Source organism: Cydia amplana, chromosome 11 (genome assembly GCF_948474715.1).
Source record: "Cydia amplana chromosome 11, ilCydAmpl1.1, whole genome shotgun sequence".
Classification (NCBI taxonomy): domain Eukaryota; kingdom Metazoa; phylum Arthropoda; class Insecta; order Lepidoptera; family Tortricidae; genus Cydia; species Cydia amplana.
The window spans coordinates 9,762,865-9,895,718 of record NC_086079.1 but is presented as its reverse complement, the minus strand read 5'-3'; the positions used below and the strand labels follow the sequence as shown (position 1 = coordinate 9,895,718).

Here is a 132,854-nt window from a genome sequence, read left to right as displayed (position 1 = left end):
TATATATATATATTTCGGGGATCTCGGAAACGGCTCTAACGATTTCGATGAAATTTGGTATATAGGGGTTTTCGGGGGCGAAAAATCGATCTAGCTAGGTCTTATCTCTGGGAAAACGCAAATTTTTGAGTTTTTGTATGTTTTCCGAGCAAAGCTCGGTCTCCCAGATATTATTATTAATGTATTAACGTATTATATAGAAGGATGCAATATTTCTACACCTGCATGCAGGTTGAATTAGGCATGTACTAATAACTAGATTAAGATCCCATGTTAACCGTATTATGACAAATAAAATATTGATTGCTTTATTCCGTATTTATGTCGCAGTCGGATCGTATAATCCGCCGTATTACATTACGGCTAGCCGTTTTCAAAAACAGGGGCGTTTTGAAATGCAGCGGTTTATCGATATTTCGCGGTTTTTATTACGTCTGGTCCCGCGTACGCGTAGTCAGCAATGAAGGAAGAGAGGACAGTAAATTTAACAGATTTTATTTTGTATTATTATAATAATAAATCAGTTTAACCTCTTTAAGGTTTAAAAACTTTAAAGGATTAAAACTTTGGTTACAAATCAAATTATTTTATCAAATGTCATAATTTGACATATAAACTGACATATGTGTCATATACAATAGAAAAAGTGACCAAGTCCTCCAGCCTCCAGTCAAGGCCTCTAGTGACGGTTTAGAATTTAGATGTAATATTCAAAAAGCTTAAATAAGCTTAAATATGTGACATTTAAAACGGAAAGTAATTTTAGTGTTATAAAAAATATAATGAATTCAAAATTAGCAATTTCCACTGATTTATGCGTTCTTAGGCACCATTTCTATGAATGCATAATAGCATCCCTTTAGCTCTTCGTCCTTGTAGTACACCAAACCATAGAGAAAAAAATACATAGAGTGTTCACTCCATACATCAGTTCAGACTATTAATTTCAGTGTCTACATCTAGCATCGAGTAGCGGAACTATCAGTACTGCTACTTGACAATAGATGTACCGACCGGAAAGTCTTATCTCAACAGCATAAGACTTTCCGGTCGGTGCTACATCTATTGTCAAGTAGCAGTACTGTAGTTCCGCTACTCGATGCTAGATGCTAATAGTCTTTTTGGTACTAAAACTGATGTATGGAGTGAGCACTCTATGTATTTTTTTCTCTATGACCAAACGAACACTGCCAATCGGGGGAAATAATAGATGTGTAAGCGAATTTTGGCATAGTTGTAGGTAAAGGTGTCTTACACAACATACTGAAAGTACTGATGGATGGGGGTGGCGCTAACTTGGGGTGGGTTTAAATGTCGCTTTATTTAGTTTTTTGTAAATAACTCGTAAACGGTGGTTCATAGCAAAAAATGTTCTTATACATAAGTAATCTACATAAAATTGCCTACAAGAAAGATTCCATACACTTTTTCGCTAGGATCAATAGTAAAAAAGATATTAAAGCGGGAAAGTTAGTTATAATAGATTTCGACGGAGGCGGAAAGCAGGAATTTCGTGCTCCAGTGTCTGTGGTGTATGCTCTGGCTTATGCACTAACGGAGCCCCCGTCGAAATCACCGTCAGCAATGATGATGATGATGAGTTACTTAGAAAAGATAATTAGAAATATTTATAGAACTATACGCCCCAATCTTAAAAATAAAGTTTGCAAAGGAAGGAAATATACATTTTTAGGAAGTAGGAGAACATTATCTTAGGTGCATGAATGTGGTTCTCACCAGCATGTTGACGTTTAGACATGGTATGAAAGAATATGTAATTATGAAAATATGAAGTACTAACAAGGACATAATATCAACATAGTCTACACATTACTAGTAAAAGGCTGGCCTTTATAACTTCCCATATGCGTGTCAGCCATTTGATACCATCGGATCGCAGACACTTGTTTTAGACAACAAAGCTTCGCTTGTTTCTACATACCTACATATAATTATTATAGCATGTATGAACTCTTATTTTATGAGTGATAATAAATAGTTTTATACTTTACCTACATTATTATAATATAATTTATACTATTAGCTGTACAAAAAACTCCAGCTAATTTCGTAAGAGGATTTCATAATGGTACCGTAAAAACTCGTAAGTTTACCCTAGGAAAGACTAGTCTTCGGTTAAATAAAATCGGTTCTGGAACTCGCCGACCGCTGCCGCAGCACGCTCGTTTCGCTCGTTCGGTTTCGCGCGCTGTTTGGTCACGGTCAACCTAACACGCTCCTCCTCGCTTCGCTCGTCATCACACCTATCTTTGGACTCTGGCAGAATACGGTGAAAACTAATTTAAACAAGTAAAAACGCGTTTTCCCTAGTCAGAACTATTTAGTTTTAACTAAAATTTATTTTTTAACTACCTATTGAAAACTAGATTTCATCAAAGCACTTTGCGAATACTGAAAAGTCACAGTTAAAATTAAGTCTTCACCAAGGCGTTTCGGAAAACTATTTTCGACTAGTGAAAACGCATTTGCAGACCTTGCGGAAAATTAGTGTTTACTAGGAAAAACGTGTTTTCACTTAAAACGGGTTTTTACGGTACTACCTAATAAACAAAATAAGTAAAAATTAAGAATTTAAAATATTCTATAATATACTACGTTAATGGTAAAAAAACATTGAGATTTTTACTCGATTATTAACAGCAAATAGTACTTCGTAAGTAGGGCTGCCATCTTTGAATTCGCCGAACACGGACATAAACTTAAAAAACCCGGACATTTGGCGTAAATCGCATTTTTTCCCCGGACGAATCCGAAGATAATATTATAAAAAAATAATCGCTTTTTTTCATTCTAAAAAATGTCCGCGTTTTCCCCGTACACTTTTTGAAAACCTCCCCGGACGGCCCCCGAACGGCCTCCAAACTAGGACAAATCCGGGGAAACCCGGACGGATGGCAGCCCTATTCGTAAGTTCCTGTTTTGGCATTAAGTACAGACCTACTCATATCATAAGGCAACGGTGAACTGTATCTAGAAATGTCGCTTGCGAAATAAGGATCATATCTTTTAATAGGTTGCTCTTGAATGCGACATTACAGTTTGTGTGGTCATACTGGTCATTACATTAGCGAAAGCTGCTTATGAAGGTACAAATATGGAAATGATATGAATATTAAGAGAGGGTTAAGAGCCCATCAACGTGCACACTAGCGCCACTGCTAAATAATCGTAATTATTTAAATTTAACGAAATATATTTAAAAAAGGGGGCCGCTACGTACTGTATCTTGTATTAAAGTACCTTTTGAATACATCAAACTAGTTTCTATGTTGCTGGATCCGTCAATGTATGCGTCCAAAGTTAAAACGGCCGTTTTTGTTTTGAGTTTATAGATTGACGAATCCAGCAATATAGAAACTAGTTTGATGTATTCAAAAGGTACTAAAGTACAAGATACAGTATGTAGCGGCCCCCTTTTTTTTAAATATATTTCGTTAAATTGAAATAATCACGATTATTTAGCAGTGGCGCTAGTGTGCACGTTGATGGGCTCTTAAGTACCTATTCGTGATAACCAAGAATTATATAGATAAGTATAATTTATTTATGACACAATGACTTTTTGCACTTGTTTAAACACATTTAATTAATCGTTGCCTTGAATATGGCTCATTCTACAGGAAACCCTGCGAATAGCCAGGTAAAAGTTGACAAGTTCCTGATGCAAGTCGCGGACGCATTTCGTCATCCCGGCGTTACGCAACCAACTTAAACCGCCCCCTAGGCTTTCAAACGCTTATCTCGTTCATAAATCACTGTTATTGTTTCCCATTATTGCATTGTTTTGTAAAAGTTTAAAAACAAAGCAAACCATTTACCTTTATAATACCTTGATTTGGTGATATGCATAATTAAGTTACGATTTCACAAAGCAGTGTAGGTAGGTAAGTATGTTATGCCTTACCCTTACCACCATGTGTCACGACTGCTTAAAATTAAAAGTATGTGCTTCAGTAAAAATATCCTCCCAAAAATTCCAAGATTCAATTCGTTTAACCAAGTTATAAGACTGAGGATCCTTGTTCAAACATTAATTCTTGAGTATAGGTAAACACAAGCTTACTTATAGGGTGTTAGCTATCAAGTTTTAACTATTGCAAACCCTATCTTACCTACATTAGGAACCGCGGTCACAGTCCTATTTGCTGTTAAATAGACTGCGGTTAGTGGGCGTTGCAACAAAGAGGGACGTGTGCCATTGTGAACCAGCGCTGGCTGATACCGCCGATACCGGCTCCGGCGCCCGTCGGAAGCTGTTTGAATGGATAGGCCGTGGCGCGATTGAGAGCGTTTTTAGTAGCAGGCTGTGAGCGGAAGGCGGGATATGCGAAGCGACAAAATGTTCTACAATCTACATTGCACAATATGGTACATAGTATATATAGAGATGGGCATGTTGAGCAAGCGGGTACGTTGGGTATTCAAAATATCTCCAAAACGAAACATATATGTGACGCGGTAACCCAATATGGCAAAGAGTGAGGTTCGCGGGAGGAGAACATAATCCGCCATTACAAGTTGTCACGCGTCGCAGAAGTTAGTAGCATGCTTCAGTTTGCTTTACGGACTCAAAAGTACTAGGTATATGAGGAGTTGCCTCAAATCCTTAGAATCCATCATCTTAGAATTCATCATCAGAACTTGAGCTTGTTAAAAATGTTGGTTTACTAAAACGAACTTGCTTAACAAACACAACGAAGAGGACAAATCGCCAAACGCGAATTATGCGTCGTTGAAGAGTTTAGTTCTGTTCACCATCAAACGTCACTTTTTTAATGTAACTGCTTGATTTGTTGATGAAAATACGAAAATCGCTATCGGTATGCCTTTAAGATTTGAGGAGTTCCCTTTATTTCTTAAAATGGATCCCATCATCAGAACTCTGCTTTGGCATACTTTCAATAAAAAAGAATTTTCAAAATCGGTCCGGATGAATAAAATTAAGAACATTGTCATTTTGAAATTTTGATAGACGAATCGTCTGATAGTTAGCGTTTACCTAGCGTCGCCTATGTCTACACCCGCAGCACCAGAGGAGTAAAAAATACGTTGCTGGCATCTAATATAGGAGTACGCTCTTTTATTTACTATTAGTACGTAACTTAAAGACTCCAGTTCGTATATCTGTTCTACTAAGTTTAGGTAAATAATTATACTCTGCAGTCTGCTTATTACTCATTGTTGAGGCCTAGGCTCCTTTCTACTGGTGCAGGGATGCCTAAGTGGATCTTCAATGAAGACTTATTATTTTAACTTGTGTGCAGAGATTTATTAGTGAAATTAAATTAATTTAATACAGTACAACTACAAGTACAGTTTGTCGTGTCAAGTTTTCAACGTATTTTGGAAGATTACCGTTGGCTGCTGGCGGCGGACGTTATATACGCATCCGATCGTTGCCGATCTTCGAATTTCGGACGCAATCGGCCGTCCGTGACGTCACATAGGATCAAGGACCGGAAAACCCCTCTTTACGCTTAATCCTATCCATTCGGTAACCCAATCAATTCGGTTACCGTATCATTCGGTAACCCTATCATACTGTTACCTGATTGTAACGGTAAGCTTATTGAAACGGTAACCTTAACCTTTAACCGAGTTAATCTCAAAACCCCATCGCGTTAGGGTTTTTGTTAGGGGTTTTTAACCGGTTTTTATTCAGTTATGGTAACCTTTATTATCGGTTGCTTATTGGTTTGCTACATTCGTATTTAGTGATGTGCCGTCAGTCAAATACCTACTAAAAGAAAAAGTTAATTTATTAATAGAACATTATTAGTTTATTTTGTTATTTTTGTATTTTTTTTTTAATTTTGCTTATTTTAATGTTTTTGTTTATTTTAATGTTTTTGTTTATTTTACTTACTTTGTCTATTTTTTTATTTTGTTTATTTTACTTATTTCATTTATTTTATTTGTCATTAATTTTGTTAATTTTATTTATATAATTTATTTTGATTATTTTATTTATTTTGTTTATTTTTTATTTTATGTATTTTATGTATTTGATTTACTTTATTAACTTTATTTACTTTATTAACTTTATTTACTTTATTTACTTTATTTACTTTATTTACTTTATTTACTTTATTTACTTTATTTACTTTATTTACTTTATTTACTTTATTTACTTTATTTACTTTATTTACTTTATTTACTTTATTTACTTTATTTACTTTATTTACTTTATTTACTTTATTTACTTTATTTACTTTATTTACTTTATTTACTTTATTTACTTTATTTACTTTATGTATTTTATTTATTTTATTTATTTTATTTATTTTATTTATTTTATTTATTTTATTTATTTTATTTATTTTATTTATTTTATTTATTTTATTTATTTTATTTATTTTATTTATTTTATTTATTTTACTTATTTTATTTATTTTATTTATTTTATTTATTTTATTTATTTTATTTATTTTATTTATTTTATTTATTTTATTTATTTTATTTATTTTATTTATTTTATTTATTTTATTTATTTTATTTATTTTATTTATTTTATTTATTTTATTTATTTTATTTATTTTATTTATTTTATTTATTTTATTTATTTTATTTATTTTATTTATTTTATTTATTTTATTTATTTTATTTATTTTATTTATTTTATTTATTTTATTTATTTTATTTATTTTATTTATTTTATTTATTTTATTTATTTTATTTATTTTATTTTATTTATTTTATTTATCTTATTTATTTTATTTATTTTATTTATTTTGTTTATTTTATTTATCTTATTTATTTTATTAGGATAAAGTTCATTTATTTAACTTAAAAGGTAATAATAAAAAAAGTTACAACTAACTATGAAATTATGAATTAAAAATTTAAAACCTAAACTAAAATTAAAATAAACCTACTTAAAAACTAAACTAATACTTATAATATTATATAAAAACTAAAATGCAATACTAATAAAATAGATGTAAATAATATAATTTATTTGTTTTTTTTTTATTTATTTCATTTATTTTATATGTTTTATCTATTTTATTTGTTTTATTTATTTTAGAAACTTACAAAATTAAAAGTAGTAGTATGTAACTACAAAAGTTAAATTAATTCAGAATAACATTCTAATTGAATAAAACGTTATTTAGTATAATCCTACATCTGGAATAAATATTCCGTTTTGTCTTTTTCATTTAAAATAAAAGTGTCATGATTTATTCACTTTCTATTTATTCTAAAATAACGAGTGCAAGAATTATTCTTATTCAAATCGATTGGAATAAGAATGAAATTTCTGTTTTTATTCTTATTCTTATTCAAGTTATTTTTTGCCCAACTCTGCTCTAGATTACTCTCGTGTTGTTGAAGGTGACTATTGAACAAAATCTGCAAAATATCTTTCATGTATGAAGTCAATTATTTGCACTTCCTAGTACCTAATAACATGAAGATAATAAATATACCTAAAGTGTCATTCAATAGAACTTGCTAACTATGTAAACAAACCGCCATACTAAAATTGACACTGAATGTCAAATTACTAGTAACTTTTGTTTACATAGTTCGCAAGTTCTATTGAATGACACTTTACACAGGCGAAGCAACATGCGTATTTAAATCGAAACGCTGCGCTCCGCTGGCACGCGCTACATACAACGCAAGTGCACCGAATGTTTAAAGGTCGTGGTATTTTCTATTGTATTAGGATATTTAGGATTAAGCAGAATGCGGTGAGAGTCATAGTGACAACAATAAAGCCTTATTATTGTACTACACTACAGTATTGTTATCAGTACTCTGCCGTGTCATGACTAATTGATGTAATTGTAGATACATGAGTTAGTGGTAACAAGGTTAAATGGCATTTATTTGGTCATATTATACGTCATATTATATGTAGTACAATGTATATAGATAGTAAAATGAATTTCACCCCTCTTTTCAATGGTTGGATTGATTTGAATTTTTTGAAGCCTTCGAAACGGTGATGATAATTTTATAATGAAGCTACATAGAAAGTAAACTGCGAAATTATAATTATGATGGTTCAATGTATATTTCTTTGCGTATTAAGTATGTATTTTGTTTATTATTCCTACCAGCCTTGAGGTCTTACGTATGCTATCTCTTTCACACCTACGGAAAGTGAATGAGATAGTAAATTACTGCAGGTAAGAAAAGAGTCCTACGCTTATCACTATAATTAAATAGATTTGCAGAAAGTTGCAGGCGTGTTTGCACTTGAGACCGTCATTTATTACTCATTGGCAATAACAATAGGATTAAGTCGTGGCGTGGTGAATTCTTTGTCAGCATTTGCTAAACACGTGCGGCAAGCGTTGTGTCAAACGATATACCTGTTAATTTCCGTCTAAATAATAAATGCAAATTTTAAATATCAGAAGAGCTTTTAAAAACACCATAAGTCTTGGTAGTAACTCGGATACTGAAACCACATATTATAGTTCGTTTTTTTTTAGCATTAGAAATAAGGTAAACAATCTTGATGTCTCTTTTAATTGAAAAGCACATTTTAAAAATAAGTTACGGTAAATATGTAACAATTATGAATCTAATACGATCTTTTATAGTCTTCTGCTTTCATAAGTAATAGTTATGGTTTTTAAAAAGTGTTTTTCAATTAAAAGACATGTCAAAATCGCTTACCTTCTTTCAAGTTCTTTCTAATGCTAAAAAAAACGAATTATAAACATAATTCGAAAACAGAAAAAAATCATGAGTATTTTCCCCATTTGTTCCTGCCCAACGTGATCGCCGCGATACATGAGGCGGGGACATATGGGAATGATTTAAATGAAGCGCCTATTCCCATCTGTGCCCGGCGGGGAGAAATAGGAATACACCATATCAAGCCATTCCTTATCCTACCTTTAAAAACATCTTTTTCAGGGTTCCGTACCCAAAGGGTATAAACGGGACCCTATTACTAAGACTCCTCTATCCGTCTGTCTGTCACCAGGCTGTATCTCATGAACCGTGATAGCTAGGCAGTTGAAATTTTCACAAATAATTAATTTCTGTTGCTGCTATTACAACAAATACTAAAAACAGCATATAATAAATATCTAAGTGGGGCTCCCATACAACAAACGTGATTTATTTGCTAATTTTTGCATAATGGTGCGGAACCCTTCCTGCGCGAGTCAGACTCGCACTTGGCCGGTTTTTTATTTTTTACATTAATTTAGGCACAGCCATTGAAGAGTTTCGCTATCCACCATCCGTTCAGAGCAGCTGAATTGTACCTGATGATTTAGTTATCACATTAAAATAAATACGGGTATCGTCCAATGCACTATGCGGCAGTAAATTAAATTTGTAAGATTTTATTGCATAAAATCAGGTATAAATTAGTCAAGAAACATAATAGTTTCTTGTCTAATTTACTTCTATCTATACGTAACGCCTATACGGCACCCATACTACATGTTTAATCCAGGAATATTATTTAGAATATAAAATCATGATTATATTTATTTGATTAAGAATGAGATTATTCTTATTCAATTTTTTCACATACGAATTATTTCCGATCAAAATTATTTGAATAATTTTGACGGGAATAAAATCAACATGATTTTATTCTTAGGAATTCTTATTTAAATAATGATTTTATTCTTGAATGCCCAACACTGCTTACTAAGTATGTATGTAATTATGTATCTATTTAATTTAATCAAAACTATTTCACCTACCAATGTTATAGATACCCAATGAATATTTATAATGAATTCTGCCCTAGTAGCACGGTCGCATTTTTATCGTTTATCACCATGCCTGTCACGTTCTAACAAGTATGTAAGTGCGAAAGTGACGGGCATAGTGATAGTCGATAAAAATGGAACCGTGCTGAGCCCCCTGGTATTAATGAAAGATTTGTAGTATTAAAATAAGTTTATAACTGCTATAGATATATATTTTCTGATCGCTGCATTAAGCGGTACAAGGTAAATTACGACTTAGCTCATACAACTCACCGCATCTGAAAACATTTTAAACTAAAGTCTATTTTTTATTCGGTAGACTAAAATGACATTTCGTAGTATGAACATCATGTGTCATTTCATTTCATACTATGAAATGTCATTTTAGTCTACCGAATAAAAAAATAGACTTTAATTGCTAATTATAAAATAAGCTCATAATAACTAGTACATATGTCATTTGTTAACAATGGTAAAATATCTACCACAATCCGCTAGCGCATGTATCTTTATCACAAAGTGTTTTTTTTTAAATCCCTTTAGATAAATTATACCTAACTAGGTACCAGTAAAATTACTAGTTAGGTGAAAATTTTTCTTTAAATCAGTCTTTAATCTGTAGGTACAGGTCAAGTGTGAACCCGAAAATAAAAATAATAATCTAAGTAGCATAAAATATATCTAAATAATAGCAGATATTACTAGGATAGGATGTTGTTTACTTGCAACCCCTTTTCTAAAAATTTCTAAACTAGAATTGACAAAAACAATAGGAACACACAGGTATAAAGATAAACAAAGGAATGGCCGCGCTGCGCCGCGGCTGTCGCTCTAAAAATAATACTGTAATCGCTCACTTGTTTTCAATTTTAGCTTAAGGACTCAAAGTGAAATATTGTTTGAATTGACAATAAGCGAAGTTACCGGCAAAAAAACTTGTTTGTGCTGGAGGCTTCATAGACCGCCCATGCCAACCACGGTTATTCAATAATAAGTTGAATTTAAGTCTGCGTAAAGTTTACAATCGTTTGAACTGGTTCAAAACCTTATTATGAGGTAACAGCATAGACGGGGTTTTTATTTCGGTTACCGGTAACAGGGGTTAACTCGATCTGATACGGTTACCGAATCAAAGTGTTACCTTATCAGACGGTTACCGTTATGGTAGGGGTTTTTATAACCACTTCTAAAATAACCCTATGAAAAACCCCGGTTAAGGTAACCGGTTCCGGTCCCTGCATAGGATGCGTTCTGAACACTCATGTTACTTATAATAAAGTATTAAGATTCCGCGGGCACTGAGGCTCAACCTTTAGAATGTGCCAGGTGTCGTCCAAGTGTCTTTTACATCAAAGCAGAAGTCTAAGTGAATGAATGGAAATGAATTCTGATACTGGAGCTGATTTGTACAGACTGGATAGGAAATGCGACAACTATGGTTTCTGGGGCACATATTTTTTTCTGTAACTCTAGGTATAAACATTAGGTATAGGTAGTTCCACGAGAGTTGAGGCTCCGCACACAACAACACTGTCTTGTAATGACAGCGAGGTTTTGAAATTACTGTATTTCCTGTTCTAATATTGTACCGATAGCAAGTTCAACAGTGAATTGCAAGAAACTTACTATTTTTTTAAGTATTATAAGTATAGAACAATTCATTAACTTCAAAAAAAAACAGAAAATAAAATATCTTGAGCGATTTTATTTAAATAAATGGGTTAATATGAATAAATAAAGGTCAGATATGCGTAAGTATGTGAATATAATATAAACATATTTATAAATATTATTGTTTTTGATACCTATTAAAAATATAATTAAGCGTTTTTATTTACATTCATTCACTCATTTCATTCATTCACTTTTTATGCAATCAGTACTTCATGTGTGTAATTAACCTCTACTCTCATACGTTACAATCTACATTTTCCTTTATGTTTATGTAATGACTGTAAAGAGAAAGTAACAATGAAACAAACTCGATTTCTACAAAAAAATCATTATTATTTACTAGTTATTCTCAGCATTGTGAAAACAAGTTGGGGAATAACAAGGATCGAAATCAAATGTCACGAGATCACATGTTTTGATAACGCAATATTAAAATAGAGATCGTATTCTGGCATTGACACTGACTTCTCATCACTTCTCATACATAAATTGTCCAGGGAGGGTTCTGAACCTATTTTTGTTATGTGGAACCAAAAAACATAAGACTTAAATCGTTTATCGAATAATAAGATGAAAATAATGTTTGAAAGCCTTTCGACGCCCTTGTAAGAAAATTTTTCAAAAACCCTAAAATCCGCTCTACCCTTCGCCGCCCGTTAGGCGGGTCGTCTGCTCATTTGCCGACTATCACATAAAAAAAAAACAATTTAGTTTTCAAGTCCTTCACTAAAAAAAATATTCATACCCGACACAAACTTTCTTTTTTAACCATATATGGGATGCATTTTTAGAAACGCTGAAATTGTGTTTTCTTTTCTAATATTGTAATGGTCTACGATGTTTTAGGTCTCTTACTCAAATCGTTTCCGTTACACATTTTTAACCCCTTTGAACCCTCTTGAAATCGCTTTTCTTGTTTTCTTATGTAGTATCTTTAATAAATCGTTTCCAATACAAATTTCATCCCCATTCCATCAACTTATATAACGAAGTTTCAATAACGCTGAAATAACTTTTCTCTCGTACATAAAAAAAAAATTACGTTTCAAGGACCTAGTTAGCTTAAAATAAAACTTGGATGTAAGTACTTACCACATACAAACTTTCCATCCCCATTTTAACCCGTTTGGGGGTTGAATAGCTACTTAAATAAGTTAATACTAAGTAGGTAGAGTTTGTCTAACCCACAGAACGTGAAATGCAGAGTTACCTTTGTCCGGCTGTGTAGTTTCATGAGTAGGTATATCTATTTATACATAATAAGTATCTAAATAAATGTCAGATTGAGAAATCTGTTTCGCATGCAAACAAACTGAAAATTTTCAGAAACCCTTGACTTGCAAGTACTGAGAGAGTATTTAATATGAGCTCGGGTACTTTGTGCGGATTTCAATAAAAATGTTTTGTGAGAAAATAGCCCCATGAATGCCGAAAACTGTTATTGGGTACCAATAGCACAGAATCCTAATATTCACACAATGTTACATCGTATAAAGAATAATAGGTCAGCTTCCGTGATAGGTCACGTTTTTTTGAATATTGGAGAATGTTTATGTACATATTTTAGACTTACAAGAACCTGTCTTGTCCAGGCCGTCTTTTTAAACAGACATCGTTTATTTACCCATTTGGCTAACACAACTCATAACATTTCATATAAAAACGGTTACAAACAAATCTTATTTCAAAAATTACATGCTACTTACAGCTTCTTCAGTTCAAAGTAAAACACCGTTTAGTAAATCGTTACTATTAATTAGTAAATCGTTAATGAAGCCAAATGAAGCATCTAAAGTAACAAAGTCATTTAGTTTTTAATTAATCAAATTTTCATGAAACTATCAGATGAAATCCATGGCCATAATCAGTCATCGGCAGACAGCGATCGTCGTCCACCCAATCATAGACCCAATATAGTGTTTTTGTTTGTTGTAACTATAGCGGCTGCCTAAGTGGCAGTGACATCTGATCAGCGCAGAAATAAGCCAGACTCAGAGGGCCTACCGCGAACCACGATCGACGTGTTGCCTCCCTGTCACACTTACGTACGAATTTACAAGTGCGACAGGGAGGCAACACATCGAACGTGGTTCGCGGTAGGCCTTCAGATTACTAGCGCGTTTACTGGATCAAGGCAAGCACGGTGCGGTACGAGTATGACAACGATCGATATAAATTAACTGACCGGCCTGATATTTAATGCGGGTTGGACGTATACAATTATACAAATCGCAGTTAATGTACGTACCGCAACAAAACAATTACTTGTTGACACTAAGATATAATTTTTACGATCACTTTTTTTACAGGGAATATTCATAAAATTTATACTTTTTATAATGATCGAGAAATCGGCATAATGGTTTAAGTATCATTTTTCGTTTGTTACTTGGGATCACGCGTATAACTAAATTTAAACAATAAAAACAATTATTTAGAATCCAGAGAATACAAATATCTTATTCTATTTGTTTATAATACCACAATAATTATAAAATAACAAAGCAAGCGACTGCGAACTATAACACTTCCGGAATACATTTCCGTTCTAGCTGATACACGAACGTCGTTAAGCAACTCATAAACCAGAAATGCTATATTTTGCCTTTTATCCTCGGAAAAATAAAATTAATTACCTACTGCTAAATATGCTTATGGTTTTAAACCTGTATACTTGTCTTATTAACATACCTCGCAACCGAGCTAGCAAATCTGTAGCAGTTGTACGTCAGGGTTATCACTACTACGCATAATCTGAAGTACAAAAAATATTTTTTCTTTGTTTTCAAACACACCAATATTTTCAAGCAATGAATATTCCATGTTAATATTTGAAAGAAATGCGAAAAAAAACGTGATTTTATAAACAAAATAACAGATACATTGAAATTTGAAACGCATCTAATATTGACATTGGCCTGTTAATCTGGGGGCACGGCAGTGCCCCCGCCAAGTCGAGCAAAACAAAGAGGCACGGCCGTACCATCCTTTTCTCGAAGCGATTCAGGCCATTTTCCACGTCCTGTAATTTTGTGCAGGCTGAAGCTAGAACCCTGAATTTTCAGTGACATATAGGGCTTAACATGTTTTAGATATATTCTCAAAAACATTAAATCTGAACTTGTAGTTTAAGAATTATTGTACGTCAAAATTCCCTAGTTTCGACACTGACACACTCATTCACTCATTTACTCACCTACGATCATCATAATTCTAAGGCACTTCTAGCATGCCCACAAGCTTCAAATTTTAAACATATCTAGTTTTCAGCTTATCAAGCCATAGAAAACCTAAAAATATTGCAATATCAGTCACGTTTTAAAGATCTAAGAACTGCATAAGTAAGTTTGTAATCCCATATAAATATGTGCTATTACAAAGTTACTGTTGCAGTTCCTACAAATAGTAGGTAAAGTAAAGGTACACTACAATGTACGATGTGAGTATGAATAAAGATGTGTTTAGTTATGATATGTGTATACATAATATGGGTACCCGAAAAGAAGGACTGTCTACAAAAAGAGATGAGATCCCATCAAAAACATTACATGTAAAAAAGTCTCGCAACGCTACTACTACAAAAAAGTTTTGAGATGTAATGTGAAACCAAGTCGGTTATTTTAATCAGTGCCAGGGGGTGTTAAAACCGTATCAATAAGATATCTTTAATTTGTAATACATATAATGACTTGGCAATCGCACATAATGCTTTACGCTAGCTACACAATGAGCGCTATACTAGCGTTATGTTCAATTAGAATTATTTTTAATAGGTGACGATGATCCTTATGTCACTATGCAACCGTGCGATGCGATGGCCAAGTCATTATACCTACGTATTACAAATTAAAGATATCTTATTGATACGTTTTTAACACCCCCTGGCACTGATTAAAATTACCGACTTGGTTTCACATTACATCTCAAAACTTTTTTGTAGTAGAAGCGTTGCGAGACTTGCACATTTTTACATGTAATGTTTTTGATGGGATTTTTATTACTTGACAGTAAATTAAACCGGGTTATATCGGAAGAGGGTCAACAAGGTTCTCGATCAATTTTATTAATCTTACATACAATAAAGTTAAAGCAAAATGGTTCATCATAATCGCCAACCCTGACGCAAAACTGTCATATGCTACGGTTTTGCTAGCTCTGTGGCTTAGTATTATGTATAATTATCTTTCACGAGATTCCTGAGTATTTTTATGGATATAAATTATAATATTTATGCACTTCCTTAGTCCATAGATACGACCTAATCGAGTGGCAAGTGTCTATAAGATACGTACCTAATAGTACACAACACTGATAAAAATCCAAATATTATTTATATAGTCACTTTGATCATATTCGAGTATCGGCACAGGTAATAGAAATCCTAAATCTTGCCTTGAGCAAAAAAATAGGTAAGTATACCCTCCTAAGGCCCAACGAAAAATTGAGTATGTAGTCAGTACGGCCCCTAGTCCTACCAGTAGTACTACTGTTTTATACTCATTCAGACCCAAGTACTTAGAAGACTTTTTTTTAAATGTTATTGTACTTATACAGCACTCTTTTTTTACGAACTTGTTAAAGGGCTCATAGACAAAACAAATCAGTCCTTTAGAAGTTCGTACACGCCAATTTCGATAAGCGCAAAATTTGAAGACAAAATGATAGGTTTTCTATTAAGTCCTACTGGTAGGACCGTGGTACGCTATGACTACACAATTGTTGAAGGAGCTGGGTCTGAATAACAAAGTTAATATAAGTACTATGGGTAGGACCTTGGGCCTTAGGAGGATACAGAAAATATTAATAAGCAGACATAATTTTTGGCAATCTTATTTACAAGTACAGTCCCTGACGAAAGTTTGTAATTGTTATGAAGATCTTAAGTTGCAGAGTAGGACAAAGACCTGACTGACCTGACCCATTTATGCTTGAAGTAAATCCACTGAATCGCAGATACTGTTGCGGCTTAAACAGAATTATGTTAGCTTTTAATTAATTACGCCGAAGTTTCGAAAACGATAAATTTTTGTTTCATTAACTTAAGGCTGTTCAACTCTGAAAATTTAGAAACAATGAGTTATTTGAGGTTAAGTCCCTCTTATTTCATTCATTACTTAATATTACTTACTTTGGCTGGTCCGCAGTCATTGGAAAATATCTTTGTTGTGATTACATATTTAGGCTTAAATTTGGTTTCTCCTTCACTCGGAGATTCCATAATAGTTGAGGTTACCCCGAGTTTACCGACCACGAGGTTACCCCGAGTTTACCGACCACGACCTAAGTGTAACCTACCGCTTTTAATTCCTTTACGTTGTGTAATTTCCACCTGGGAAATTTGAAATCAATCAATCATTTATTTCCGACCAAAATTACAGTCCATATTTTTTAGTTATGTACAGTAAAATCTACTTATCTTATTATCTACTTATTTTCGAAAGCTTCTCAAATATGTTAATGTTCATTAAGTTTTCACGTTTTTTTATTGATATGAACGACTGACAGCAGAAACGCATAAGCGTTCGTGGTAACCGGGTTGAACGCATGTCGTCTTGTAAGTGATCTGTGGCTGGTACCTACCGCAAAATGTGTGTTGTAGAACAGGTCGGTATCCGCGATAATTATGCGCGTGCGACCGGTTACATGTGGATGTGGATCGAGTCAAGTTCATGGCGTAACTTTGACACAATAACATCCATGTAAACTATGAATATATTTTTTTACAGGCCTCGCACGGGTTAACAAATGATACATAAACCTTCCTCTTAAATCACTCTATCTATTTAAAAAAACCGCATCAAAATCCGTTGCGTAGTTTTAAAGATCTAAGCATACATACAGACAGACAGACAGCGGGAAGCGACTTTGTTTTATACTATGTAGTGATACGATTCGAGTATCACTATGCTTGCTACACCTCTCGGATGATGGTCCCTATGACAGTGCCTCTCTTGGTTAGGTCAAGTCTCTTTGGTTTGGCTTGAGAGGAAAGGGGACGGCCGCTTCTCCATATAAACGTGGTCCCCATTTCCCTCTCTGGATTATTGACATTATTGAAACCATTTTTACATAATTTGATGTATATTAACCATAGCTATGCCGCTACGTACCTATAGCTTTTATTCGATTTTTTAATTATTGTAAAAATTAGGAGCGAAAAACAGATTTCATACAAATTTTTAAATGCTCGTAACTCTTATAATAATTAATAATTCGAAAAAAATCAAACATAGGAACATAGCTGTGGTTGATATGTGGTTATACCGTAGCCTATGGACGCTTACAACTCCAAAAGTGATAAGCGCTAAGTTACTATGAGAGTAACTTCTTGTTCTAGCTACTACCGATTTGACCCCACAGGCCCCACAGCCTATTATATTCGGAACTCCGAAACTCTACACTGCATGGCCCGAGATGATCATGGCAATTTTTTAGGTCTTAGGTACCTATATGTAGTTAGAAGGTACCGTAGCAGTAATTGTTGGCATTCGTGGTATAATTATTCAGGTAGCTATGTGGCCGTTTCCATGGCAATTTCTGAAATAGACTCGCCTTTTATCCGTAATAATGCTTTCCATTACATTAATTACGCACAATCACCCTTGTTGCGAGGCGCACAAAAGTCAATAACTTTAGGTAAAATTGAACTTTATTTGGTAGAATGTAAAGGTGGCCTAAAGCGCTGGTGGCCTAGCGGTAAGAGCGTGCGACTTTCAATCCAGAGGTCGCGGGTTCGAACCCCGGCTCGTACCAATGAGTTTTTCGGAACTTATGTACGAAATATCATTTGATATTCACCAATCGCTTTTCGGTGAAGGAAAACATCGTGAGGAAACCGGACTAATCCCAACAAGGCCTAGTTTACCCTCTGGGTTGGAAGGTCAGATGGCAGTCGCTTTCGTAAAAACTAGTGCCTATACGCCAATTCCTGGGATTAGTTGCCAAGCGGACCCCAGGCTCCCATGAGCCGTGGCAGAATGCCGGGACAACGCGAGGAAGATGATGAGATGATGAGATAGAATGTAAAGGTACGTAAGGTCGTTATTTTGTGTTAAGAAAAAATGTTTTTTGCGGAAGCGGAAGGTTTCCAAAATTAATAGTTTTTTTTACACACCAATAAACGTGCTATTTGACGCCAATTAATAATGGCATGGCACGAGTATCTTCTTCAGAACCAGTTTTCTGCGCGTATTAGCTGATGGTTTCCGCATGTGGTACGCATTTATTTTTGGCACACAGGATTCTCATATTCGCATGTATAAAAGCTCGTAATCTGCAAACATCATCAGTCAAACTCTAACGCCCTGTAGTGACAGGTTTCTCGTCAGACAGAAGCGTCCTAATCTCTCCATTATGTTCAAATTGGTACGTTTAGCAAAAATAGGATTAAACATATTCTACTTACTTATGTTCACCCCAACGGTCTATGAGATCTTTAACCTATTTCGCGAATGCTTCCATGAATTTTTATTGTACGGGTCTTTTTACCGGGCGATATTAACTTCAGGTAAAATCCGTAAGGCAGTTTAACTCATTAATTACGACATGGGTTCAACGGCCGACCCTTTTGCTGTGGCCATATCTGCAGATTTTCATCTCGATGTTGGAAACTTGGAATGTTGCTCAAAATGTAAAGCTCTGTTAAGCGCCCGCAGATGCCCCCTAAATGGGTAATGGCGCGTTATTTGGTTATGATGTTGAATTTCGATTTAATCTGGGAATTGCAAGGGCATTGACTTCGGATGTTCCAATTTTCTTACATAGCTCTTAAAATGTTTTGTTATCACTTGAACTTGTATCGCTTGAAGTTAAATCAGTTTTGTGGCCATAAAAGAGGTGGATATACGTAAGTATCTAGAGTAAGACCAAAGAAAGTCTGCAGCGCTAGATTAAAAGTAGTTTTTAAAAATCAGTATACGACAACACCACAGAAAATGGATTAAATAGTCTTGATACTTGTGAAATTTCTACCATATTTACCGTCTATGAAAAAATTTAGCTGTATGCACAGCTTAATTTTTATGGTAAAATAAATTTCATTCCAACAATAAAGTGTCATTCAATAGAACTTGCTATGTAAACAAAAGTTACTAGTAAATTGACATTCACTGTAAATTTTAGTATGGCGGTTTGTTTACATAGTTAGCAAGTTCTATAGAATGACACTTTAGATGTAACTATTAATATGTAGACATATACTAATATTGAGAAATAATATTGGGAGAATGTGACATTTGGCTTCATCAAAATTAATAAGCTTTTGTAATATCCGCGACGGCGGTAAATAGGTACAGAGGGCCTACCGCGAACACCGAAGTTCTCAATATGCGAGCATCTTTCTCTTTTACTCCCATTAAGGCGTAATTAGATTGACAGAGAAATTGCCCGCAATTTGCGAACTAAAGTTTTCGGAAAAACGAAATAAACCATTAAAACAATACCTAAACATATATTAATAATAAATTTTAGCTTTAACTAGTAGGTACCCATGCCGTGAGCATAAGCATGGAGGTTGTGGGTTCGAGCTCAAAACCCGGCTAGTACCAACGCGTTTCTCGAAATGTTAGAGGAAGTACATAAGTATGCCTATACCTATTAGGTGTGTTCAATTTGCTGTGAAACCTTAGTCTAAACCAATATTATATTATCTAAGTAGGTACATATGGTGAAGTATTAAGATGTTTTATTCCACTTACCCGTCATCAACTCCAAATTTTGTAAACATTGTCGTTTTTCAGCTTGAATCGCCTCGTGCTGACTTTTTACAAGTGTAAAATTATTCGTCATGCGGCAAAGTAACTCCCGCACGCTGGTTTTGTAAGGTTTCACCATGTTTATTCCGTTCATCACAAAACACAACGAATATTTAAACGATTTTGACAAACACATACCATAGTGCATGACGTTTACTGACTGCTAAAAAACATTGCCATATGTAGTTTTTTAATTCGATGTCAAATTATTGCGCTGCAGACTTTCTTTGGTTTGACTCTATAACAATTCGCCGATAACACGTTGTTTATGTATTTCATTAAACCATTTAAACTAACTAGAAATGTTAATGTATATATCGTCAATACTTTGAAAAAAATCTCGTATCTACACTGCTACCTACTCAAAGTTGAAAGGTACGAGTAGTAGTAACTCTGAATGCATCCCATACATATACATACAGATGTATACATTAAATAAAAATGTGGTATGTATCTGTATACATACCACATTTTATACGCCGTACCCGTGCAACCTGTAGTCCATTCCGTGCCAGTGTATTCTGCTTACGTTTAAAATAGGTTTACGAGAAAGTTGATACTATTGTTTTGTTTTAATTTGATGATTGAATAGCTTTAATATAATTTAAAATGCGATGGTATAGTAGACAGCTTCATTTTTTTGTTGAGTATCAACCTATACTTGTCAGGCACGCTTGACTTTTAATTTGTACCTACGCATGTTTTTGTGTATATTGATTTTAATTAATTTTTGTTTGCGTTAAAATACATTTACATTTAGTTTAAAGTGAGTGGAACATGATGTAACTTCACAGATATTTTAGTCATTTTAATTGGTTTTGCTTACGTGACTTATGTTATTAAAAATGTATATATTTTTATAAAGCTTACTATCATTTCCCTTATAACACTTTTAGGTGGAGGTACCTACCCAAGTACCCATAATAGGTACATAATTACATATTATGTACACGAGTACATACGAGTACGAACTCGTATCCTCAAGATTTCGCTTGTTACATTCTATATCGTGGATCTCGGAAACGGCTCTAACGATTTCGATGAAATTTGCTATTTGCTATATTGGTTTTGGGGGCGAAAAATCGATCTAGCTAGGTCTTATTTCTGGGAAAACGCGCATTTTTGAGTTTTTATATGTTTTCCGAGCTTTGCTCGGTCTCCCAGCTATTTTAATTTATCTTCGGAGAACTGCAATAGTTATGACAAAAATCATAAGGTAATAAAATTGTAAATAAAATATTAAACATAACGAGGGTTTATTTTATATTCCTTGTAATTTTACTTAAGTTTTTGCGTTAAAAAGTTGTGCGTGTCATTAAGAATTAGCAGAATAGCAGTAGGTATCACATTCGCATGCCATCGCCGATACCCGAAGTATCTTTCTACAACCCGAGCTCACGGACTGTATAGTAATAGTAAATAAATATATTTATTTTGTTAATAAATGTGGAAAGTTCATTATCAAAGGATGAGACTGACAATAACTAACACAGAAAAAAGATTAAGTATAATTTCAATAATAAACTTCTATTGACGATATATAATATCGTTTGGTTTATTATGACAGAATTGGCACCAGGTTGCCAGGTGCAAACCAGGATGAAAAATGACATGATTGACATTATTATCCGATTAACTTAGTACCGCTATAGGTATTGACGCACAGTTTTCCTTAATCATAGAGTTAAATTGTTCGAATTATATTTTTCTATGTTAGGATAGTGCAAGTCTTTTTAATTGTACATCTATTAAGGTAATCAGTGGAAGTGAACGGCCCTTTATCAATTCGTTCAAGGTAAACACGGAAACAACGTCTGTGTATGTTTAGAGTTCTCGAATTAAGCCCTATCGGTATAAGGTTGAAAGCGATTGTTGCCCGCTGCACCCGGTCCCGCCACAATCAAGGTGCTTTTCTTTCCTCCAATACAGCCAACGCCCGCTTGCATATTTCCCTACGTCACAAAGGTATCTGGAATACCTACGCCTACAACACAAATTTGTATAAAAGCCAAAGGCACCGGGGTAAATGCAACAGTCTCTCGCAGTACTGAAAACAACACAGACCACAATGTTCAAGCTGGTGGTGTTGTCTTGCGTGGTGGCGCTGGCGGCGGCCAACCCTAGTGTGCTCGGTCCTTGGGGCTTGGGGCTGGCGGGTCCCCTGGCGGCGCCGGCGGCGCTGGCTCCTCTCGGCCTGGGCCACGGTCTGGGTCTGGGCCCCGGTTTGGGTCTGGGCCATGGGGCTATCTGGGGCGCGCCTGCGCTCGCGGCCTACAACTACAGAGGCCCGCTGTCCCTCGCGCCCGGTCAGCCCGCCAACATCGTGGCTGCTGACGGAAGGCCCCTGGATACTCTGAGCGTGAACTTGGACCGTGCTGCGCACCTCACTGCGAGGGCTGTTGACCACGCCGGCCTGCACCTGCTGAAGAAGCGCTCCGCCGTCCTGCCGGTGGGCGCTCCCCTGGCCGTGTCCCACGCTGCCCGCATCGACCTGCCGGCCGCGCGCCTCGTGGGCGCCGGACACGGGCTCGGCTGGCCCGCTGTTGGCGCGCTCGGTGTGCACGGCGTTGCGGCTCCCTGGGGCGTAGCCGCTCCCTGGGGCGTAGGTCCTCTGGGACACGCTGGCGCTTTGGGACACCTCTGGTGAAAATTGTACAAATTAGAATATTGATTGATCTACTTAATATATAAAGAGAGTTACCTATATATATCTCATGATTTTTTATTAATTTACCTCATTTCAACTGAATATTACGCTGTTAACAAAATGTATTTCGCTCTCGGCTCAGATATTGTAATAAATCTGTATTCTGAGATATGCGAAATGCGAACCAAACGCACAATATACCTACTCTCAGTATTCTCAATTAGCATTTTTAAATAGTTAAATAAAATACAGGCAAAAAATATTCAGGTACAAGCTAATTTTAATACATATATGACCGAGCATCAAATTTGTCACCAAATGTTTGACATCTTTATTCCGCAATTGGTTTGCTGACAGAAAGTAACAGTAGGTAAGTAGGTATCACATTGATGTGTACTGACACTGACACGTTTTTGCATAACGCAGATATTCCAGTGCTAGAAACTTTTTTTGCCCATACTGAGACACGATAATTTCTTTGGTTTTCAATAGTTGCCACCATCATCATCATCTTCCTCGCGTTGTCCCGGCATTTTTGCCACGGCTCATGGGAGCCTGGGGTCCGCTTGGCAACTAATCCCAGGAATTGGCGTGGGCACTAGTTTTTACGAAAGCGACTGCCATCTGACCTTCCAACCCAGAGGGCAAACTAGGCCCTCATTGATTTTCAATAGTTGCCACCATCAATCTAAATTCCAAGCAATAGAAATGACAAACAGGCTGCCTACTATTGGAATTAGGCTGTTAAACACTAGGACGTTAATCTACAGATGTAGTGCATAATTGTTTTCCATCGTATTTTCTAGGGAACGTTCGTATTTTTCATGCTAGTTCAGTCAACCCCAGCTTTTTTTGTATCGAGACTGACTGAAATAGCAAGACACGTTCGTACGTTTCCGTGAAGACACGATGGAAAATAATTATGGGCTAGATCTGTATGGGCTACTCTTGCACTGAATGGCTCCTCTACACGATGGGCCAACGCCGGCCACTCCAAGCGATTTGTTAGGGGCGTTTCGCGAGTGAAGTACGACTGTCGGACTATCATTTCCAGGCCTCGGAGTTTTTTTAGCACGGTAAGACTAAGGAGAGCTATGGAGTCTTTGTTAACATTAAAATTAAGTTCATACTCATACTCATCCTCATTAATTAAGTACAAGTAAATTATGTACAGCTCTAGACCTAATAAATATCAGCGATCATCACAATAACGAAATACGTAACTATATATTCATGACATAATGTGACATCTGATTTACTCATACACATATTTAGGTAAAGAGGTTTAATCATAAGTGGCCTATCACTTAAAAAAGTACTTAAGACATGCAACCTATGATTATAAACATTGGTAATACGTATTCGACATATTAAAACGATATTCCATAGATATTAAAACTGTTTATTATTCATTAAGGTTGATATAGAGCTACAATATTTTAGAATAGTTATGCGTTACTCTTCCTTACGTCTACAAAACAGTTCGTTCACACATAATGGGCAGTATAAACGTCGTAAGTCGCATTCATGGGCATCATTTACAAGACACCAATAGTGACGGCAGCAATCTTCACAATATCCAGTTGATTTCATCCCTTCATCTTTAAGAGATATAGCCTCACGAGGTAGTCCTTTGAAGAACATGTCAACGTAGATTGTATGAGGAAGTTTCAAACAGTAAAACGTGGACCGCATATTTTCTATCTAAAATAAATTAAAACAATATAAACTGAGTGTAAATAATCACGCTGACACGGAAACGCTACAATAACATGATGTCATTAAGTGCATTATCTAAAGCGGCCAGTGACAACGTATAGTTCCTTATCTTAACAGTAATTATAGTATGTAGGTACGTTAAGTACTTAAATAAAATATTGGAGCGATGACACTGCAATATGGGTAATATAATAATATTAACATACACATATACATATTATTACTTTTTTATAATATAACATTTAATTAAATATATGTAAACAGAATTAATTACATATAAGTAGTCTAAGTATTTATAAAACGATTCGGACGAACTTAATTAATGAGGATGAGTATGAGTATGAATTTAATTTTAATGTTAACAAAGACTCCATAGCTCTCCTTAGTCTTACCGTGCTAAAAATACTCCGAGGCCTGATCATTTCTGACTTTTGTATTGCTTTAATGCAATGGGTCCCATATAGATATTTGATCCTAAAAACAAACCTGATTGATTGATACCATAAATGAGAATTTGTCATCTAGCCTATTGTAATATGTACCTGTACTTTGTTTGCCAAAATGGAAAAAAATGCAAGTAGCAGCTAGAGAAAAAGTGTTTTTTGACGTGACCGATTTTGAATTCCGAGCAAGCAAATAATTCTAATTTCAGATAATGATTTAATTAAAATCGTCTATGAAAAATACATGTTTTAAAAAAATAGGTAAGTGGGACTAATATTTCATTATCTTTATTCCGTGTCATTATCATTAGCTTGGCTAGGCTACTCGTCTTCGTCAAGCTGTACTTAGGTATCCATGTTGGTACCTACCTTTTCATAATTAAATTATAGAAATTTATCTAGTAGGCACTTAAAGGTAGACTAAAGTAGATTGATACTATTCGGTTCATGATATCTGCCCTCGCTATCGCTTCGCCATCGAATCGCTTTGTGTATCTCTATCACTCTTCCATATTAGTGTGACAGGAGTAGCGTTTCGTTCGCTGCGGAGCGTTAGCGATTGGCATGTTATCTACGGGGCCTGAATGGATACAAACGAGGATTTAATTAGCTATTAACTAGTAGTTAGTCCATGTGTTACAAGGGATGTATTTTTGCACGCTAAGTATGTGCATAATAACGTTGATGTGGACTTAAGGAGTAAATTTACCACTTTGTATAGGGGGACACGACCAGTGGTACCTAGCAGGGATGTTGCGAACATCCGCATCCGCATCCGCAACCGCGGAACATCCGCATTATTTTCAACATCCGCATCCGCATCCGCATCCGCATAAAATCGATGCGGAGCTTATGCGGATGCGGATGTTGAACAAGTCGGTACAGGAACGTCTTAGCGGCGGCGTAAGTGCTAGGTAATTTCGTCATTACCTATAACGAAATCGTCTAGATCCAGAAAAGCCGGCGAAGTTACTGTTTATTAAATATAACGCACCTATATTCTTGCTCAAATACTAAACGTTTGGTTTTTTTAATAAAAAAATACTAAAAATGTAATATTTGACGTTTTCTAAGTACCTAATCTTGACATCCGCATCCGCATCCGCATCCGCGGATGTGAGCCTTTAAAAATCCGCATCCGCATCCGCATCCGCGGATGTCAAAAAATCTGCATCCGCAACATCCCTGGTACCTAGGTATGTTTTGGTGCGTACCTAATTAAATCACATTAAAACGTTTTATCAACTGATAAATAGATCCTAATAAACAAGTATTTAAATTAACCGGAAAAAAAAAGAAAATTGGTGTCGAATTAAGATCGCTTCCATTGTAACGTAAATTAGACAAACTATTTTATAAAGTCATATGGACAGACGAACGGACGGCGGACATGACGAAACTATAAGGGTTCCGTTTTAGCCACTTTTAGCATTGTATTCTATCCGTGTTATGTACTGAGGGCCTACCGCGAATACCGAAGTTCGTAAATTGCGAGCATCTTTCCAATTAGGTAGTAACGTCGTAATTGGAGTAAAATATACAAATGCCCGTAATTTGCGAACTTCAGTGTTCGCGGTAGAGCCGCTGAGGTACTTGTTTTGTGATATAAATAACTAAGAGTACGAGTAGGAATATACTTAAACAAACTTTTTTTTTCTAATGTCAGCAGTGTAAGAACTGCCAAGTGCGAGTAGGATCTTGCGGTTCAGACATCACTCAACTGTCTAACCATTGCGAAAAATTATAATTGAGATACAGCCCGCGGACGGTGCTGACAAACAGAGAGACGTACGGATATCAGGGTGCCTTTCCAATGTACATACCATCAGCCACAAAAGTGAATGGCGACTTTATCAATGAATTTATTCATAATTCCTCCGTGTAATTTTGCAGCTCACTGTACCAATCGTTTCCGCTCCGTAGCGCAGCGTAGTTATCTCTCTCTATCACTCTTACATATTAGTGCAACAGAGACAGTTGCGTTTCGTTCGCTACGGAACGTAAACGATTGGCACGTTGGCTAGGCATCCAGAAGTTTAGTTACAGGTTTCTGCTTATTACTCTTGAGTACAAATCTCTGAAATGAAAAAGTAAAGTGCAAAATCATTTCTTTATTTTCATTGTGTCTATGTGTTTTTAAGTGAGTCTATCTTTGGACTATTTACAGATAGTGTCCGGCGGCGTGAATGAGAGGAGTGTGGTAAGGAGCAACAATGGGCGCGGAGTATGCGAGGGGCGCAGCGTGGGTGATGAGCGGGGCGCCGGCGTAGGCGATGCGGCCCAGAGGGGCGATCAGCGGGGCGGAGCGCTTCTTGAGCAGGTGCACACCGTCGAGGGCCTTGGCGGTGAGGTGCGCGGAGCGGTCCAGGTTGACGTCCAGGGTGTCGAGGGGCCTGCCGTCCGCGGCCAGGATGTTGGCGGGCTGGCCGGGCGCCAGGGACAGCGGGCCGCGGTAGTTGCTGCCGTACAAGGGCGCGACGATCGCGTCGCTGTACGCCAGCGGAGCGAACGGCGTCAGCAGCGCCGCGGACGCCGCCGCCATCAAGCAGGACAACACCACCAGCTTCAGCATTGTGTAGTGGTCTGTGTTGTTCGGTGCACGGAGAAACACTGATGCACTTGAAATATCGACTGCAACTTTTATACTTACTACGCATTGATAACGCGATGGGCGAAGCCGGAAGACAGGGCCGGCCCTGACTGGACTGCATTTGTCGCGGAATAAAGAGCAATGGCTTGTACTGAAACCATACATATCTTACCTTTAATTAATACTTCTTACTAGGTGGTTATACTTGCTTATTAATATTTATGTTAGATGTAATAAGTAGTCAACCCAATCACTGAATAATCATAAGGTACTACATATTTTCAAGAATTTTAAAGTTGCAAAGTAAGAAAAAAAGGAAAGAATATTAGTTCCTCGAGTCCATTTAAACGTAGTCTTGCCATATTGCCATATTATGTTAACGAGTAGGTATTATAAGATTAAATTACTAATTGTAATATAATTTCATCACCTTTTGTAATTTCTTCCTCTTTTTCAGTATTATTTATCATATAATATGTCAATAACTTTCTATCCACCCATTACCTACTTAATAAAATAACATGTTATCTCCATAAAACACCCATAACAAAAATTAAAGTTTTTTTAGGTATAATGTTGACTTGTTTCTTGGAGAAGGTGTTCTAACTTGTATATGTGTCACCGTAAAATTGTAAACACTCGTCATATTATAATCTCACTAGTTACATTATAAACTGACGGTAGGGAGATTATAATCCAACCTAACCTAACCTACGTTAGATTATAAACTAACGGGTTCACAATCTTACGGTGTCATATGCAATGCAATTACCTACCAAACCTTTAAGTTAGTGATTTTTCCTGATGCCTAATATCTTAGCTTAAGTTTGTGCGAGTGTGCGTAATTTAACTATATACCATTGCTACGCACTTAATCATTACTTAGGCTCATTATAAACTGGGCTAAACACAGATATAAACTAATTAATCGCAAACTAGTCTTATGGTATTATATCGTTGAATATAAATAAATACCTAGCGGAATACACATGCAAAGAAACAGGTACCTATTGGAACGACTACGACTAGTACGACTACATACTTAAATATGGAAACTTGAATTTGGTCCATTACGCGAAAAACAGTTGGATTGTAGGTAACGCTTAAACTAGGTGCGTAATATCAACTCAATTTTATAGAGGGGTCTAACGCAAAATTTATTCAATTACCTTTATTAAAGGTAATTGAATAAATTTCGCGTTAGACCTAAATAAATGTGAGTTAATATGTGTTCAAAACGCGAAAGTTTTAAATATTATAGGTGCGTAATACGTGATACCACAGGTGATACCTAGTAACTGTTTCAAAAGAAGCTGTTCTCCGCGCGTCAACTGTCTTCCGGCATCACCCATAGCGATGATATTTAAAGCAAACTGTATATAAAAGCTGCAGTCGATATTTCAAATGCATCAGTGTTCCTCCGTGCACCGACCAACACAGACCACTACACAATGCTGTAGCTGGTGGTGTTGTCCTGCTTGATGGCGGCGGCGTCCGCGGCGCTGCTGACGCCCTTCGCGCCGTTCGCTCCGCTTGCGTACAGCGGCGCGGTCGTCGCGCCCTGGTACGGCAGCAACTACCGCGGCCCGCTGTCCCTGGCGCCCGGCCAGCCCGCCAACATCCTGGCCGCGGACGGCAGGCCCCTCGACACCCTGGACGTCAACCTGGACCGCTCCGCGCACCTCACCGCCAAGGCCCTCGACGGCGTGCACCTGCTCAAGAAGCGCTCCGCCCCGCTGATCGCCCCTCTGGGCCGCATCGCCTACGCCGGCGCCCCGCTCATCACCCACACTGCGCCCCTTGCTTACTCCGCGCCCATCGTTGCTCCTTACCACACTCCTCTCATTCACGCCGCCGGACACTATGCCCAGTATCTGTAAATAGTCCAAATATAGACTCACTTCAAAAACACACATAGACATAATTTAAATACCGAATGAGAATGATTTTTTATTTTACTTTTTCATTACATATCAGAGGTTTTCTATCTGACGCGGCCTATAAAACCTATAACTAAACATCTGCTAACCGTTTCACTGTTTGTTAGGACCGGTCCGCGGGCTGCCTCTTAATATTCTCAATCAGGTACCTACCATAATGTTTAGACTGTTGCCGTGAAGGCTGAACCGTGAGTCCTACTCGCACTTGGCAGTCACCGGTCTACGAACTATGCACAAAAACATACCTACCGCTTTTCATGTCCCCCATACACTAAATATACTTTATATATAAGTCCACATCAATATGGACGTTCAATATATGTTTTATATGCACATATTTAGGATTGATTTTAGGATGAATGAATGGAAGAAGAGGTGGGAGGCCTTTGCCCAGCAGTGGGACACAAATAGGCTCACAATAAAATATTTAGGATTTACATAGGCACATACTTAATAGATCAATGCGTAAATTAAATTATTTGCTTATAAATTATTGTCTGAAAAGTGTAAGACAATTTTGTGCTTCTAATTTGTCGAATATGCCTGATTCTCGGGCCTGTGCTTATAAAACTCGACTTCGTCTCGTTTTGTAACTTTGGCCCTTTAATTTTAAGAATCCTTATTATGTATGTGCCTGTTGCACAAAATACTATTGTATGTCCATGTCGCGTACCACTCCAGCAGGGCGACCGCGGGGTGAGGTTCCAGCGGGGGGCAGCCAAGTGATCACGTGACTTACTTACTAGCCACCGCGGCAATGACTCGGCTCCATTACATTTTTGTATATTTTTTATAATTAAACTCATAGTAACTACATTGGAGTTCATATTCAGCATCCAAACACCAGGATAGCCCCTCAACATTGGTCCTTCGAGCCGGATCATTGCTCAACTGTTCCTGATGACAGGTTCCAAACACCAGGATAGCCCCTCAACAGTCCATCACCCCAATGGTGTTCCGGATTTTTGGGAGGCGTGCATGGAGCCGAAGCTGCAGAGGCCCTTTTGACACTTTAATGCATAGGTTCCCAAACTTTTTTGGGCCACCACCCACTTAGGTGTCAAAAGAAATTTCAACGCCCACCATCACAGAATAAAAGCGGAATTAACGTATTTTTAATTCACGGAATAACCGTGAATGTCTACCGATACTTATTACGGTTTGATGTCAGGGGCACGTTCGAGTTGGCCTGAAAGACTTAAAGAAGACCTAATTTAATAAATTTTTCAACTTGTAAAAATTATATTAAATTAGAATTTTAGACAATACGAATAGATGTATTTACAGTTTATTTGTGATTCCTACCAAAAAACATTTCGAGAAATTAATTCCCAGCAAGCTGGAACCCATTTTAAAATATTCATTTGGTCCTAATTGCGTGTATTCCGAGTTTGCTCAATCCCAGGAGGTGGTGTGCATACAATTCTAGCTCATTTTCAGTTTTTTGTTTGTAGCTACGTCTGACGGAAAATTTTGTCTAAACATGATAAAAATTGATATCTGAGGATCCGAAAAGTATCTTAAATATAAATTCGTAGTCAAAGTTTGTAAAATTGGCTGCCACTTTGAATTTCTGTTGTTTTTTTTTGTATAGTTGTGTTAAAATCCGAAATTCTTTTTCGCCAGTATCTGATCCGCAAAATCTTGCTGGTCGTAACATTGTAATTGATGATTCCTTCGGCATCGAGAGGTTTGGAAATCCAAGGAAAAATAGAACTTCCAAGGCTCACAAAATTTATGCACACCTGGAATTGAGCAAACTCTGATTACACGCATTTATTTTAGGACCAAATATTTAATGAAGGTATTAAAACGATTTCCAGCTTGCTGTGAATTCATTCCTCAAATGCTGTTTTAGGTAGGAAACACAAATAAACCGTATATTATACTCAGGTATAAATCTATTGGTATTATCTAATATTTTAGTTTTTTTTACACTTGCGGAAGCGCCCCCCTGGGTAGCATGAACGCCCCCCAATCGCTTCCGCGGCCCTCACCGCCCCCCTGAAACCCTTCAGCGCCCACTGGGCGGTATTGCCCACTTTGGGAAACTATGCTTTAATGTAATGTAAGGGGTAAACCGAGCGGGGATGCTGTCCTTGCCCGTGTCATATATGGGACGCACGCAGAGGCAGCGCGTATATTGTGTGAACCAATAGGATAGGTAGGTAGTAGTCTAGTGTTAGGTAATAAGATCTTAGAGATTACTTCTAAGATTTTGCTAATTGCCGGTACTAGCGATATAGGGCGATAAGATTTTAAGGTTGCCATGGGATCTTTCCCTTTGTACAGCGGAGTATTTTTAACTTTGCACACAGGTTTTCTGGTATTGTTCTTCGTTATATGCAGTAATTAAGTATACAACTCTGATAGAACAATGGACAGTGCCGGACCCACGTACCGAAGAATGTTGGCCGAAAGTATGTAGCTGTTAAATGTTATACATTTTTTTTTCATACCTTTATTTTTCTAGGTAGGCTAGGTAGGTAGGTACCTATCTAAAGTGAATATTCTGAGATTCATTTACGTATTACTTACGTAATGAAAAACACTATTTAAGATCCAGAATATTATTTAATTATTAAATTATTATTTAATACTATTTAAGACCAATCAAAGCAGTATTTTGGGAGAACATATATATGTTCTCCCAAAATACTGCTTTGATTGGTCTGACACATACCTATATAGGTATGTATCAAACATTTACCAATTTACAAAAAAATAACTTGTAATACAAAACTTTTCATCTGGGTAATGCATGTTGCTTTAAGGTAGGATATAGAATAACAAGGCATATGAATGCTTCAGTCCTTTATTTACATAGGAATATCACAGGGAACAGCCGTGGCGGAGACATTTACCAGTAGCGAGCAATGTGTCCAGTGGTGTAAGTTAGAGGAGCGTGGTAAGGCGCGACAATGGGAGCGGAGTAGGCGAGGGGTGCAGCGCGGGTGATGACCGGAGTGCCGGCGTAGGCGATGCCGCCGAGGGGAGCGATAACAGGGGCGGAGCGCTTCTTGAGCAGGTGCACACCATCGAGGGCCTTGGCGGTGAGGTGCGCGGAGCGGTCCAGGTTGACGTCCAGGGTGTCGAGGGGCCTGCCGTCCGCGGCCAGGATGTTGGCGGGCTGGCCGGGCGCCAGGGACAGCGGGCCGCGGTAGTTGCTGCCGTACAAGGGCGCGACGACCGCGCCGCTGTACGCCAGCGGAGCGAACGGCGCGAAGGGCGTCAGCAGCGCCGCGGACGCGGCCGCCATCAAGCAGGACAACACCACCAGCTTCAGCATTGTGTAGTGGTCTGTGTTGGTCGGTGCACGGAGAAACACTGATGCACTTGCAATGTTGACAACAGCTTTTATACTTGACTCATTATAAGACTAATACGATGGGCGAATCCGGAAGACGCTGTCGGCCCTGAAGCAACTACTTTTGCCGAGAAACAGTTCACTTCTTATTTTGTAGCGCAATAATTTTTTTTACTTATTTACGGCTGAGTTAACTTTTTAATACGTAAATGTCAGTGGCAGAATGCAACTCTCTCGTACTTCGAAATGTCACCTTTGATTCTATTATCGGAAACTATTTAGGTCATGATTAACTAGGTTGACACTAATACCTATGACCCGATTCGGATTTTGAAATAGACATCTGTTAGATATCTTTTAGACATTGCCAAGATACGATAACGATATGTTTAAGATCTAACCTGTCAAATGTGATGTCACATTGCGCGATTCTGGAGATACTCTTGAACGATTTCCACAAGATATGGCTTAGAGATCCAATTCACATCTAATACGTATCTATCTAACGTAAAATTGACATTGGTTGCTCGAATTGCGCTGCAAAAGAGAACTAGTTGAAATCTAAACTATAACGTATCTAGAATGGATCTAGTACGTGTCGTCTCTTGTGAATATCTTGAAGTTCGAATACGGCAGCTAGTCTCTACTCTTGATTCGGTTAAATTGTGTTTTTTGAAAAACAAATGATAGCCAGCCTTTTATGAATGTAGTATGATACCTTTAGGTATGGTGCTTTACGCACACTAGCGTCCCAACCCCTACCCCTGCCGCAACCCCCCTTTTAGTATGAAATATGTCCCGGTTGACGGTTATTTTTAATTTTTGAGAAAAGTGTTAGAGTTAAGAAAAAAGTGTGAAAGTAAGAAATAATCCTTAATAAATTTTAAACAAAAAAGGTTATGTGCCACTTTTTGGTAATACTCACCATATTCATGTATTAACTTGTTGAATTTCAATGTAACATAGTACGTGATAGTACTGCCAGAAATCGTATTGGGAGAACCAGTTTGTTCAACGGTTAAATTTTGTTGAAGTTCATCTAGCTAGCTATAACATGAATATGGTATATCATACATATAAAAAAAATATATAACCTTTTTTGTCAACAATTTAATAAGAATTATTTCTTTCATTGACACTTTTTGCCTATATTATATAGTTTCCCCAAAAATAAAAATAAACTGTCCACCGGGACATATTTGATACTAAAAGGGGGGGTTGCGGCAGGGGGAGGGGTTGGGACGCTAGTATGCGTAAAGCAGGTATGGACCTAAAGGTATCATACTACATTCATAAAAGGCCGGTTATAATTTGTTTGTCCCATACATTAGAATACAACTTAACCGAATCATCTGTATTTATTTTGATTAGTTACACGGGTTTTAATTAAGTCAACTGAATTTATCGGGAACGATTTTAAGTGTAGGTTACCCCTTGGAAGTATGGTACCCGACCCTTGCGTCTATTGTTATTATATACCTTAAAAAGGTACCTACCATTTATTTCGAGTACCTACAACCATTTTGCCATCTCAAAAATTTGAATCAATGCCTTATATTATCTACCTTTTTCCTTTTAAGACCCTGTGGTTCTTATAAGATCGTGTTTACCGTGTATGAAATAAGTAATAATTTACATATAAAAAAAATTATTTTATTATTATTTATTAGGCATTAGGTTTAACGAGTGGAATTACAATCCGAAATTTTATAAGCAACGAATATCCCATTGTTCATTTAGTATTTTCGTACCTTGAACTGTACGGCTATGATGGCCGGCTCTTTATCATTTGTCACCATGGCTGTCACGTTCTAACAAATATGTAAGTGCGAAAGTGACGCATAGCATGACAGGTGATAAAAATACGACCATGATAGCTGGTCTGAACTGAAAATTATTCAATTGTTAAACCAAAATTTGATGATTTTAATAAGTAATATTAATTGGAAAATTTGATTTATATCCACTCATTATGATAATAATTTCATGTGAGTTAGCACAAGATCGTTGACATTGTTGGATTTCGATAAGACTCTGGATCAGGATAATACTTGCTCCTACATTACTATAAATATACCTATTCGTAGTAACCACAATTGAAAAATCATTTCATTGTAACCCTTGTTCTTACAAAATAAGGTTTCATATTTGTTTACTACAAATAAATTTAGGGCTGTTAGCATAGCAACCCGCAGATTCATGGTTGATTAACTTTAACCTGTCGAGTGGTCATAAATATTCAATGGATACGCTAAACGATGACATGTTGAAGCGGAAACACGCACTTGGATCGTTTATGACGTTAGATGAGATTAAGCCTGTGGGTTCAACCAACAATGTAATATTTGCGTAAAATATCAATTAATTATGTTTCATACATTGAATTCAAGGTACCTATATATATTTAATAGGTGTTTTGATGTTTTCTGAACTAGGATATAGGTACCTAAGATTTTATATATCATTTCGTAGGTTTTTTCTCCTTCCTAGCGTTTACCCACTTAGGAACTAATCCGAAGAATTGGGATAGGCAATAGTTTTTTCGAAATCGACTGCCATCTGACCTTCCAACCCAAAGAGGAAACTAGGCGTTATTGGGATTATTAGTCCGGTTTCCATGCGATGTTTTCGTTCACCGAAAAGCGACTGGTAAATAAGGGTTATTCCCACTAGTTACCACCAAGTTGTTATCAGTGGTAACTACTGGGAATTTTTTTCCCACCTTTTACCACTGGTAACTACTGGGAAAAAATATTCCCAGTAGTTACCACCAACTCAGTTTAGTGGTAACTACTGGGAATTTTTATTCCCAGTAGTTACCACCAAAAATTTTTTAGAGTTAAATACTAATGAAAAAAGGGTATGAATAGTAGGTATAGTATAAATATAGAGTGATGTAATAAATGATTATAAGTCGATTAGTGTTTTAGTAAACTGCCTTAAAAGTGACCAAAAATATAGAAACAGTTTAACCGGTACTAGTACAAAAACTTGAATATATGTAAGGATAAATGTAATAATCCATTTAGATTATTTTTCAAGTGATTTTATTAGGTAATTTAACATTAGCCTATATTTATACTATATACTATTTATACTGTTTTTATTAGTATTTAACTCAAACAAAATTTTGGTGGTAACTACTGGGAATAAAAATTCCCACTAGTTACCACCAAACCGAGTTGGTGGTAACTACTGGGAATTATTTTTCCCAGTAGTTACCAGTGGTAAAAGGTGGGAAAAAAATTCCCAGTAGTTACCACTGGTAACAACTTGGTGGTAACTATTGGGAATAACCCGTAAATAATTATCAAATGAAATATAGGTAATTACGTAAGTCCCGAAAAACTCATTTGTACGAGCCGGGGTTTGAAGGTTGAACCTGTCTGTCTATCTATGATGGGTAAAATTACGTACGTACGTACGTACGGACGTTATTACTTATGAAACAATATTATTTGATGAAAAAAACATTTACTTAAGAAGACAAGGCACCCTAAAATATAAATTTCGGTCACTTTTATTCGACATCAAATTACAACTACCCCGTCCGTGCCTAATCTTGTTTTTATTGCAAATAACTGTTGTGAGTATCAACATAGAATAAAACAAAGTCGCTTCCCGCTGTCTGTCTGTCTGTCTGTATGCTTAGATCTTTAAAACTACGCAACGGATTTTGGTGCGGTTTTTTTTATTAGATAGAGTGATTCAAGAGGAAGGTTTATGTATAATTTGTTAACCCGTGCGAAACCGGGGCGGGTCGCTAGTTAAATATACCTATATTGATTTCTTGAAAATTTGTTTTCAAGAACTCTGTGTGCATTTATGTAATTAATTTTTGAGTGCCTACGTTTAAATGATTTGCAAGATGTTATCATTTGGTTTATTACTTTAGTAATTTTCCAATATATTATGCGAATTTTATGTATATTCTCGATAACAAGTTTAATACTCATACTTTTTGTTTTTGATATCAAATAACTTTAAAAATGTTAAAGTCAAAGCAAAGTTGTAAATACAAGACATATTATAATTTTTTTTTCTTGGACTCTTTACGAGCGAATTTTGAATTTTTCACTGTTGTTAAACAAGCTAAAACTAGAAGTAGAGATATTCAAAAAGCTTTTTTATGTAACTACTAATATTTTCATACCTACGATTGTTCTGTGTGTGTGTTTTGTCTAGTGTCCTTCATTTTACTATGTTGTAGCCTACTTGGATGCGTTATGGTTGCAACTTTGTTGATGAGCTAAGTTCCATTTTCTTCGGCGAGCGCATAGGGCAACAACCCTTAATGTCAAAAATAACACACGCAGACAACAAGAGTCACTTGGTGGTGATGACCGACAGAGCGGGCTACCTGACGACCTCGCCGTAAATACCAGCTTCCTGGACCGCCTTGCACCGGTTTAACAAAACGAGCTCGCCCTTAGCTCTGCTTTAGTGAATATCTTTCTATAAAAACACAACGAATCCTTGCAGTGGCATCAGTTACCCAACGACCGAACAACACAGACCACAATGTTCAAGCTGGTGGTGTTGTGCGCTTTCCTCGCTGCGGCGACCGCCGATCCTTCCGGAGCGTTCTACGCCCAGCCTTTGACCTACTCGTCAACCGTGATCTCGCCAGCGGTCACCACCATCTCCAAGTCGGCCAGCAGCGTCGTTCACCCATCACCTACCTATTACTACAGCACTCCCTCTATTTATTCACACTTCATCAAGAAACGTGGTGCGCCTTTCTACTTCCCGACCACCTATGCGGCGGGTTCACCTCTGCTGGCGACGTCATACTCCACCCCGATCTTGCACAGCACGCCGTTGGTGGCCAGCACACCTCTGATCTCGACCCCTATCGCCGCTGCGCCCTTCGGCTACCCTGCTGCGCATCTGATCAAGAAGAGGTCGGCTCCCTTCATCAGCACTACTGCATACAGCGCTTACTCTCCTTTAACTTATTCCACACCGTTGATCTCTCAATCTCCACTGATCTCCGCAGCTCCTTACTACTCTTCTCCCATTCTTTCCCATGCTCCTCTGGCTATTCCTCACCTGATCAAAAAACGCTCTGCCCCTATCTTGACCAGCGCTTAAGATAAGATAAGATAAGATGCCCTTATGCCTATACTCACGTGCTCTAGATCTGATATGGAAACTCAAGTGATTTTACCGAACTATATCCAGCCATAGATGTACCTGCTCAAAGTTTTAAATTTAACAATTGTAATTATCAGTAACAATCCCTCAAAGTGAACTCACAGTGTATCAAACTAAAAGGAAATAAATGTCTGTACAAATACTGGTATTGCAGTGTTCTTTAATATCCCCGTATTCAGTCGTATATAATATCAAGCAGCAGCAAGCAGCTGCTAGCAGCAATCGTTAGCATGTAGGTACTTACTAAGTTCGCGTCGTATAATTTTCCACGCGTTGTCGACGGAAACGTAGTGTTTTGATCTATTTCTGAAACGAGCACAGGCAAACGACGCCAATTATTTAATTTCCCGCAGAGTTGGGTAAGTATGTATAAATATTGCCCATTGGATTACTTTCCTAACTATCGAATTATATTTTTCTTGCACAAGTTGTAAGAAAACTCAGTAATGCGAGGTGCGAGCCGGGGTCGGAGCACATGGCCCCGGTTTACAAAAATCCAGTGCACCAACTAATCATTCTCAGACATAAAGAGGGAAACAAGGTAGCTCCTATGTGTAATACAAACAGTATTCAAGGGTAGGCTGCAAATTAAATTCACGCGAAGATCGTTTCAGTCAGCGAACCGCGTGACACTGTCCTTGATTCAAATCGACTTCCCAAAGCCTTATTTCCACTAACACTCGAGTACATACCTGATGAATCATTCATTTCTCCTAAATAAATTACGATATATGATGTAACATCATATCAACCTTATTCTGTCATAGCTAACTGAAATCGATGTGCCAGTTTTCCACGACATTTTTATTGCGTCCAATGTCGACAGACGGCTATTTGGGCTACGCGTGTAGGATTCTCTGCAAGGACACATTTTGAATATGATCTATATGTCTGCCATTTTAACTGAGGCGGTTGGTCAGAAGTTATTATGGTCGGATACGACCTAAGGCTTGGCTGCATGTACCAGATTTGTAACATTATGTATAAACTAAGTTTAGCCCCAAAACTGAACTCCTTTCTCCTAGTAAATTACAGCGCAACTTCTTAACCAATCTGAGGTGAAAATTGACAAAATGTATATATTTTTATTCGATTGTTTTTCCCGACACCAGCAACAACTTTCTCACTTATTGTTGGTGCAATCAGTTTGTTCTCATGCTAAGAAAATGACACAGGAGCGTTTTTAGCATTTTATCTGAACCTTAACCATTAGCATTTGTATTGAGCAAGCGAGGAGGCTCGATCTCACGACCTTGTACGTCTTTTGCCAATTGAAGGGTTAATTTAAGCAAAAGTAAAAAGGAACCTTCTGTATGTATACGGTATTTTATCAAGTTCAAAAACTTATGACAAGAATGACTTGGACACCATTATCCATCATATGATCAGATTTTATAATTGTACACTAAAATTAGTCATGATAGTAACGACATATCAAGAATGACATTATGTACTTGTGTCCTATAGACTTTTGTAATTGACATGCATTTTCGTTTTAACTCTTATTTTACTCACATGCATAATGCATAGGTATGCATATTTACACCTATCATACAACAAATAAATTAGCAGATAATACATTAATTACGTTATAATTAATTACATTTAGTTAATTTAGACCGTTTTATTAAAAACTTAGTCAGTAAATTAACACATTTGTATCACCCAAGTTAAGAAGACTTGCACATTGTTCTTCCACATAAAAGCTATTTTAATTTCACATATAGATTATCTCACGATATTCCGGCGGTGTCACCATGCATCATTTTCGCCGCCCTCATCTTCATTTTATAAAATCTTATTCTTCTTTCGGTACAATTGTGTCCTTTACCTGGACTCCGTCGCTTTCCAACACTACTCGTACGTTAGAAACTCCTGGCGTATATTGTTGAACGTTCGACAGCTCAGTTGTTATTTGTTCAGTACTTGCTGTTTCTTTTGTAGCTTCATTACTTTGTTCGCTCTGGATAACCGCCTCCTGTGCAGCCTCTATCGATATTGGATGCTCCAGTGCCCGCGCGAGAGGAAGGTTGTGGTAGAAACTCAACGCAATGGGAGTTAATATCGTATCGGTGTTAATCACTGGCGTAATAATCGCGTCACTTACTACTTCTAAGCGTTGAGGATGAGTAGCAAAAACTGTCGTAGCAGGGCTGTATATAAACGGTGTTGAGATGAATCCTGGAGAGTGTTTTATGTCTATACGAGACTGATGCGACACGGCACTCGGAGCGGCATATATTAGCGGTGCTATTTGACAACGAACTTGATATATTAAACCCAGTATTGTTAGAATTCGGAACATTTTTGCGCGCTCCCGTGGAAATTTCTAACGTTTGTATGGATGCACCGTTGGATGCCTTAGTTTTATAGTGAAGTAACGGTAGTTGGAGCGGAACGCAGGTTCAAGTTCTCGGCCGGTCGGACGGGTTGCGTCACGACGCAGCGGGCACTGGCCGGATTGAGATGCATTATAAAAACATCATCCATTATCTCAGATGTAAATAAAGTGACGCAACATGTGTAACGTTATGTAACTGTTTTAAACGGGCGAATCTTATACATCATATTGACATTGGGAGAATATGTTGATGCAATAGCAATTCGATAATTATTTGGGTACATCTTAACTTGGGTAGTGATAAAAATAATTGAGCCTGTATGATGTATATTATGCAGGTTTTTATAGGGTCAACAACGCAAACACAACAAACAACGCATCCTGGGAGTTGCAAGCATCCTTGCTAGGATATGGCTTACCATTAGAGTATAAAAATAAACTAATAGGTAACTACAGTATATACCTATTTACATAAAGCTCACTTCCTTTATCTGCTACCTAACTATTTTTATTTGGATCGTAAAAACTATAATTTTAATGCTTTTTCTATTAAAGTCACCGTGCTCAACACCGTAACGAATCTTTTGTTGAAAATAAACAGATTCCTGTCACTATGATTCAGCACCCATGGTATAAGAAGGTGGAAACCGGGGTATCAGGCATCAGTCTACCATTGACACCACGTCGAATTGTTGCTAACGAAATCAAGAAAAATGTGTGGTCGACTATTGTTGCTGTTAGCGTGCTTGGCTCTTTGCCGTGGCCATGCGGTAGTCCCAGTAGTGCCGGCAGCGCACTCTTACCACGGGCTAGTAGCGCCTTACCCACTGGTGCATCACGGTTACGCTGGCCATGGTGTATTGGGTCACGGAGTGGTCGCCGGGCCGCTGGGACATCACTTGTGGAAGCGCTCGCCGCATTACGTAGCTCCATGGGCTGCCGTGGCTCCGCTGGCCCACGTGGCTCCCGTGGCCGTCTCGCACCAGGCTCGGTTGGACGTGCACTCTTCCCCGGCGCTCGTGGCCCCCGTGCTGCCAGTGCCACTGCTCCATAAGACAGTGGTCGCCTCGCCGCTGCACTACGGAGCTGGAATCCATGGCGGTCTGTATCCTCACGACGTCGGATATTATTGAGAAATGTGTAATTAACTGGCTTCCGTTTTATTGTAAAAAGTTTATGGTTACTAATGTAGAACAATAAAGTGCAATATAAGTATATAGGTAGAATAATTGTCAACTTGTTTTTAATCGTGCCCTTCCTGTATCGACCTTTTATGTTATTGTTTAGAACTATTTTTGACCATTTCACACATTTTGCAGAACTGAAAAGTAACCGAGACCGAATTTCGTTTGATAATATTTTTTGTACGAAATATCCATATATTAAAATGGAAACACCACAGTTCCACTAAGTTCAAAATATTTGAAAATACATAGGTAGATAACACATTCATTTGCTGTTACTATCATAATCAATTCAAGTGGTTTAAACAAAGATGAAACAAAGTTACCCTGATGTTTATTTACTCAGTACCTACTAACATGATGATTTAGGCAGTTTATTGTACTCGTAGGAATAATAGTTAACGCTTAAGTATTATGAAGATGATTTTTTTCAAATAACACAGTGTTTTTCATTTGCACTCAGCCCATCTGCTCAACTGACAAAGAAGATGGATATTTCAAATATATTTTTAATATGGTACCTATATGAAATTTGTCCCGTAGATAATTAAATATATTGAACATGAAAATATTAAAATACTTGGCCTCGATTGAAATGTCGTGCAATATTGACGTAAATGCGTAGGTACATTTTATGAGGCGCATCTACCTACTTACAATTTGAAAATATTATTTGTCATTTATATTAATTGATTTTTTTAAATAGCCTATTTCGTGTCCCACTGCTGGGCAAAGGCTTCCCCTTTCTTCCGCCACTCATCACGGTTTGTTGCATGTCTTATATTTCTTTTTTGGTCTGCCTCTGCCCCGGCTAATCTGCGGTGTCCATTCGGTAGCTAACTTGGACCACCGGTCCGGGTGCATACGGCAGATGTGTTCTGCTCAATCCCACTTAAGCTTAGCGGCCTTAACACCCACATCTACTATACCAGTTCTGGAGCGCAGTTCGGTGTTCCTAACCTAATTTAATATTAATTTTATTATCTGTGGTTAACCAATTTGAAGGTTTAGTCGCACTAAACGAAAATCCAAATAGATCAAACGGTCCATTTAATTTTTATCAATTTTAGTTTATTGTACATATCACACTGGTATACATAAATAGTTTACAGTGGGTATTTACCAAGGATGGACGCTGTAAGCCTTAGGGACTAGAGCGGAGTAAGAGACAGGGGAAACTACCGCCGAGTAAGGGGAAACCACAGAGGAGTAAGGAGAAACGACGGGAGAGGAGTAAGCAACGGCGGAGACAGGAGACACGTACGAGCTGTATGCCACGGGAGCAACAGCAGCGACGGATCGCTTGCGCAGGTGATGGCCAGATAGAGCCTTCGCTTGGTAGTGGGCCGCGCGGGCGGCGACCACCTCAGGCGTGTCGAGGGGGACTCCGTTCACGGCATCCAGGACGACCGCGGGCGAGTGGGGGGCCTGGGACAGACCATAGCCGTAAGCCGGAACCACAGCGGGGGCGACAGCAGGAACCACGGCAGCGCTGTACGCAGCGGGAAGAATGGCTGACGAGTACACGGCGGGTACCACGGGGGAACCATGCACCACGCTGCTGCTGTACTGGGACACTGAGCTCACGGCTGGCACCGCCGCGCTGTAGGCCACGGGGGCCAGCACGCCGGGCTTGGCCGCCGCCAAAGCCACAGAAGCGAACAACACCACCAGCTTGAACATTGTGGTCTGTGTTGATTTGATTCGTCTGACCGACTAGGATCGACTGATGCCTAATTCGCAACCAAGGATGTTTATATACCTACCCGTCTAACAACGAACTATTTATTAACAATAAAATGCCACACAATCACCTTCAATTTAAATATATGTATCTACTCCTAAAGTATCAGTAGGCGCTCGATTAAAAGACAATTTTTTATTCGTTCCGGAAGCTTAACAATGTTTGCGGACAATATTCTTGAAATTCAAGGTACGTCTATATGAATATTTATATTTTTTTAAATCCTAATACGATAAAAGTAAATAGGCAAGTACTGACCAAACCAGCTTTGTTAAATAAGTAGGTACCTAGGTACCTACTAAGACTCTTTTTACTTTAAAAAGCTCGTATTCCGTAACTTGTGTGGAGTGTGGTGTATTGCATTGCGGGCGGATTTTTTTTTTAATTTATTGAATAATAACAAGTTACATGCATGTTAATATGTGGGCAAAACCTTGAGGAGGTTTGTGTGCCGATGGGGAGTTCAAGAAAAATACACATATATATATATATATCTTCTAATAACTAAAATTCTTAATGTATGTAACTAAAGTCGTTAGATTGTAACAAGTGCATTTTAATAACTTTATATAATAATATATATTTCCCGTTTAAATATTTTGCTCTAGCATCTTCTGGTAAATCATTTAATATTTTAGGCAATATATGTATACAGCCTAGTGCCATATATGTTATTATATTTGGGTAAACAATATTTGTTTTGGTTCTGTAGACTTCTTAGTTTTGTACATCTTTTATATTCTTTTAGTTTAGTAACATGGTGATATTCTTCAGTTAGTATGGCTAGTTTAGATTACATTACATTTATTTTGAACTGGGAGTACAATACAGCATTTGAAAAGTTGTGCGTAGTCTGTTTCGTGCTTCTTTTTTATATGCTTAGCTTAATTATTTTGCATAGTTAAAATTTTCATTGTATTTCTAAACAAAATCTATGTCAATATGCTTCTTAGGTCCTATGCTAACCATAGTTTAAATATTCGCCCGTATTGGATTTAATTTACATACTGTAATCTTCTTTCGTTTCTGTCAGCTGCATTCCTAAATTAGCTGATGCAAGTAACGAAATAGTTTGCGAGATTGTAAAACTTTAATCGAAATTATTAACTGGCAACCAAACTGGTTGAACTTGACTTTTCTACCAATGATGCCCTACAGTGTGCGTAAAGTATAAATACATATGCATAGTGAAAGAAAGTATCAGTTAATCTGAGTCGTTTGTCGTTCGCACCTGAACTAACACAGACCACGATGAACTCGCTGGTGGTGTTGTTTTCCGTGATGGCGCTGGCTGCCGCCAGCCCCTCGGGCCTGCTGGCCACCGCGCCGCTGGCGTACTCCGCGCCACTGACGTACTCCGCGTCGGTGGTGGCCGCCGCGCCCGCCGCCGTCTCCAGCCAGTCTCGCCTCGACATCAAGTCCTCGCCAGCCGTCGTCAGCACTTCATACGCCGCTGCTCCTTTAGCGTACGCCGCAGCGGCTCCCATTGCTCCCGTGGCTTACACCGCACCTTTAACTGCCCAAGCCATAGCGCCCGCTGCCATCTCGCACCAGTCCCGCATTGACATCAAGTCATCCCCGGCCGTCGTCAGCACTTCTTACGCTGCGGCTCCCATTGCCGCTGCGGCTCCCATTGCCGCTGCGGCTCCCATCGCGTACAGTGCTCCTGTAGCTTACTCTGCGCCAGTGGCAGCTGCGGCCATCGCTCCCGCCGCTGTCTCCCACCAGTCCCGTGTCGACATTAAGTCATCCCCGGCTCTCGTTAGCACTTCTTACGCCGCCGCTCCCGTCGCCTACGCCGCTGGCTACGCGGCGCCTATCGCTACTGCCGCCATCGCGCCTGCCTTGCCCCTGGACACCCCTGAGGTGATCGCCGCCCGCGCCGCGCACTTCGAGGCCCATGCACTCGCCGGCGCGCACCTGATCAAGAAGCGCTCGGCGCCGCTGTTCGCCGCCCCGGTCGTGTCCACATACTCCACGCCAATCGCCTACTCCGCGCCCTACGCTCCCGTGACGTCGTACGCCTCATACACGCCCCTCACCTACTCCTCGCCCCTCATCACCAAGGCCTACAGCGTGCACCCCTGGTGAGCGCCATCACGCTAATGAGGATGTACTTGCCTCGGTTCAGCGACATCGAACGACAAGCATTAGCTAATAATTAAAATGGAACAATAAAATTGAAGGTTTATTATTTTGGTGCTTTTTATAAGTTTGCCAATCCTAACATAAAACACGAAAACAAAACGTACTAAATTTCAGTAAACTAGGTAATATATATGGAAAATATCTGGGAAACCGAGCTTTGCTCGGATAACATATGAAAACTCGAAAATGCGCGTTTTCCCAGAGATAAAACTAGCTAGATCGATTTTTCACCCCCAAAAACCCCCATATAGCAAATTTCATCGAAATCGTTAGAGCCGTTCCCGAGATCCCCGAAATATATATACATATAAATAAATAAATATATAAATAAATAAATATGCAAGAATTGCTCGTTTAGAGGTATTAGATTAGATAGATAGATAACGACCATCAATTGATTGACACTTCAATCGCCAACTTAAAAAAAAACATTATAAGATACATTGCGGATACTTACTATTCTAGCTATTTGTAAACTATAGTTGAGATTCTTAAAACTATAATTATTTATTTTATGTGATATTCTGTGTATTTTTTGAGTTCATTGTTTAATTTTTTTTACGATTAATGTTCATTTTGATAATTAAGTGTTTGTCAAGTCTGCTTTTAAAATTGTTCACAGAAGGAGCATTTATCACTGCTTCTGGTAAAGTGTCATTCAATAGAACTTGCGAACTATGTAAACAAAAGTTACTAGTAATTTGACATTCAGTGTCAATTTTAGTATGGCGGTTTGTTTACATAGTTAGCAAGTTCTATTGAATGACACTTTAATACGTAATAGTTTTTTTTTACAAGGGGACAAAGCAAAGTTGTTGTTTAACTGCTCGTGTTAATAAATACCTGAGCAAGCGAAAGATACCAAAAGCGTGGTCTTGAGCATTGCCAGGGTTTCAAGTTTAACCCTCGTGGGGTTAAACTTTTCTACACGAGGAAAATACTAACTGTAAAACATTACAAATTAAATCCAAATTAACGCTTTTTAATATTTTTATATTTCAAAATCATCACAAATAATTTCCAGGGTCCAACATGAGGAAACTACTGAATAATACATTAATTTACTTTGCCACTCTTATGGATAAAATGTAACTTTCTCATCAGTTTTTGAAAAATAAACAGAGAGAGAAAAATATTTATTCCTTAAAAAAATCTCGTCCCCATCAAGTGGAGTGGATACTAAATCTAAAGTGTTCCCTTTCTCAATCTTTTTTGTTTGGGTTTAGGTATAATAAGCCTTAGACTCTTAAAAAGTAATAATTTACTTACCTACGCCTCTAAATGACTTGAGATTACTCATTGTTGCGCGTCATCTAGTCCGTTCAGCTGTTGCCAGGTGCCATCTAATAAATCCATGGAATATTGTAAAGCCTAGTTATTTATATTCGACTATAGTTTGTCTTAGAAGCAGGATAGTAGGCATGCATCATGACGCGGGATATGTGATCCTGTCTGGTCTGTAGGAATCGATCGTTCATAAATGCGTATTTATTCGATTTTATTTCAGTATCAGTGCGCTTCGCGTGCCTTACATTGCAACTATAATTAACCTATGTATATGCTAGTGCGACCTACTGAATTTTATAATCAATTGTTATGAAATTCAAGTACGTCTCTTAGATACTTATAAAAAAATCGTCCAAGACCATGTCGGGCGGGCCATGCTCAGTTTAGGGTTCGGTAGAATTATCATTCTGTCATAATAGGCTAAACGGGAGCTACATATCAGCAAAGACATATATTATGTAACTCCGTCCGTATAAGATGAATAAAGTTTAAGGAAAAAGCGGCCAAGTGCGAGTCGGACTCGCCCATGAAGGGTTCCGTATTTAGGCGATTTATGACGTATAAAAAAAACTACTTACTAGATCTCGTTCAAACCAATTTTCGGTGGAAGTTTACATGGTAATGTACATCATATATTTTTTTTAGTTTTATCATTCTCTTATTTTAGAAGTTACAGGGGGGGGGGGACACACATTTTACCACTTTGGAAGTGTCTCTCGCGCAAACTATTCAGTTTAGAAAAAAATGATATTAGAAACCTGAATATCATTTTTGAAGACCTATCCATAGATACCCCACACGTATGGGTTTGATGAAAAAAATTTTTTTGAGTTTCAGTTCGAAGTATGGGGAACCCCAAAAATGTATTGTTTTTTTTCTATTTTTGTGTGAAAATCTTAATGCGGTTCACAGAATACATCTACTTACCAAGTTTCAACAGTATAGTTCTTATAGTTTCGGAGAAAAGTGGCTGTGACATACGGACGGACAGACAGACGGACAGACGGACAGACGGACAGACGGACAGACGGACAGACGGACAGACAGACAGACAGACAGACATGACGAATCTATAAGGGTTCCGTTTTTTGCCATTTGGCTACGGAACCCTAAAAAACGTGCCTCGGAAATCAAAAAAGTCATTCTCGGCTAGATACCGTTGACGACAGCGTTTGATATTCAACAATTTTAACACATAGGTATCAGTGAAAGAACATGAATCAAAATGATATCAAAATAATAAAATCATTTATCCATATAAACAAAAAATAAGACCGCCTGTTGTCTGCCTCTACATTTAATCAATTGTTCTTTTCTTTTGTATCTTTTTACTGAGGTGTGCCAATAAAGAGTATTCTATCTATCTATCTATATACATGTTTTTGGTAGTTTTAATCGTGTGTCGATAGATGTCAGTAAATTTACTGTGACTACAAAATTTACTATGACATTACCCCTCTATACAATCTATTTATTCTCTTTGATATTAGTTAGTACGTATACTAAAGTATCGTGTACATTACAAGCATAAGGCAGTACCTTCGCAGCGCTTTGTAGGTACGTCTTTTACTAAGAAGAGAAGACTTCTTGCAATAACTCAACTCGGTTAGACCGATCATGTTCGCTATAGTTTTTATTGGAAGTATTTTTTAAGCTTTCTAGCACTAACGATCACGAGGCATCACAGCCTCGGACGGACATGACGAAACTATATTAGTTCCTAGTTGAACCCAACCCCTAAAAAAGACATTCGAAAAATAAAACTTTGAGCTTTGAATATTATTTGTTCCAATTTATTTACGAGTTAATCATTGTCGTTCGATGTCGTTGAACTGAGGCAAGTAAATCCTCGTTACCGTGATGGCGCTCACCAAGGGTGCACGCTGTAGGCCTTCGTAATGAGGGGCGAGGAGTAGGTGAGGGGGGTGTAGGAGGCGTACGACGTCACGGGAGCGTAGGGCGCGGAGTAGGCGATCGGCGCGGAGTACGTGGACACGACCGGGGCAGCGAACAGCGGTGCCGAGCGCTTCTTGATCAGGTGCGCGCCGGCGAGTGCGTGGGCCTCGAAGTGCGCGGCGCGGGCGGCGATCACCTCAGGGGTGTCCAGGGGCAAGGCAGGCGCGATGGCGGCAGTAGCGATGGGCGCCGCGTAGCCAGCGGCGTAGGCGATGGGAGCGGCGGCGTAGGTGACGGGAGCGGCGGCGTAAGAAGTGCTAACGAGAGCCGGAGATGACTTGATGTCAACACGAGACTGGTGGGAGACAGCGGCGGGAGCGATGGCCGCAGCTGCCACTGGCGCAGAGTAAGCTACAGGAGCACTGTACGCGATGGGAGCCGCAGCGGCAATGGGAGCAGCAGCGTAAGAAGTGCTGACGACGGCCGGGGATGACTTGATGTCAATGCGGGACTGGTGCGAGACGGCAGCGGGCGCTATGGCTTGGGCAGCTAAAGGTGCAGTGTAGGCCACGGGAGCGATGGGAGCCGCTGCGGCGTACGCTAAAGGAGCAGCGGCGTATGAAGTGCTGACGACGGCTGGCGAGGACTTGATGTCGAGGCGAGACTGGCTGGAGACGGCGGCGGGCGCGGCGGCCAGCACCGGCGCGGAGTACGTCAGTGGCGCGGAGTACGCCAGCGGCGCGGTGGCCAGCAGGCCCGAGGGGCTGGCGGCGGCCAGCGCCATCACGGAAAACAACACCACCAGCGAGTTCATCGTGGTCTGTGTTAGTTCAGGTGCGAACGACAAACGACTCAGATTAACTGATGCTTTCTTTCACTACGCGTATGTATTTATACTTAACGCACACTTCAGTGCATCATTGGTAGAAAAGTCAAGTTCAACCAGTTCGCTTCGGTTAGTCATCTCGATACCATTTACCATTTCATTAAGGATTTGCGTGGTCGCACTTTGTTTAACTAGTTACTTACCTATATTTTTATCACGAAATCTTTTACTCTACTTACATAAGCTAATCGAAATGCAGGTTATACATAAAAAATATTAGCTAGTATTCAGATATGTCCAGTACATAAGAAATGTCCCGAAAAATTGCAGTAATAAAACGTTGGCTTACTGTACTCGTAGTTAAGTCAAAGTTGGCACGTTAATTTCTAAAACCAACTTGGCGTATTCTCCGATAAGTAATAATTTTTCAAGGGCCCGACCCTTTCTATCAAGGAACTCATAAATAGCGCAGTATCGATAACGTAAATAAGAGCGGGCAGTTCAAAAAAAGTTTAATGTGTATAATAAGCCCGCCCGCTGCCGGCGGTGCAACGCTACAGTGTTTTTTGATAACTGAAGACATTATAAATGTATACATGACCGTAATATTCAACAATTTTAAAATGTAGGTGGGCATTTCTCAGGAGGGCCATTTTTACGTGTCCGGAGCAAAAAGTTATTGAATTTACTGTTCAATAAATCTGAATTAATTCAGGCATGATTTTCAGCATGTATTCTGCCTGGGACACTATCAAACTATTTATTTATTATTTTTATATAACATTAAAAAAATATCCAAATGCGAAAAATGATGTTCGGTGGGCCTGTCCCGCGCCCAGATTTTTTGGAACAAAAAATTATTACTCAAGATGGGGCATTATATCGGAGTTATTATCGGTGTTCACGCATAAGGTATTAGTTAACTGATCATATTCTTTATATCAAAGTAATGTGTTTGCTCAACACATTGAATAAAACCAAATTTACGATGTGTCCCGGGCTATTGACTGATTTCGGTGTAATTTACAAACCATGTCGGTACTCTTACAAAGTTGTAGACCAGGAACTCAGTGGCTCAAACAAAGTATGCTTTAGTTGTGCCTTAACCATTGAATAAAGTAGAGGTGCAGTCACAGTATACTAAGGTAGTTTTTTAAATGTTTCTCTGTCATTCGGTGGATTTGGTTCTATGTTTTTTTGAGATCGGTGGTGCAATATTCTCCCACAGTTTTAGTGCATTTATCGTTATGCAAGTGATTAAGAAATCCTCGAAAGTACCTAAACCCGTCATTATTACGTCTCCTCTGTATCATTCATACTATTTCTGTAATTGCTAAAAAGCGATTAATTTTGACATCACTGGTGTTGATTTCCTTGGTTTCGGTGGATTTTTTGACCACCGATATCAAGAAAGTGATCACCGAATTCAAATCCTGCTTTGTAAACTAGTTTGTTGTACTTTATTTTCTAACTTATCACACCTAAAAAGTTCAAGATACGCTTTATAAACGTAAAACTATGCTTGTACGTAAATTAAGTCATAGTATAAGTAAATAAAATCACTAGTTTACAATGAGTAGTGTTTTTTTTCACGAGACGTATGTTGAAAAACGTAGACCCAATGTTTCTTTCTCTCTTTTCGCTGTTGTCTTGATTTATCTTCAAACCAATTGAGTATATTATGTGAATTTGTCCTCTGTATCACTTGAGACCCTACACCACGATACCTTTAAACGTGTCAGCCATATTAAATAAATGCAGTTAATCCCACTTCGTTTAAAATAACTTGTGTTTTACATACTATGCAAGGTGCACCCACAAAACAAGGGATTACAAATAAAGTGGCCTTCTATTGTCGATATCGCTTCAAAGGCACTGAACGTACCTACTGATTAATGTTTCTAAAGCATAGCCATGAACACAAATTCAACATAGCCAATGTTTTAACAATCCTCAATGTCTGATGTATTTATGTTTAAATATCGGAGTTACAATTTAGCTCAAGTGTGTGAGGGTGCAGGAGATCATAATTAATAGGTGATTTTATCTTTAAGCATTAGTCAACAACTTCAAATAGTTCGAAATTGAGGGAGTTCACACTTTAAACCTCTGTCATTCAAAAATACTACATACCTATTTATAAGTCTAGCAAAATACTTGTTTTCCGTATTGTTTACATTGTTTTATAAGTGCATTAAATATTTCTGAGCATTGAATACCACTCAAAAGTATCTTGTTTATCGGGTGTAGGTAACATAAGTTTCTTTTTGATGAGTGTGCCGTTGGATTGTGTGAAACAAACATTTTCTTCTTCATAGCACTTATGTGCGAATTTGTGGTCGACATGTCTGAAACTTGTTTCAGGACCATACATCGCCCTATTGTATGAGGATAGTCAATTAGTGTGGGATATCTTCTAGAGATGTTGTTTCATAAGCCGCAACTTGATTATTTTAAAATCTTGAGTAAACAAAGGTACTATTTATTACATTTATGTAAGCTATGCTATATCATTAGCCTCGCTACATCGCTTATCATAGTTATCATCAAATAAGAATAAAAAATATTAATAAATTATAATATAATTTAGACATAAAATTGAAGTGTGATTTCTGTGTAAGCATTTTTGAATTCGGTGACGCAAATTGGGATTTTAGGAAATAAAGTTGTGTATCAAATAAGTAAAAAATAAAATTCGGCACCGAAGTCAGGCACCGAACGTCATCTCTGAGAATCGCCCAGGTACGTTTTGTCTCAACGTCTAAATATGGTTTCTCATTTTTGCCTTTGGTCTCAATACAAAAAGCAAAGACTTGATTCACTTGATTATAGATATCCAATGACCCCACCTTTGGTCTCCATTATTAGAGTAGTTTACCTTACGTAGGACCATATGCTAAATTTCGGGATCGGTAACTTAATCTGATTTATCTTTGTTAAATAGATAGATAGATAGAATTCTCTTGGCACACCCAGTAAAAGATACAGCTTATAGAAAAACAATCGATTAAATTTAGAAGCAGAGAACAGGAGGTCTTAGTAAGTCAGTAAACTAGTTCATGAACATTGCAATTAAAACATTAATGTTTGCCGTATGGTTTCCATATCATGAGCATTCATTTAACCAATTGAATTAAACCATTGCAAGCTGTCATTTGTGATTTTTTGCGGCGTGTTTAATACAGCGAAATTGTAAGGTATAAGCGGAGCGGCCTTGAGTTCACTTTCGTACTACGCCAGTTGGGCGTAGGCTGGTTTTATGTGGAGTGGTTAACACCAAACTCAATAGTATAAATTAAATTACGGGAAGATTAGACTACAGCACTTATTACCAGCTATTTTTTACCGACTATGTGGAAGATGTAAAGGTATCATAATCATAAGTCCATGTACAGTCGGCAAAAACTTATTAGCACACCTGCATACATACTTGTATGCAGAGCTGCTAAGCTAATAACGTGGCTGACTGTACTAACAGCAACACTCTTAAGAGGCCAAAAAAATAGAGCGACTAGAAGTTTTGTATGTAAAACTTCTTTACGTTCTAATAATTTCTTTGTATTGAAATGTCTAGTAACTAAAACTACCTAGTACCAGGACAGACATCTTAGGTATGTGTTACTTGAATGTTCAAGTCAAATTTTACTTTAATTCAGAACATCGTTACGAAAATTCAGTTCACATCGTGGTCGGTACCGATAGTATCATGTGGAGTGCAATTGTCTGACCACTCTATATGAAATAAATGTATAACACCAACACACTGACTGCAGTGGCATGCGGAATCCAGTCTTATCCAGCTTCCATATACGGTGAGCTTATCATATCAACGCCACGCCAGATCTCGCGTCCGATATCCTTTTATTTCACATTTACTCGCTGGCTTTCGATAAATCGATAAAAATAATCGGCATATCAACTCGTGGTTTAAATTTTGCGTGTAGATGGCTTTATTAAGATTTACAAGTAGTGAAGAAAATTGACTTCAGTGAATAATCAGATTAAATAGTATAGACGGGTTGATCTTATTGAAGCCTTATAAAGATTTGTTTTTTTTTTGTCATTCAATTACTTAAGTTCAAATAAATTCTATACTCTAGGTGAATATTTAGGTCGGTGAAATTTTTAAAGTATATACGCATTGATAGCCCAAACAAATCCGTTAGGGAAGCTGATTTAGTTTTTATTTTCAAATAGTTTTGTTAGTCGTAAACTATGCAAGGCGGTAGTAATGGAGTTATATGAGGTTTTAACTGTAAAACATTAGAAATAAAACACAAATGAAGTTTAATTCAAAATCATTATTTAAAAGCCGATTCTACCAGCAGACAGGAAACAGCTCTAAATTTACATCAAATTAATTTGTCACTCTTGTGGATAAAATATTACTTTCTTATCAGTTTATGAAGAGCTTTTACGAGCTGGTGTGGTAAAAAAAAATTATTTTATTAAATATATATATATTTTTATAAGTAGTATAACACTACTATAAGTATAAATTATAAACTGAAATTTATGTAAAATACGAAAGAAGAAGTGTCCAATGAAAGTTCGACCAGTATTACCGGAACCGCTGTGCTTCGGGTCGCCTAGAGGTTATGGTTGGGTATATCGTCTGCTGGAACCCAGGAGACGCTGGTTCAATCCCAGCCCTAGGCACTGGAGTCTTGATCACTTTTTCTCTCGCATATGACATCTATTTCAGTTCAGGAAAAATAAAAACACTCAGATTATAACCAAAAAGTTGAATTTATTAACAACAATACAGCTTTCCTGAAGAGCAGACTACTTTCCGACATTCAAAATTTGCTTAGCGCTAATAAATTAAATAAGCGATGTTGACTGTTGCACTGGTTGACCGGGTGGTATGGCCGGGCTTGTGGCGTCTGGCGTGTGACGTGTGGCTTACCAGCCGTGCGCGTAGGGGGACGCCAAGACGGGGGCGTGCGCTACGGCGTATGGGGCAGGCGCCACGGCCACGGCTGGGCTGGCGAGCTAATACAAGAACAGTATAAATAAATATATGCTATGAGACAATAATCTTGTTCCACTGTAAGCTCAATAAGGCTTTTGTTGGACCTACAATACATAAGTAACTCCGTCAGGAAAATATCCGTGCCCATCGCACAAATTATGGCCCTTACCTTCGTAGGCAGGGGCATTAGCAATTTAGCTTTAAAGGTCACAAAACTTAGGTACCTATTTACTACGTAATTATTTTATTATTTTTTATAAGTGCATTGATTCGCTTTTGATTATTAATTACCTCATATTATAAATACGAAGTTATAAATTGATCTCGTTTTGAATCTTGCCAATAAGTATATTACTTCGCATAGTGACGCTTTGCAATATAATATTTAAAACTTTCGCGTTTTGAACACATATTAACTCACATTTATAGACGGGTTTACCGCGAAATTCGTAAATAAAGGTAATTGAATAAATTTCGCGTTAGACCCGTCTATAAATGTGAGTTAATAGTGACGCTTATCTTTAGGCGTCACTGGCACTATAAACTTAATGGTTTTATTTAAAGTAAATGTTGTTAAAAAGTGGATGGTCAAGTTTGCAGCCAGAACTAAAATGCCAGGGCCGCTTGTCGCAAAAAAAAGAACTCTTTACTTACAGGATAAGTGGTGCAGATTGGATCGGCCTACTTCAAGGTTAGCTCTACTTATTTATCATCGCATCGTGTAGTTGCATTTTATCATTACATAGTATAAAACAAAGTCGCTTCCCTGTCTGTCTGTATGTATGCTTAGATCTTTAAAACTACGCAACGGATTTTGATGCGGTTTTTTTAATAGATAAGGTTTATGTATAATTTGTTAACCCGTGCGAAGATGGGGCGGGTCGCTAGTTAACTGTATTTCTACTCTAGAGCATGGCAACATATTCCCGAGCAGGCAGGATGCACTGAATTGATATTATATTGCCATTTATTTTTTGTATCTAACCACGGCCTTTCGCCGTGTTTATGGACCTTTTGACAAGATTGATTTTGTTATTTTCTTCGCTTTAATTGTCTGTTGCCCCGCTCGCCCACTGGATTGGCGTGCGGATCTGCATCCATTAGGAAGGCCGCATTATTAGTAAGTTTACGTATTTTAGCCGTAACTTTACGTATTATAGTCTAGGAACATGGTACATACCCTCACAGTGTTGGCATATGAAGTGGCGACAGGCACAGCGGTCTTAATAATGGGGGCTGGAGCGAGCCCATGGCCCCAAACGGATGCCACGGGGGCCGCATAAGGGGAAGCTACGCCCAGCGGAACACCGTACGGGCTAGGCGCGGCGGCGGCCACGGCGAGGAGGGCGGCGAACACAACCTATAGACCAAGAGAAAATTGGTAACCGTCTTCATATACACATTTAAATTTAGATCCTGATTGTCCGCAATCAGTCGCGTAGTCACATATAAGTAAGTACGCTAGATATCTTCAACCAGAGTAAATTTATAGAATAGAATAAGAATAAGACTTTTTTAATGAATGTGATAAACTAACAGACTTTGATATTTTTAATAGTAGTATAATATCTTTAAAGAAAATGTTCCAATGATTAGCAATACAATTCACCAATGTTCCAAACCTGATTACATTAAATTTCAGATTAAAGTTTATGACATAATGTGTAACTTCTCAAATTTTTTTGTTAAAGTTATACTTGTAGTGTAAATGTATGTGCACTTATATTATATAGTACCTATTTAGCACAGTTACAATTTAAGGAAACTGTAGGTCTTGTGGGAGTTAAATATTTATGTACACATTTTTGTATATGACCGTTTGTTTCTCAATAAATAAAAAAAAAAATTCATTTATTCGTGTCAAACTACATTTCATATAAACGGATTACAAAAAAGTAGGACTGTAAGGTGCGGACGTTTTACCTTATCTAATTATTTTTAGACCACTTATAAAGGTAGACACCCTCAACACACAAAATAAAATAAATGTTGAGGTTACACGTGTTTAGTTTGCAAGGAAACAATTATTTAAAGGCTACAAAAAAGGCTTTGACACGCGGATACAAAATAAAACGTGTAACTTTCTATTGACATATCATTTTCTATTAGACGATACCTCACGTCAGGAACGTGCTGTGGGCACATGTTAACAGGAAAATCTATACTTATATTATAAATACGAAAGTGTGTCTGTCAGCCTGTCTGTTACTTCTTCACGCTTAGTTTTTATCCCAGAAATAATCCCGTAAGACCGGCCAAGTGCGAGACGTTTTTTTTATTGTTTACAACGATAGACGGACGGACAACAAAGTGATATCCTATAAGGGTTCCGTTTTTTCCTTTACCCTACCCTAACAAGGATTATAAGACTTTTATCATTTAACTTACTTTACGTAAGAAATAAATTGTATTTTATGTGACTGCTACATAATGAGAGGCATTAAAATACGAGTGTGGGTTTAAGAAACGAACGTTAGTGAGTTTCTTAATAGGATCACACGAGTGTTTTAATGCCTAATTATGTACCGTTACATAAACTAATAATGCATTTTTGACCAATTAGCAATCCCCTTAGTGAAAGTTTTTTATAGGGACTCTATAAAAAGCAGATTTAATAAAAAATAAGCTACTTAAATTACTAAATCCACGCAGAAGAACTCACCGGCAAAAGCTAGTACGTTATAAAATATTTGATGTTGCCAACTACTTAGTTCAACCTACAAGGTCACTGTTTAACTTTAACCTAATAGGTGTTCCCTTAGGCTTAGTCATGTACGTCAAAGGAAACTTATTCATAGCTCCATGAATACCAGATGCTTTTGTCTAACCTAGCGCAACAATGTTGAGGCTATAGGGCCCAATTCGGGTTTTGTAATAGAGTTTATTAGAGATCGCCAAGATACGATAACGATATGTTTAAGATCTAACCTGTCAAATTTGACATTTCCGCGATTCTGGAGATACTCTTGAACGATTTCCACAAGATATTACTTAGAGATCTAATTCACATCTAATAGATATCCAACACGATTTAACGTAAAAGTGACATTGGTTGCCCGAATTGCGCTGCAAAAGAGAACTAGTTGAAATCTAAACTATAACGTATCTAGAATGGATCTAGTATACGTGTCGTCTCTTGTGAATATCTTGAAGTTCGAATAAGATAGTATCTCTTCTTAGTCACGTCATTGGATTTGTCACCACGTCCTACGACCGCCCTTTAGGTCGCAAAGGACATCGGGTGTGGGCCTATCTAATCTAGATCCAGACCGCCTTTCTATAACGAGACCGGTCTAAACAATCACGCCTTGGTCGCGTGCGCTATTGATGTTAGTCCTGTCCGTGTACGAGGGGCATTGTCTTATGATTGATAGCTGTTTAAGTGTATGAGCTGCAGAGCTTTAGATATACAAATATGTATAAAACGGATTTAACATTGTGCCGTACAATTATAGCGAAATATTAGTATAAAAATAGTATCATTCTAGTGTATTGAATCAATAAATCAATTCATTAAAATGTTATTGTTTTGATACTTCATGTCATTTATAGCCTGACCAGTAATATATGATAATTGTCAAGAGGGCGCTATTATTCTCATGTATAGGGTGACATTACAGTGTAGTATGAAAAAATTAGTTCCAGTGAAATTCCGCAACATGGCGCACCCTCAATAGATCCTGGTTCACCTATAACTAGGACGCAAATCAAATTAATTTTAGTAGTAACACTACTATAGTCCGTCAACCAAATCTTGTCAGTAGCAATGTAAAGCAAACTAAAGTAGGGCAACACTCAAAGAGCAGTATTGCGCTAAGAAAAGCAGCAATGAACATCGAACCAACAGATTTTTTTTTTCCGCAGAGCGCGCCCTGCGTACGTCAATTCAAATTATCACTCGCGGTTTATTGAAAAAAATTGAAACATGGACGGACAATTTAAAAGCGATGTTAAAACAATGTTAATCAAAATGATGAACAAATTTGAAGATATCAAAAACAACTGCTTATATTCTCTTTGTTCCCTATCTATGTCTTCTAAGTTTACTAAAATAAAATCATATCAAAATGCAGATAATTAGATAGTGCATATATTTGTTATTTACAATATAATATGCCACTTGTTAATGTAAATTAGTGTACTGTACTGGATGAATATGACATACCTGTGTAATTTTTTTGATTGGTATATATTGTACAATATACATATTAAAAATAAAACAACTGATATTTGGGTGTTTATTTAATTTAAAGGTAAATAAGATAAGGGTCACTTTTCGACTTGGTTGCGTTGTACACGTACATAAACCGCCATAGGTAAGTATTGTCTGAAAAGATACTACGTACTACGAACGCCTTATATTGGGCAAGATTTAATCCTGCAACAAACATGTATGGATTAGGTAGATATTGCGAAAGAACGGCGATATAATCAAGGCTCTTAATAGTGTTTAAAAGGTTTACCTTTGTAAATAGTCACAACTGATTGCTGAAAATATTAGACATGTGGGCCTATAGACGGTTTCCAGGACACAATTTATGGTCTTGTTGGATAGATTTAGGCATACGTTTTAATTTTATTTATGCCTTTTAACCCTAAAACAAAAAAAACTGAACATAATCTTAAAAGTTCGAAAGAGTTCTTCCAATACTTGTCATAACCTCAATTTTTAGTAATGTTTACCATCAACGAGCATGATTGTACATTGTAGGCCCCTTAGCTTTGCTTATTCTTATTTAATGTATTGGTATTTAATGGTGACAGCAGAAATATCTCTTGAAACAGAAACGATTCAGAATGAAAACCAAATGAAAACAAATAAGGTGACGACTGTCATTCACGATCCACATTCCACAGATGACACGCGTTTTGGAATTATTTGAACACAGTGTTGCTAACCCGCGATTTTTCAAATTTGCCGCCTTTTACTACTGACAAGATTTGGTTGACGGACTTTATATAAATTATGAACTGAAATATATTTCATACATATATAAAGAAAAACTGACTAGGTATATCGTGGACTTCATGAAATCATGACATTACGTACATATTTGTCATAATTTAATGCTAATGTAATTTAATTTCAGTCTGGTCTTTCAATTGGCACAATACATCTATAGATGGAGCGAATGTTAATAAGATCAAATATTTAGTATAGCCTGACCAGTAATATATGATAATTGTCAAGAGGGCGCTGTTATTCTCATGTATAGGGTGACAATTCAGTGTAGTATGAAAAAATTAGTTCCAGTGAAATTCCGCAACATGGCGCACCCTCAATAGATCCTGGTTCACCTATATATATAATTCGAATTAAAATGTTTTTTTTTTACACGGATATCTAAGTAGCTTCCTACCATATGGTCTTAATCCGGCAGCTTTGGCTCGGCACGTCATATATCGAGTGACGTATACGCCTAATTTGAATACTATGCGTGTGTTCGTGATTGTATCAGCGACATTACATTACACGTCCTTTGTATGCAAGCTGGCCAGGAATTGCGAATCGAGGTCGCTCTTTCATAAAAGTGGTTAAATATGTGTATCGAGAATAAATGTCAATTTATATTATGCCGGAATACAGTCGTGACTTTATGCGTGTAGGCATGATTCATAAACGTGTACTTAAAATACAAGTAAATGTATAAATAAGCCTTTAGTAAATTTATAACGATTATGAAATATACCTATATCGCCACCAAAAATATTTTACTAATTAATACTTAGGTACTTTACAACAAAGCAATCGTAAAGAACAAAAGCCTTAAATTAATGACAAAAAATATCCCATACAACAAATGTTTTTCTCCAGAATTCCGAAAACCGCACTTAGGTAATAATTCAGTACCACAATTTTTCTGGGCCACGCTTAAAATTGCTGGGTGTTATATCTAAGATGTTTTTCCGCCATTGGTCCAGTTTGTTTAGGACAAATTGATCCCATCAAAAACATTACATGTAAAAAGGTGCAAGTCTCGCAACGCTTTTACTACAAAAAAGTTTTGAGATGCAATGTGAAACCAAGTCGGTTATTTTAATCAGTGCCACGGGGTATTAAAACCGTATCAATAAGATATCTTTAATTTGTAATACGTATAATGACTTGGCCATCGCACGGCTGCATAATGACAAAAGGATCATCGTCACCTATTTTAAAAATAATTCTAATTGAACATAACGCTAGCGCTAATTGCAGTTTGAGAATTACACATATTTACGAGTACGGTACGAGTAAAGCATTATGTGCGATTGCCAAGTCATTATATGTATTACAAATTAAAGATATCTTATTGATACGGCTTTAACACCCCCTGGCACTGATTAAAATAACCGACTTGGCTTCACATTACATCTCAAAACTTTTTGTAGTAAAAGCGTTGCGAGACTTGCACCTTTTTACATGTAATGTTTTTGATGGGATCTCATCTCTTTTTGTAGGCAGTCCTTCTTTTTGGGTACTCATACCCATAATATGTATACACATATAATAACTAAACATATCTTCATTCATACTCACATCGTACATCGTAGTGTACCTTTACTTTACCTACTATTTGTAGGAACTGCAACAGTAACTTTGTAATATCATATATTTATATCGGATTACAAACTTACTTATGCAGTTCTTAGATCTTTAAAACGTGACTGATATTGCAATATTTTTAGGTTTACCCTTTATGTGGCCATTAAACCCTAACTCTGTACCAAATTTCAGGTCTCTGAGTTTATGGGAAGTACTAGTTCTATTCTGATGATCATGAGTGAATGAGTGTCATAAATGCGAAACTTTGCTTTCGATTAAATTCGGAACTAAATGACCTACAGACTTGAAATGTTAGATTTTAAGTATGTGATTATAGCTTACTGGATGACGAAAATTTCTGCATTCTGGTCTTATCCAGAGGTTCTCAAATAGGGGCCTGAAAATGCGGCGAAATGGTTCCAGTAAAGGATGGTACGGCAGTGTTTGCTTCGCGCTCGACTTGGCGGGGGCACTGCCGTGCCCCCAGATACCTAAGTTCGGTGACCGCGGATATTTTTCCAAGTAATTTTTAAACGCCACTCTTAGTTAGGAGTGTACGCTAGATAGGGACAAATGATGGGAAATGATAATTAATGCCCAATAGATTGTATTGTAAGGTTAGAAGAACGTGAACGCTACCAATCATGACATTTAAATCTGTATTTGACACGGATTTAGAGTTAATAAACTGGATCGAGTACATTGACCAAAAAGTGTGTCCACATGAGAAGTCAAACTAGAGCCCTGCATCTCGTTCTAATTAGGGTGACCATAAGACATCTGTATGTGGGATATTAGGATAACATGGAATATATCAGTAGGGTGTGTCAACTTCTAAATAAAGTGAAATTTTAAGTGGTCAGGTTTTTTTTTCATTTGTAGTCGGCCTCTTTCGCACTCACTCATGGTATGTTCATAAAGGTAGGCTACCCTTTTGTCCACTTCAGTTTTTTTTAAGTATAAGCGTCATTGAAGATCTGTTTAGCAAATGTGACGTTTTTTTTTAAAGTTGGCCTTTTTTCTATTGACGGAAATGTGTCCTACCTATAAAGAATCGATGTCATATATAAACAGTTTAACACACCTAACAAAATATTATGTATAAATGAGAGTCTGTAATGTTTAAGGAGTTAAGAACTTTGGTTTTAAATTTTGGCAATTGAAGGGATGTTTACAAAAACAACATACCTGACTACACTGGTTGACACCTGAAACGATCAACAATGTATGTTCTTAAAAAAGTGTCAACCGGTCTAAGCAGTTATGTTGTTTTTGTAAACATCCCTTCAATTGTTCTACAACAAATCTTAAATTAAACATGCCGTATTAAAGACATAAGGTACCTATTATGTTAAACTTACTTTTACATTACCTACGTTAATAATAACTAATAAGAATTCTGTGAGACCGATTCAAAACGTGCCGACATCATAGTCACCCTAATGAGTTTGACAATGTTGTCTTGTATTTTTATAGTAAAATGTAATAATTGTGGCTTTCTTGTGAAACAATATTCCACAATTAGCAATTATTTCACTCCAACAACCTTTAACACAACATTTCCTCACAATTTTTAAGAAATTTCGCATTCACGTGTTTTGAAGAAATGTCATCAAGTTGGGGATACCAATTAATATTTAAAGTTACTACAACTTCTACCATACTAAAATTTAGTTTTTTTTTTGCTGTGTATGCGCTTGGTTTAATCAGTTAATAATATTGGCATCATAATTATTTACAAATTACTTAAAAGATATCAGAACTGTAGTCTGAATATAGCACTAAAATTGTATAAGAAGGTAATTAAATTCAGTAGTTTATTGATATAATTTCTACCATAATGGTATCTTTTTAACATTGGCAACATGTGCGAGTGAGACACAGGGCTCGGGTTTTTCTATCTCAAGTGGACCGTTTTCTCTAGTCTGGTACGAACAACTTTCTGTCTCGGTGATAAGGTTCAAATTAGTATGGCAAAAAAAGTGACAACTCGCTCCAGTTTAAAAAATATAACTTCATGGTATTTGAAAATTGCTTGAAATTTGACAGTGCACGTCACACGTATGAGTTTTCCACCGGAGCACCCCACTTAATATTAAATTTTAACATTTGGCTAATTTGAGAATTTAATCCTTAAGCCGTAGTTAATCGGGACGTTGACTTCTGGGTCAATGCTTCTGAACAGAGGTTTCTTTACGTAAAAAATAAGCGAATTTAGGTAACCCTTGTGCCTTGTAAAACATTATTTTTACCTCTACTAGATAATATGACGATTTGAATCATAATTGAAATCCCATAATTAAATATTGACTTTTGCACACCAAAAGCTTTTTTTTTGTTGGCTTAAAACCGTTGAATTGGCCTTGACTGCTCCTTGTATTGATAGTGCAACAAGTGTATTAATAAATCAACAACCTTTTTAGAATGGGCGACGGAGCGTGTAAAAGTAGTGTTAATATTAAATCAGTGTTCTTATTTTAACTATTCATATTAAACATAATAATTAATAAATAATAACATATCTCTTTCTTATACCGTCAGGTGACAAGCAAAAGTCACTAATTACTATAAAATATTTAAACAAAAATCAACCTTCCTTTCGTACTAATATGGTTCACTATGGCTATGAACTTGTGGTGGTACTTAGTGACTTTTGCTTGTCACCTGACGATACCTAATATTTAAAAGATTATTTGATGTAGAAATAAATAACTCTGTATTTTGGGTTTCGTATTATTCGTGTGATAATAATAAAAACAGGAGCGAGACTCAAGTAAAAATTAAAACATTGTAGAAAATTGAGTGATGGTACCGAATCCCCAGGAGCGGTACTCCCACCGATATTTAGGTATCAGTAGGTACCTATACCAACTAAGGTGTCCCTTATTTTACTAAATTCTGGGTTCTAGCTAAATTGGACATTCCATAGCGTAAGTATGGAACAACCAATTTAGCTAGGACCCTAAATGGCGTAACAATCCCGTGTGGTGACTGTACGATACTGCCATATAAACATTATTTAAAAAAAAATCTCGTTGCGAACACAAAACAAATGATTAAAAAATTGTTAATTTTCTATTAATTTAACTACATTTTGGTATATATTCAATATGTCCCAATCCCAATACGGATATTGATGATGACGAATTTAGATATTCATGTATGTACTTTATGGTTTTGATTGTTTTGAAAATGATGCTCGTATAAGAATACTCAAAACATTAGAAGTCTCCATATAAAAATATGATTATTTGATAAACTTTCTTATTTCGATAATGACTGCCGGTTATAGAAATAAACGTTCTTACCAGCTTGTACATTTTGAGGGGTGGGTTGGGGTGGCTTGTAGAGGTGAAGAAGGAGATGTGGGACGAATGTGCTTAGGAACCGAGCCGGCCAGCTTATATACTGCCTAAACACATGCTCGGCCCAAGTCTAGCCCTACCTCCTGGGCCTAGGTCATTTGTATCAGCCTTCGGCTGGATATGTAGCGTTAGCAAAAGAGGCTGATACTGAAACTGAGATAGGTAGTTTTGCTAAGAGGACAGTCTAAGTTTATTGTAAGTTTTATTACCTATTAGGAACCTATACCTACTGCTCATATGTGAGATGTGAGTAAATACATAATTCTAAATTTATTCATTGTACTTCAGGAATCATCCGCCTACTTTATCACCAAAAATGTTAATTCTCCTCACCATTATAGTTATTGATTGTACTCGATTATTCAACGTTCAATAAATAATACCTAATTAAAATATCTTTTTGAAATAATAAATACCTTATTAGAGTCTTTTGTGTCCCACTACTGGGCAAAGGCCTCCCCCTTTTTCTATTCCCCTGGCTTAGTGCAGTCATCGTAAAAAGGAGTCTGCACGTTTCACCTTCGTCTACCTGGTCTGCCAGATCCTCGATCTGAACGGGGCTGCCACTCCTGTGCGCCACTCTGTGACGATCTTGGCCCACAGCTCACTCGACATATGAAAGACATTCCAGCTCAGTCCCACGTCAACAAGGCCGCTTTCCGGAGCTAGAGTTACACTAACAATTTAATTTTGTTTTAAATTAAGGATGGATTAAGTACCTACGATAACAACTTCCTTCTGCATCCTCCGGGAACCTTATAATTTATATTATGGTATGGTATTTTTGTCGAGGTCCTTAATTATGTGACTAAACTTTGTTAAGTGCTTAAGAATTGCGAATAGCAAAATTATGCAAATTAAATTAAAATTTTAACATGATCATTACGGAACGGCTTGGTTATATCCCGTACAAGTAGGCTTTGTTTATTACGAGGTAAGCTAATTGCAGCAGCAAAAGTGTTCATCGTTATAATGGTATTAATGGTATATCGATATAAACAAATTAAATTGAATACCTAATGATTTTTAAATGTCCACTTGTGTTTGGGCTTTTTCTAAAATAAATATCGAAAACCCGATTCTTTCAAATCTGGACGTTCTTGGGCTCATTCTACTCAGAATCGACAGCACTCTCCATCCTACCATTAAAAAAAGATGTCCCAAAATGTCCATTCCATTACGTCACGTTTTTAGTATGAGAAAATTTTTCACTTGTATGTAACGTGACGTAGTGGAATGTACAATTTTCATACAAAATTTTGGGACATCTTTTTTTAATGGTAGGATGGAGAGTGCTGTCGATTCTGAGTAGAATGAGCCCAAGAACGTCCAGATTTGAAAGAATCGGGTTTTCGATATTTATTTTAGAAAAAGCCCGTTTACGGTTTGTAATCAACATAGCTTATCACTTTATTGATACTTAGACATAATCTTGAATCAACGATTGTTTCTTAACTGTTTAGGTACAGTATTTTTTTTATTATTATTTATTTAGTATTGGTAATTGGCTTTCCCAAACTACTTAGTAAAACACCAATACGAGGAGAATGAAATAAATCCAGCAATCCGAGAATTCTGTAACTAAATCATCCGTTCTATGTTCAGCTCAAAAGAAAAATAAAATCATTCTTCCCATTTATAGGTATTTTCTTTAATAATAGGTAAATGGAGCAGTTGAAACCGTAGCAAGGAAGTTTGTATGTTTGTAGCCGAGTCGGTGTTGAGAATCTAACGCTACTTCGGGCCGTACACGTGTTGCGGTCCAGTTGGGAATTTTTATGTCTGCACATACGTTTCACTGGCAACGCCAGGAAACTGTTTTGATACTTCGCACATTCACATAAAAAACATTGGTGAAATTCTGAAGCTTGAAAAGATTTTTAGTAAATTGCTTTAACCGTAGCTATTATAATTATTTTACAATCTTGTTACTTTCAGATGAGGTCGGCTGAGGCCCATTAAATATCACATTTTCTTTATTATATTAAATAGTCGTTTGGAACTTGGACTCTGCAATGGATGATGCACATGCGAATCAGTTACGTAGATTAAGTACTTTGCATCGTATCTTAATGTAGTTAGACGCTCCCATAGAGACACAAGTACTAGTAGGTAACACCTGTACTAGAAAGCCCTGAAGTGGCCTTCTTTGTAACACATTCATGAAAAAGGAACCCTACGGAGTACTAAGTTTTCTATGCACACTACACATGATATAAAACGAATAAGAATCCCAAAACTTTTAACTACGTTGAAGTATCTAAGCGTTAACGCAGTTAGCTCACATGTATGTTACCAATATGGCGCAATCGCGAGTTGTTGATTGGTTTCAAATTATACGAGCCGCTTTCACATTGTTAACAGTACTTGTTGCAGTCTTATCTGAGACTTGAAATATCTTAGAATTAATTATCGACAGTGTGCCAATACTGATTAGGTAGGTATTAGATTTAATTTTTTTTTTTTTGTAGATTATGCTAATAGCTATAAATAATTCGGTCTCAATCGTTAAAGGCCGGGACTTAGTAGATAAAAGTCTTTGAAAGTACAAAACATTGTTTTATTTACAATATTGGCTTAATTGCTTCGAGAGAGAAGTAACCTACTAAGTATTATTTTCTTTTTACTTTGACTGTACATACACAAATTAAGAAAAAGACTAGTGGCTCAGTGAGCTCTAGACCTTGTGAACCCCCATGGCTTGGCTATAAAAATAAAATCTAAAACTTATTTGGCAAATAAAAAAAATTATCGAACCTGCTTATCAAATTTCACGAGAATTGGTTGAGAATTGTGACCTGTAGAGGAGGAAAATACGAATATCCTTTGGATGTATGTTTGTACGTACGAAAGTCTTGTTGCCCAAGCCGAAACGGAGACCTTCCCTCTCGCTAGGTCACAATATGGGTGTTATTATTGTCACCTCACCTCAGGTGTGTATTTATTTCCTTTACCTATCTTTTGGATTCGGTTCTCCAATTCATTTTCACTTTTTTGGGCGAAAAATTACTTTATTTATTAAGTACCTACTACTGATAATTACTAGCAAGCATCAAGAGGTTTCATACGAGTACCTCACAACGTACGCATTTAGTTGTTAGTTGTTGTGTGGGCTAAAATTTATATTTATCCATAGATGAAAATTGCTATAGCTGGTAGAATCGGAGCGGACGCAGGTGACACCAAAGGAGGGCAGGGCGTTTTCAATGACACTGTTCTTGTGTCGTATGGCCACATGACTTATCATTTCATATCTAGGTGACTATGCACATTATTTACCGGGCACATTACGTACCTACTCACGCGTAATTGGTGTGGTGTTAGATCAAACTGATTAGTTAAAAAGGTTTGCTTTTCCAAAAACGATGTGGAATATAAAGGTTTCGTTATTTATATGCCCAAGAGACGGTTTATGATAAGATAAGAACCTTTACTTTAACAAGATTACGCGTTGATCTACTTTCTTATATCAACTTAGATGATTAATTACCTCCCAATAATACTTTAATTTGTAATTTGTAATAAGGGCTTAATCATATTTTGGATCTCTTTGAACAAATTATACACGTGCTAAAGTTATGTTTCCGCTAAAATGTTAAATCGCGCTTCCTAATTAATGTAATATTGCGATGTTATGCTCGCTCCTTAGTATTTAGTGTTTAGTACTTAATCTTATTACCGGAAAACCACTCAGTTATACATAACTTGCTGTTAATTATTGGATTAATAATGTTTGTATATGGGACACGTGTTTACTCTTTATAAATATGTTTTAGCATTGAGAAATAAGTAAGCTTGCATATTTCTCTATGGTTTTAGTTAACGTCAACAGAATTATTTTTGCGGTCAAACTAAACTACTGAAAGTATATATAATAAAAAACATACATATTTATCACAATTATTTACTATTTATTTAACCAAAAATATATTTTAGTACATATTATATTGAGCAAGTCACTAAGGCAATGATATCACCAAATTCGTTTAAAAGATATAAGGGGAGTCTACGTATCTGGAAAAGTACGGAGATGGGGCAAAAGCGGGAGCGGCAACGTAAGGAGAAGAGACAACCGGAGCAGCGGCGGCCACCAGTGGGGCGGGGGCAACCACGGGGGTGGCTACCGCATGGTTGACGGAGTGCGCGGAGTAGGAACTGGCGTAGGGGGCCACGGCGTACGCTGCAGGGGCTACGGCTGGAGCCACGAGCGCAGCTGGGGCCGCGGCTAGGGGCAGCACACTGGCGCTGGTGGAGGCTAGAGCTAAGGCGAAGACGACCTGTAAGCAAGATTGATCTCGTTGTTATCTTGTTTCTTTATGCCTATGTTCTTCTTGATGTTCGACCCGTCCGCTTGGGAAGGTGTTTTGAATTTCGAATATTTTTGCAAACGTTTCTGTTGGTTAAATTAAAAAGGATAAAAAACATGAGTAGGTAACTATATAGATAGTACAATATTATGATACATTGCTACGGAGTTGGTACCTAATGTCCTTAGAGAAAACTAGTTTGACCAGGCAAATATACTTACAACGAATTTGGCAATCATTTTGCTTAGTTTGTGTGACTGCTCACAAGTTCGGACGCTAAAGTAGGAGTCGGTGGACTGTGTCGTCTCCAGCGCATCGTCACGTTTTATACGAAATGTGATTTAGTTGAGCAACAAGACGGACGCCGCATGCGTGCGTTAATAATACGCAGGACATCGCTGGCTAACCGCCACGGTAGCTGACCCAGACTTCTATAACGACGGCTGCATTCTAATTTCGACTTTGTGCACACCAATTTCACTGCAACTTACGTAACGGCTGGTGAAAAAAAATGCTTGGAAGTAGTGGTCAACGGCACATAAAGGCTAAATTCGTGTATTTTTTGTTTAAGTATTTCCCGTGAAAGGCTTTTCTTTTTCTCAAGCTCTTTTTCCTAGGGCGCAATATCAACGTAATGATTTTCATCACCTAAACTAAAGGATACGAAGTATGATAGGGTAAAGAATAGCCGTATTTTGGTAATCATAAAGCAAGCTTTTTAGCTTATGCTAAATTGATAGACACCGGCTCATTTCCAAGACAAGTTCAAATGAACTGTAGTTCCACGATAAATAATGGATATTTTAATTTCATATATGTTACTTAGATTAATGCGGGTGCGTAATACGACAAACGATTCACGACGTTAATATGCGCCCTTCAGAGTAGAGAAGTTAATAAATTTATTTCCTACTGTATTGGATATGATGGGCGCTGTTATCGTGATTGAAAAATACAGACACAGTGTCTGTCTTTTTCAATCACGTGATGTTAAAAAGGCTTTGATCTCGGACTGTCTAGAACACAAAATGACTAGTGTAATATTTTGCCTATATCTCTTTTAGTCTACATCGCAAACGGTCTAGAACACAAAATGACCACATATAGGTAGGTTAGGTTCGTTAGGTATCTTCAAATGGCCGAAGGCCAAACCGCACAGAAATAGGAGCCCCGCGGCAGCGGGTCTCCGTTGACATCGCTAACGTAAAGATAAACCGACGAAATGTAGGTAAATAAAGGTCTAAATAATTGTAGTCATTTTGTGTTCTAGACCGTTTGCGATGTAGACTAAAAGGGATATAGGCAAAATATTACACTAGTTATTTTGTGTTCTAGACCATGGACCTAGAATATTATAGGTCCATGTTCTAGACAGTCCGAGACCAACCCATGTGACAGTATGATTGTGATATCTGTCTCTTTCATTCGTGGGGTGATAAAAAGTAACGATTACTTTGTCACGTGTATTACAACATCCATCATACGCCTACTGGTCTATTAAGCACGATATTTGTAGACATGTCTGTATAACTAAATGGGCAGCATCTTGTTTTTTTACGATCGTGGTACGATCCTTATCTATGCATGTTGTCCACGTTAGTAAGTAGGTATTTATTTAGTATATTACTCAAACCAAGTATCAATAAAAAAACGCATTTAACCGATTTTCGAGACCGAAGTGTTCCCATAAGTTCTACGCGAACGAACTTTTGTATGGAGCACTAAAAATTTAGACTCGAACGAACGATTTCATTTTCGTAACGTCGAAAATGTATAATATAAACCATCAACCAATAACTCCTTAGTATTCCTATTTTTACTATATGAATAATATTAATCATCATCGGGGCGTTGTCCCATTTTAATAATATTAATATTATAATAAATTCGAAAGTAACTCTATCTTGACATCTGAACAGATTTAAATAAAATATATTTTATTATTGAGATAGTTTGAGTCCCAGGGAAAGACATAGGATAGATATCACGGAAATCATCACGAACAGTTAATTAATCAAAGTTCATTTTTAACAAAGGTATCATCGAGGTTTCACAATAAATACCTATTTTGGTATTTCTCTGAATGTATAGTACCTACCCAATTTCACTCAGTTTCCAAGCACTCAATCCATTGAATACCATTTAGCTATTGCAAAAAACAGTGTTTCTCGCTGCAGACAATTTCCCAATGTGCTCCATTTCACCGCACGTGCACATGAATCCCAAATGGCCGGCCGCAATTCGTCAAACAAATGTTTATTTATCAGCACGTTATCTGAATCACAATATACGACGTATATAAGGCTTGACTTTTTCTTTGCTAATCACACAACACATCTTCTTTTCGCCAAGGAAGGTCCTCTGTCAAACAAGCAAAATGTTTTCTTTAAAATCTGTAAGTAGTTAAGTCTTTAATTAATTACGTTCCTATTTTATTTAGTGATTAAATCAGGACCAGGAGGATCATTATTAAAGGAAATCGTTAATTTGGAGCCAAGTTAATGATGCCTAATTCTTATATTTTTTTACTGACCTTTCATATAAATTTTATCTACAAATTATTTGATTTTTTTTTGTTTTAGATCGTACTCATCGCCGCGGCCTTCGCCGTCGGAGCGGAATGCAGCGTCGCCGTGGCTGCTCCCCTGGTCGCACCAGCTCACGTGGGCTACGCTCAAACTATTCCCCAAAATATCCCTCCATATGCGTCACAAGTCAGCGTGGTCAACAGGGCCTTGAGCCCACTGGTGGCTAGCCCGTTCGCCGCTCCGTACTTCGCTGGACCTGCCCCGTATGCTGCGTACGCATCACCGGCTGCTTACGCCGCGGCGCCATTCGCAGCACCCGCTGCGTATGCTGCCCCCGCTGCGTATGCTGGCCCCGCTGCGTATGCTGGTCCCGCTGCATTTGCTGCCCCCGCTGCGTATGCTGCCCCTGCTGCATATGCTGCCCCCTTCCCTTATGCCCCCGCGGCACCCATAGTCCGAGCTCCCCTCGGTGTTGCCCCGGCGTTTGTGCGATAGATTTAAGAAAACACGACTGACCTTCCTATAATATAGATTCACTGGTTATTGACGCCAACGGATAATTAATAATTAATATTATTGGCGTCAAAAACAAATGTGTTTAAAAAGTATGTAATAAATTTTTTATATTGACAAATGTACGTTTTCTTCATTTCATAAACATTTTATAAACAGAATTCAATTAATTAATTAATTGGGTAACATTAGACCGCAATACGTCGGTAAAATATACCGTTAGTATTATGAAAGAGCGTATGAATTAAATAGTCTTAATTCAACATTGTCTAGACATACGAGAGTTAGTCCGGATAAGTTAAAAGAACCTTCTACTTTCCACCTCCACAACTTTTTTTTGGTACCACTGGGAATCTGTTTTATCTATAAGTATACTGAATCGAGACCTGAATTTAAAGTCTAAATCATAAATCAAATCTAGTTCAAAATGTTCTTGCTAATCTATAAATACATTTATGCTGCATTTATGTAATTGAATAAAATTTCCGCGATTTTTAACAAATCTGGGCTTAATAAAACACTTTTAACAAATCTATAAATTACTTCCTAATAATCTTTGGCACTCATCAGAATACAGCACTGGGGCACTTTCCGACTATAAAGAGTAAATCGGAGTCTAAATGACCGCGAAGTATTTAAAGCCATTTGTTGCCCGTGGTCCTACCGCGTAGTCCTACTGGTAGTACCACGGGCAATTTTTTTTGTCCGTGGTTCTATCAGTAGGACTATAGGCAAGTAAAATGACCTGTAGTTCAACTAGTAGTACCACGGGCTTTTTTTCATGTCCCTAGTTCTATCAGTAGGACTACGACCAAATTGCGTTGCCCTTGGTTCCACTAGAAGTGATAGCAGCTCCCGTGTAAATAAACGAGACGCGACGATATTTCGATGAGCGTTGAACTTAAAAAAAAATAGCTCGCTCTCTTCCTTATGTTTGCCATGCATTTTATATGGTCGTCAAATAATGCATAACAGGTGCATAATTGGTATGTTAAATATAAAAAAGAAATAAAAATAACCTATCTCTATACTACTCGCTTTGGAAATATTACCGCAACCGCTATCGAATGCAATGCCGTGCTATGTAAGCACATAGAGGCCTTACCGGGAACGGTTAACGATATTTCCTGTCCCTTTCGCACTGCAAAAAACATCATAAGTGCGAAAAGGACAGGAAACATCGTTCGCGGTAACGCCTCTGGGACCGCAGAACCAGCTACATGTCACCATATTGACATTGACTGTACTATACAATTAGTAGGACCAATGCCCATACATCATTATAATTTTCTTTTTACAGTTCTACCGGTAGATCCACGGACAAAAAAAATTGCCCAACAACATTCATTCAACATTTATTCAGCAAATAGCCCACAAGGGCACTTTTACACGTCAACATTGAATTTACATACAAGCAATAAAAAAATACATCAACAATTATAAAATACAACTAACTTCAACTACCAAATCAAACTAACGTATTACTATTACTAAGAGATGTATAAGTTCTCTTAATGTCGAAATACATAAAAAAGCTGTAATAATAATATATAAAAAAACCGGCCAAGTGCGAGTCGGACTCGCGCACGGAGGGTTCCGCACCATCAACAAAAAATAGAGCAAAAAAATCGTGTTTGTTGTATGGGAGCCCCCCTTAAATATTTATTTTATTTTATTTTTAGTATTTGTTGTTATAGCGGCAACAGAGATACATCATTTGTGTAAATTTCAACTGTCTAGCTATCGCGGTTCATGAGATACAGCCTGGTGACAGACGGACGGACGGACGGACGGATGGACGGACAGCGAAATCTTAGTAATAGGGTCCCGTTTTTTACCCTTTGAGTACGGAACCCTAAAAACAGATGCATGGAAAAAAATAAAATCTACTTTCTGATAACTACACCGTAGTATGCATTTGTTTCGGTAAAGGAGTGTGCCCTGAGCAACAGGAGTTGAATGTTCTAGACTTGGAGGATATAATCAAACGGAGACGCCATTGTCTGTAATTTTCTGTACAAAACAGTCTGCCGATTTTTGCGGGGGAGGGGAACGTCAAATGTATGCGTAACGTAAAAATAGCCATGTCAGATAAACGTCAGTCCATACATTGTGTATGACCGTTGGCCGCCTATTTTCGACAGAGGGGAAAGCCTGTTAATGGCTACTCCGTTTAGTTGTATCCTCCAAGGTTCTAGATGAACATTGCAGTGTTCAAATTACCAAAGTAAGTCATTATAGTTATATATATTTCTACAATTAAATAGCCATAGGTAATAATAATCGAAATGTTATGAAGTTTTTAGCAAAAAAATACTTTTTGGTACAAGATTTTATCGCTGACTGTAGTTTTCTTGCCACAAGCTACTAATATTCATCGAGCGAATTTTAAAAACCCCAAACACAATTAGGTTGTGTGGTTTTATTACAAGAGTTCCTATGGCTACATCCTGTCTACATCATCAGATCCTCGATGGTACCATAATATTGCTTTGTATTAACATTTTTAGCTTAATCGGAAATCGGGAAGTGGGTCTTATTTAGCTTCCAAGTTTTGACCCACACTATAACTAACAATCATACATACAAACAAAGCCAAGTTAAATAAAAGCTTGTAAAAATTGTGTGATGATGTTTTATTTTGGTTAGTTCTAATTTATAACCAGTACCTATTTGCAAAATCATTCAATTAATTTTAAAAAGCTAATTTAAAAATATTTATAAAGGATTAGCAAAGCGCAAGTGACACCTCTCGAGTTGCTAACATTCGATGTCTGCTACTCTTATCCGCTACCGTCGTGGACTCGTGGTAGTAGGTACCTAAAATATCGTTGAGTTGGGTTACTTAGGCACTTGGCTTACGCACTTGGCTATTTTTATTTCATTTGGAACTTGGAACTAATTGTTAAATACTATAAGTACTTACTTTACTGGTAATGGTACAATTAAATCACATATTTTTTTAACTGTGTATTTTTTTTTTTTACAAAATAACAGTCTCGACTCAAGTACAAAAACCTACTAAATTAACTACTTAAATCAATTTAATTTTAATATTATTACTATGTCAGACTAGATTCATTTCCACGCGACAGGTGATGGCGCCAGTGGAGCTGGAGCGAGGAACCTGTTATATAGGTGCAGATGAGGCACTGCTCTTGCCACAGGAATAGGCGCTGGTGCAAAGACTGGCGCTGGAGCCGGGGCTAATACCGGAGCAGGAGCTGGTGCGACTGGGGCAGGCGCAAATACGGGAGTTGGTGCGACTGGGGCAGGTGCAAATACGGGAGCTGGCGAATAAGCTGTTGCATAAGCTGACGTGTAAGCTGGCCTCACAATGGGCGCGAAGGGAACAGGCGCGGGCACTGGTAGAGCTCGCGCAAATACAGGAGCCGGGAATGCTGGCACTGCAGGCGCTAATCTCGGTACGGCAGGAGCGAAGAAAGGCGCTGGCGCTGGTAACACTGGAGCTGGTACAGGCGCCGGTAAAACTGGAGCATGCAGCGGCGCTGGCAGTACAGGCGCTGGCGCTATAGCGGCCAGCGGGGCAGGCGCTATGGCGTGGATGGATCTGATGCCGTGTGGGAAGTTGTAGAACGGAGCGTATCTAACGATAGGGAAGGATCTGACTGCTGGTACTATGTGAGCGTGGCCTATGCTAGCACTGCAGCTAGCTATGATGGCGGCGAAGGAAATGATCTGTAACAAAAATAAAGAAATTAATTATTAGGTATTTATTTACATATATATTAGGTACGTTAATGTACCTAGTTTTTAGTTGCTCAATAATTTTCAAGTAAAGGGTTTTTAGGTTCTGCTACCTACAGTAATTTTTATAATTAGGCCAAATAAGAGCTTTACGAAAAGCTGTCATTGCCTAGTCCAGAGATGCTAGCAACATCAAGGGGTTTCGCCTTCGCTGCTATTCCTTTTCTGTCTTAACGATGCGCACGATTCTATTCCTCTATCCATTTGTCCAGTCGTCGAACAGGTCATGATTGCAAACGTCAAGAAATGGGGTTCAAAACTGATTAGGTACTTACGAATCTAAGGGCCGACATGGTGTATCTTTGACACGACTTGATGAGTCGAGGAACAACCTAGGTGTGTTGATGAATGTGTCACATGTCGTTATATAGTTCATACTGTTGCAAGCATTACGTCTTCGCTGGTCATGATCGGTTTCACTTTCCTATGGCAGGACATGCGCATGCTCAATTAGATACCAACATGGGCGCCATCGATTACCGAATGTGTCTTGTTGCCCATTGATAGGGTTGTTATATAACTCGAAGGAGGTGTAGGGAGTGTTTGGTAATCAGGCTTTGCTTGTATGAATCAACTGTACTAAGTAGTTTTAATTTGCATGAATCCACAGGCGCATTGAAGTATCGGTTGTCTACATCTCTGACATAAGAACAAGGGGTATTTCATTAGTTCATTACTTATTGTGTGACAATTGAAAATTATAATTCTCATATGTATGGCTCGTTTATCGAGTAGGCAGGTGAAAAGGGGAAGTTTCAGGCAGTACGGCTCAAGGTGCATGGCATCTACCAATTGATCTCTTCTTGACTTTACGCGCATGTGCATTTTGCTACTACTTATACTACCAATATGGGTGAGCGAGATGCAATACGAGTAATAACAAAACAATAAAAAAATATAAGTTATTAAATGCCACTCCTGAACAAACTTGCGTAGCGTAGCCATAGAGAAAAAAATACATAGAGTGCTCACTCCATACATCAGTTTTAGTATCAAAAAGACTATTAGCATCTAGCATCGAGTAACGAAACTATAAGTACTGCTACTTGACAATAGATGTAGCCACGGACCGGAAAGTCTTATGCTGTTGAGATAAGACTCCGGTCGGTGCTACATCTATTGTCAAGTAGCAGTACTGATAGTTCCGCTACTCGATGCTAGATGTAGACACTGAAATTAATAGTCTGAACTGATGTATGGAGTGAGCACTCTATGTATTTTTTTCTCTATGGCGTAGCGGTGTAATGTCGTTGTCATTAGGTTATAACTGTCATAAGTAGGTATACAATGACTAAGTATATTTCCTATCAATTAGTTATGTTTCAGCCAGAGATCTGATGAGATATAAGGTAAACGTACTGGTGCTCGACGCGGTCCCAGTACATGTCATCTTGAAACTTAAGTCATTGTCAATAGAGGTGACAGCAGGGTGCCATCTAGTGGCCATTAGCATGTCGAGCACTAGTATTTTTACCTTATACGTGATATTTTCAAAGATTAAGTTAGATACACATAAAAAAATACTATTTTTGTGGTAGCTATATATATTAGCCAGCGCTAACTAATTAATTTAGGTCTTTATGACAGCGAAATTGGCACACAGTCGTCTTGACCCATATACTTTTATGGGTAAATGTTAAACAATAGGCATCACAAAACGAGTCCACGGACAAATCACGCCCTCAATATGGAATTTAATGCCCAGTATACCCATAATCGTGTTCGAATTGAATCCTAATGAAGTTCTAATAAAACTGTATCCACTTCAGACATCTAAGCTATGGTGCTACGAAAAGGAACCTTTTATTATTTGAAATAGAGTTTCAAACGTATTAAAAGAATTACCATGTGACGCTGTCACTGTCTATTTGATATTCAAGCGGCATTCGGAACGGAGTACTCGAGCTGGAGAAATGGTTCACTGGTGTGTTCCACTGCACTACATTCAAGTAATTTTTATCACTCGTAGCATAGAGAAATATAGTAAGACAAGAGTGTTTTATGCTCAACAACATAAGACTTTCCGGTCGGTGCTACATCTATTGTCAAGTAGCAGTACTGATAGTTCCGCTACTCGATGCTAGATGTAGACACTGAAATTAATAGTCTTTTTGGTACCAAAACTGATGTATGGAGTGAGCAATATATGTATTTTTTTCTCTATGTTCGTAGGTAGTTTCTGATTAATCTTCACTTCGGTACTAACTTATTGATCAATACTAAGACAACCTTCAATGGCTGCATAACTCGGGAAGAAAATATCCATCCACATAACGAAATAATGGCCTTTTTCTGGCTTTAAGACTAGAGTTCATTATTAAATAGCTTGTTATTGAAAAGAACATTCCCGATTAACAATTTATATGGGTCAACAATATTGATGTAGGTAACGAAATACCTAAGAAGATGAAAACCTACTTGAGTACTTTACCCCTCTCGTATTTCAGGGACCCTTTCCTAATTTGTAACACAATTGGCCCTTATCTTCTCCTAGACAAGTATTTAAGGTTCGGTAAGTTTATTATACTTAGGTACTTAAGAGTTATTTTTAGAGTTCTCTTTGTATTGTGAAAATTGAAGTAGGTAAGTATAATAATGGAAGATATTAAGAAAAAGTAACTATAAGCATAACTATAGCCGAACCTACTCGAGATAGAATTTAATCAATGCTACAATACCATGAAATCTGATTAGATAAATAGGCTTGAATATCAACTAAAGTATAACTGTTCTAATAGTATAAGTAGTAGGCAACGTTCTTGATACCTTTTCAATTTGATACTACATACCTATTATTGTTATTTTCACATGAGAATTCAAACTGTCAATCGCGTAGTAGACCATTTATATTCCAAGTTTTCATAGAATGTACCTACTTACGCCCTTGTACTACCCAAGGGCGATAATTCAAGGACGCCCCAATATTTTTTTATCGAACGAGCGAGCGAACATCCTCATTCATCGACATTATTACATTCAACTTGGAAGACACGGCTAGCTAGGCACGTCCTTGCATTTCGATGATTTAAAACTGAACTAACACTCCGCGATTTCGTCGCTTTGCTACAGGTAAGTAGCTAAAAGTACATCCGTTCGGCCCCAATTTTGGGGAAAGCCATAAGCCGCGCGTGGCGCAGTCGCCACCTATCGGCCATATCTGTGCTGATTGTAACAAACGCGTTTTGTTAGAGTGTGAGTCTTCTGTACTTAGTACTATTATTTATTCTGTGTCAGAGGATACTTTGTTACGCAATAAGTTTTATTGTAATTTGAATGAAATTAGGTAAACGTGTAGGGCATTATATATTTTATTCATTAAATTATGAGCAGGCTCGATCAAGGGGTTAAGGATGACTCACGCGAGACCGGGCCGGGGCCAGGCCGGAGCTTCCGGCGCTTCGTTTTCTATGGAAAGCTCCACGTGATCACCGATCAGCCGTCATAGAAAATGACATGTCGGACGCCTCGGTCATCCTTTATGGAGCTAGAATAAGAGTACGTTCTTATCAAAAGAGTCATTTTGTTTTCTTCTAGCCACAACGCAGACAGCGCGTACCTACATAAATAAATAGGTCAGTCAAGTTTTAATTGTTTCTATTGTTTTGCTAAGGCTTCGAAAGGTCCGATGCGTAACGAGATTTGTTGTTTGTGGTACACGTTGGTACCTATTTAACTGCCAAGGACTAATCGCCAAATTCCTTGAAACTTTGTCCACGTAAACCGATTGGTAGGTACCTCTGTACGTACATATGAGCCTATAGCCAAATAAATTTTCCATTAAAGTGCATACGTAATCACTTTATTTGGATTCTTGTTTATGGCCAACGTTTATTTTAGTCGTATATTAATTTAATCCACTGTGTATGTGAGAACAATGATCGTTATAACACAGTCTGGACAACTGCGTGCGTGTTTGACTAGTCACTTGGTTACTATTTTGATAGGGATCGATTCTTTGAAGGATAACTAGAGTACTTTAAAATGAATACATAAAAGGTACGTTATATACAATTTTATTTGGTAAAAATGGTCAGTCTTTATTTTATTTAAAGGGCGAAGTAAGGAGCAGAAGGGGCGAAGTAAGGCGCAGCGTAAGGTGCAGCGTAGCGGGCGTAAGCGGGCAAGACGGGGGCTGGTGCGACGGCGGGGGCTACGATCCTGGCTGAGGGAGCGAGGTATGGAGCTGGAGCGGCAACCACCGGCGCAGCGGGAGCTACGAAGCGGGCAGTTGCATATGGAGCGGCGACTAAAGGAGCGGGCGCCGCGACTAAAGGAGCGGGAGCAGCGACAACAGGGGCAGCGGCAACCAGTCCATTGTAATTCCTTGACACGTACTGGGAGCTGGTCGCTGTCACGAAAGGCGCGGGGGCTACGACGGGTGCGGGCGCGGCCACTAGGGGTGCCGCTACTGCTGGGGCCACTAGAGCGGCGGGAGCGATGCTGGGCTTAGCAGCAGCCAGAGCGAAGGTGGCGAGGAGCACCTGGAATTTAAATCGGCTTGTCAAATAATATAAATAAAAGTTACTTATACAATTTATCAAATATATTCAAATATGTAACTGGTCTGCCTTTAAAACCTTTAATTTTAATTGCAGCATGTCTGACAGAAATGAGAATAAAAAAAATTTAACACATAAAATTATGGTACTTGTAGATCCACTTAGTTAAAAAACACGATGACATTTATAAGCATGTAGTAAATAAGTGCGCAATTAATCAATTGAATACCATGAAACAATCAGAAATTAAGTAGGTATTATAATTAATATAAAGAAGAGAAGAGATTAGAAAGAAAAAGGTATTTCGCGAGCTGCTATTTTCCGCACTTACAATTTTGAACATTTTGCTTGTTGATGTTTCTGTGTGGTGGACAGAAGATGCGAATGTGATGTGTCCAAGTCGGTGACAATAGCTTTTATACGGTAGCCTGCAAGATTCACCTTGCGCTGCGTTTCGTCACGGTGGTGCAATTCGTTAGACTCCGGGCACGCAACGGGGCCACGTCAGTTACGACACAAAAGCTGGACAACCTAACTAGTATATGGATCACTAAGTCAGTGTCAACTTCTGAGTTTAGGAGATAACCCTAAATTAAAGTAGAATATAGGTACTTAGTGTAGTTTTCGTCTTATCGGTGATAAGTTAAGTATTAATAACGCGACCACGTGCAATCACTCGACAAGTACTTTTTCTATTATAGCGATTACTTAACATACTTTTACGGATGAGTAACCATCGTATTAATTTTTATATACGAATTGATTGTTCGCAAATTTGGTAAGTATGACAGACATAGGAATCCGTGGGGCAAATTTTCTTGACAGGTAGGGACTTAATTCCTATATCGATAAACTCAATTATCGATGCTAGTTCTATATACGAGTGATCACTCAAAGATTTTCTTGTAAAAATATGTTTTTTTTAAGTGTAAAAATCAATAAAATAATAACTCAATTCGCTTCCTCTTTTTTTGATGTTGAGATAATATTAACTATTTAATAATGCAATAGGTATTACGCCCTACCTTTATATAACCTAGCATTATTTAAAATATGCTATGCGTGAATTTCGTACTTGTCTTCAAAACAATAGTTACAAAAAACACACACAATGTTGGGGGCGATCACTAGTATATAGAACGAGCATCGATAATTGAGTTTATCGATATAGGAAGTCCCTACCTGTTAAGAAGATTTGCCCCACGGATTCCTATGTCTGGGTAGGTATGAATTATTACGTTTTAGAAATATTTATAGCCTAATACCATATCCAGCCACACAGCCGTCGGGCAGGGATCGCATCGCCTGCAATTCCTTCATCTTCCTCGTTTGGCGCAAGGCAAGAGTACTAGTTCAGCTACGAATTAAAATACACCCAAGAACTGATTAGTAATTGAAACAGAGCTGCAGAGATGCATGACGCGTGTAGTGTACTCGTATCTTAATTTAATATGTATTTATGTACCTATATGTTACTGTAAAAGCCCGAAGTACGGTACGGTACGGTACGGTATACATTCTTATAAGAAAAATGTAGGTAGGGGAATAAAAGGACCCTTCATAAACGTGACGTAACGTACGCGTTTGCGTTAAGTGTCATTTAAGTATGGGATTTTGAGTTTCCAAAATGTCCCGCTTGTGCCCTGTTCAAAATTTCATACAAAAATGGACGCACGTCATGCTGTAGAATGAAATTTACACTAGGGGTTCCGAACTCCATGCTATCCAGTAATCGTAATCTATAAACGATTAAAATTGCGGAAGAGTCGCATCCTGGCATACTTAAATAATTGCTTAATTTTTTACTAAACTTGTCTAGTCACCATCAGATATATCGAGGCGGTCAAGGTGATCACAATATCTGAACACGCACTCTAACGCTTTGACAATAGAGGCGTGTTCAGATATTTCTGAGCGCCTTGACCGCTCCGTTATATCTGATGGCGACTGTACGTGTCTCTTTAGACAATCCAGCTATGTTAATATTATAACAATTAAGAGTCCGTCCACGAAAAAAGTTGAAAAATGCAGAAATTGGTAAACTTCATCGTTGAAATTTTACAGTTTTTGTTTACTAATAGAAATAAACAGTAATTATTTCAATTAGCGTGTTTACTTATATTTCCTTTTAATAGATCACAATTTTGAAAAAGGAGACTGATTTAATAATGATGTTTTTCCTGATCGTTTATGAAAATCCGCGTAAAGCTCTGACTTCAGAGCTCTTATTTATAAATTTTGAAAAGTTTAGACTGTTAAAAGTGGTGTTGTTGTATTATTTATATCCTGTCATTTATCTTTAATAGACTATATTTGTGTTATATGATATTTAACAAGAATAAATGAAAGTTAGACGAAATCAATTTTCACCAGAAATTACATCCAAACAAGTGGCAATTTCTCGTAAAAATCGATTTAATTTCAACGTACTCATAATTTTGATACTTAAACAATCCACAACATTTGATGAAGCTGTTCTTATACATGATTTTGTATAATTTACCACCATAATTTTTTGATGAATTTTTAAAAACTGCCCCTTCTCGTCATATATTACCGGTGACGCACGCTCGCGACCTCATTATGAAAAGACAAATGAGAAGACGTGCTTATAGAAACCGATACTTCTTATTTAGATATTACGTAACAAAATGTGTACAATTTCAACGACTAAATCTATCAATTTTAGATTTTTGCTCTAAAATCGATAACGGACTCTTAAACAATAATTTTAGGAAGCAATTTCTGATTCACATTGTTCTTTCAAGTACATTTGTAATTATAGATCTCGATTTTTGTTTTGTTTTTATGTTACGTGGTTGTTGAGCTCGTGTTATTTGGTAGGTATAATATATTTTTGATATACTTATCTGATCTGTTTATTGATCAATGCTGTTTTACATATCTGCACATCGTTCGGCGTTTGTAATTCTAATTCGTTTTCTCTGCACTAATATGGAAAGAAAACCGATCATAGGCAGTGCATACAAATTTTATTTCTTAAATAAAATTGTATAAATGAATAAAATTTTAAGACTAACTCACGGAATTGCAGTCATACATATGTAAATATTCTAAAATATATTTTAACTAGCGACCCGCCCCGGCTTCGCACGGGTTAACAAATTATACATAAACCTTTCTCTTGAATTACTCTATCTATTGAAAAAAAAACCGCATCAAAATCCGTTGCGTAGTTTTAAAGATCTAAGCATACATGCACTGCCGTATTCGAACTTCAAGATATTCACAAGATACGACACGTACTAGATCCATTCTAGATACGTTATAGTTTAGATTTCAACTAGTTCTCTTTTGCAGCGCAATTCGGGCAACCAATGTTACGTTAGATAGTGTTAGATATCTATTAGATGTGAATTGGATCTCTAAGTCATATCTTGTGGAAATCGTTCAAGATTATCTCCAGAATCGCAGAAATGTCAAACTTGACAGGTTAGATCTTAAACATATCGTTATCGTATCTTGGTGATGTCTAAACGATATCTAATATATATATATAGCGGGAAGCGAGTTTGTTTTATTTATACTATGGAGTGATTAGTACGTTGTTGCGAATAGGATTTCGGTTTTCAGCCGTTAAATATCGAATTTTGGAGATTTGAAACGTACATACTAGACATTCCAATTCAAAGCGTAATAAAGGGGAATAATCATTTAGGTAATACATCGACTTTTCGCCCATTCGTTTTCGTTATACATCGACGTTTTGGACGATCTAGCTATACTATTCGAGACGCACTAAACTGTTTGCATTCAGAACCTACATAGTGTACCTATCGTAGAATTGCAAATTGAATGCATTTCCTATGTTCCCAATACCTACTTATTTAGTCAGGAAATGGCTTGCTCCACGCGTGCTCTACGCTCTACGGGTTATAAAGCGCTAAAAAGCTTTATGATTTACCAAAAAGGGGCATGTACTTTGTTGTTTTTGAAAAGGTTGCTGACCTTTACATCTCTAAAAAATTGACCCTTTCCCGTAAAAATAGAAGCTTTCTTTTATGGTAAAAAATTAATTATGACTTTGCATATGTTAGTACTTAATCCTATAGCATTATAAATTCTTTTTTAAAAAACCCAGATGAAGTTTATACATGAGGTTGGGGTCGTTGCCTGTACAACGTACTTTCCACAAAAACGTACTCTTGATTACATTTTTGTGGAAATGCCGTTCTACGAGTAGGTATTATCTAGCGCCCGTCTAGCGTTAATATACTTTGCTAGATTCGTTTTAGATAGGTACACGATATTTGCGTCTGTCAATCTAAGATTATTAGACTCAGGAGGCCAATTCGAAATACATAAAATGCGTAAGCATGCTGCATGCTTCGAAATGCGTAAGCATTTGCTAAAGCAAGAGTCCATCATTATTATATTTATAGTTTGTATTTTATAAATATGTGGTAGTTTATATATATTTTATTTATTTATATAATTTATAAGTACCTATAGTTTGGTTTTTTTTTAATTCACTCAATATATTTTCTCTCTCTGCACCAATTGAAGGTATCTCTGTTTGGCCCTATGGTTGACTGGTAGAGAATGCCATTTGGCATTAAGTCCGCCATTTGTACATTGTTGCATATATTTTGTGCAATAAAGTTTAAATAAAATAAATAAATACTCTTTGTCATTAAAATGATATCTAGTAGTTAACGTCATTTTAGTCATTTAGTTATCATCTGCGCGTGTATATCGCTCGAGTATTTACTTGTCCGTACCAACATGTATTGGCACCAGCGAATGAGAAAAAAATGACATCATTTAGATATCACTTTTATGTCAAACTGTAACTTTAAATTGGCTTCCAGGCCTATGAGTACGCATGGGTTTTGTGTCACTTAACAATATATGTGGGAATATCAAAATGTTTTGAATAACATTTATATTAAGTAGGTACATATATTAAAAATTAATATTTGTTAATTTGAACAAATACTAATTTGTTTTGGTATTAGTAAAATAATTAAAACATATATTGTAAGAAAAATATAAATTAATATTAATTCCTCATCCTCAACATATTTACAAAGTGCAATTTATATAACAGGTGTAACTTATTATTTACCTTAACAAATCATCTTACTGTCTTGGCGGTTTAGTATTAGGTTTTGTCAAGGGACTAAAGGTGGTCGGTTCTATGTCTCTCGATTTGGGCCTCCTCAACGCATTTTGGTATCGTTGTTTCGTGTAACGGGCTGGCTTTTTGTACATAACTATCCTTACGGGTCGACCATGGATTCTCAGTGGTGCAGATACGGGTCTAATTATTATCTTAGTTTTCGCTGGCACAAACGTATGAACGTGTCGGATTTGTTGGAATGGCAGCTGATTCAAAGGCGGCGGTGCAATGTAAGTCAAAGGAACTGGCTCTACCTCTACTGACGTTTTTAATTTCTGTGGTTTATTGTGAGTTTCTAAAGGCAATTGTTGAAACTGTGGTGGCGCATACTGTCTGAAACCCACATTCTGATTGTTTTGGTTCGACGGCAGAGCTTGAATGAAGTTGTTATCGGAATTCGACGGTAAAGGTGTAGTGGACTCGGGCTCTCGTACCGTCGCTTTAGTATTGACCTGTTTCGTAGTTGTTGGTTCGGTCCTTGAGTCTTCATCGGGTACAACAATTGGTGGAGATGATGGGATGAAATTGATTGCTGGCGGTGGTCCGAATGGGTAGGGTGGTAGAAGGATGGTCGCGACAGGCGCGGCTTGAGCCGTCGCTATAGCGATTGCTACGTTTGGCTCTACTGGTAAATTAGGTTGTGGTTGCACAGGCACTGGCACTGCTTTAGGAACATGTTGCACTAACACTGGTGGAGCAGGAACTACAGGAGCTACAGGAACCAAGGGCACTGCGGGTGCTGCTACCAATCTGTTGAATGTTCTCTCAAAGTACTGAGAGCTGGCTGCTGTAACCACAGGTGGCCCAACGGGAGCTAAGGCAGGTCCTACCGCCACTCCGGAACTATACACATATCCGCATGTTGTGGAAAGTAGTAACACCTGTAAAATACCACGATGATTACCTTTTTATACGGTTAAATAAAAATAAATGTTTAAAGCTTTATGTTATCACAAAATTTACCGTTATTAGCATTTTATCGAACATCCGTCTAACACCACTTTTAATATAATAATGGGGCGTTAGAAAATGGGGCCCATGCTTTTATATAGGTGTAACAAATTTTGCATTGTGGTGAGGCAACGTGGCGGGTGCCGCGGAATACCTAATGGTTCAATGGGTAAGGACAGGTCCTTGGTGGCTACGAAAATCGTATTGGAATTACGACGAAGGAATAATAATAAACGGCGGCCAACGTGGAAAGTACTTCCTAGGTACCTACCTTATATTGCGTTTTACTAGTTGTAACATGTCATAACATAACAATACCACTACATTATGTTAAGCAATATTCATTGACTAGCGGCCCGCCCCGGCTTCGCACGAGTTAACAAATTATACACAAACCTTCCTCAAGAATCACTCTATCGATAGGTGAAAACCGCATGAAAATCCGTTCAGTACCAGTTTTTGAGTTTATCGCGAACATACAAACACACAAACAGACAGACGCGGACGGGGACTTTGTTTTATAATAGTGATAAATGATAACAAGTCGACTTCAGGGACCATACTGGTCCTTTGCAGATAATTTGGAGATAATTTTGTTTCCATTTCTAATAGGTTGGTATTAAAATGCCAATTTATAACATTTAACCTGTTTTCGGCATTAGAATTAGGTATGAGCTATAAAAAAAAACCTCGGAAGCTCAATAAAATAAGATACAAAAATTTAATTAGACATAATATAAGACACAAGTGTAACATAAATTTATACACTTATGAACTCCCTATAGTTCCCAAGATACAGGCTCGGCTTAGTTTGGGGACCACTGTCAATTTATTTTGATGTAATGTTTTTTTGCCTCATGAAATCTTTTTCATTTTCAATTGGTGGTGGTTAATTTTCACTTATTCTAATTAATTTTTTGCCAATCGATACGAACAAGTGAACATAAGCAGCAACAGAATTATAGTCTGTCAAGCCGCCCGAAAAAAGCGGGAATTTTAAAAAATTAAGGCGTGAAGGGTAAAAAATTAATTTCGCGCCTTTTTCTACTGACAAAGTTGTTTGACCATCTATAATTTGTTTACAATGAAATATTATTTTACCTATTATTAAATTGTGCAACGGGACTTAATCGCCTACCCAAGTTTTAAGATTTATTTGCGACGTTTCGAGAACGTTTTGAGTGTTTCGTTTGTTTCGTTTCGTGGTCTCGGAGAAGACTGGCTAAAGTTGACATCAACATCTAACCATCTTCAGCTTCGTCTTCATTTAATAATGTGTAAAAATCGTGAATGTTTAAATCAGTGTTATTTTACCGAGTTCCTAAATGTATTTTATAGCTACCCGTACTTTTTCGAGTTCTCTAGCAACCACGTTACCTCTTGAAACGCCTTGCTTCATACAGTCTCAAAGCAGTTAGATTGTTTTGCCGTTTGTTTCATACAGGCACCAAATTATACTTCAAATAATTATAAAAAGCTGAAGTTGTGACGCATATAAGTAGGTAGGTAATTATACCTTATAAGTAACCTTCGTAAAAACATACTTACATTGTATTTTATGCTGGATTTAATAATGTTAGGAAATAAGTGAATTAAAAAACTGGCCAAGTGCGAGTCGGACTCGCGCACGGAGGGTTCCGCACTATCAACAAAAAATAGAGCAAAACAAGCAAAAAACGGTCACCCATCCAAGTACTGACCCCGTCCGACGTTGCTTAACTTCGGTCAAAAATCACGTTTGTTGTATGGGAGCCCCACTTAAATCTTTATTTTATTCTGTTTTTATTAGTATTTGTTGTTATAGCGGCAACATAAAAAATCATCATCATCTGTGAAAATTTCAACTGTCTAGCTATCACGGTTCGTAAGATACAGCCTGGTGACAGACGGACGGACGGACGGACGGACGGACGGACAGCGGAGTCTTAGTAATAGGGTCCCGTTTTTACCCTTGGGTACGGAACCCTAAAAATGGACGCTTTAAACTTATTCCAGATATCAACATGACGTTAACATTTACTGCATGTCGGCAACAATAGTGCAGTGCAGACTGCATTGCTGCAGAAAATGTGAAAAAGATTTGTATTAAATTTCACGTGAACTGCAACAATGTTGCTCCAGTATTGCAGTGCAGTATTGCTGCCGACTGTAACGCTGGAGCAAATGTGAAAATCAGTTTCTATCTTTGGGTAATTAAAGGTCCGTTTTTTGGTTTATTTCTCACTGCACCCACGTTGACGCTTTTCTGATTTGCCCTATGGTTGACTGGTAGAGAATGCGTAAAGCGGCATTAAATCCGCGTGTTGGACTCTTTTTTATGTGCAATAGAGTTTAAAAATAAATAAATAGTTCACATCTTATTCAGTACCTATTGCAATCAACAGCAATACTGCAGCAGTAACGCTGCAATCTGAATCCGAATGGGTTTAGGCTCCAGATAAATAAAAGAAAAGGTTTTCATTATCTGACTCTTAATAAATAACGGATCGGATATGTCAGTGTCAAAAGTGAGGTTTCTTAAAACAAAAATGTCACTTTTGACACTCAACTATCCGATCCATGGCATCGTATCTTTAGCAAAATTTTGACGTATCTTAAAGTTCGAATCGGGCGGAATCTAATCTTACGACTAATAAACGTTGACATTGACAATGTGAAAAACCATTGCGTAACTCTAATTTGCATCGAAAAGCCGGCCATCCGGCATGTCCAATGCAACATCGCAATGCAATATCTGTCGTAACTATTTTTGAAAATTTAATATGTTATATATCTTACTATGTTGCAACAAGGTAGATAATTGAATGTTTTTGGAATGTACGTCACACAAAAACAGAATTACAACACTACATTTGTAGCATCGTTCAATTGTCTGTCTAACGCTGGCAGCTAAAAACAATAGTTATTACGATACAAGTGCGGAAAAGAGGAAATTCGAAACGAGTGGCGATAAATTAAAACACGACCGAAGGGAGTGTTTTAAATCGACACGAGTTGCGAATTACCTATTCGCACGTGTATCGTACAACGTTTTACAGTACATATGTATGGCCCTTTAAACTTTTGACATACACATGAAAAGTGCTATTTTACGCATTAATGCGGGAAAATAGGGCCGGCCATATGTACTGTAAAATGTATTTAAACGACTGAAAGAATTAGGGTCAAGTGAACGACAATTTTAAAAAGGTGAGCTTCATACTTTTCAGCATTTTCACGTTTTCAACACTGAATAGATTATCATTAACAAGTAAGATTGAAAAAGGCTACGTAGCTGCCACAGTTCAAACGGCAAAAGATTAGGTATGTATTATTGTGACGCTAAACCCACACCAACCTACCTATATAAATACATTCCTTAAGTTACAAGTACGAGTAGTAAACAAATTAAATTATTTTATTAAATAATTTGATTTGTGTTTTTAAGTAAGTACTACTATCAAACTCTACCTACAAATATTTAAAAACAAAAGTTGCCACTCTTGTTAAGCAGCAGTAACGATTATTTAACAAAAGTTAATATAAAAGGACTATACCTTTATACGAGAGGGTTAAATCAGATATTTAGGCTTTATAGCCTTTAAAATTCGTATTAAGGAAAATATTAGTTGATTTTCACGGGAGTAGGTATATTTACCTAACCTATTTATAAATAGGTATTCTATTTACGCAACTCTTAGTTACAAAGACTAAGTTAGCTAGGTGTCACCCTTTCAGTCGACCTAAGCCGTCTAAGTATCCAAAAATAGTTGACAGTTACACAGAGTTGTTGCTAAATCCAATGAGGTTAATAAGGGTTCGTACGTTGATATACTTTTTTAAATTTACCTATCCTGTACCTAAGTACAAACAGGAAAGTAAAGGCAGGTTTTACCAACGAAAAATAATTTATTTCAAATATCACAAATAAGTCATGGTGTACTGATGGCTAAGTTTCAATTAGTAGGCAACGATGGGAGCGGAGTAAGGGGATGCGAAGGAAGGGGCCGCGACGTACGGGGCCGAGGCCGCCACGTAGGGCGCGGAGGCATATGCAGCCGGCGCGGCCACGTACGCGGCCAGCCCGTTGTTGATGCGGTGGTAGTACTGGGAGCTGGAGGCCGTGACCACGGGGGCGGGAGCGGCTGCCACCAAGGGCGCCGCAAATACGGTTGGCTTAGCCGCGGCAATGGCGATCAAGGCAGAGATGACTACGATCTGTAACAAAATAAATTCATAGTTGATTAGAATTTTTCAAGGGTGCAATTCAAACTATTTACGCGCTTTTAAATGTAGGTATGTACTCACAAGCTTCATCATTTTGTAGGTTTGGTTTAATGTTGCTTGCTTGTTGATGATAGAGCAAAGGACTGATACCATAAGATGGGCATCGCCGGGTATTTATATGAACCACACTACACATGGCGCAACGGTGTGCCCGTCTGTGGCGATGTCTCTGGCATTGGCCGGGGCGTGATGAGAATCTAATATTCTGTATCACATCTGGATACCTTTGATGGAAATACTTTTATTTAAGTGTAACACACCATCGTACTTTATTATTTTGTATCGTTATACTTTTCTAAGATAGCTGTACACACAGCGGCACGTACCTACCAGATAATTATCTAGAAATATATGACCGTCTCGTATTACCTGTGTTTTTACCTTTCCCCAAAATTCAACTATGTATGGTTGTTACCATATCGATCCATTTTGAAAAAAAAGTTCCATAATGTTTTATTTCTAGGAAGTTTGTAAATTATGAATTGCAATATACTGGTAAACAATGTCGGGGCTATTTTAATAACAAAAGCCCGTGAGATTATGTAGTAATATTATGTAGTAATATTATGTAGAATTAAGCGAAACCATTATATTTTGTCAGTTGTTCTGAAGTAAAAGCTGTATAGCCGGCGTGGAACAAAAGGTTTGCTAATCTATTACATGTTCGTGTATTTGAAAGGGCGGTCCAATAATAGGTACCTGTCTACATACTCACGGAGTGTTGCATAGGAGCGGCTGGTGACGAGTGCTGATAAAGTTGCTAGATAAACCAAACTTCCGGAGTATTTAAAACCATATTATCGACTAAGTAACTATAATGCCTTAGTAAAAAAAAAGGATATTTGACGTAACCATATTAATAGCGTTGAGTAAACTAATAGTCAGAAAACAAACCACCATAAATCAGGTTCTGAAACGAAGCGCAAAAGGCAAGAAAAAAAAATTGAAAAATATGTCAGACCGGTTTTGCAGGATATGGTGATGAATTCGAGAACCTGTTTTATTTAGTCAAGAAAAAAACCTAATCTACAATAGGTATCCTTTATAGAACTTGAATATTTTCTTAGATTTTTATCAGACCCCATCATCAAGGGTCCGTCAAGAAAATATAGGACGCAGAAAAAAAAGGAATTATCAGCTGTTTCTATATTTTTAACCGCCTTCAAAAAAAAGGAGGTTCTCAGTTTGACCCGTATGTATGTATGTATGTATGTATGTATGTATGTATGTATGTATGTATGTATGTATGTATGTATGTATATTTGTTCGCGATTATCTCGCGTTTGGCTGAACCGATTTTGATGCGGTTTTCAGAAAAGTGTTTCTTACATTCTGGAGAAGGTTTTAGTATACATAGATCTGAGCTGATGCTGAACCCTGGCTGTACCTAGTGGAACTCAGGTTTGGTGCAACATAGGCTCACGCTGTTTTGGTCATCCGACACGCCTTGATGAGCACTTGGGAGAGCAGTACCCAAGATAGGGCTGATGCTGAACACTGGATGTACCTAGTGGAACTCGGGATGTACCTAGTGGAACTCAGGTTTGGTGCAACATAGGCCCACGCTGTTTTGGTCATCCGTCTCATCTTGATGAGCACTTGGGAGAGCAGTATCCAAGATAGAGCTGATGCTGAACCCTGGCTGTACCTAGTGGAACTCAGGTTTGGTGCAACATAGGCCAACACTATTTTGGCTATCCGTCACATCTTGATGAGCACTTGGGAGAGCAGTACCCAAGATAGAGCTGATGCACCAAACCACCCTGGCTGGCAGGGTTCACCCTGGCTGTACCTAGTGGAACTCAAGTTTGGTGCAACATAGGCCCACGCTATTTTGGTCATCCGTCACATCTTGATGAGCACTTGGGAGAGCAGTACCCAAGATAGAACTGATGCACCAAACCACCCTGGCTGGCAGGGTTCACCCTGGCTGTACCTAGTGGAACTCAAGTTTGGTGCAACATAGGCCCACGCTATTTTGGTCATCCGTCACATCTTGATGAGCACTTGGGAGAGCAGTACCCAAGATAGAACTAATGCTGAACCCTGGCTGTACTTAGTGGAACTCAGGTTTGGTGCAACATAGGCCAACGCTATTTTGGCCATCCGTCACATCTTGATGAGCACTTGGGAGAGCAGTACCCAAGATGGAGCTGATGCTGAACCCTTGCTGTACCTAGTGGAACTCAGGTTTGGTGCAACATAGGCCCACGCTATTTTGGTAATCTGTCACATCTTGATGAGCACTTGGGAGAGCAGTACCCAAGATAGAGCTGATGCTAAACCCTAGCTGTACCTAGTGGAACTTAGGTTTGGTGCAACATAGGCACACTTTGTTTTGGTTAACCGACTCGTCGTCGTTTGCCTATGTTGCAGAGGTCCACTAGGTGGGTCGATGAACTTTTTTCTAACTGCCTTTAAAAAAAGGACGTTCTCAGTTTGACCCGTATGTATGTACGTATGTATGTGTGTATGTTTGTTCGTGATTATCTCGCGTTTGGCTGAACCGATTTGGATGCGGTTTTCAGAAAAGTGTTTGTTACATTCTGGAGAAGGTTTTAGTGTACAGTACATGGATGGTTTGAAAAACCAATTGGACCCGGTAGGTGGCCATGCTATCGGTATTCGGTATACCTACCAACAAACTTATGTTGCTAAAACCGATTTAGATAAAATAGTGGGAGTGTGAGTCGGACTCGGACTGGGACTGGGAATGGGAGTGGGAGTGGGAGCAATATACATACAAATCGTTTAGCACCAAAACGTCATATTATGTGTGTCGCGAATGTCGCGATTATCATCGAGTTAGGCCATCACCAACATTAGTAGACTAAATAGAGAGCCTAACAAACTAGTATTTTAGCCCAAAACCTAAAATAAATGAAGTACCTACCTATCACTAAAAAGTAAAAAATAATATAAAATAAATAAAAAATAATTAAAAATAAACAAAAATAAAACCAAAATAAAATAACTTAATATAATATCTTTTTTTAAAAAAAGGGAACCGCCTTCAAAAAACCAACCCACTGAAAAGTACAAAATAATTTTTATATGGCACCCCTTTACGTGTCCAGTCCCTATCCCACGGCGTAAAGCAATTTTTTGCCAAAAAGTAATGAATACCTAATAATAAGAAAATTAATAATCATCCGGGTAATTACTTAGTTTTTGAAGGCGGTGCCAAACCAACAAAAACAGTCTTTACTACCAATCAGAAAAACAATACGAGTACGTAGTACTTAACCTACAAGAACTAAATTAATGAGTAAACTAAGTATGTATTTATAATGCAAGTAAGTGCAGCGTTCTTCGTTGTATAAAATAAAATATCGGTTCTCAAAAATTTTGGTTTGGCACCGACTTCAAAAACTAAGTAATTACCCGGATGATTATTAATTTTCTTATTATTAGGTATTAATTACTTTTTGGCAAAAAATTGCTTTACGCCGTGGGATAGGGACTGGACACGTAAAGGGGTGCCATATAAAAATTATTTTGTACTTTTCAGTGGGTTGGTTTTTTGAAGGCGGTTCCCTTTTTTTATAGTCAGTTAAAGAACCGCCTTCAAAAAACCAATCCACTGAAAAGTACAAAATAATTTTTATATGGCACCCCTTTACGTGTCCAGTCCCTGTCCCGTCGTAAAGCAAAATTTTGCCAAAAAGTAATGAATACTTAATAATAAGAAAATTAATAATCATCCGGGTAATTACTTAGTTTTTGAAGTCGGTGCCAAACCAAAAATTTTGAGAACCGATATTTTAGACAACGAAGAACGCTGCACTTACTTGCATTATAAAGACATACTTAGTTTACTCATTAATTTAGTTCTTGTAGGTAATACGTACTCGTATTTTTTTTCTGATTGGTAGTAAAGACTGTTTTTGTTGGTTTGGCACCGCCTTCAAAAACTAAGTAATTACCCGGATGATTATTAATTTTCTTATTATTAAGTATTCATTACTTTTTGGCAAAATTTTGCTTTACGACGGGACAGGGACTGGACACGTAAAGGGGTGCCATATAAAAATTATTTTGTACTTTTCAGTGGATTGGTTTTTTGAAGGCGGTTCCCTTTTTTTTAAAAAGATATTATATTAAGTTATTTTATTTTTGTTTATTTTTAATTTTTCATTATTTTTTATTTATTTTATTTTATTTATTACTTTTTAGTGATAGGTAGGTACTTCATTTATTTTAGCTTTTGGGCTAGTAACTACCTACTGTTGGTGATGGCCTAACTCGATGATAATCGCGACACAACATAATATGACGTTTTGGTGCTAAACGATTTGTATGTATATTGCTCCCACTCCCATTCCCAGTCCCAGTCCGAGTCCGACTCCCACTCCCACTATTTTATCTAAATCGGTTTCAGCAACATAAATTTGTTGGTAGGTATACCGATAGCATCGCCACCTACCGGGTCCAATTGGTTTTTCAAACCATCCATGTACAGTAAAACCTTCTCCAGAATATAACAAACACTTTTATGAAAACCGCATCAAAATCGGTTCAGCCAAACGCGAGATAATCACGAACAAACATACACACATACATACGTACATACATACATACGGGTCAAACTGAGAACGTCCTTTTTTTAAAGGCAGTTAGAAAAAAGTTCATCGACCCACCTAGTGGAACTCTGCAACATAGGCACACGACGACAAGTCGGTTAACCAAAACAAAGTGTGCCTATGTTGCACCAAACTTAAGTTCCACTAGGTACAGCAAGGGTTCAGCATCAGCTCTATCTTGGATACTGCTCTCCCAAGTGCTCATCAAGATGTGACAGATGACCAAAATAGCGTGGGCCTATGTTGCACCAAACCTGAGTTCCACTAGGTACAGCAAGGGTTCAGCATCAGCTCTATCTTGGGTACTGCTCTCCCAAGTGCTCATCAAGATGTGACGGATGACCAAAATAGCGTGGGCCTATGTTGCACCAAACCCGAGTTCCACTAAGTACAGCAAGGGTCAGCATCAGCTCTATCTTGGGTACTGCTCTCCCAAGTGCTCATCAAGATGTGACAGATGACCAAAATAGCGTGGGCCTATGTTGCACCAAACCTGAGTTTCACTAGGTACAGCCAGGGTTCAGCATCAGCTCTATCTTGGGTACTGCTCTCCCAAGTGCTCATCAAGACGTGACGGATGGCCAAAATAGCGTTGGCCTATGTTGCACCAAACCTGAGTTCCACTAGGTACAGCCAGGGTTCAGCATCAGCTCTATCTTGGGTACTGCTCTCCCAAGTGCTGACTATGATGTGATGGATGACCAAAATAGCGTGGGCCTATGTTGCACCAAACCTGAGTTCCACTAGGTACATCCCGAGTTCCACTAGGTACATCCAGGGTTCAGCATCAGCTCTATCTTGGGTACTGCTCTCCCAAGTGCTCATCAAGGCGTGTCGGATGACCAAAACAGCGTGAGCCTATGTTGCACCAAACCTGAGTTCCACTAGGTACAGCCAGGGTTCAGCATCAGCTCAGATCTATGTATACTAAAAACTTCTCCGGAATGTAAGAAACACTTTTCTGAAAACCGCATCAAAATCGGTTCAGCCAAACACGAGATAATCGCGAACAAATATACATACATACATACATACATACATACATACATACATACGGGTCAAACTGAGAACCTCCTTTTTTTTTTGAAGGCGGTTAAAAACAGAGTGTGTCTATGTTGCACCAAACCTGAGTTCCAATAGGTACAGCCAAGGTTCAACATCAGCTCCATCTTGGGTACTGCTCTCCCAAGTGCTCACCAATACGCATCGGATGACTAAAACAGCGTGTGCGTATGTTGCACCAAACCTGAGTTCCACTAGGTACAGTCAGGGTTCAGCATCAGCTTCATCTTGGGTACTGCTCTCCCAAGTGCTTATCAATACGCGTCGGATGACCAAAACAGCGTGGGCCTATGTTGCACCAAACCTGAGTTCCACTAGGTACAGCCAGGGTTCAGCATCAGCTCTATCTTGGGTACTGCTCTCCCAAGTGCTCATCAAGATGTGACGGATGACCAAAATAGCGTGGGCCTATGTTGCACCAAACCCGAGTTCCACTAAGTACAGCAAGGGTCAGCATCAGCTCTATCTTGGGTACTGCTCTCCCAAGTGCTCATCAAGATGTGACAGATGACCAAAATAGCGTGGGCCTATGTTGCACCAAACCTGAGTTTCACTAGGTACAGCCAGGGTTCAGCATCAGCTCTATCTTGGGTACTGCTCTCCCAAGTGCTCATCAAGATGTGACAGATGACCAAAATAGCGTGGGCCTATGTTGCACCAAACCTGAGTTTCACTAGGTACAGCCAGGGTTCAGCATCAGCTCTATCTTGGGTACTGCTCTCCCAAGTGCTCATCAAGACGTGACGGATGGCCAAAATAGCGTTGGCCTATGTTGCACCAAACCTGAGTTCCACTAGGTACAGCCAGGGTTCAGCATCAGCTCTATCTTGGGTACTGCTCTCCCAAGTGCTGACTATGATGTGATGGATGACCAAAATAGCGTGGGCCTATGTTGCACCAAACCTGAGTTCCACTAGGTACATCCCGAGTTCCACTAGGTACATCCAGGGTTCAGCATCAGCTCTATCTTGGGTACTGCTCTCCCAAGTGCTCATCAAGGCGTGTCGGATGACCAAAACAGCGTGAGCCTATGTTGCACCAAACCTGAGTTCCACTAGGTACAGCCAGGGTTCAGCATCAGCTCAGATCTATGTATACTAAAAACTTCTCCGGAATGTAAGAAACACTTTTCTGAAAACCGCATCAAAATCGGTTCAGCCAAACACGAGATAATCGCGAACAAATATACATACATACATACATACATACATACATACATACATACATACATACATACATACGGGTCAAACTGAGAACCTCCTTTTTTTTTTGAAGGCGGTTAAAAACAGAGTGTGTCTATGTTGCACCAAACCTGAGTTCCAATAGGTACAGCCAAGGTTCAACATCAGCTCCATCTTGGGTACTGCTCTCCCAAGTGCTCACCAATACGCATCGGATGACTAAAACAGCGTGTGCGTATGTTGCACCAAACCTGAGTTCCACTAGGTACAGTCAGGGTTCAGCATCAGCTTCATCTTGGGTACTGCTCTCCCAAGTGCTTATCAATACGCGTCGGATGACCAAAACAGCGTGGGCCTATGTTGCACCAAACCTGAGTTCCACTAGGTACAGCCAGGGTTCAGCATCAGCTCTATCTTGGGTACTGCTCTCCCAAGTGCTCATCAAGATGTGACGGATGACCAAAATAGCGTGGGCCTATGTTGCACCAAACCCGAGTTCCACTAAGTACAGCAAGGGTCAGCATCAGCTCTATCTTGGGTACTGCTCTCCCAAGTGCTCATCAAGATGTGACAGATGACCAAAATAGCGTGGGCCTATGTTGCACCAAACCTGAGTTTCACTAGGTACAGCCAGGGTTCAGCATCAGCTCTATCTTGGGTACTGCTCTCCCAAGTGCTCATCAAGATGTGACAGATGACCAAAATAGCGTGGGCCTATGTTGCACCAAACCTGAGTTTCACTAGGTACAGCCAGGGTTCAGCATCAGCTCTATCTTGGGTACTGCTCTCCCAAGTGCTCATCAAGACGTGACGGATGGCCAAAATAGCGTTGGCCTATGTTGCACCAAACCTGAGTTCCACTAGGTACAGCCAGGGTTCAGCATCAGCTCTATCTTGGGTACTGCTCTCCCAAGTGCTGACTATGATGTGATGGATGACCAAAATAGCGTGGGCCTATGTTGCACCAAACCTGAGTTCCACTAGGTACATCCCGAGTTCCACTAGGTACATCCAGGGTTCAGCATCAGCTCTATCTTGGGTACTGCTCTCCCAAGTGCTCATCAAGGCGTGTCGGATGACCAAAACAGCGTGAGCCTATGTTGCACCAAACCTGAGTTCCACTAGGTACAGCCAGGGTTCAGCATCAGCTCAGATCTATGTATACTAAAAACTTCTCCGGAATGTAAGAAACACTTTTCTGAAAACCGCATCAAAATCGGTTCAGCCAAACACGAGATAATCGCGAACAAATATACATACATACATACATACATACATACATACATACATACATACATACATACATACATACATACATACATACATACGGGTCAAACTGAGAACCTCCTTTTTTTTTTGAAGGCGGTTAAAAACAGAGTGTGTCTATGTTGCACCAAACCTGAGTTCCAATAGGTACAGCCAAGGTTCAACATCAGCTCCATCTTGGGTACTGCTCTCCCAAGTGCTCACCAATACGCATCGGATGACTAAAACAGCGTGTGCGTATGTTGCACCAAACCTGAGTTCCACTAGGTACAGTCAGGGTTCAGCATCAGCTTCATCTTGGGTACTGCTCTCCCAAGTGCTTATCAATACGCGTCGGATGACCAAAACAGCGTGGGCCTATGTTGCACCAAACCTGAGTTCCACTAGGTACAGCCAGGGTTCAGCATCAGCTCTATCTTGGGTACTGCTCTCCCAAGTGCTCATCAATACGCGTCGGATGACCAAAACAGCGTGGGTCTATGTTGCACCAAACCTGAGTTCCACTAGGTACAGCCAGGGTTCAGCATCAGCTCTATCTTGGGTACTGCTCTCCTAAGTGCTCATCAAGATGCGTCGGATGACCAAAACAGCGTGTACGTATGTTGCTCCAAACCTGAGTTCCACTAGGTACATCCAAGGTTCAGTATCAGCTCTATCTTGGGTACTGCTCTCCCAAGTGCTCATCAAGGGGTGTCGGATGCCCAAAACAGCGTGTGCGTATGTTGCACCAAACCTGAGTTCCGTTAGGTACATCCAGGGTTCAGCATCAGCTCTATCTTGGGTACTGCTCTCCTAAGTGCTCATCAAGATGCGTCGGATGACCAAAACAGCGTGGGCCTATGTTGCACCAAACCTGAGTTCCACTAGCTACAGCCAGGGTTCAGCATCAGCTCAGATCTATGTATACTAAAACCTTCTCCAGAATGTAACAAACACTTTTCTGAAAACCGCATCAAAATCGGTTCAGCCAAACGCGAGATAATCGCGAACAAATATACATACATACATACATACATACATACATACATACCTACATACATACATACATACGGGTCAAACTGAGAACCTCCTTTTTTTTTGAAGTCGGTTAATTAAAAAATATAAAGTATGTTTGTTCCATACACACAATAATTTGATAATGTAGCATAATATATGTCTCATCCAGATTTGTGCTGCGCAATTACTCCTTTTGGGAACGACAGGTATTACGCAATGGCCGGGGAAGACAGTCCGCGGATAACATTGTCAGCTGTAGCGGACACTTCCCATTATCACGGCGTACATGTGTTATGTATTTACTGTATGCGATAACCATTCGCAGCTCACGTCAATTTAATGTGAAGTAGGGTCGAATAAACAAAACTTTGGAAGCTTTGTTTTGGAACTGAATTGTTTAGCAAGAGGTTATCTTTTTTATTTGTTTAGACCTAACGTTTGAATTATTGCTTGTTTCAGTATAAAGAAGGTATTTGAACAATCTTAATTTTATTTTGCATGGTTTAGGTTAGGTAGAAAAACATTTAGTAAAACATTTTTTTTTGTTATATAAAACCGTAAAGACGTTAGAGAACTCACACAAATATGAATTTAATTTTGTATCCAAACCTACTGTTTTTTTTGTACAGGATAACTACTTACTTACACACTAAACAAACTTATATGTAAATGTTTAAGCATGTTTATGATTTTATATATTCAATATCTGTTAATGACGAAGCCTGGTCATGCCGTAGCAACTTAGCATGCCGAAACGAAATGCACAACGCAAAGTTTATAAATACATTCACGTAAATGGTCACCTGCATTTGAATTATTTGCGAGCTAAATTTAAGTCTGTGAAATGCTATGTTAAACGTTACCGATATCATTGTATGTTATTGTGTCATAATTCAGTACTTAGCAACTATTAATTGTTACTTGTTTACCTGTTAATCTTCCCAGAAGACATAAGGAGGCCAATGAATGAACAAGTCCGAACTAAATGAAAACACGAAATAACATAATTACATCATCTCCTCAAAGGTTAACTGGAAGGGGTCCCATACAGGGATAAGTTCGCCTTTGTTGTATTTCATTATTTTTGTTTCCTGTGTTTCTTTTCTATGCATAACAAAGCATACCTATACATGTATACATACATACATTTAGATATCAAAATGTAAGTTCGGATTGGTCTGCAGGGAAACTTTTCAGCTTGGACTGGTGGAGTGAAAAAAAAAGCGGCCAAGTGCGAGTCGGACTCGCCCATGAAGGGTTCCGTATTTAGGGAATTTATGACGTATTAAAAAAACTACTTACTAGATCTCGTTCAAACCAATTTTCGGTGAAAGTTTGCATGGTATTGTACATCATATATTTTTTTAGTTTTATCATTCTCTTATTTTAGAAGTTACAGGGAGGGGGACACACATTTTACCACTTTCGAAGTGTCTCTCGCGCAAACTATTCAGTTTAGAAAAAAATGAGTTTCAGTTCTAAGTATGGGGAACCCCAAAAAAAATTTTTTTTTTCTATTTTTGTGTGAAAATCTTAATGTGGTTACAGAATACATCTACTTACCAAGTTTCAAGAGTATAGGTCTTATAGTTTCGGAAAAAAGTGGCTGTGACATACGGACGGACGGACAGACAGACAGACAGACAGACATGACGAATCTATAAGGGTTCCGTTTTTTGCCATTTGGCTACGGAACCCTAAAAACTGACAACTTTACTATTAATTAGCTCGACTATACCCTCTTAGGCACTGCAACTTTCGAGCTTGTTTGTTCCTGAGTCATGGGTGGTTTCTGTGTAGGGTAATTCCGGGGTAGATGGCCATAAGGGGGAGATTGCCCATCCAAATATTTCATGGTTCTGATGGCTAGATGTCGCTAGTTCTTGTTTAGTACGCTTCACGTCATGCTTGGGAGCAAAGATATGGCCAAAATTTTAGAGGAAAAACGTGCAAAAGTACGTAAAATCCTTGTTGATTGTTATGACTAGTGCAAACATTTCTTAGAGGGTTCATATTTTATATGGTGGTGATGCTAGTGTCTTATTCTAATGGTGTTATTTGCTTTTGGTGCAAACTATACGGTTGTAGTATTGTTCCAACCTAAATAAAAATGAAACTCGAGTTTCAACTTGTTTTGATTTTAGGCGTGGTCTTCTCTCCCTGACGAAAAGGAGAGATGGCCAGTTCAAGTTGGGGTATTATGGCCATATGGCCGTGAAGGCACACAGTGATAAAGATGTATCTATCACGAATTAGGTATTCCAAAGGATATAAGATATCAGTGACAACGTCCCCCTATGCATGATAACGATTAAAAAAGGAAGATGGAGTTTATTTAGAAAGATAGCTATTGCAGGTGTGGGAAAAAATATTACGTGCCTCTTCTCCTCCATAATTGCGTTGAGTGCGCTGTTTGCTGGTATTAGATGGCCTAAACGGGGTCTTGAGAAGAAAAGGTAATTGGGAAATAAAAATGATAAATAAATTATACTCAAATAAAGAGTTATGTTATGGCCATCTCTCCTGTAATGGTATGATCATCACTCCCGGATACCTCGGGAGAGATGGCCAATTGTAATAAAAATTTAAAACATTTTTTCAAGCAGTTCGCAATAGAAATATTTTTTTGTTTCTTTCATTTTCGAAAGTAAATTAATCAAAGTTTATGAAGAAGTAAATATTTATTTATTTACATGTATAGTTATTTTTTTATCGAGTCCTAAAAAAACTATAGCCAACTACCCCGGAATTACCCTATATAAGTATGTAGTATTTATCTATATACAAGTACGAATGTATATCGTCGCCTAGTAGGTACTTATAGTACAAGCTTTGCTAAGTTTGGGGTTAGGTCGATCAGTGTAAGATTGTCCCCAAATATTTTTTTTTTTCACAAGATAGTGTTCAACTTTTTAAATTACTTTATATATTGTGCTTGTTGAGGCTAGTACCTATAGGTATCTTAGTTAGTTGGTAGTTGGGGTGTGTTGTCCAAAACTTCTAGGACCGGAAATATAAATTAGAACCTAACTAACCTAACTTTCCATTCGTAGCCCCGTAACGACCTATTATGCACAGACAGTAGGCTAAGCCTCCTCTAATAATAGGCGCTTAGGTACCTATATGAGGTTTTTATATAATCTACAAATACATGTACGCGATTATTACCTAAGCCATTGTCAAACATTTTCAAATGGTGCTTATTAGTCTTAACTTAAAATAATGTTAGTCACCTGTTAAAGAGTATTCGCCTAAATTTAGAAAAAGGGACATTTCGACAGCCTAAGGGCGTTTTTAGGGTTCCGTAGCCAAATGGCAAAAAACGGAACCCTTATAGATTCGTCATGTCTGTCTGTCTGTCTGTCTGTCCGTCTGTCCGTCTGTCCGTCTGTCCGTCTGTCTGTCCGTCCGTATGTCACAGCCACTTTTCTCCGAAACTATAAGAACTATACTGTTGAAACTTGGTAAGTAGATGTATTCTGTGAACCGCATTAAGATTTTCACACAAAAATAGAAAAAAAACAATAAATTTTTGGGGTTCCCCATACTTCGAACTGAAACTCAAAATTTTTTTTTTCATCAAACCCATACGTGTGGGGTATCTATGGATAGGTCTTCAAAAATGATATTGAGGTTTCTAATATCATTTTTTTCTAAACTGAATAGTTTGCGCGAGAGACACTTCCAAAGTGGTAAAATGTGTCCCCCCCCCCCTAACTTCTAAAATAAGAGAATGATAAAACTAAAAAAAATATATGATGTACATTACCATGTAAACTTTCACCGAAAATTGGTTTGAACGAGATCTAGCAAGTAGTTTTTTTTAATACGTCATAAATCGCCTAAATACGGAACCCTTCATGGGCGAGTCCGACTCGCACTTGGCCGCTTTTTTTTTTGTTGTCCCCTACACTTTTTTTTTAAATTGGGGTTTTTATGTCATTTCTACTCAGAATCACGACCTCTTTCTATCCTAATAGGAGAAAAAAAGTGTCCCAAAATTTCCATACATTTTTCGATCTTTCCATTCCGCGACCGCCATACAAAGTCTATGAAAAATGGTGACGTAACGGAAATAAAAACTTTTTTCTCCTATTAGGCTAGAAAAAGCTCGTGATTCTGAGTAGAAATAACATAAAAAATCCCAAATTTGAAAAAAAAGTGTAGGGGATAACAACAAAAAAAACCGCCCCTAAACAAGCCGAGTGATTCAATTTTTGAATAAAACCAGTATAGTGTGACCTTAAGATCCTTAACGGACATACGTAAACCGTAAACGTAAACCATACTTAGGTATACAGGGTGGTCCAAACATCGACATTAAAAATTTTTTTTTAGATTTCTCACATCGGGCTATCAGAATATACCCCATGTATGTTGCTTGCTTGAACGTGAAACTTTGATTTTAGTCTTCTTTTTTTCCAACTCGCAGCCAAGTGAGGATGCTGATTTTTTTTAGCAACTGCGTCTTTTGTAAAGGATTGTTACAAAAAGAAACATTCAAAAAAGTTCAATAGTTTTTTTTTAATAAATTAATTGGTTCGCGGGAATTTCTCAACAAAAGTTAAAAGTTCAAAAATTCATAACTCGAAAACTACGAAAAATCGGCTAACATATACTTGAGGTATATTCTGATATCCCACGATGTGAGGAATCTATAAAAAAATTTTGGACGTCGAGGTTTGGACCACCCTGTATTGGCTTATCTAAGCCTTAAACTATTTCCTGCTTTAAATCGTTTCGAACGACACCCCCGAAGAGGATAATTATGTAGTTTTCCGGCACGCACCCGCGCATCAGCCCGTATAAAAGAGCGCATCACTAAGCAGTCATCATTGTGATTCAACTCCTGTGCTTTATCTGTTCACTTGCAAGCCCACCGCCAACCACAATCAACATGTTCAAATACGTAAGTATTCTAATTAATTAATTATTTGCTAGAAATTAACTAACTAAAGTTCTTTAATTGATTTATGATGTTAAAAAATTAAATTAAATTAGAGAAAGAAACTTATCAGACACCATTAAATTATATCTTGGAAACAAGATATTCGGAGATGGTTATTACCATGCTAATATTTTTTGAGTTCATCTAATGTCTTTGAAAACTTTTTAGACATTTGTGGATGTTTAAAAATAGCCAAAATAGGTACCTAGTTGGGAACTTCTACGAGACAACCAAAAAATTATCAAAAGGTCGAAATACTTCGTCAAAAGATATAAAATCGGAAGGCTAAAACCCTCTAATATTTACCCAGTTGTTTTATATGTGTTTTCAGGTCCTTTTCGCCGCCCTCCTGGCTTTCGCCGCAGCTAAGCCCCTGGTCTACGAGTACCCGGTAGCGGCAGCTTACACTGCCCCCGTGGCAGCGTACACCGCTCCCGTCTACTCGGCCTACAGCAGCGCGTACACCGCACCCTACTACTCAGCCTACACCTACGCATCTCCTTATTCTGCTTACTACTTCCGTTGATGACAAAATATGAAAAACAAGCCAGACGTCCCTGAAAACTCTACCATGTTTATTAGTTTTAAGAACAATACATATTATAAAAGCATACATTTATTGACAGTATCTCTCTCTCTCTCTCTCTCTCTCTCTCTCTCTCTCGGGTCGCTCTCTGGCCACGTCTGAGGATATCGTGGTCAGTATCAGGTTTGCATCTGGAGCGGATGATCTGCCCTCACCGGTTTCTGTCCAACGCGTGTGTGACGCGTTATAGAAATTTATCCTATCATGCAGACCTAGTATGGAGTGGCGGTAATAGGTAAAAAAAAATTAGGTACCTACATAATTTCACTATGAAAAAATCCTTATTTTTCTCCATTATACAAAATAAAAAAAGTAGGTACGTGTAGGTAAGTGACACTTGCCTACGAGTACAATGAACTTTAGTGAACTTTTGTGAACTTTCAAGTATTATAAGAAATAATAAGTCCATCAACAACTAACTTCCTATTTAAATAGATATAGCCTCATGAACCCTTTCCAATCCGGTTTCCGTTCCGGTCATAGCACGGTCACATCGCTTATTAAAATCACTGATGACATCAGAGAGGGAATGGATAAAAGGATGGTGACGGTATTAACGTTGTTGGATTTTAGTAACGCGTTTAATACCGTCGATTTTGACATTCTCATTTCAGTATTATATTCCCTTAATCTATCACCTCCAGTTCTTCAATGGTTTAGAAGTTACCTTGTTGGTCGTCGGCAGAGAATTAAAGTAGAAGGTTCTCATTCCTCTTGGTCCAACATTCTTGCCGGCGTTCCGCAGGGTGGCGTTCTATCCCCACTTCTCTTTTCGATATTTATTAATTCCATCACTAGTAACATTGTCTCTTCTTATCACTTGTATGCTGATGATTTACAAATTTATTCTCAGGGTGTGCTTGACGATCTTCCATCCGTTATTAATACTACAAATAATGATTTAGAAAACATCTTAGACTGGAGTCATCGCTATGGTCTCATCGTCAATCCATCTAAAACGCAAGCAATAATTATAGGTAGTTCAAAATTAATCTCCCGAATAGATTTTTCTAATTTACCAACGATTTTATTTAACGGCACACAGATTCCTTATTCTTTTCAAGTTAAAAATTTAGGTATAATTATGGACCGTACTCTATCTTGGATTCCCCAGATCAATGAGGTTAGTAGGAAAATGTTTGCTGCTGTAGGATCCCTACGGCGGCTTCGTAACTTTCTGCCGCTCGCTACCAAAATTGCGCTTGCTCATGCTCTGCTTCTCCCCATTTTAGATTATGCGGATATCAGCTATCCCGATCTTTCTGTAGAGCAACTAAATAAACTCGAACGTCTTCAAAATCTATGCATCCGGTTCATTTATGGCTTGCGAAAATATGACCACGTCTCCTATTACCGTTCGGAGCTCAAGTGGCTCCCCATACGTTTGCGACGCAATTCTCACATTCTTGCTCACCTGTACGGTATTCTCTTCAACCCCTCTACCCCTATCTACCTGAAGGAGCGATTCAAATACCTCTCTTCTTTAAGATGCTCCCAGAACTATCTGCTTGCCCAAATTTCTTCTTCTTCTAAATTCTATAACGATTCTTTTACCTTCCAAGCAATTCGGTTGTGGAATGCTCTGCCGTCTGAGCTAAGACATGCTAAATCGCTTCCCATTTTTAAGGCTCAACTCAAAACTCACTATCTGTCCCTTCCTCAAACTCGTTAATAATTACATTCTGTCTGTCTGTCTGATTCTGTGTTGTGTGATATATTTATGTATGTATGTATTTATTTATTTATGTATATATGTATTTATTTATTTATTTATATATTTATTTATTTATATATCGCATTAATGTATGTAATCATATTGTAATATATTTAGTTGTGCTGATTTTGTTTTTTTCCTGTTCTGGCTGTCCATTTATATTTGCTACCCTTACACATATTTCTTCCCGTCGAAAATGTCTACTACCTGAAGGTTGTCTGGAAGAGATCGCTTTTTAGCGATAAGACCGCCTGTTGTTGCTTAGTTTTATGTTAATTTGCTGTATTTAATCATGTTTTCATTGTGCACAATAAAGAATATTATTATTATTATTATTATTATTAATAATAACTGAGAACGCGCTGACAATAAATAGGTATAAAAATAGAAAAGTATTTTTTTCCTTATTCCCAGTCCCTAATAACCACGATGTAGGTACATCGCATGTTTCTACCCATGCTATCTAACGTACAAAACATTTTCGTTCGTCCAATACAACTTGACCTGGAGATACGTGCCGTGTGTCAATATCAGGAGTCATACTTACACTAGCCTTGTACGGGGAAGCGGGCGTTTAGCATTGGGAATAACAAACAGGACATAACAACTATAAAAAGCTTACTATAACTATAACAAGTTCATAATGACCAGAAAAAAGAGTGGCTTATGGAGATCAAATTTATAAAGGTAGTTACTAACAGGTGGCACTGATCATGATCGGCGGCCAATCAGGTCAAAGAGTAAAGCAATTAATTAAAATATAGAATAACTAACTATAAATTAAATATTTAAAAACTAAACTAAAATTAAAATAAACCTACTTAAAAAATTAAACGAATACTTACAATATTATATAAAAACTAAAATATACTAATAAAAAAAGAAAAAAATAATATAGAGAAATTGTTTAATTACTTAAGCTTTAAAACCAAGTTAACTTTCCTTCGTGCGGCTTTTGTGTTTACGTCTCTCCCTTTTGTTCAACCACAAAGAAATGGCTAACCAAAAACAAAAACAAAACAAATACTTAGGTCACTACCAGACATTAGATTCTAGTTTCATTAAATAAACATTGAGAATAGGAGGAGATTGTAAATTAAAAAAATAAACACTTGCCACTTCATCAAAACCTTAATATTCCTTGCGTTGTCCCGCCATTTTGCCTCGGGTCATAGGAGTCGGCGGTCAGCAACAAATCCCGAGAATTGGCGTAAGTACTAGTTTTTATGAAAGTGACTGCCATCTGACCTTTCAGCCCAGAGGGTAAACTAGACCTTATTGAAATTTGTGATTAGTCCGGTTTCCTCACGATGTTTTCCTTCACCGAAAAGCAACTGGTAAATATCAAATGATATTTCGTATAAACATAAGTTTCGAAAAACTCATTGGTACGAGCCTGGGTTTGAAACCACGACCTCCGAATTGAAAGTCGCACGCTCTTACCGCTAGGCCACCAGTGCTTCTTCATCGAAATACCTAACTGATTATTTTTTCTAAATAACAAACGATTACCTGAATGGTAAGTATATAAATACTTCCTTACTAATAGAGAATGTATTGTTCAATCCATTTCACGATGATGATAGAGACATTATTATTTCAAATATCAGTAAATTAGTTTTCCTGTAATAAGTAGCATTGTTAACTAGATATAGTTGTAATCAAATAATAGTATGCTTTTCAAGTATAAAACATCGAAATATTATAGGTAAGTACTAAGATATTTTGAACTTAACTTTAATCTCGTACATATATATCTGCTAAACATTTAGAATACTACCTAGTAGTCTAGGTTAAGTTAGCTAAGTTTCAAGCATACCTATAAAAAGTTATATAATATACAATATAAAACATGTTATAGGTATACTTGAATCTTAATAATTAAGTGTCAATTATGTGTTACCGTATCACTACAATGTTTCATGGAGATCCGGTTGCAATCTTGATATCTAGTGGATTATTATAAATAAATGACCATTTCTGGATCATTCTGCACAAATGTATGTATTAATGCAGACGTGGACGCACTGCGTGTTCCCACACGCCCTTGACAACATGGTGGCACCATAGAGAAATATGTTAGCATAGAGTGCTCACTCCATACGTACATTTTCTTACTTAATAATATTGAGTTTGTATGGGAGGTATGGTAAAAATTGCTTAAAACTGAATACTTCTTGAATCTAGTGTTTTAGTTAAACCTTTAGGTTGATTGACTTTAGTCAATTTTTTTATTCGGTAGACTAAAATGACATTTCATAGTATGGAATGACACATGATGTTCATACTATGAAATGTCATTTTAGTCTACGGAATAAAAAAAACTGACTTTAGTATTGCATGATAATTACTTTAAATAATTTATTATACTATTATAATTAGTGTAATTGTGAATTTTATTTAGTTATTAAGTTTAGTTATTAAGTAACATGTCCTATGTTGTATGCTCTAGCAGGGTGTCATGCACCTACGAAGACTATTAAAATGTAAGACCTATTGTACTGATGAGCATAAGAACAAATATGAATACTTATTAAGTTAAAATCTTATTAAATAACTCTTCGCAAAACTCGGTTAAAACTTCATCTAAATTGGTTTTTATGGTTGTATGGAGTGAGCACTCTGTGCTTACTTATTTCTCTATGGTGGTACTTACTTATGCCTGAGAACGGATGCATTCATATTAAATTAATTACATAATACATGCATTAATATGAACTTGCATATATATGAATTCTTGAACACAATACCTGTTTTCATCTTTTATTACAATGACGAAAAAATTATATACGTACTACGTTTAATTCTTGCGAAAATATTTAATTTTTTCCTAAAGGCCGTAGCTGATTAAGGCAACAGCATCTGCCCTTGAGCTATTTTTGCTTGATTTTTTTTAAATAGTGTACTCATATCTAGTACACATCACACACAAAAAAAATCAAAGTGGTTCCGTAGTAAAAAGACATTAAGTAAAAAAATATTTTTTTTTTCCCTCCTAAAGTCATAGATATTTTTTTGCGATTTTCGGGTATATAGTTCGACTGTTAAAGAGGTATATGTGATTAAAAAAGGAACTACCATACTTTGATAGCTTAGTAGATACAGGTTTGTTATTAATTTTATTTAGAGCGAGCGGTCGGTCCCGTTTGAATACTTTTTTTTTGTAATGAAAATGTGATGGTAGTAGTTCTTTTTGTAATCCTCTACCTCTTTAACAGTCGAACTATATACCAGAAAATCGCCAAAAAATATCTATGAATTTAGGAGGAAAAAAAATATTTTTTTACTTAATGTCGTTTTATTACGGAACCATTTTGATATTTTTTTAATATTTTTTGTGTGATGTGTACTTGATATGAGTACACTATATAAAAAAAAAAACAAGAAAAAATTGCTCAAGGGCAGATGTTGTTTCCTTATTCAGCTACGGCCTTTTGGCGATCGCCTAGATATTTTTAACTTACCGAAACTTTTTCTTTTCTTAGAGGGCATTATTATGCGTAGGCTTTTTGTCTTATATACCTACCTATTCACTGTGTTCTATCTACTTTTAGACACTTACTACACTTACACACACACTATATATCTGGAGTCTAGAGATAGGCTACACGCATTTGATTTCTATCATTTTACACTTCTCTCACTTCAGTTCTTTAGATATGATTGGCGATTACTCCACCGACAAGAGCAAAGCTCTTAAGTTATGATGATGATGACACTTCTCACTCGATCAACATAAAGTATTCACTAAGCCAAAGTCGACAGTTAGAACGATGTTTCCTGGCGAAAAATAGTTAATAAGTACACATGATTAGATTAATTTATAATATCCACTGAATAGTTGAAACTGATCGTGGGTAAAATGAAAGCTGTTATTTCATTCCTACAACGACAGTCAAAACTGAGAAGGAACACTGGCTGACGGCATAAGAATCACTGGATTCTCCTAAACTCCTTATTATTGTTGCAATTAATTTGTGCTGTTTTCATTAGCCTTTAGAACTTATCGTTACTCGTTTGGTAGAAGTTAATTTAAAAACAAGTGTCTCTTGCGTGTAAAAAGCTCCCGTGACTTGAGTCTAATATGTATAAAATCCCATATATCAGGTGTAGGGGTTCCGTATTTGCTATTTTGGCTATGGAACCCTAACTACTGCCATGCTACGCCGAGGGCCTTAGAACTATTTCAGCATTTTTCAATAAAACAAACTTTTCTTCTTTGTTAAAAGGTACCCATTCAAAAGCCATATTATTATTTTTTACAGCGGACAAATAAAACACCTCGTCTGATTAGTTAATTGAAAGTACTTTCCTTTGAATGGGGTTCGAACGGCGTATTCCGCGTCGCGTAGAGCATTCACGTGCCTAGCGGCGACGCAGGCGTCACGTGCTGAGACTCTTGCTCTCATCGGTAAAGGGGCTCACCACATTTATCAACGCGGCATCGACTTCGAGTCGATCACGTTGTAGGTTCGCACGCAATTGGAGCCGTTCGGATGTCATTAAGTTGTAAGTCTATTAGGTTCCGTAATGGCATTATTACGGAACCTAATAGACGTACATTGGGACATTGATGAGACGCACCGCTCATTCAAAAACGTAAAATTGAAATAAAATGGTTATGTGTACGTAATATTGAATTATTCTGACTAAGCACATATTTACGCGACTCGTGTCTGACAGACAATATTGTCCGATGTGTCCAAACCGCAGCGAAACATGACAACCGTGTCGATATGCACTTATTCAAACAGTTCTATACATTTTGGATAATAGATCATCAGCAGTTGTAATATTTTATGGAAGAACTGATTCGCAATTTTTCTTTTTGCTATTTACGAGTCCGGCCACGTATTGGATTGGTAAATTTTCCATTGGCACTTTGGCAACTACATTGTTCTATCTAAGAGTTCACTACCAATTGTGTATATTGCGACGTGGTATTTTATGACAATTACAGCTTCAGTCTATTGACACACGGGTTTTTACGAGACTGCCATTTATTTAATAATGGCATAATACTTCATTTTAAATAGACATCATAAAAGTATCGGTCATTCACTGAAACTAATATGATAATTAATAATATACCACAAATGAGAATTTTATGACTTATAATATGTAAAGGTTCACAATAAGTTCATTCAAATTCATTATAGCAGCATAATACCATTTATGCCTTTAGCTTTATTGTTATATTTACATCAATAAATACATTAAATCACAAATCCGAACAGTTATGTAGGAAGGTAAGTATTTTTCTTTTTTGTCATCAACGGTAGTAGTAGGCAGAGTAAGGGGCAGCGTAGGCGTAGGGCGAGTAGTAGGGTGCAGTGTACGCGGCGCTGTAAGCCGAGTAGACGGGAGCGGTGTAAGCTGCCACGGGGGCAGTGTAGGCTATCGGGTACTCGTAGACCTGGGGCTTGGCTGCGGCGAAAGCTAAGAGAGCAGCGAACAACACCTGGGAATAATAGTACACAGTGCTTAAATTTAGATGAAGATATTGAACAGTCCATCAGACGGACCCTACTGTAGGCAATAAATAACATTTGGGCTATTAATAACGCTTAATAAGTTTGAAATACTCGAGTATTAATCAATGGGTTGCTAAAATCGATCTACATATGTAATTATAGCGCTCCATTTTTATAATATCTTCACGGATTTGCTCACTTTAAGAAACTGTTTGACATATAAAGGGTTGCAGAACTGAATTTCTCCAGAATTGTGATAAATATTATTTAATTTTACTTGGCACACTACACTATTACCGTTGTTACACGTAAAACACTAGTAACCTCCAATTCTCAATTCTGCACTTTATTTTATTATTCACAAATCAACAACTGTTTAAAAAAATGACATTTGTAGAAATTTCATATAAGATTTAATTATCAAAATTTAAACTAAATTAAAATAAAATAATTTTAATATACTAGTATAAATCACTTAAAAAAATTAAAATTAAATTTGAAGTGAATTAAAATGGATTAATTTCACACTAATAAACTGCTACAGATTTTATTTTAATTTGACGCAGGCAAAAATTATCTTGAAATTTGCTTTTGGAAGAAGTTACACGCATAACGAATTAAATGAAGCAATAACTAACAATTCTTGTTGACAAATATTCCAATAAAAATAATGTAAAATATGCCTTGTTTATATAACAAACAAATAGAAAACCGGGTTACAATATATAATGTGAAATTGATTAGTCAAATAAATTTTATTTTCCGTTCCTGTTGATTAACTGGGCAATTGGCTAATCGGCACAAAAAAAACAAATGAATAGACTTACGTATTTAAACATGGTGGTTTTGATTGGCGGGAGGCTTGCAAGTGAACTGATAAGGCACAGGAGCTAAATCACAATGATGACTGACCAATGATGCAGTCTTTTATACAGGCTGATGCGCCGCTAATAGTACCGGATAACTAGACAAATATCCTCTTTGCTTCATTACGTATGGCGATCATGCACGGCCTTGGAGGATGACCGCTACAAAAAATTATAAGAGCAAGGACTAAACGACTGCCGAGTAAATTTTCAAGAACAAGTTGTATGACAACTGCAATAAATCATTTTTTTTACAAGGGGGCAAAAATTAGAGATGCCACGAATATTCGGCAACTATTCGGTATTCGGCCTATTCGGCCATTTTGCCGAATATTCGTTGCACCTATTAAAAAGAAAAATTACACAATAAAAATAACCAAAAACTAGGTACATTTAATATTTAAAATGTATTCTTGGAAAGTAGTTAAATACGAAGACCCTTTTTTGAGCATTTGTTGACTTACAAAATATTTAAATTACCTATATCATGGGTCTGATTTGATTGACTCTAACTAAATTCATTAATTCTGTTCAACAAAAAAATCTTAGCAAACGTTGTGCTTTGTTGGCGAACAGTTTTCATAATAATTGTGACTCAAAATGTTCGCATGTCATGCCAAATATTCGGTCGACGAATATTCGGCGCTTCGGTCGAGAGAGGGGCCGAGTACCTATTCGGTATTCGGTATTCTGCCAAAACCATTATTCGGGGCATTTCTAGCAAAAATGTCCTTTAAGACGATAGGTAGTGGACGACCGCTTCTGCTAATAGCTGCTTATGGGGACTATGTTTGTACAGGGAATCGGTCGTCCCCTTCCCGCATAACTCCTCTTGCTAATATGATACCCGCAAGGGCAAGATCCGAGAAATGAAACCCGAGCGTATCAAGTGGTTAGAATACCTAGTTGAATCATGAGTTGGGAGGTTAAACTTTGCTACTGAGTTAAACACAACATTTTTCACCTCGATAGCGCGAGGAAAATACTGACTGTAAAACATTACAAATCAAATCCCAATGAGATATATTTAATTCGTATCCTTCAATATCATCACTATTCCACCAGCGAACATGAGGAACCAACTCAAAAACTTGCATCAAACTACTTTGCCAAACATGTGCATAAAATGCAACTTTCGCATCAGTTTTTGAAAGAGAGCCTTTACAAGTTGGTGTGGTGAAAAATAAATTGTTAACGTTTCTAGAAAATCTAGAATTCCATATAAGAAAAAGTGGTTTGCAAAATCCGGGTTCTTCATCAAGATCTACATTTACATGTATGCACGTGTCTGTATAATGTAATACCTGTCACTTAAGCGGAGCTGGATAAGTGTAAACACATTTACACAAGGAAATACTCCTTTAATATAAAATATAATGGGGTCGGTAGCAGAACTTAATGTACAAAAGGCGAACTTAATGCCATGTGGTGGTGTCTACCAGTCAACCTTAGGGTAAAGCAGAAAAGATTGTATAAAAAGAAAATAAGACTTATAATACACAAACATATATTATATACTAATGAAATGCATAAAGATACATACTTATATCATTTTTTTATTAAATAAGCCTTTATTCCATATTAGAAACCCTTGTAAATCTTAAATATTTAGCTAAGAGATATCTGTTGTTTAATTATACCTAAGTAGAATGGCTCTTAGTGTGATGTGCTTGTCGGTGTCGGCATATGCCTCTCCAACTCTTTCCAGTGCTGTATATCTAGGGCAACTCTGGTCCAGTCCTAGAGTAAACTGGATGTCATCTTTCCACCTGGTTCTGGCACCTGGATCTTTGCTGTTTTTGCGCTTCAATTCAAATCAATTAAATATATATATAAAACATATAATCCTTGAATGTCTGAAACGAATAAACGATTTCTATTCTTTTCACATTAACCAACTTATGAGACAGATACCTAATTGTTCATTGAACTGCCAAGTTTGCAAGTTTAATGTTGCGCGCAATTTATTGTTAAAATTTAGGGGAAGACCACTCCATCCACTCCGAATTTACAAGGATATGGCATAACGTGCCATTTTCACACCTTCACGCGACTCGGGAGAGCAACTCACGTTTACGCGCAAGCACGTGGCAACAGAGGGTTTAACGCCAACATAGAAAAATAGAAAATCATTAAGTATGTGCCTCTCTCTCTATTGCTCGATATCGGGCTTTTTGTTTATATTGGTTTAAGATCCGAAAGAAAATTTAATGAAAATTGTTTAATTAATTTGATTTGTTCCAGCTATAACAGGTGTCAATAAAGAAAGAATACATTTTGTATAGTTAATGAAAGTGCTATAACTACTTAAGTACATTATTTATTGTGATAATATATTATGTTAAAATACCAAAAGCAAATATGTGTCATCTGACCCCCGTACTAGTATAGGTATAATACACTTAATAAGTACCTATATACCTACTTATTATAGACTACCTACTTAATTATACATTATTATGATACTTAAATTTTACCTTCACGGTTCAATGTCTGGCACTTGTTAATATAATAACTCCTAGCCATATTTAATAGTATGGTGCGTTTTTATTAATACTAAATTTCTTATCTCAGTTAGAAACTTATACTTGCACTCAAGAGTCAAGAGCAATGAAAACTTCATTCAGTTACCCTTTTGCTCCTATGTAAATAAACTACAAATTTAAAGTGGGTATTGTTAACAAAATAAAAATATACTTACCTGAGGGTAATAGGTAGGTATCATTGTTACCAGTTGGAAACGGAATGTAGTTTGAGTACATTCTATTTGAATTACCTATGATGTATTTTAGTATGAAATTGCGATTATACAGGAGACAGTGAGATTTTTCTCCCCGCTACGCGAGGAGAAAATTTCACTTCCTGGCCAAGGCAAGCAGAGATGTACAAAATGGTTTTAAAAAAACATTTAAATACAAAATTCAAAATACTTTTCAGATTTACTATTTCAAATGCAAAATACCAAATCGTTTTGCGTTTTGTATTTCAAATGCTAAATGCAAAATAGGTATTTTCAAAATACTTTTTCTAAATAAAATACCTTTTGACCAAATCTCGGATATTTTTATTTATTTTAGGTATTTATCATGAGAAATAGAGACACAATGCCGAGCCGAACAAAAACGTCTAATAACATGGCACCTTATGCATGACATTTTGGTCATAATAACCGGTTTAGACTCTCGCGCGAGCCACGAGACGAGCCGCGAGCCGCGCCACGAGACGCGAGTGTAAGCGGTGGGCTCGCGACTCGTCTCGTGGCTCGCAAGCTCGTCGAGCTAATATAATTTAAACACTAACGGCACGGCATAAGGTTTATAACCAATTGACAAGCCGAAGCCGAGTGTGTCGAGGCGAGCCACGAGACGCGCCGAGAGCCGAGCCGCGAGTCTAAACGGCTATAAGGCGCAGGCGCGCACTCTGACCAAAGAAGAAAAAAAAACCGGCCAAGTGCGAATCGAACTCGCGCACGGAGGGTTCCGCACCATCAACAAAAAATAGAGCAAAACAAGCAAAAAAACGGTCACCCATCCAAGTACTGTCCCCGCCCGACGTTGCTTAACTTCGGTCAAAAATCACGTTTGTTGTATGGGAGCGCCACTTAAATCTTTATTTTATTCTGTTTTTAGTATTTGTTATTATAGCGGCAACAGAAATACATCATCTGTGAAAATTTCAACTGTCTAGCTATCACGGTTCGTGAGATACAGCCTGGTGACAGACGGACGGACGGACAGCGGAGTCTTAGTAATAGGGTCCCGTTTTTACCCTTTAGGTACGGAACCCTAAAAAGGGCGCGCATGGCTAGCAGGCGCCTCTATCGGTCAAATTCGGCAATACAAGCGTCATTCGTTCATTTCATTTTGTTTGACTGGTAATGTTGGCTAAACTTAATCGCAAAGTATTTTGCATTTTGAAATGAATATTAAAAATGCAAAATACATCTCGAAAAGTATTTCAAATAAAATACAAAATGTTTTTTACTAAAAGGCATTTAAATGCATGCATTTAATTTTAAATAGAAGTATTTCAAATAAATCGCATCTCTGAAGGCAAGACGTAAAACTTTAGACAAACCACGGGTGGTAATTCGCAAAACCCCAGATTGCATATTTATGCGATCAACACTTGCGATCTGGAGCATTCACGAATTCACCTCCCTAGGTATGTAATGTACTATTTTGTACGAGTAAAACTAGTAAAAGGCTACAGAACAGACGAGATTAAAAATGATTTGTTTTGGAATAATAATTTATTGATGTCAACGTATGCATGCAGCGTATTTTTTAATATACATGACATTATATTTGTAAAATTGAATGTCATGCTCATAAAAATACCACATTATTGACATTATTGATTGATATAGTGATCGAAATTTATCTAAAATGTGCCACATCTTTGTGTTGTAGGTATGTCCCTCTATGTCATGTTAGTAATGTATTTGTCTAATTACAAAAAACTTTGTTAAATAAATATAGAATACTGATTCTATAAGTCTGTCAAGCCGGATATGTCAGTAGCAATGTAAAGCAAACTAAAGTATGGTATCCCTAGGAAACGAACAAAAAGCAGCAATGTACATCGAACATCGATGAAATGTAAACAAAACAGTTCCACAGATAAGATATAAATGACACGCGATTTTAGAATAATTCAAACGTAGTGTTGCTAACCCGCGATTTTTCAAATCTGCCGCCTTTTTCTACTGACAAGATTTGCTTGAACGAGTTATATATTCAAATTCGGAATAATTTTGATTATTATTTACTTAGAAACATTAAATCTTCATGTTTACTTATTATGTAAGTAATTTGTATTCACCGTATTTTTTCAACACCATTGATAAGTATATCATGACTGTCATGACTGATACGTATATTTGTATGTGGTCAGGCCGAAATAAGGCAGTTCTACAACAAACGATAGACAGCAAACGATAGTATCTATTACGCCAGTGCATTGCCTTATACAACAAACAAAAGAATGACGTGTGGTGTAGGTACAAGGGACTAATTCTGGTTTCAAATGTAGGTACATTATACCAACATAATAGCAATACGTATATTATAAAAAAAATATGCGTCTCTGTCGCATTAACTCATTGGAGCAGAAGGGACGCAAAGAGATATGTATCATATTGGTATTCTCTCTCATGAAAAAAATCACATGGAAACTAGTCTATATGCGAAGGCAGATTCTACTTAAGGTGACGGTAGAGGTGGGTAAATTTTCAGATTCTGTCAATTTACCCCATTTCACACACAAGCGCACTTCACGCACACTACCTCACTTTACTGGGACAGGTCACTGACCCATCAAGTTTTTTTTTAAGATAGCGTTTTGAGTTTAGTGGCCTCCTTTTAGGAAAAGCGTTCCATTGAAAGAAGAAAGAGAAACAATACATTTAATCTTGCTTTCCTTGTCTGTTCATGTCACACGTGACGTATTTAAATTCTAATAATTCATTTGGTTGTTGACAATTTTCTACATTATGGCTTTGTCGAGATACGCGTTTTCTAAAGTTAAACCGAATAAAACCAGATGTCATTAAGTCAGATGTAAAATTTTATTTACTACTCTATACGACTTTTCATAAGGCTCAAAATCAATTAAATGAGAATTTAAATAAATAAAGTTCCGGCAGGGTGCAAAATTTAATTAAGGCGGACAAAATAAAATTTGAAAATATATGGAAACAGTGTTGGCTAATGTACCCCTAATATCTTACACTACTTACTATTAAATTAATACAATTAAAATAAAAAATATTATACCGGTATTCCACCGGTATTATTTCAGTGCTGAAGCGATTATCTTCGATCGTAGCCTTGATAATGTAGGTGTTGATAGTTACTTACGGCGGTAGGAGCGGCAATGAACCCCGTGCAGAGTAGAACGTGAGGTGCGTTGGGATAAGTGCATATATCTACTTATAATTCTTTGGCTGGTTGGTAACCCTCTATATTTTATTTTTTGTTTTACTGTTATTAGGTTAAGGGAGTTTTAGGGAGTGAAAAAAAAATTATTTTCGTTTTATGCGCTCGCGTGATTGCCGATGGATTATAATTAGACAAAAGAACTTGTTTTCCACGCATCGAATGTAGATCCCTATGACACTTCCTCCAAGTCTTCTCCAATAATGTTTATACCGTATTTTAATTACCTACCTTAAATGTTACATTTCTAAATATTTTTTTTGTGCTATACATACTTCAAAAAAATCGCTGGAGGCCTAGCGGTAAGAGCGTGCGAATTGCAATTCCGGCTCGTACCAATGAGTTTTTCGGAACTTATGTACGAAATATCATTTGATATTTACCAGTTGCTTTTCGGTGAAGGAAAACATCGTGAGAAAACCGGACTAAACCCAATAAGAGCCTAGTTTACCCCCTATGGGTTGGAAGGTCAGATGGCAGTCGCTTTCATAAAAATTAGTGCCCACGCCAATTTATGGGATTAATTGCCAAGCGGACCCCAGGCTCCCATGAGCCGTGTCAAAATGCCGGGACAACGCGAGGAAGATGATGATGATGTGACACATACTTCCAAAAAAATCTACAAATATTTTACGTGACAACTGCGCTTGCTTATAAGTAAATATTATGTAGGTACACTTATAAAGTATAAAGTAGAAAATATCTTATAGGTACATAATATAAAAACCGATCATGTACGAGTAGGATTCACCATGGGTTCCACAGTTACACATTTTTATTGCATATTTTTTGTTTAAGACCAACTCACCTATACATACATAGGTCTTCCATTAATCTTTTGGCGTTGAACTATTTTTTGTATATGTATTTATGTAATACAATTCTGAGTTAGGTTATGGTACATTTTTGCTCACCTACTTATAGTTATGTATTATATCTGATATGTGAGATACCAAACCTGATACCAAAAATCGCCGCAAAGTTAAAAGTTCATTTATTTACGTTACTCATCTTCGGATCACCGACTTACTACTTCCTTACTTGACATATGTGTACTAAATTTCAAATGAACTAGTCCAGTAGTTACGGTGAAAATTGGCTTTAACAAAATGGCAGACACACGAGTGATCTTATAAGGGAGATTATTTTCCTTGAGTGAATGGTATGCATTTACCCCAATGCACCTCACGTTCCACGCGGCGCGGCGTAATCTGGCCCCTATTTCACCACGGTGACAGGTACGACAAAAACATCACTGTTATTGACGCCATAGGCATCCATGGACTACAGTTACCGCTAACACTGATTTAAACTTTCACGATTTTTACACATTATTAAATTGTACAACGGAACCGCAAAACGTTCAAGCGGATAAACAAGACCAAGTGCGGGTAGTTCGAAAAACTCGCGCGGTTATAAGATGCTGATATCAACTTAAGCCAGTCTTCTCCGAGACCACGGGGACAACGCCGTCCTCGAAACGTCGGAGGTAAATCTTAAAACTTAGATACGCGATTAAGTCCCGTTGTACAATTTAATAATACAGTTACCGCTTACCATCGGGCGGGCCGTATTCGTGTTTGCCACCGTCATTGTACCTATTATTAAAAAAAAACTTTATTATATCGGATAAAACAGACATTTCTCTCGCGAAAAAATCTTGTGACAATTGTCACAAGATTTTTCAAAGAATTTTCGGTAAGTCTTGACAGGAAATGAGTTCTGTGTCGCAATTTCGATACAGTTGCTGTGTTTCTTGTGACAATTGTCATTAGCTTCGCAAAATAAGAATTTTTTAGTGGCAATATAATGGAGTTTATTTATTTATTAAAATGTTGGTGGCAAACAAGCACATCGCCCGTCCGATGGTAAGCGGTTACCGTAGCCTATGGAGGCCTGTGACGTCAGCAACAGTGATGTCGACAACTGTCGCACCTGTCACCGTGGTCGTAGTGAAATAGGGGCCAGTAAGTACCTAATAATCGCAGTGGTCTTAAGTGTCACAGACCCTACTGGCGCTTAAGTCCTTTATGACAATTTCTGCCTATTTAAAATTGTTCAAAAAAAAAAGAAACCGAATAATTATATCGGACTACCGAATTTTCACGAGAATCAGTTGAGAAATGTGATATGCAAAGGAGAAGAATTCGGACATACGAAAGCATTTTTGCCCAATTTGAAACGGAGACCTTCGCCAACGCTCGGTCAATGATGGTTTAGGTACAGCTAGCTGCAGAGAAAAGGTACCACCCCTGCATACAATTATCTATCTGGTCATACCTTTTCTCTGCAGCTGACTGTACAGTGTACACCTATAAAAATGGTTGTCCCTGCTCTAATTTTATACCGGTACCGTACTTTGTATTTCAACCGGTATAGTTTTACCTTCAAAACGAACCGGTATTGATAAATAATAACGGTACCATACCGCTTATACCGTAAAGAAAGCATGATGCAGTCTCTGCTTTGCACAATGATTGTGTGGACAAAATTCTTATAATCACCGAAACATACATACCTACGCACATAATGTCATTGAAATAAAACATTGTTATTTTATAGTAAATTTATATAATACTCGATATATACACATAACAATAACCAGACCGCAGCGGTATTAGCCTGTAAGCTTCATCTCTTGTCTCCAAATCCGCAAAAACTAGTTAGTACTAAATGCTGGTCTTGCTGTTATTTTATTCTTGAAGATTATGGCTTGTTTCTTGATTATTGAGAACAGCACGTAATCGCACACATATAGACGGAACGAACGGCAACAAAGTAGGTGTAGACACTAAGACTTTCAGGTATTAAACGAATTACGCTTCGTATTAATAGGTAAGTAATATTTAAATGAATATATAATATTCTCTAACGTAAATACAAGATTACAATTGACATCAAATGTCATTGACGTACAGAAGTCATACACTTTTTTTTAATGACGCAAAATTGATACCAGCATAATGAAAATCAATCCCAATCAGTAAAAAGAGTCTTTAAACTTTTTTCATTTTAAGCGGGTTTTGAAGGAACAAGTTACTTAAATTCAATTGTAATCGTATTGTTTTAGGATAGTTTACTGCTGTTTTCGATCGTTACGACCTGTAAATAACAACAAATCAAATTTTAAATAAATTTATTTACCCTGTTTTTTGAAATACAATTTATCTACTGGTATACATTTTCGTATGCGTATATGATGAAATGTCTAAATAATGTCAAAAACGAGCTACGACGAAGTACACGTCTGCTTCGATCCAAGGCCAGCGGCCATCTGACTCGAAGAAGAATTTTGAGTGATGTCGTCAATGTATGGAAATTGTACGAAAGCTTACATTTGGGATTGAATTTCTGTGTTGTATTTGTGAGTAAAAATATAAGTAGATAATAATTTGCTAGTTTAGTTATCTAGCTTTCAAAATCACACAACAACTCAATTACTGTTAAAGGCAAAACTGTAATGCGTGTTGCTCAAACGGAACTCCATATTTTGATTTTTGGATACTTTTAGTGTCGATTTGTAGAGAATTACAGCAAATAAAAAATATTATGCCGTGAAGAGCCGGTACACGGCTTCTTCGTGAACAAATTTACGTATAATTTAATGCAGTTATTAAACATTTCTTGAACAAATTGATTGCACAAAGTGAGCTCTAAATCGAAAACGTCATATACCGTCCCCTTAAACTTGGTTAAAATTGGCTCGATGGAAAAAAAATCACAAAAACATGTCTAATTTTCATTTATTTTTAGTTGTATCTCGTTTGCCCCTGCATACCTTACCAGTATAATTTTAGTAAAACATAGCCAGTGATATAGCCGAGGGATCTAAAGATTTTAAACAGAAGTATATTTTTAGACTAATTTTAAGAATAGGTATATTTTATTTTTAGAATATATTTTTTTTAGGTTCTAATTTCTAATTACCAGGAATCGGGCGTCTAACAGAAGAAAGCCAAAAAGAGATCAATTAGGATATAATTTTCATTCACATTTCAGCACAAATTCAGCTTAAAATGTATAACTATTGAACTACATAGCTCGAAGAGTCGTGAGTTTACACAGAGTTAGTTAATCGTATGATGAGCGGGCGTTTCCTGAGTAGGCGCCTCGTCATGGCGACGGGCCGCATGCGCACTCGAGTCAGCGGACTTGAGCAGCTCGCCTCGAACACTGCGGCTAACAGGAACAACAGGAACCACTGGAAAAGGTAACGCTAGTTAAACATTGTGAATTTAATATGTATATTGCACCTACACATCATCTACGACTGCCCCAAGAGAAAATATACCTACCGGAGTGTCCCTGGACCTACTCTGCCCTGATGTGAACGCAGCCCGATGGCTGAAGAAACTAGATCTTAAATAATTGAACGTCACTCTATGTCTACAAATTGATACGTAATTAAAAGAGTAGACTGACACTAATTATAAAACATAGCGATTTAGGCATTCCTGAAAATATTTCAGTGTATGTGTGGGTGTGTGTGAGTCACTACAATTTGGCCATGGAAGAGCTAGCTAAAAATATTGAAAGGGCATTTTTCCACTAATATTAAGTGTGGCCGTTCCCTCTTCTCGCTAGCTGAAGGTATGATTGTTTGGGTATGTAAAAAATGCGATGAAACCTACCTACATACAAGTATACAACGGTTAATTACGAGTATAACAAGTTATTTAAGTAATTACTATGGAATTCTCGTTTCTGTTAAAAACAATAATAGTTAAGAAATCAAAATATCTGTCATCGTTTTCTTTTTAGTTGCAGCAGAGTTAATAAATAAATATATGTAAGCACATACAGTACACGTGAACTGCAACAAGCAACCCGTAAAATTATATCAAATATAAGTCCTAACAATAATATGCACGCTGCACGTGCACGTGCATGAAACTTGCGAGCATTCACGAGAGTTAGGTTAGATTAGTACCTACCACTGCTTAACATGTGCAACTTACTCTGTAGATGTCTGTAGGTCGAGTTACGTGGTAAAATAGCCTTGGCAGTCGAGGCGCGTTGGACCCATTTCGGTAACCAGGTGAAATACATATAATTGTTTGCACATATTCAACTGTATAAATTATTTTTATATAAATGGTAATTGATAGATGAGCAATCTATCATAAAGTTTAATAAAAATATATATATATATATATAAATATGTCCTATATAAACCTCAAAGTATAAACATTTTTAGAAATGTATTTTTTATGAGTCAAATGATAGTTTCGTTTCTTAAATATACTTATCGTTATCGTTATTTATACTAAGTTTTGTATGTCAATTTACATTAAACGAAATATATTAAAAATGTTTGAAACATGACTCCTAAGCAGCGGACAGCAATCATATTTCATGAAAGTGGCTCCATACAGTGGTATCTATGAAGCAGGTTGAAAATTATACACCGTTTCGGCCTTACATTGGTAGTTTTATTTTCCAAATTCGTTTTTAATTAGGTACCCATTTTTTATCGATTTGCTTTGAACATGTAATTCTTCCATTCTGATATATTATGTAAGTAGTCATATAAACAATGAATCATATTACGTAATATACACATGAAGATATTTGAGTAGGTATGCAAGTTTGTTGTGTTAGGTACACATTTAAAATGTAAATCAGCTGCAGTAACCTACAGCAGCGCCTTGCTACAGTTGCTACCTGCTAGGCCTTTGTAATGAGTCATAATATTTAAGTCCTCGAGTTTTACGAGCATTTGTAGTTTTTGAAATTAGGCTTTAACATTGTATTCAACATGCTTCACTTAATAATAACGATTGTAACCGAGGCCGCTCAAAGGGCATCAGGGTAATTTAAATATTAAATAAAAACAACGGGTTGCACTCCGGGAGTGCCGGCAAAAGTGAAAACTCAATGACATTGTAACAGTTTTTCGATCAGGTCACGTGTCCGTCTTACGAATTTTCAATCTGTCGAATCTGGCGGTCACGTGATCTGTCGCGAGTTTAACATTTTTTCTCCGCCTCAAAAATGCACAGCGCCGCTAAAGAAGTTTTCACTTCAAAAATCAGCAACCAAATTACTTATCAGAGTGTAGTAATTTAATCAAGAGACCTAGTGAGTTCTTTGCGATTGATGGTTTATAAAATTAAAAGTAGGTATATGACACTATTAAATAACATCAATGTGTCTGTGACATCGGTCAGGTAATTTCCATTTTAAATTTCGAAGTTGGCAATAATAGTAAGACGACAGTTTTACTCAGACAAAGCACAAAAATCTAAAATAGATACCTAATAGCGCCAACTAAGTACAATAGTGAGTCGTTTTTTGTATGAAGGTATTTATTTATTAGACTCTGCTAATTACCAATAATAGTTATTGTGTAACATTTATCAAAGATGAAGAAATAATCAAAGCAAATAATAAAATCAAAACTCAAGACTAAATTCCTGTCCTCACACTTGAACTAGGGCAAGAAGTTTGTAACTTACATTTTGAAGCAGCATCGTGCGGGAAGTGGCCAGCAAAACGCCCTGCATTTGTTTATATCGAGAGCCATACTGCACAGGCGATTAGGCATAACTACCCGTGATCTTTAATCATAATCGAGGTGATAAAGCTTAATGAAGTGTTGATGTCTCGTTTTTAATTACTTTTTCTACGCAGTAACCGTATAGGTATTTGTTAGTCGTTTTGCAGTGGTATTAAACCGAACAGGATAAGATGAAACTTTTAATAAAAAAATTTAGCTATCTTGTATTACATAGATTTCGACACAGTAGTACCTACCCAATACTAATATTGCACTTCTAAAACACAGTGGGTTAAATATTAATTTTTGTAACACAATTGGCTTCATCCAGAAAGTTCACTTGGAAAGTTTTAAGTTCTTAAAAAAGCAAAATAGACGATCCAAGTTCGGTTCTTCGTAAGGTAAAATCCGCACAAACGCTTTTTTGTTACATATAAACAATCTGATAGTGAGAGGTTATGTATTTCACTTAATTCAGTAGGTAAATAAATATTTACAAAAAAACTGAGCCCTTAAGGTATATTTTAACCAATTAGCACCCAAGTCCACTTTTGGGAACACCAATTTTTTTCTGATTCCAATAGATATAACTGCAACAGCAAATTTCACAGCTGGGATAGCAAGTCGCTCTACTTGTAATTTTATCATAAACATATATTATACATCAATTGGGTGGATTTTGTTATTCTATCTTTGGTGGATGTCTAAAAAACACATGTAATTTCTGTTTTCCGTAAACAATCAATTTCGACAATACACAAGTAATTATTTACGAAAGAAAGCAGACTGTTTTATTTTTTTACAAACAACATAATTAATAATTTGTTGCAAGTAACCTAGTAAGAAGTAATCAAGAGACCTAGTGAGTTCTTTGCGATTGATGGTTTATAAAATTAAAAGTAGGTATATGACACTATTAAATAACATCAATGTGTCTGTGACATCGGTCAGGTAATTTCCATTTTAAATTTCGAAGTTGGCAATAATAGTAAGACGACAGTTTTACTCAGACAAAGCACAAAAATCTAAAATAGATACCTAATAGCGCCAACTAAGTACAATAGTGAGTCGTTTTTTGTATGAAGGTATTTATTTATTAGACTCTGCTAATTACCAATAATAGTTATTGTGTAACATTTATCAAAGATGAAGAAATAATCAAAGCAAATAATAAAATCAAAACTCAAGACTAAATTCCTGTCCTCACACTTGAACTAGGGCAAGAAGTTTGTAACTTACATTTTGAAGCAGCATCGTGCGGGAAGTGGCCAGCAAAACGCCCTGCATTTGTTTATATCGAGAGCCATACTGCACAGGCGATTAGGCATAACTACCCGTGATCTTTAATCATAATCGAGGTGATAAAGCTTAATGAAGTGTTGATGTCTCGTTTTTAATTACTTTTTCTACGCAGTAACCGTATAGGTATTTGTTAGTCGTTTTGCAGTGGTATTAAACCGAACAGGATAAGATGAAACTTTTAATAAAAAAATTTAGCTATCTTGTATTACATAGATTTCGACACAGTAGTACCTACCCAATACTAATATTGCACTTCTAAAACACAGTGGGTTAAATATTAATTTTTGTAACACAATTGGCTTCATCCAGAAAGTTCACTTGGAAAGTTTTAAGTTCTTAAAAAAGCAAAATAGACGATCCAAGTTCGGTTCTTCGTAAGGTAAAATCCGCACAAACGCTTTTTTGTTACATATAAACAATCTGATAGTGAGAGGTTATGTATTTCACTTAATTCAGTAGGTAAATAAATATTTACAAAAAAACTGAGCCCTTAAGGTATATTTTAACCAATTAGCACCCAAGTCCACTTTTGGGAACACCAATTTTTTTCTGATTCCAATAGATATAACTGCAACAGCAAATTTCACAGCTGGGATAGCAAGTCGCTCTACTTGTAATTTTATCATAAACATATATTATACATCAATTGGGTGGATTTTGTTATTCTATCTTTGGTGGATGTCTAAAAAACACATGTAATTTCTGTTTTCCGTAAACAATCAATTTCGACAATACACAAGTAATTATTTACGAAAGAAAGCAGACTGTTTTATTTTTTTACAAACAACATAATTAATAATTTGTTGCAAGTAACGAATTAGTTCTTAATTTGTAATATAGTTTATTATTACCTATTATATATCACTCTGAAATATTTTTTATTATTTTATAGAATCTCACTGTAAAACAAATACCGTCCTTAATCCTAACGATCCATACGAGTAACATATGTAACTAAAACTATTTTACACATCCTAGACATTTTGTTTATTTATAGTCACCAGACTATTCGTCATATTCATAATGAAGATGCCGCACAAAACTTTTAATTAGACACGGCTATTATAATTAGTTTCACCCCGCCGGCAACTCCGAGGTGGCCGAATTTGGACAGAAGCCGCAAATTGTTATTCCAACCAGGTTCGACAAGGCTATTTCTCCATACCAGCTGATACAAAAGTAAAGGTATAAAATGGCACGCCACCCAAACATTAGTACATCACATTCACGTCTTCAGTCGTCAATACTTGCTCAATTTGTTTTAATAGACATTTTAAAATACCAAAATGTTTAAGCTGGTAAGTTGAAATGTGTGCTGATAATTTGCTAGTTATCTTAGTCACGAGTGCATTAAAATAGAAAAACTGTTCTTGTTTTTCCTGTTTTAGTGTTCTTAGGCTTTTGCTAAATTAAGAACTGTTGGCTGAACGATGTTTATTTAAAATTGACTTAACTAATTAATTACTCAAAGTTCTTGAAACTTCGGAACCTGTTTAGTGCAAGGTCAAATTTTAAATTGAAGAAAACTAGAAGAAATATCAAGTTATCAGCCGGGTAGATACGAATTTAATTGTGCCTGCGCCAAATATTGGGATTTAGTAACCAATAATTCCTTTATGATTCAATACAATTTAGAAAGAGTTGAGTACGGTCATCTTTAATTAAATAATAATATTTTCTAGATTTATTATTTATATTTGCAGTTGATCTCCGCCTGCTTCCTGGCCGTCGCTGCTGCCAAGCCCAGTGTACTAGCTCCCGTAGGCGCTGCGTACACAGCATTCCCCGGCCCTGTCGCAGCTGCGTACGCCGCTCCCGTAGCACCCGCCTACACTGCAGCCTACACTGCCCCGGCCTACAATGCGCCCGTTGCAGGCTACTCCCCATTTGCGTACTCCGCGTACAGCAATGCATACAATAATGCGTACACTGCTCCTCTTTCGGCTTACTCGGCTTACGGTTATGCCGCTCCTTACTCTTACTACCTCCGCCGTTGATGTCTACAATTTAATTAGTGTGATTATGAAACAGTTAAACAATAAATGATCCGTTACCAAAAGTGTTGTATTTAATTTACCTATACATTGAAGGAACCAGGACATAATGGACATTTATTAACTCACAATTTATAGACGGGTCTAGCGCGTAATTTACCGACGTTTCGACACAGGTTTCACTGGTCGTGGTCGCGGCTAACTGATGTCCCAGCAAATAAATTTATAAAATAAATTTCGCAATAGACCCGTCTATAAATTGTGAGTTAATATGTGTTTAAAACGCGAACGTTTTAAATATTATATAATGGACATTCATGAAATTTACACTTTTGTGGGCAAATCCAAAACTTGACAATGGTTTGTACTGCAAGTTGATTTGATATACTAGCTGATTGGTACAAATGTTAATTAGGTAGGTTCTTTTCGTCCGAACGTTCTACTTATTCGATACTATTTATGTACTATAAGATATCGCAAAGGACAATGTTCCAATCCCATTAAAGGTGTGGGTAGGGACAAACGAGCCCATTTACGCAACTTATGCAATGCGTTATGAAATCTGAACCCTGAAATGTGTATGCTTGGAAACATACGTGCCCTGCGCTGTGTATGAAAAGTAGGTATTTTACCAATCATTTCAGGGTTCAGATTTCATAACGCATTGCATACATTGTATGCGTGGGCTCAGTTTGTTTCTGCCTTAAATGATTGACCTAAAGTTAAACGTAAATAACCATGGAAAATAGGTACCTGTGGTAGACTTCAAACTCTTGGCAGTTTAAACAGAAATTAATGATTGAATACTGCCCCGAAAAGGGTAAAAGCGATAATTATTAGAATAGGATTTCCCTATATCTAGTAGGAGTAGGACACATAAGAGGACGGTAGACCTGACAATCTGATTTCAAAAGGTCATATGGTATAAAACGATCCAGCCACAACTTTTAAGGAATCCATGGTTTGAAGACTCGGGCATGGGTCGACGCGAATTAGTTTTAGCATTTAGATTACGTTCCGGACACATCCCATTAAATAAGTTTGCGTTTTTGATGAAAAAGGTGCCGTCGCCAAACTGTGACGAATGTGACATTTTGGAGGATGCATACCATATCATCATGGAGTGTGTCCGGAATGAAAGTGAGAGAAAGGATATTATGAACGAAACCTTATTTGAAGTTGGGGGTTGCAACCAAATTTTGGGGCACCCACTATCTGAGGATGCAAAATGTATATATAAACTTGTTGCGGTAGGATTAAGTAGAAGATAAAGTTACATTTACAGTACATATGGGGCTACTTTTCCGCACTAGTGCGTAAAATAGCACTTTTCGTGCGTATGTCGAAACTTTAAAGTGCCATATGTACTGTAAAACGTTGTTCGATACACGTGCGAATAGGTAATTCGCAACTCGTGTCGATTTAAAACACTCCCTTCGGTCGTGTTTTAATTTATCGCCACTCGTTTCGAATTTCCTCTTTTTCGCACTTGTATCGAAAATAACTATTTTGTATACTTACAGAGCGACATTGTCACAAAAGTGACCAAGCTCTTTAAATAAAGATAAAAAAAAATTTTCAAAAGATCGTATGTAACTATAAAACTTGTATGGCGTGGCGTTATGAAATATGGGTTAGCAAAACAGCACGGTTTGTAGGAACAAAATGATAACTGGTAAATAATGAATGTATGCAGCGTAACAATATCATTTTTAATTTATATTTTCCAAAAATCGTTGAGAAAGTTATATTAAGGTGAACACAAAACGATGATACCATCTATAAACCTATTTATAAAACTATAAAATTTTCTAAATATCGTCAGGACTAAACTAAATAATTGTAACAGATATGACATTATCTATCTAATCTATCTATTCGTACCGAATACCTTTAAACGAGCAATTCTTGTTTATTTATTTATATATGTATATATTTAGGGGATCTCTGAAACGGCTCTAACGATTTCGATGTTTACTATATGGGGGTTTTCGGGGGCGAAAAATCGATCTAGCTATATAGGTCTTATCTCTGGAAAAACGCGCATTTTTGAGTTTTTATATGTTTTCCGAGCAAATCTCGATCTCCCAGATATTGTTAGGTATTAAACAAGGAAATAATATCTGAACATCTGAAATCCATTAGTTACATATTATATTTATGCAAACTTTAAAATAAGCCTAAAGCCTCAGCCAAATTAAGGAAGGTTTCCTAAGGAAGGTTGACTGTTATAGTTAGTTTTTTTTAGCATGAGAACAAGACTACGCAATCTTGACGCAATGCTTTTTGCCGAGACTTATTTTTCAAAAGTGTTTTTCAATAAAAAGACACGTCAAGATTGTTTACATTTTTTCTAATGCTAAAAAAACTAACTACTTATAACTGCGTCCCTTTTGATCGCTACATATGGCGATCTGTTGGGCGAGGAACGAGCCAGCCCTAGGGACCCCAGGTGCCCTCATTTTTTTCAGTACCTAAGCTGCATTGTGGATAGCAAAAGTCTAATTTCATGCCAATATTATGGCAAATATTAGTGCTACGTTTTTAACAAATCTAAGTAACAGTTATATTCAATTTTAACGTACCTGCCTGTTACATGTTACGTTATTTTTAGCTTAAAGTTTATAGTGGCTTAAACTGCAAGCTATATAAAAATACAAATGGAGGTTACTCACTAATATAACTTCGTTAATTTAGAATAACTAATACCTACCCACCTCTTTGTTATTGTAATGTTCAGTGTTATTTCAAAAACAACACAAGTTTATTTCACGTCAGTTTCGGGTGACTCTTAAAGAAGATTTACTTAATTATGATGTACCTACTGGTACATACTGTAAAATGTACCTACTTGGATCCTAAATTCGTAATTTAAATTTTAAAATTTTGGTACCTATATTGATATATTTATACCTATGCCGACAGTAGACCATCACTCCGATCATGTTATAATACTTAAATGAGGTTGTGATATATTATAGTTTTGATGTATATATGTATAAAAACTTTTGGAGCTTGTCCTAATTGTTTAGGTACTATTTATATTAATCACTTGTTGTGCAAGACATGACTGTCGCACACTTAAATATTTGTGATTGTGATTCCTATGTCTTGTAGGTGTGTGTATGTAAACAAACAAAAACATATTAGCATAATGTCATGGATTTATTATCACATAGTAGCCAATTTTGTTACATAACACTTCAACGCAGGTAGTAGGCAGAGTAGGGAGCGTAGCTGTACGCGGAGTAGGCGAGCGGAGAGTAGGCGGAATAAGCGGAGTAGGCAACGGGGGCGGTGTACGCTGCCGCCACGGGCGCCGTGTACGCCGCCGCCACCGGCGTCGCGTAGCTCACCACCAGCGGCTTGGCGGCGGCGAAGGCCAGGAGGCAGGCGAAGATGAACTGTAAACCAACACATTATTTAAGCATTTGAAATATCCCTAATGAACCTTCACACATACCTATTTATGCATCTTTTAAAAAAAGTTATTTGACTAGGCTATGCCCCTAATTTATGTCATGTTGATGATGCCAGCTTATTTAGACATAAGACCATCGTTGATAAGCCTAGGATCTACATAGATCTGTATTAACTCTGGATCTTAGTTGGTCCTCGGTACTTACAGTACACATATGTATATGATTCTAAGATATTAGACACTAGGGCCAGGATCCCGTGTCTGTCTCACTCACCACTTTGAACATTTTGTTGGTTAGTTTGTGTTACGGTGCTAGTGCTGAGCTAAGTGATGTCCGATTACTGGGGGCAGCAAATTTTATAGTGAATGACGAAGGCCGGACGCTTGCAACCAGGGACCTCGCGGGCCGCACGTCCCAAGAATCACGATGAGATACCGGCGCTCGGGTATCATCATTATCCTCTTAATGTGACAGCTGATATAAGGGTCATTGAATGTAGTTCAGTTTGACAAGAATTTAACATAATCTTTATATCATACAAACAAACGCAATGGTAGAAGTTGAAAAAGGAAGTCGCTGGCGTTTAGAATTTTCTTGATAAAAATTGCCAATTGTTAAACAAAAATTGTCGCGGTATGGCCTTAGACAGAAATGGTATTTAATAAGTAGGTGTGTAACTACGTTAGAGTAAATTTTGATTTACAAATGCTTAATCGCTCTAATTTTTTGATATTAATGAATACCTAAGTAATTCTTAGTATATTAACAAAGATACAAACACTTATTAATTTAAGTCTTATTGTTATATTTAT

At 37.3% G+C, this 132,854-nt stretch overlaps 13 protein-coding genes and 1 pseudogene across 13 annotated transcripts; 6 read left to right on the top strand and 8 right to left on the bottom strand.

Annotated features, from left to right (window-relative positions):
* Positions 1-22,151: 22,151 nt before the first annotated feature.
* Positions 22,152-22,850, top strand: LOC134651994 (uncharacterized). The gene has a single exon (XM_063507146.1). The coding sequence runs from the start codon at positions 22,167-22,169 to the stop codon at positions 22,785-22,787; it is 621 nt and encodes a 206-aa protein (XP_063363216.1). The 5' UTR covers positions 22,152-22,166; the 3' UTR covers positions 22,788-22,850.
* Positions 22,851-27,088: 4,238 nt separating this feature from the next.
* On the bottom strand, positions 27,089-32,820 carry LOC134652039 (uncharacterized). Its single transcript, XM_063507192.1, has 3 exons — positions 32,400-32,820; positions 27,680-27,690; positions 27,089-27,408 (listed from the first exon to the last, which is right to left on the bottom strand). The coding sequence occupies exons 1-3, from the start codon at positions 32,766-32,768 to the stop codon at positions 27,111-27,113; spliced, it is 678 nt and encodes a 225-aa protein (XP_063363262.1). The 5' UTR covers positions 32,769-32,820; the 3' UTR covers positions 27,089-27,110.
* On the top strand, positions 28,991-29,471 carry LOC134652010 (uncharacterized; annotated as a pseudogene).
* Positions 32,821-37,257: 4,437 nt separating the features above from the next.
* LOC134651996 (uncharacterized) lies at positions 37,258-37,887 on the top strand. The gene has a single exon (XM_063507149.1). It carries the CDS (start codon positions 37,308-37,310, stop codon positions 37,878-37,880), a length of 573 nt encoding a protein of 190 aa, XP_063363219.1. The 5' UTR covers positions 37,258-37,307; the 3' UTR covers positions 37,881-37,887.
* A 3,036-nt stretch (positions 37,888-40,923) lies between these two features.
* LOC134652011 (uncharacterized) lies at positions 40,924-41,487 on the top strand. The gene has a single exon (XM_063507164.1). It carries the CDS (start codon positions 40,998-41,000, stop codon positions 41,415-41,417), a length of 420 nt encoding a protein of 139 aa, XP_063363234.1. The 5' UTR covers positions 40,924-40,997; the 3' UTR covers positions 41,418-41,487.
* A 1,063-nt stretch (positions 41,488-42,550) lies between these two features.
* Positions 42,551-43,290, bottom strand: LOC134651998 (cuticle protein 18.7-like). Its single transcript, XM_063507152.1, has one exon. The coding sequence runs from the start codon at positions 43,149-43,151 to the stop codon at positions 42,588-42,590; it is 564 nt and encodes a 187-aa protein (XP_063363222.1). The 5' UTR covers positions 43,152-43,290; the 3' UTR covers positions 42,551-42,587.
* Positions 43,291-44,410: 1,120 nt separating this feature from the next.
* Positions 44,411-45,344, top strand: LOC134651979 (cuticle protein 38-like). The gene has a single exon (XM_063507128.1). The coding sequence runs from the start codon at positions 44,464-44,466 to the stop codon at positions 45,301-45,303; it is 840 nt and encodes a 279-aa protein (XP_063363198.1). The 5' UTR covers positions 44,411-44,463; the 3' UTR covers positions 45,304-45,344.
* Positions 45,345-48,426: 3,082 nt separating this feature from the next.
* On the bottom strand, positions 48,427-49,416 carry LOC134651978 (cuticle protein 16.5-like). Its single transcript, XM_063507127.1, has one exon. The coding sequence runs from the start codon at positions 49,355-49,357 to the stop codon at positions 48,515-48,517; it is 843 nt and encodes a 280-aa protein (XP_063363197.1). The 5' UTR covers positions 49,358-49,416; the 3' UTR covers positions 48,427-48,514.
* Positions 49,417-54,099: 4,683 nt separating this feature from the next.
* On the bottom strand, positions 54,100-64,327 carry LOC134652013 (neuropeptide-like 3). The gene is made up of 3 exons (XM_063507167.1): positions 64,179-64,327; positions 55,525-55,704; positions 54,100-54,364 (listed from the first exon to the last, which is right to left on the bottom strand). Exons 1-3 carry the CDS (start codon positions 64,188-64,190, stop codon positions 54,275-54,277), a joined length of 282 nt encoding a protein of 93 aa, XP_063363237.1. The 5' UTR covers positions 64,191-64,327; the 3' UTR covers positions 54,100-54,274.
* A 3,839-nt stretch (positions 64,328-68,166) lies between these two features.
* On the bottom strand, positions 68,167-69,007 carry LOC134652211 (cuticle protein 63-like). The gene is made up of 2 exons (XM_063507378.1): positions 68,764-69,007; positions 68,167-68,512 (listed from the first exon to the last, which is right to left on the bottom strand). Exons 1-2 carry the CDS (start codon positions 68,779-68,781, stop codon positions 68,222-68,224), a joined length of 309 nt encoding a protein of 102 aa, XP_063363448.1. The 5' UTR covers positions 68,782-69,007; the 3' UTR covers positions 68,167-68,221.
* A 1,834-nt stretch (positions 69,008-70,841) lies between these two features.
* On the top strand, positions 70,842-71,598 carry LOC134652210 (cuticle protein 38-like). Its single transcript, XM_063507377.1, has 2 exons — positions 70,842-70,937; positions 71,125-71,598. The coding sequence occupies exons 1-2, from the start codon at positions 70,920-70,922 to the stop codon at positions 71,563-71,565; spliced, it is 459 nt and encodes a 152-aa protein (XP_063363447.1). The 5' UTR covers positions 70,842-70,919; the 3' UTR covers positions 71,566-71,598.
* A 2,954-nt stretch (positions 71,599-74,552) lies between these two features.
* Positions 74,553-75,857, bottom strand: LOC134652209 (uncharacterized). The gene is made up of 2 exons (XM_063507376.1): positions 75,627-75,857; positions 74,553-75,282 (listed from the first exon to the last, which is right to left on the bottom strand). The coding sequence occupies exons 1-2, from the start codon at positions 75,642-75,644 to the stop codon at positions 74,662-74,664; spliced, it is 639 nt and encodes a 212-aa protein (XP_063363446.1). The 5' UTR covers positions 75,645-75,857; the 3' UTR covers positions 74,553-74,661.
* Positions 75,858-84,864: 9,007 nt separating this feature from the next.
* LOC134652208 (uncharacterized) lies at positions 84,865-86,019 on the bottom strand. The gene is made up of 2 exons (XM_063507375.1): positions 85,957-86,019; positions 84,865-85,874 (listed from the first exon to the last, which is right to left on the bottom strand). Exons 1-2 carry the CDS (start codon positions 85,978-85,980, stop codon positions 84,954-84,956), a joined length of 945 nt encoding a protein of 314 aa, XP_063363445.1. The 5' UTR covers positions 85,981-86,019; the 3' UTR covers positions 84,865-84,953.
* A 3,801-nt stretch (positions 86,020-89,820) lies between these two features.
* LOC134652207 (cuticle protein 16.5-like) lies at positions 89,821-90,350 on the bottom strand. The gene is made up of 2 exons (XM_063507374.1): positions 90,232-90,350; positions 89,821-90,141 (listed from the first exon to the last, which is right to left on the bottom strand). The coding sequence occupies exons 1-2, from the start codon at positions 90,301-90,303 to the stop codon at positions 89,884-89,886; spliced, it is 330 nt and encodes a 109-aa protein (XP_063363444.1). The 5' UTR covers positions 90,304-90,350; the 3' UTR covers positions 89,821-89,883.
* Between the last annotated feature and the right edge of the window lie 42,504 nt (positions 90,351-132,854).

Bases quoted from the DNA above. Each gene is read 5' to 3' on its own strand.
- LOC134651994 (XM_063507146.1), top strand. From the start codon at position 22,167: ATGCAACAGTCTCTCGCAGTACTGAAAACAACACAGACCACAATGTTC.
- LOC134652039 (XM_063507192.1), bottom strand. From the start codon at position 32,768: ATGCTGAAGCTGGTGGTGTTGTCCTGCTTGATGGCGGCCGCGTCCGCG.
- LOC134651996 (XM_063507149.1), top strand. From the start codon at position 37,308: ATGTTCAAGCTGGTGGTGTTGTGCGCTTTCCTCGCTGCGGCGACCGCC.
- LOC134652011 (XM_063507164.1), top strand. From the start codon at position 40,998: ATGTGTGGTCGACTATTGTTGCTGTTAGCGTGCTTGGCTCTTTGCCGT.
- LOC134651998 (XM_063507152.1), bottom strand. From the start codon at position 43,151: ATGTTCAAGCTGGTGGTGTTGTTCGCTTCTGTGGCTTTGGCGGCGGCC.
- LOC134651979 (XM_063507128.1), top strand. From the start codon at position 44,464: ATGAACTCGCTGGTGGTGTTGTTTTCCGTGATGGCGCTGGCTGCCGCC.
- LOC134651978 (XM_063507127.1), bottom strand. From the start codon at position 49,357: ATGAACTCGCTGGTGGTGTTGTTTTCCGTGATGGCGCTGGCCGCCGCC.
- LOC134652013 (XM_063507167.1), bottom strand. The intron at 54,365-55,524 runs GTATGTACCATG...TTCTTGTATTAG, and splicing joins CATATGCCAACACTGTGAGG to CTCGCCAGCCCAGCCGTGGC.
- LOC134652208 (XM_063507375.1), bottom strand. From the start codon at position 85,980: ATGTTCGATAAAATGCTAATAACG. The intron at 85,875-85,956 runs GTAAATTTTGTG...GGTATTTTACAG, and splicing joins TCGATAAAATGCTAATAACG to GTGTTACTACTTTCCACAAC.
- LOC134652207 (XM_063507374.1), bottom strand. From the start codon at position 90,303: ATGGTATCAGTCCTTTGCTCTATCATCAACAAGCAAGCAACATTAAAC. The intron at 90,142-90,231 runs GTGAGTACATAC...ATTTTGTTACAG, and splicing joins CCTACAAAATGATGAAGCTT to ATCGTAGTCATCTCTGCCTT.